The sequence below is a fragment of the Haliotis rubra genome, unplaced genomic scaffold (genome assembly GCF_003918875.1).
Source record: "Haliotis rubra isolate DU_JTF1 unplaced genomic scaffold, ASM391887v1 Scf160, whole genome shotgun sequence".
NCBI classification, from domain to species: Eukaryota; Metazoa; Mollusca; class Gastropoda; order Lepetellida; family Haliotidae; genus Haliotis; species Haliotis rubra.
In genome coordinates this window covers 1,137,537-1,263,443 of record NW_025765559.1, presented here as the reverse complement: position 1 = coordinate 1,263,443, position 125,907 = coordinate 1,137,537, and the positions used below count along the sequence as shown (strand labels likewise).

At 40.2% G+C, this 125,907-nt stretch overlaps 2 protein-coding genes and 1 long non-coding RNA gene across 3 annotated transcripts; 1 reads left to right on the top strand and 2 right to left on the bottom strand.

Annotated features, from left to right (window-relative positions):
- Positions 1-7,543: 7,543 nt before the first annotated feature.
- LOC124271462 lies at positions 7,544-21,691 on the bottom strand. The gene is made up of 3 exons (XR_006897044.1): positions 21,681-21,691; positions 20,154-20,155; positions 7,544-7,768 (listed from the first exon to the last, which is right to left on the bottom strand). It is a non-coding gene; the product is annotated as an uncharacterized LOC124271462 (long non-coding RNA).
- On the bottom strand, positions 13,508-16,609 carry LOC124271461. Its single transcript, XM_046706619.1, has 2 exons — positions 16,520-16,609; positions 13,508-16,034 (listed from the first exon to the last, which is right to left on the bottom strand). Exons 1-2 carry the CDS (start codon positions 16,597-16,599, stop codon positions 15,383-15,385), a joined length of 732 nt encoding a protein of 243 aa, XP_046562575.1. The 5' UTR covers positions 16,600-16,609; the 3' UTR covers positions 13,508-15,382.
- LOC124271460 (EH domain-containing protein 1-like) lies at positions 17,085-99,657 on the top strand. The gene is given in 13 exon segments (XM_046706618.1): positions 17,085-17,241; positions 31,572-31,683; positions 66,934-67,027; positions 75,092-75,146; positions 89,449-89,589; positions 90,341-90,501; positions 91,836-91,937; positions 94,015-94,160; positions 94,831-94,963; positions 94,965-95,000; positions 96,352-96,464; positions 97,255-97,339; positions 98,214-99,657. Coding segments are annotated over 13 exon segments (1,347 nt in total). The 5' UTR covers positions 17,085-17,126; the 3' UTR covers positions 98,268-99,657.
- Positions 99,658-125,907: the final 26,250 nt, after the last annotated feature.

The following is a 125,907-nucleotide window of genomic DNA, read 5'->3' as shown; positions in this document are numbered from 1 at the left end:
ATGTATATTTGTTTTGAATTAAGTTATATTTTAGACTCGGTTTTGAATCCGTAGTTTTGATTGGTTAAGTTTGAGAATTATATTATAGACAATCTCTGTTTGTGAGTGACTATTTCTGTGTTATTGTGCATATCTGTTAAAGATATGGCAATTCTTGAATGGTGAAAAACTTGTTATATCTTACAGTTGAGACAGCACATCATTCTATGTGAACATGCCTCTGCATGAATGTAAATCTTTAAAGATACACCATTTTTAAAAATTCAAGCTTTTTGATTCAATTTTCTGCTTTTTTGCCATCTTTTAAAGATTTACACAATAATTGTCTGCTTTGTTTTTCGAACCTTTGTTGCCGGTGCCTAAGCTTATGATGATGATTATTATAATCTGACTGCTATGTCAACCTTTATATACCAGGGCTTTTCGGAATTTGTACCATTTTGCCTGACATATTCTTGTCTCCCTTTGCATATGAATGAAACTGTTTTTGTGAGTTACATGGACGCATGAAGCATGTTGGTATAATGCTGTCGGTTGTCTGTGTGGTCTTGTGAATGTGATACTCCATGCTTAGTTCTGATATTCTCTGTATATGGTAATGGTGTTTGAAAGAGTGGAGTGGGGAATAAAGATTATATTCACACTGGTGTCACAGGTTTATTTGTCAGAAAACGCTTGTCAGCTGACTTTGCTGAAAGTCATATAGGCTTATGACCTGGTCTGTTATTCACTAGTCAGCCATGGTGATCATCTCTGACACAAATGGACCTGTCATGCCTTGGACTTATAGGCCTTCTGTTAACAGTGATAATGAAACCTGAATTCAAGAGATTTCAGTCGATGGGCAATAATAAATAGAGATTATTACATGAGCAAGTGTGTCATACCACCTATATGAAACTTGTGCAAAATTATGTATTTCGCTTTCTCTCGGGCAATATATATTTATATAGCGTTGAGTTTCAGCTAGGCTGCTCACAGGCGTTTTGTTTTTCCCTCGATCGTTGGATGTCAGTCTCAGCGGCATTATATATTGTCAATCTCAACTCCTTCGGGAATATACAAATCTTGCAGCCACTAAGCGCACTGAGTCAGTGTGGCTTTCCCACCTTACAAGGTACCCATTCACAGCTGGGTGGACTGGGACACATAGTCACAGTACCTTGTCCAAGTTTACTGCACGTTGCTGTACCCGCAACTAGGTGTTTGCACATATTCTTGTGGTCACCATCTGGTCATATACCAACAGATTTGTGGGTTCTTTTAAGTGCACAGGGTTGTGTACTGTACACTGGGGGTTGTGACAACACTGAAAGAGTCTGCACACAAATTGACTCTCAAGGTTTTTAAAACACCTCCCAACCCTCCGTCACCACAAAAAGATATACATGTTTGTGTGTATGTCAAACTGTAAGATCAATTGGACATGGAGAAAGAGGCACACACAACAATATAAAAACAACTGAAATCTTAAAATGTCTTTTATTTCTCCCTCCCTACAAACTAGAGTGAGTGAGTTGGGTTTTACGCTGCCTTTAGCAATATTCCAGCAATATCATTGCAGGGGAAAACAGAAATGGGCTTCACACATTGTACCCATGTGGGGAATTGAACCCAGGTCTTCAGCGTGATGAGCGAACACTTTAACCATTATGCTACTCCACTGCTACTCCAAACCAGAATATTTTTAAACATTCACCATAACCAAGATGTAAAACTATCTGGCCTTACAAGTTCCACCCACATAATGGTAAACAGCCAATATGTTACCATCTGATGTACAGTCACCACCAAGCTGTTCTGTGCACACCCACACCAAGTCTACCAGCTGTTTCAGTATCCAATAATTACAATGAAGAAATACAATAAGTTTGATTTAGAAATTCTAGACATATGATCTATTCATGTCAGCAATGTCTCGACTAGCAAACATACTGTACATAACTTAACAATACCTACCATTTATATCAACACTGGCTAATGATATGCATCAGTTGATTATGATTATCCCACCTATGTCATGCTACATCCAATAGTTCAAAGGTCAAGGCCCATGTTCCGATATTTCTGTTGTGAGAAAGTATGGTTTTCTGCCGCTTTTAGCAATATTCCAGCAATATCACGTTAGGGGACATCAGAAATGGGGTTTACACATTGTGCCCTTTGATAAAACATGACTTCAGTGGGGTTTAAAATAATGTTTGCAACCACATTGATTTTTGTTGCCAGGGACAAAATTTTCACTTTGATAATGATGAGTGAGTGAGTGGGTTTGGTTTTATGCCATTTTAGCAATATTCCAGCAATATCACAGCAGGGGACACCAGAAATGGGTTTCACACATTGTACTCATGTGGGGAATCGAACCCAAGTCTTCAGTGGGACGAGCAGACGCTTTATCCACTAGGCTACCCCACCACCCCAAAAATGTTAACTCATATCACAATGCACTATCATAACATCTTTGACATGACAATGTTTATGATGAAACCAAATCCCATTTTACATATTGGTTACATGATGACATGGTGTCCAAATGATCCTACCAATTTAAACCATGGCCAACATTCAAAGTAAGTTAGCTCCTGTGACAGAGAATGTTTGTCTCCGGTAAAAGTTTGCAGGTCAGAATCACGCAGACAAAACACATTTTTTGTGGAACTTTTGTTTGTTTGTTTAATGCCACACCCAGCAAACTATGATGGGGGTCTGTAAATAATCTAGTCTGGACCAGACAATCCAGTGATCAACAGCATGAACATGGATCTACACAACTTGGATACGATGACATATATCAACCAACTCACAAGCCTGACCATCCGATCCCGTTAATCACCACTTACAACAAGCATATGGGTTGCTGAAGACCAATTCTAACCCAGATCTTCACAGGTATTTTGTACAATATGGAACAAGTTTTTATGGATAACAACTTCTTTATTTCGTGAGTGCGACGTTTCGATACAGATTCTTTTACCATTGTCAAGCAAAACTTGTTCCATATTGTACGTCTCAACTTCTAAAAATGCCACTGGGTACGTATTTTGTAGGGGTGGGTATTGCAGAGAATTTTCATATTGCGATATATTGCGATGGATGCAAAATGTATTGCAATATATTGCGTGAAGTATTTTTACACAAAAAACTACTTATGATCAAGGTAATGCTTGATTTATAGAACAAATACACAGCAAAATCACTATGCTCGATTAAGCTTTAATAACAATTTTTATTCATGATTAAAAATAAAATGTGAATAATATTTTGCACAAATGAAAAAAGGAAATATCCGAAGATTTCTGAAGTTTTCCGAATGCAAGTCAAAATACTGGTTTTCGATCAGCGTATCGCAATAGGTATCGTTTTCATGTCTGAACCGGTAAATACCGGTAAACCGGTTACTATTATATTGCGCAGCCCTAGTATTTTGTTAAACTGTTCTATGAGCAATATAAATAGGGAAAAAAAGTCTGCCATTGCCAAGTTGTGTTAACTAACAATTCAGTCAGATGATGTATAGTTCAAGGGGGCAGTGGGGTAGTCCAGTGGTTAAAGCATTGGCTCGTCACGCCGAAGACCGGGGTTCGAATCCCCACATGGGTACAATGATTGAAGCCCATTTCTGGTGTCCCCCGCCATGATATTGCTGGAATATTGCTAAAAGCGGCGTAAAACCAAACTCAGTCAGTCAGTCAGTATAGTTCAAGACAAAGTAGCCCTAGTTTTCGACTGGTTGCAGAAATCTAACCTGAATCTCATTTCATCTATAACCAAGCTATTTCTGTGTACATCAACATCATTTTATTTTGTATCACTTGCATCTTATTACTCATGAAGAGATCACCTTTAAATAACATTACACCTTCAAGAATAACACACAAAATATGGTGAAGACAGTAAGATATTATATATTAGCTGGGATCCTATCCACAAAACGTTCGTAGCACTATGCCATTTGTAAGTCAATGGTAAAGTATAGAGTTACGATTGGTCGTAATCTTACGAACGCTGTGTGGATTGGGACCCTGGACATTGGTATCACTGAGATGCAGTATCACTGTGCGGTGTTGATGACCTATTCACGACAGATGCCATTGTTTGGTGTGAACATCAGAGGTGTGTATAAGATCCACTGTGCATTCATCTCAAAACTCTACTAAGAATATTTTACATGAATATATTCATGCTTGTGTTGTACTGCAAACAGAACTTAAGGTGGAAAGATCGTCGTTGCCAGGTTCACTTACGACCTTGAACCTTGTGCTGTAAATGAGAAAAGAGCCCCTGGAATGAGTTGACAATTGTCACCAGAGTTGTCATTCTCATGTGAGCACATGCAAGCGAGTTGTGAATCTTTCACGGTCAAAATTAACAGACACACCTTCATGATCTATACCAGATAATCTGCTAACTTAATATCACATAGTGGTTCCCAATTGCGCAGATCGATGGTCATGCTGTTGATCACTGGATTGTCTGGTCCAGACTCGATTATTTACAGACCGCCACCATATAGCTGGAATATTGCTGAGTGCGTTGTAAAACTCAACTCACTCACTCACTCACTAAGATCACATAGCGAATATGATGTGAGGAATGTGTCATCTCATGGGTTCCCCTCACCTACTCTCATTTAACTGGAAAGATAGATTGCCCATTGTTGGCAGATGTCCGACCTTAGTCTGGCTGAATGTTACATCTACTTCTAAAATATATCATTAAATACTGTTATTATTACAGTTGTACTTTTCAAAATGTCTCTTTTATTACAATAGTGTTTCATGTCTATAAGGAGCTGAAGAGATTTGTTAATTCCAATTTTGAAATGAACAGGGTTTCAGATGCTGTATACAGAAACCATCAGTTATCAACAAGCACCATCAACAGTGAGTGTCCGGACTGCTGACACCATCAACAGTGAGTGTCCGGACTGCTGACACCATCAACAGTGAGTGTCCGGACTGCTGACACCATCAACAGTGAGTGTCTGGACTGCTGACACCATCAACAGTGAGTGTCGGACTGCTGACACCATCAACAGTGACACCATCAACAGTGAGTGTCCGGACTGCTGACACCATCAACAGTGAGTGTCCGGACTGCTGACACCATCAACAGTGAGTGTCCGGACTGCTGACACCATCAACAGTGAGTGTCCGGACTGCTGACACCATCAACAGTGAGTGTCCGGACTGCTGACACCATCAACCATCAGTGAGTGTCAACAGACTGCTGACACCATCAACAGTGAGTGTCCGGACTGCTGACACCATCAACAGTGAGTGTCCGGACTGCTGACACCATCAACAGTGAGTGTCCGGACTGCTGACACCATCAACAGTGAGTGTCCGGACTGCTGACACCATCAACAGTGAGTGTCACTGCTGACACCATCAACAGTGAGTGTCCGACTGCTGACACCATCAACAGTGAGTGTCCGGACTGCTGACACCATCAACAGTGAGTGTCCGGACTGCTGACACCATCAACAGTGAGTGTCCGGACTGCTGACACCATCAACAGTGAGTGTCCGACTGCTGACACCATCAACAGTGAGTGTCCGACTGCTGACACCATCAACAGTGAGTGTCCGGACTGCTGACACCATCAACAGTGAGTGTCCGGACTGCTGACACCATCAACAGTGAGTGTCCGACTGCTGACACCATCAACAGTGAGTGTCGGACTGCTGACACCATCAACAGTGAGTGTCCGACTGCTGACACCATCAACAGTGAGTGTCCGGACTGCTGACACCATCAACAGTGAGTGTCCGGACTGTGAGTGTCTGCTGACACCATCAACAGTGAGTGTCCGACTGCTGCACACCATCAACAGTGAGTGTCCGGACTGCTGACACCATCAACAGTGAGTGTCCGGACTGCTGACACCATCAACAGTGAGTGTCCGGACTGCTGACACCATCAACAGTGAGTGTCTGCTGACACCATCAACAGTGAGTGTCCGACTGCTGACACCATCAACAGTGAGTGTCCGGACTGCTGACACCATCAACAGTGAGTGAGTGTCACCATCAACAGTGAGTGTCGGACTGCTGACACCATCAACAGGACTGCTGACACCATCAACAGTGAGTGTCCGACTGCTGACACCATCAACAGTGACTGCTGACACCATCAACAGTGAGTGTCCGGACTGCTGACACCATCAACAGTGAGTGTCGGACTGCTGACACCATCAACAGTGAGTGTCGGACTGCTGACACCATCAACAGTGAGTGTCGGACTGCTGACACCATCAACAGTGAGTGTCCGACTGCTGACACCATCAACAGTGAGTGTCCGGACTGCTGACACCATCAACAGTGAGTGTCCGGACTGCTGACACCATCAACAGTGAGTGTCCGGACTGCTGACACCATCAACAGTGAGTGTCCGGACTGCTGACACCATCAACAGTGAGTGTCCGGACTGCTGACACCATCAACAGTGAGTGTCCGGACTGCTGACACCATCAACAGTGAGTGTCCGGACTGCTGACACCATCAATACAACAACCAAGAATCCTGACTTGATGATCTGCAAAGCTGGAAGTCTGTGGTAACAGGTGTCACCACAAGAATGCTGTATCATACGGAACATGTGGAACTCAGATATCCACTTTATGTCTTTTATCATATTAAATGTATTAAGTATTGGCTATGATTGTTACGAATGAAACACCAAAGATATGCTTTCATATGTTATAATATGTTGTTGTCCATTTTTGAGAGAAAGCGGCCAAGTTCGGCCAATCTTGTAAAATATACTCATGGAAACAAATAAGGGAACACATGAAAGCAAAAGTGTTCCTATATTCTTTTCCATGCTTTGTATTGCACTGTGGGAGAAAAGCTGGAAAAGCAGAAAGGAACACATGTCCTATCATGTGTTCCTTCATTTGTTTCCATGAGTATATTTACTTTTTTGTTATGGCTATGTCTTTGTTTGAATAAGCTAAGAGGTTGGGGATCCAGATCATTTTGTTTCTTTTTAGTCACGTGTTAAAGAATGTGCTTATCAGAAATGGCATTATTCTCTTCAGTGTGATTCTCTCACATTTTATAATTCTCATAAATCTTTACTTACCTGTGAAAAATATTTGTTAAACATTACTTCCCATGAACATAGACGTGCATTAACTTGTTTGTATTTGTTAAGATTGTAATGTGATTATGTACATGTTCTATAAAAATCAGCTTGGGTCGCAGATTCATGTTCAGATATTACAAAAACACTTACCGGGTACATAAACCTTTTTGACAGACTTTACGCGAATTTCATTTTCAACTTCAGTTCTCATTCATATGTACAAACCTTTCAACTTTCATAAATTTAAATATTATTTAAATAAGTTTAGATCACTTCTCAATCCAGCAGATCCTGTTGGTAGAGAAGTGCCATAATACTTGCCTCATCTTTCATTAGTGGACGAACTGCTACCTTTCATGACAGTCCTACAGATGACAACATGACACATTGCATGGTTAACATTCACGTACAAAGTTAACGATTCACGTACAAACAAAAAAACAAAATTAAAATTTCTTTCAGGTTTTAATTATTTTTATGCTTTTGAAGTGCATAGATTACAAAATACTATCATTCAACAAATACATTGAAAAAACATGCTCCATAATCAATAATATATAAGAAATGATAAACTCAAATCACTTCTTGTCTGAAGTTTCAAACCACACAGCAAACACATCAAAACTTCCAACAGATAAACTTGCCGTCTGCTTAACTGCATCAGAAATACAAATGGCCTCACACACTATACCTGTGTGGGCAACAAACCAAGAACCTCACTGTGATAAGCAAACACTCTAACCACTAGGCTACCCAATATAACATCATGGAAGGTAATACTGCCCTTGTGCTAATATTGCTTTGTTGCCGCTCCCCACTGAAATCAACACTTAATTCTATCAACAAAACAAACTATGCGCGCAGTGAAAGAATTGCATGGTATAACAATATCTTGCATGACTACCACCATGATCACACAGTGGGAGGTGAAATGGGATTCACGATTATTTCATTTCAGCAGCAAAGTTTAATCCTGCTAGACGGATGAGTGAGTGAGTTGGGCTGTACACCGCTTTTAGCAATATTCCAGCAATATCATGGCGGGGGACACCAGAAATGGGCTTCATACATTTTACCCATATGGGGAATCGAACCCAGGTCTTACGCGTGATGAGCTAACGCTGTAACCACAAGGCTACCCCAACGCCTACAAGACAGATGAGATACTATGCAACAGTTTAACATGAACACTCCATTCATTAACAGTATACTGACCAAGAGCTGGACAGTCCTTGTTTTAATGCTGAATGCCAGGAATGCCAGCAAGAGCCATCTTTTAAAGTCTTTTTGTTCAAGACCCAGGCAAGCTTTGCAGGAACTAGGCAATGAAGCTCTTTTGGTGAAAGTTGGCCTAAAATTTATCAGATCAAGGTGAATTTGGCACTTGGACCCATTATCAGCATATCCTTTATGATCAAGGGATGTAACTCTGCAAAGGAAACTGTAGCACCTCGACATCTGGGTCATCGTTGGACCCATCACAAACTGCTAAAAGGTCACATAGGAGACTGAGCTCTTACATGTTGGGGATGTCTTATCAAACAGATCAAATTCTAAAATGTTTCTCTGTCTAATGCTTTACCAATGTTGAGTGAGTGAGTTGGGTTATACTCCGCTTTTAGCAATATCCCTGCAATATCACGAAGGGATGGGCTTCACACACTGTACCCATGTGGGGAATCAAACCCCAGTCTTATTCGTGACGAGCGAATGCTTTAACCATTGGACTCCCCCACTGTCCCCCTCCCTCCCCCTCAAAATGTACAATGCACTCATGCCACTGTTGAAGCACACTGCATAAAGGACATAGCAGTGCTGTTCACATTCACACCTGTCCATATAAACAAAAGCACCTGTGGAAATTGGGAATCGATTCCCTTGCTATATACACTGCAGATTGCACACTGTATCAATAACTCATGCATTAACAATGCACATTACATCAAAATTACAACATGTTCCGGCATCAAATACACAGTAACACCTGCAAATCTCAACAAACACGATGCTCATCTCGTAGCTACATTAGTAATAAAACGAATACACATGCACTCACCACGATGCAGATGCCAGCAGATGGGGAATTATAGACTGAGTTTGGTTTAACGCCACTTTTAGCAATATTCCAGCAACATCACGGCGGGGGACACCAGAAATGGGCTTCACACATTGTACCCATGTGGGGATTCGAACCCGGGTCTTCAGCGTGACGAGCCAACAATTTAGCCACTAGGCTACCCCACCGCTCCCTGGTGAATTATAGAATAATCACATAATCATATATGATATATACATAACACATGAAGGGACACAATGTTGTTACCCAATCAGACATGATTTCGTCCTTGATGTCTTGAGGGTTCCCATTCCATTATGATAAACAACCTGGGCCCGTTTGTAACCACAACTTCAATTTAACTTAATGATAAAATAATGATCCAATCAAATTGCACTTCTTTTGTGATAGAAAACACATCATGTTGCTGGTACTGTTTCAAGATTACATCTTTCAGGGTATTTATCTTCTCTAAGTAGCATCTGGAAGATGGTGTGGATAGTTCCATGGATATACAGCTTCTTTATTACAACATATGCGACATTTAGCTATAGATGCTACTCACATCACTCGCTGGTGTTAGCAACATCGCACATATATATATATTGCAAAACTTAGTTTAGAACAGTTGCCTGAACTAAGTGGCTATATTTACACTAGCTGAGTCTAAACTTGAAGAAAAGTATACAATGCAGAGTGATAATTCTAGTGAATGCCATAACATTTACAGATGGCAGAGTGATAATTCTAGTGAATGCTATAACTATATCTATCTATCTATACATATGACAGAGTGATATATATATAATGCAGAGGGATAATTATAGTAAATGCCATAACATTTACATATGGCAGAGTGATAGTTCTACTGAATGCTGTAACTATATATATATACTTCTCATCAAAAGTTTAGACTCACTAGTGTAAATATAGCCACTTACTTCAGGCCACTGTTCTAAACTAAATTTTGCAAAATATTCCATACTGTTTAAAGGTACTGTTTAAACATGAACTGATGTACTGAAAAACAAATTTGTTACATTGAAAAGTCTATCGTCATGAGTTCAGTAAATGATAAAAATCAGTGTAAATTGGCGAATTCTTAACAAAACTTTACACCAAAACGCAGCTGTTCACATGCATGATATTTGCACATGATTTTTAGCAATTTGATGCATGATCCTCGTGCAATACATCTACATAGAGTTTGCAAATGTTTCCCCCAAATTAGTGGAGAAATCAATCTTCGATGTAACCATATGTATATGCATAACATACAGTCAATGTTTTAAGCGAGTCTAAAGTTTTGAAGAGAAGTATATATCAATAAAGAAGTTTTATATCCATCGAACCATCGCAACATGTCCCAGATACAACTGGATATGACTGGTAACACTATAACTTCACTCCATAACAACTTTCTTCTGATCTGAAAATAGACAAGTATGGGAACTTTTTACAACCACGATAAGTTTGCTTTTCTCAAGTACCAGTAAACATATTTCATATAAACCACTTCTGCAGAGATGCCAACCCTAATTTAGCCCAATTAGTATTTTGGCCAAAAACTGATTAAAAAATTAGTATATGTTGGCCAAAAATTAGTATTATCTTTTCCAAAGAATTTTCATATTAAATAAAAAAATTAAATATATAGTCTAAGACCTTGTTTTTAACGTTATACTCAACTAAATCAGTAGTAAGTATCCACATATAGCTTGATACTGAATATAATGTGATCGAAATTTATTGTGTATGGTATGTATGCTATTTAATAATTTAATTTAATGTATTTTTTAAAAAATCATATATATTTACTGCTATCGTAGTCGTGTATTTTGTGTTGTTTTTCCATAACGAATATGATAAAATCGTATGGGTTGGCATCTCTGCTTCTGTGCTGAGCTATGGATTTTGTGGTGCATCCAGTGTCTGTAACTGTCTGTAACCCGCTTTTGGCAGGTTAAAAACCTTTACTCCAACTATATGTACAATACAGAAATACACAGAGGCAAGCACGCTGAAAAAAGTAACTGTGCTTCATATCACAAATAACATAACAGTTGGTTAATTGTCTGAGAAATGTTCTGTCATAACAAATTCCTTGACAAATCCCCAGACCTGGTACCAGGAGACTGAGTGAGTGAGTGAGTATGTTTTTACGCTAGTTTTAGCAATATTCCAGCAATATCACGACAGGGGACACCAGAAATGGGCTTCATACAATCATTGTACCCATGTGGGGAATCGAACCCGGGTCTTCGGTGTGACGAGTGAACACTTTAACCGCAAGGCTAGTCCACTGCCCCAAATATCAGTATAACAGTGGTGGTGTAACATCTGAATTAATTAAGACCATCATTGTTACGACTATTTGATACAGGCAATAATTTAAACAAATTGTGTGTGTGCATGCGTGCATGCATTGTTCTAAATGAGGTTGGTCCAAACCCCATTGTGTGCAGTTGAACATTAAATTAATGTGCATACCATGCCGGGACATCTAAACGTCCAGATAGTGCACTGTGCTTGCATGTATAGTCTGTTTGGGTTCAAATGAGAACGACAAATGATTAAATAACTCGAAATAGAGATAAGTGCACAAAATATAAGTGACACATGGTCCTGAAACCTCTGTACCCAACAGGATTTGAAAGCTGACGTTTTTTCATCGATTACAGAAAAAGTTGTTTAAGACACCTGGGGGGGACAACCGGCTGATGGAACAGTGCCTAACAAGATCGGGTCATCTCACCTGGCTGTGCTGAGTTACACCTGAATGTGTGCTGGTGCTGTTCCACCAGCCATTTGTCACCTCTCGGTGTGAAGCGTGAAAATAGCACAATATTACATGATGGTTCTTAAATAACTTTTTTCCGTGATTGATCATAAAACGTCAGACTTCAGATCTTGTTGGGTACAGAGGTTTCAGGACCATGTGTCTTATTTATGTTTTGTGCACTTATCCCTATTTTGAGATATTCATTGTTCTCATTTGAACCCAAATGGACTATACATAATGTGAATCAGTACCTCACAGTCAAGGGAGATGTCTTCATAAATAAATATGTATTGAAAAATGCATTATTTAATTTCAGAAAATAATTCTTTTAACATTAACTGGAGCACAGTTACTTCTTTCCACTAGTATCCAAAACTACTAAGGTCAATGACAAATTTGCCCCCATTAATATTCTACAGTGATTAGCAGCCAGATGTGCATTAACCTGTAAACTCAACTCATTTGCATATTTATCAGATTGATACAGGAAGTATATTAGACAGGCTTAATGAATCAATAGCTATCTATTATATGATAATGTCACACACCATCCTTCTGATAGTGGAGCCTGGCCAAGTATGAGATGCTGCAAGCACCATTCCACTCAGTCAGACATCTTTGTTTACCAGCTCATATATGATGCTTAGGGACTGTTCATAATTTATGGCCAAGGGGGGTGGGAGGAGGTGGTGTGTGGATGGGGTGGTGATAATGTTGAGGACTTTAAGGGGGTTCATCCATTTAGTTCTGGGGAATTGAGTGAGTTTAGTTTTACGCTGCACTCAGCAATATTCCAGATATATGGCGGCTCTGGGGGAGTAGGGGCTGGGGGTGTCACATGTACTTGGGATCAATTTTGTATGTATTAATATTAAAAACTATGCTTAAAAATTATTGGAGGGGGCATTGATTTTATCGTGTGTACACACAAATTTTAGGGGTTAATTCACATTGTACATGCTTCTCCATAAAAATCATCATCACCCCCCTAGCCATAAATTATGAACGATCCGTTATCATTCAAAAGTAACAAAATATTTTTCTGACTGGGTTGTTACTGTCTATGTAGTTTCATGACTGCTTGAAAAAAGGGATGTCTGGCTTACCCAAAATGATGCAATAAAGGAGTTGTCATCCAATAAAGTTTGTATATATATATGGAACATATATGTACTCATTGTTATTAGGGGTTGAGACAAAATCAACTTTAGGGGACAGATTATTTGAAGGTTACCATTGTATATATGTTATGTGTCTGGGTTGGTGGCCTTCATGCGTAATAATAAAGATCTTTGAATATTTCCTTTTTAAGACCTCACACAGAAGCAGGGTGACTCACAAATTGTGTATGTTGTAAAACAATAAATACACTACCCCAAAAAGAAACAATCTGCGGTCGAAATTAATGTCCTAAGGCCCGAATGCCGACTGAACCACTTGGACCCACAGCTTTTGTTTCCTGCAGGTCCTAATGGCCGACAGTGTTTTCAGCCCCAATAAGTAACAGTAGTATTTTAAAGAAAATCTCATTCAGTAATTTCTAGTTTTGATCTCAATCAGCAGCTGTTGTCGGTGAAACGAGGAAGCAATTTAAATTACAGACTTTCAGAAGACCTGGATCTTGATTTTGTTGTAAATGAAGATTAATCAGTCACTAGAATTAAATTAAACTCTTTGACTCGGTTTGTTAGTTGTCACATTGTTTGCTGGGACTTACTTAAATTGTACCTACAATATAGGGCCTACAAATTCTGATCAGGACCCACAACCTTTTATGGTTCTGGGTCCTTAGGGCCTGCAGCTTTTCAGGGTTAAGGGCAAACATTGGAAACAATACCAAACCTATCCTCAGTAGTTCAATATCTATTCCATCTATCCTAAACATCAGTAGGAGGTCAACAGACAAGAGGGACACAAAGAACATAATCCATCTGGGATAATGCTTGTTGGCGGCATAAATATCACTCTTGCCATAATTTCATGTTTATTGCATTATTTTAAATACTTGAGATGATATATGTTATGTGAAATAAGAAAAGCAGAAGTATCAGCTGACCATTATGGTGGTGATGATGATGATGATGATGATGATGATGATGGTGATGATGATGTGGCAACAGCAAATACCAGTAGTGGTTTATGACATCAATACGGCCACCATATAGAGATGGCTTGCACATCTTGATGATGATGGTGATGTTGATGATAATAATGATGATGTGTGGGCATTGAGACTTAACAAAAAAAAATCATAACTCCAAAACCCACCTTGTTACCTATTCCTGCTGTTTACTTAACAACCCTTGAGCCATGCCCAAGATGCTGAGTGGTCATTGTAGTTTGTGGAATACCTGTATTCTCCCAAAACTAAAAAATCTAAATGTCTCAACACTCAAGGCCAACAATCCAAGTTTTTAAAACCCCACTAAAATCTGATCTTTAACTCTGACCCCTCTCTGCATTAATATCTGATGACACCTGCTCTGAAGGTCTTTTCAGGTGTACCCTTAGCAAACTTCGACCAATCAAAGTGAAGGATGCTTGGGGTCTTCATTCAACCAGATGTCAGCATCCCATTTCTTTCTTACCTTGATTCAACAATATTGATTCCAACAAAAGAAAACCAAGACAGAAGCATATAATCCTTTGATGGTCTAAAACTGTTCATGCTTCCTACTCAGAAACAACAGGAAGGGAAGCATAAAATATAAATAACAATTGTGTTGCCTCCGTCATTTAGTGATTTACATGCAGAGGATGCGGAATAACTTCAAGATAGAGAAATTAGATATGCATGTATGAATGCTTCATGCAACAGTCCTGAGAAGTCAGAGGCCATGGCACTAACTGGCTATTTAGAACTCTAACTGACGTGAGCTTCTATGGAGACCACAGAGAGGTACTGTATTGAGTAAAAGTCTGATTCTATTGAGGTTCTAGTTTTGTATGTAGTCATTGCATAGGCATGCTGCAAAAATGCTATAAGAATTTCTTATAAGAAGCTAAAAATGATAACTAATCACCAAACAAGGAGTCCACCATGTCTGATGTTGAGAGCACAGGGACTTGTAATGCAAGAAACTGGCATCAAGGTATATACTGTCACTGACGGGGTCTTAGCACTATATAAAAGGAAAGGGATGTAACGAGGTCCTTTTGGCGTTACAAGCCCCTCTAGTCTAGAGAACATTTGCTATAATTACCATTTAATGGTTTCGTATATATACAGTGAATTGAAATTCATAAAACACTTCTTATCTTGGGAGTGAACCATCATCAAGTAGACAAGACAATGCAACAATAATAACAACCATCAACTACCACACCATAAATAAACACCCTTGTTACACATAAACAGGCAATGAATGGATGAATTATACTTAATACAACATTGGAAAACTTCAGCTTATAACATTCTTACTAAATTGCGTAGTTCCACTATTAATTAAACTTCTACTTTTTAACAGTCCAAGGTCGTTCACTATTTCGCTGCCTCTCTAAAGATGACATAGCTTTTTTAGGTGGAACCAGTGCATTGGACACCCCAACTCTGGATTTCCGCTTCTTCCCTGCCATGTAGCTGTCATCGTCAGCTGGTTCAGCCTCCAACGCTGTACCTTGCATCTTGTGAACTGACCCAAAATACGACTGTTTATGATTATGCTGATTAAAACCCAACTTCTGGGCATCGTTCTCGTCAAGTTTGGTTTCGACAACAAGCCCTGTGACACTCTCTTGGTCATGGAAATACCGGCAGTTCTTTCCCATCCGACATTTTCCTTTCTTAAATTTCCAACACACCTGCTTAGTCCCTTTTTCTGGTAATTTTTCCGTCATTCGCACATGTTTTTCTAAGATGGAATTCTTGACGAGTTCTGCCTGCTCGAAAGGATTTTTGAACACAGAGGTGACGGTTTCCCTCCCTTGCTGTCCAATATCTGGAGTGGGTAGTTTGTCCTCCATGGGGTTCGGGAGACGGTCTCTCTCATCCTGAGAAGTACAGTTTGTTGAATCTTGATGGCCACCATCAGAGTCATCACTGTCGCTATCATCCTGGGTCATCAAGAAGTTTTGTGCACTGTTTTTATTGCTGGTGTCTTTATCTCTGTAAGGAAAATGTCAATGTTACCATGATGATTGATTCTGTGAGTGTAAGTGAGCCGTAATATTGCAGCAATATCATAATGGACACCAAAGTAAGGTTATGAGTAATTATGATTGGGAACAAGGGCTTTAGTGACCTATCTACCCACCCACCTACCAACCTACCTTCATCAAATTGTAAGCCATCGTGTTAAAAACTTGCTTCATTAATCACAAATGTCATGTGTATTAGGGTTAATTGTGCGTGGTTGGGTAATGTGCCCCAAACTCCTTAGCCCTTCTATGCCCTTCCTTACACAATTCAACTTGCACACACCAGCATTGCTATAATGCATGGTGCGCTTTGGGACACATAGTACCCTATTTTCGTGGGGCAGGTGCTCGGTCAAATACATTCGCAAATTAACAGTTGTAAGCATTGTCATGTTATTATACAAATCTAACGAATGGTTCTCTTTATTCAGCTGACTCAAAATGCAATATTACGTCTGACTTTCTTCGTCCTCCAGACCTTCGTTCTCGGATAATTCATCCTCGCTTCCGTAATCAGCAACAAGTGACGCCATGACACTTTTCGCGAAAGTGCGGCAGTGAATTTCGCGGAATTTTTTGATTGGCTGATAGTACCGGTAACTTCGTCGGCTTCGCTGTTCGGGAGAAAAAGTGAATTTACAATGAAAAACAAAATGAAATGTAATCACAGCTTGTATTCCAGTATTATTTGAAGTTTCAAAGCATCTTCCAGCAAAAGGAAATGAAAATAACCGATGTCTTCTTTGTCATTGTCCCAATCACTCCCCGATCAGCTGACGGATATAGATGGCGCTACTTACACTTTTTGAGAACCGAAGGGAATATGTCGGAATTGGTCGTACGATATTCCAATTATATAAATGTGCACTCGCTTTACAGACACCAATATGATAGTTGCACTTTAAAATTACTAACATATCTGTCATATAGAATGCATTTTGCTGCTTGAGAAAGTTTAGTACCTAGTTTGACCTCACTGGTGTCCCAGACGTAGTAGTTGAAATCCATTACCCAGCCGGGCCGCAACTAGTCTGTCCACTTTGACAGTCGGTGAAGGAAGATGTCGGGGAAAGTGAAGTCGAGAACTGCTGCGAATGCCGCCGACGCAGCCACTCAGTCCGTCAACGAAAGAATTCTGAAAGAGTGTCACACCCTATACATCGATCCAGAAAATGGTATGGGTATTTCTTTGGGTTTTAGAAGGGGTTGTTCTTTCCTGGCGCTTATGTAATGTATGCCTAGACGGTGACTCTGCAGACAGCAAATATGCGATTTAGGCGAGACGGTAGACGGACACGCATCAATATATTTCATTTAAATTCTTATCCACGTCATCAAATTGTGAAAATGACATTCTGGAAAGAAAACGCTCTTTCCTGATTGTCTAGTTAAAATATCCAACTTTTTTGGTCAGGCGATTGTAGCTAAATATAAATCCGTCTGCAGGGTCTCGGTTGTACCAGCTGATCAAAGGTCACAGTGCCGATGACTCATGTGCTAGGGTTGGGAATTTCCTACTGGTGAAATTTTCAATGAAATTATGTAAAAAATATCTACAATGTCCATTTTGACTACAGACGAAATATTTCTATGCAGAGGTAATGTATTAATCTATGGATGATGCCTGTCTGGATATGTAATGAGATGTTAAAAAAAAGTTGACATCTAGGTGGAGGGGCCTTTAAATTTTGTTTTGACAACACAGAAAAAACAAGTATACTCTCTTCATGACCATTGTCTGTGTATTTATTTGTAAAAATATTAAAAGTTTGATTCTTTCTGCGAAGATGTCAATGTCAGGAACAGCTGCTTCTGTCTTGTGCATGCAATCAATGCATGATAACTGAAAATATTTTAACAATGCATTTTTTATTTTGAATGTTTGTGAAGTCACTTTGATTGTTTTATATTTTCTTAAGTTACGTATCAGATGAATGAATTCTTTTCATATTGTTTTTCCAAATAACAAAACTGAAAAATCAAGCAGTTTATCCAAAATTGTTGCACATGTAATTCGAATGTGTCGTCTGCATGGCCCATATCACAAAGGGATTTGTTATGCTGAAATGTATTGTCCATGTCACATGTCATTTTAAATTGTTCAGTAGGTATTCTTGATATTTTACCGATAAACAAACATTGTTTATTGATATGCCAAGGAAATATAAGTTCTTATCTGTTTTAAAATATTGTATGGAATATGAGAGTTTGATTTTAAGTAAGATTTTGCCCCGACAGTTGTTATCCACTGTGATAACTTTAGTTTACTATGCTATATTTCTTCAAAATCAATAATTATATAACAACTTGTGTGGATTCTGGGACAAAAGATGTCCCATACTTAATGTTTTAACAGGCTTACAGTAGTAGCATTTCGATCTCTTTGTGGAAACCGAATCTGGATGATTGTGTATCATTGTACCCTCACAGTGGGGATTATTGTTAATGCAGTTATTAACAGGCAGCTGTGATACAGATGAATACTGCTGACAGCAGCTTGAAACATCCACTTTCTCTATATTAGCTTTGACTTAGTGCTTACAGTCTAAATATATATATAATTTTGATAGACACAATTTCTTTTCAATTGAAAGGAGCCCCAGTGAGAAATGCGATTCAGAATGGTGTCACATTGTCTGGTGTATCTGGACTAACACTTAGTCTCTGAATATATTATAATTTTGATAGAAACAATAATTACTTTCAAATTGAAAAGGAGCCCCAGTGATATGGGAGTTCAGAACCTGAAATCTAGACTGGCTTCATATAGGGGTTGAGCATTGCAGAAGGACTGGGCAGTAGGGTAAATAATGTGGTTCAGGGACTGTGAGACAGACTATATTACTATTAGCTTTGACATCTGCAATTGTTGAAAAGTATCCCATCCTACTCTGTTTAATGGCTAGGTGCTTGAGGAAACTCAGATGTCACGATGTCACCACCCACACATTTAAAGTTGTTCTAATATACATCTTTTGTTGTGAGGATAAGATGCAATTCAGCAGTGACACGACAGTATTAACATACTTCTTCGTATTCTTCAGAAAATCAGTGACACAGATGTGTCCTGCTAACAGACCAAATTGGTCAGTCTGACATTGTCCAGTCGGAATCAATCATCATTATGGGTGAGTGTCTGACTCAAGATGAGACATTTCACTATCTGTGATTCACTGCTGCACTCTGCTATTGTCATTGTAACTTACTGTAAGTCAGTTAGGTTTGCTTCTGGAAAGGTCTTCAGTCTTGGACTGGTTCCTAGAGGTTGATGACGTCTTGGCAGTTTCTTGGTCATGTACCAATTCTCATTCAGAGGTATGAACACATTGTTAGTCTGATTCAGTAATGTTTTCAAATCTGCTGATGTGGCAGTTATGAGCTGCTATTTTTCATAGACGTAAAAAAAAAAAATATAGCAGAAAATTTTGATGGATATCATTATCATTATATATGCTGAGATTTCATTTTTGTTTGAATGTAATTGTACATAATCTGTTGTGCTTATAATTAAGCTCGAATGTCAAGGGTGGTTAAAAACCTGATATAAAGTGCATAATTGTGGACAGTCTATTCCACAAAGTTAAATAGATTTCCTCCTTTTGAGATTTTGGGTGCGTGAAGCCGCATACTTGTGATAATTTATCTCTGTCAATTAATCCTGTTATCATTGTATAAAATAGAAATATGTGGAATTCAACACCATGTTACAGTGTGGGTGTGCTGCCGATCAGCATATGGAGGTGATATGCAGCTAGTTCTTGTGCAGCTGTTTTCTCCCTTGGTGGTGGCTCATGTTCATGGCTATCATGAACAAATGCTTTGTGGGAGAACGTCATCTCAGGAAATTGGAGAGGAGTTCAAATTAAGCCATGTCAGCACTATTTCAGCCATAACACTGCATCCTGGGCTTTGTACTGGAATCAAATATTGACAGTATTACTAGTATCATCTACAGATGTTTGTAGAAAACTTAAGGATAGCCAAACAAAAGTTGAAATGTGTAACATGAAATTAGATTGAGTTTATTGATCGCCAGGAACCAAACTTGGGCAATCAACACGAGGGACCAAGTGCCTTACAGCACCACTGCTGGTTGCATGATGCCCTGGCAAGATAAACACCATTTCCTTTGTTCATACCAATAGTTGACAAGTTGTCAAAGAAATAGGTTATGTAATAAATCGGTGCAGACATGAAACTACTTGTACTTGAGTGAAGTGGACTTTGGGTTTGAAACACAGTTGCAGGACATTCAGTTTAGTGTCAGGCATTTGAGATTTGAGCCACTACTTTCAGCCGATTCCTTTTTATACATCTACAAGCATCAAACAATGTATCAATCTGGATTTGGATTGTCCACGTTGAAGTTCCATCTGAGTTTTAGATAGGGCATCACTTTCCGTAACCTGCAAGAAGACTCCACTCTAAACCAATCAGACTGCATCTACAAGTGCTTTGGTCAAAGAGTCCCTCCTTTATTATAAAGCCATACCTTGTACCTGAAATCTTCAAATTGACATGGACCGCCTCCGCAACCGCCATACCAAAAGACATGGTGTAGTGGTTAGAAGCGTCCGCCTGGTCGAGAGCCGGAAGGTCGCGGGTTCGATCCCCAACCGCGTCATACCAAAAGACGTTAAAATATGGTACTTGTTGGTCCCTGTTGGTAAAATCCCATTTCACTTCACATCAAATTGACAGTCACCAGTGTTTCACTCAGTAGCAAGGGATTGTAAATGGCAACCATTTTATAGCAGATAATCATAGTGTTAAGATGCAACATCACCTGTGGTACAAGTACTACAACTTGTTATATATGTTCCCCTGGGGTGTCTGTTTGTCGGAAGACATAACCAAGTAGATAAAACTCCTGAATGACACAAGTGGTCACAAGTGGATAAAACTCCTGAATGATGTAAGATGATTCTTGTCATTCACTGTATCACATACGTTAAGCATACTGAAACAAACACTTTGGCGGTTTATTGTGTTTTTAACTACTCATTCCGGAATATTCCGACCATATAACAGCTGTTTGTAAATAACAAAGTCTGAACCATATAATCCAGTGATCAACAGCAGGAGCAACTGGGATGTAATGACATGTCAACCAAATTAGTGAGGCTGACCACCTGATCATGTCAGTCCACCTCCACCAGATCTAACCTAAATCTTCAGTTAAAAATGTTGAGGTAGTACATACACTGTGTATGCTTGATATGGTTGCACTGTCTACTGTCTGATGTACTATGTGCAACTACTTTGTGTTTTTGACTGGCATTCTTGAAGTTGAGGAGATGAAGAATGAGGACAATTTTTATGGATACACAACTTCTTTATTCTGTATAGGTGACGTTTCGACATAGATTGTAATGTCGGCAAGCAAGTTTCACATGTACCCCTTGCATGATGACGACATTAGATTCTATGTCGAAACGTCGCCTATATAGAAAAAAGAAGTATATTTATAAAAATTGTCCTCGTACTATGTGCAAGTAAAAGTAAAACTCATTTTTATTCAAACCATTCTTGACTTTACTTGCACCAATTTTATTTGAAGTGCATGATGAAGAAGATGATGATGGTGAATATTATGATGTGTCAAATCCATAACCTAAGTTGTGCTGTAAGTGCTATATTAATCCATGGCAGCTGATTGGCTCACCCAGCACGTTTTGTTCGGCCAAGCTCACACTCAGACTTCTGTTTCCTAACGAGCTGGTGATGGCGTAGGCGGGGCTTGTGCTGCATTATCCCACTGCCTGATGTGGGAGTATGTTGGCGGCTTTAGAAGTGTTTCCTCCCTTTGATACCAGGATCAGCTGCCCATTAGTTTGATTCCAGACTCAAATAAGTCCTACTATGTTTGTCAGTCGGCTGCAACAATTCACCCAGACCTCAATTTGATTCAGTTTTCGATATTTGGCCCTCGATTCGAACATTTTCAATTCGATTCTTCATGCAAGTAAAAACAAAAGATTTTATTTAACTCTCGGAGTCGGCTATTTTAGCATGAAATCCATCATCAACTTGGCGATATCTACTAACAGCAATTCTCATTGGATAATAGGCCCGGCATCAACCAATCACGTTTCGCCTTATTTCAGTGCTCGAAACTGCTCGAGCTGGAGTCAAAATTACATTCTGTTTTGTGTGCAGATAATTTATATAGGTATTCAAATATCGAATCGAAATAGTGATAGTGGTTAACGAAAAATGAAACTACGGTATCAGTCGTTACAGCCCTATTTGTCAGCACCACACCCATACATGTTGGTGTAGAAAATTAATGACTACAAAACTCTTGCTTCACATCAGATTTTCCTCCTACATTATTTTGACATTCTGTGATTGAGTTGAAATACTGTGGCAGAAAGACCTCGGACTCGCTCATCAGTACAGGATAATGTTGGAGTAACTCTTCTGATTCCTGAAAACTATTGAAGCCGAGTCCCTTCATTTTTAAGGAATGGAGTTACAAGAATATCAGCGAACTTAAATTATATTTCATATGACTAGGAAAAACATGTCTTGTTACATTTACTATATCCCAATGCAGAAATTTTTACAGTTTCGGGAAAACGTATACAGCCGTGCCCCGTTTATCCGGACACTTGTGTTTTTCTTGAAATTGTTCGGATAAACGAATTTCCGGATATCTGAACCACGGACCATATGTAAAAAGACATACAAAGAAACGAACATAATAGACCTCAGACGTAATCTTTAATGATAAGACATCAACAAATAACAATGCATACATAAAATCACATCTTGTCAACTAAAATAGTCGAGTCAGTAACACGTGCAAACATACCTGTACCTGCATCTGTCTGTCAAATGCTAGCAACCAATCATGAAACAGTTCTGTCATCCACGCTTTGGCATTGTTGCTGTACCTTACATAAACCTCCGGGTTTAAAGTCACTACCTAAACAACGGGAACATCTAGCCTTGCCAATCACAACTCAAAAATAACTCAGTGTCACCTTGCTAATTACAGGTAGTTAATCCTCTCACACTTCAAAGACTGCCGACATCATTTATGTTAGGGCACGCAAGGCCACTCGGTAAAACGTGTGTGTAAACATACTGACCGATGCTCAGCCATCCGGATATACGAGAAAAAATGCATATAATTTAGCTTTTTGTCTGTGAAAATGACCGTCTGGTTATGGAAACCGGATTTCCGGACAAGTGAGTAATTTTCACAACGTTGTGAATACTTTGTAAGAAATTTTTCGTTCAGAAGGCAAGTTTTCCGGATATCTGAGGTTCGGATAAACAGGGCACGACTGTATATTTTATAATATTCATCGGCTGAAGTAGGCCGCCATGTTTTCTATACCGGCTAAATGTGTACATGGCATGTAACATGCACTGAGACAGCTACTGTCTGTTACTTTAGCAACTCACCATTACTTATAAATAATAGAGTGTTAGAACAATAGAATGATCACAAATGTAATTTAATGCGACTTGCGTATTGTTTTTTTTATACATGCATTTCAAGCCAATAGACATAGCTCCCAAACATACTTTGGGAGCTAACATCTTCAGACGATTTAGATATGGTTTTGATTCTGAGCAGAAATTCCTACTAACTTACCAAATTTCTTGTTTATGTATTGTGTAAACACCACAAACCAAAACAAGCTGAATTGATGGCACCTGTCAGCAGGCTCATCGCCATTCTTTCTCAAAACCTACATCATACTGAGTCAACCAACATATACTCATCTCAATCCAGTATGATGACCTTGACCCTTCCCTTATTGAAAATGACCATTGATCTGATTGGCATATTTTATTTATAGCCAAATCAGATCGCTGGCTATTTTCAGTGTGGGGTAGGTCAAGGCCTATTTTGGCGTTACAAGCCCCTGTGAATATATGGACCCTGTACTAATCATGTAATAACGAATGGAGGTTGACAGCTTGAATATTTTCCTGTCTGATCAGGATTCTTGACAACAGGGAAATAACAGTGTGGCCTTGACAACTAACTCTGACCTGTGTGCATAGTTTAGATATGATAATCACGACCATATATTACTGATGTTTGTCAGCCAAAGGAAAACTTAAAGTGTGTTCAACAGTGTTACAATTACAATAGTATGATAGCATTATTCAGTGTCATGAGGGAAGGTGGGGTAGTTTAGTGGTTAAAGTGGTTGCTCGTCACGCCAAAGACCCGTGTTCAATTCCCCACATTGGTACAATGTGTATAGCCGATTTTTGGTGTCCCCATCATGATATTGCTGGAATATTGCTAAAAGGGGCGTAAAACTCGACTCACTCACTATTCTTGTTATGACGTGAAATATCAGTCCACTTGCTTGGTCAATCTGACCGAGCATGTAGTTGCATAGAAAACAGTATAACAATGTTGTCAGGGTTGATTTAGCTTTGAGTTTCTTTCTGATGAGGAAAATAATCTTGTGTAATGACTTCCATACTTATATTTTCTGTTATTAATGCAGATCACAGAGATTGATGATTGGTAATTAAATATTCAATTATTGTTTTTAGAAAAAATTCTTCACACAAAAGTGCAAAAAAGTCAACATATTACACACCATTCTTGAGCGGAAACCATGCTTGTCATAAGAGGCGACTAACGGGATTGGGTGGTCTTCCTTGCTGACTTGGTTGACTCATGTGATCGGTTCCCAATTGTGCAGATCGATGCTCATGTTGATCACTGTATTGTGTGGTCCAGACTGGATTATTACAGACCGCCGCCATATAGCTGGAATATTGCTGAGTGCGGCATAAAACTAGACTCACTCACTTGACCAGTGACATATTTATGTATGGATGACAAACCAAAAGAATTTTGAACATAATTTGGAAGTGGCCCATGAACAAAGACACAACTTGCGTGTTGTGTGAGGAAATTCAAAGTGTATAATTCATCAGAACAGTTTATCTAGGATATTATTGATGACAATATTTCAACTACTATAACAACAACTACATTACCGATTATCAATCTTTTTTTAGCCCCAATGGTTCTGAATGGCTTATCGTTTGGGATATTGAATGTTATCTAAAATGACCATAAGATTATGTTAAAAAGTTAGAAATGCCCTGTCAAATATATTTTCAAAATCGACCCGTGAAGATCTGGGGTAGGGTAGGTCTTCAGCAACCCATGCTTGCCACAAAAGGCGACTAACGGGGTCGGGTGGTCAGGCTCGCTGACTTGGTTGACTCATGTTTTTGGTTCCCAATTGTGCAGATTGATACTCATGCTAGTGACCACTGGATTGTCTGGTCCAGACTCGATTATTTACAGGCTGCTGCCATATAGCTGGAATATTGTTGAGTGCGGCGTAAAACTAAACTCACTCACTATTTTCAAAATCTTTGTTTTTTAGACTGTCTCCATGTCATGTCTGACAGCCTCCGTGGTGTAGTGGTTAAAGCTTCCGCCTGGAGAGCGGAAGGTCGCGGGTTCGATCCCCAACCGCGTCATACCAAAAGACACAGTATAATGTGTCTGAGTTGGGTATTCATGTTTCACTGCGGCATTGTATCTCAGTGGGCTAGCACTATAAAACCAGCTTCAGTCTGGGCTAGTACAAGCAGCTGCACATACACATACACACGCATGCACATCGTCATATGAGCAAAATATTCTCAAGCACGACGTTAAACCCAATTTCACCTCACCTCACCATGTCATGTCTGCACATGATACACAAAGAAGTCATTCTTCTACTTTCCCCACACTGTAATGTAGGTAAAACTCAATGCAAGTTCAAGGATTTCCTTGCCATCTTCCTGGCCCCACTTGCACTAAATGTTCTATGGTTACACTCATTGTAAGCCCATAAAATCTTGATCTTAGATTTAGGCTACAATCTCCATCCTCTTGCACAAAGTTGCAGGTGAATGAGATGATTGGAAGCTATAATCAAAATTTACAGTGCATCCAGATCCATCTTTGTGGTTAAAGCCCTGGGTGCCGTTGTACAAAACGATCTTTACGCTGAGGTGACCGTAACTCTCATACCTTAACATAGACTTAAGGCAGCCTTAGCTTAGGTTGTTTTGTACAACGGGACCCTGAACATACTTGGTAAAAGAATCAAATAAATAATCCTCAGTATTGTCATTCATGATGTTAACATGAATGCATCCCAGATTTTACTTTAGAGACATTGCTAACTGGGTCCTCAGCAACCCATGCTTGTCGTAAAAAGCGACTTACGGTGACCGAGTGGTCACACTTGATGACTTTGCTGGCACACATCATCATATCCCACCAATTGCGTAGATCGATGTTCATGCTGTTGATCACTGGATTGTCTGGTTCAGACTCGATTATGTACAGACAGCCGCCATATAGCTGGAAATTGAATATTGCAGAGTACGATTTACGGGACCAAGTGCTCAGGCTAGCTGACTTGGCTGACACATGTCATCATATCCCATTGCATCCCAATTGCGTAGATCGATGCACAAGCTGTTGATCACTGGATTGTCTGGATTGATTATATACACAGGGCTCCAGATAACTTTTGGGGGTGTGGGTGTACTTACTCCTGATATTGTAAGTGGAGGTGCACTGAGAATTTTGAAGGAGTACTGACATGTTTTTGTGTGAGCGAGTTGGTCATGTGGTTTGTTATTTATAATATTAAACAACTTTTCAGCTATTAAACTTTATATATGTACAAAGGTATTTATGTGTGTACATGATACGCTTTAAATCTTATATTATGTCATACTGCATTGATTTTTAGGCGTACATTACGCTTGTACGTCTCTTATCTGTAGCCCTGTATACAGATCGCAGCCATATAGCTGGAATATTGCTGAGTGCAGCGTTAAACAGCAAATCACCAACCAATGAAAAACACCATTCCTTTTGGGTGAAATGTGTGAAGGATAAATGCAGGACATAGGCTGGCTATTGATTTAGGATATAGAGATTGATAATCGATAACTATATATCCATAAGTATTGGAGAAGTAACTTTCAACAAACAGATCTCTAAGAAATCAACATTTCATGTCACTGGTGATTGTTAACATTTATGCATGGATTACTAACAAAATGGCATCCTGAGCATAATTTAGAAACAGGCAGTGAAGAAAGAGTTAGAGCGTAAGTAACTCCAGGTATTATGTGAGTAAATTAGGAACAAAATATTTCCTCACAATAGTTTATGTACAATACTATCAATGACACAATTTTCAAACAGATAATAATTATTAATTCTTCGTATTGGTGTGTTACATATTTTAAATGTGTGAAATGAGTTTTGGGATCAGTGTCAAGGCAATATATGAAATCAGACTTTTTGTCTTATAGACAACCAGGCCAGTTACCGTGATGTTTAAGTACATATTTCTGATACCCAGGAACCTTTGCATAGATAGCTGATGGTAGGTTAATTAATCTGTTAATTCATTTTGGTGCTTTTACAATATATATTTTGATAAAAAATATTTAGTTTGTGATGGGTAGTTAATACATGTATAGTAATTTCAGCCAGTAATACATGTTCACTTGAGTCATTAGGATTGTCTGGGTTTGTGGAAAGCCAGTTGGTAGTTAGAGTTACCTCCCTTGTATGGGGTCTTGGGTTCATGACATTGTGTTTACAATTCTCCAGAAATATAACATCTGTGCTGCCACAAATATCCCGATATTTCAGAGGAAAGTTCTTATTAGTTCTAGTTCCATTGCTCTATTTTATGCATACTTATATTTGACGGGACCAACTTAGAAACTTGTTATACAGAATTTTGTAAAAACAAAATAGTCTTTGAAGTTTGTAAGGAAGTAAACTGTAACTAAAGTACAACTAAAACTATCAATGAAAATAACGTAGGAAATGTTATCAGTGGAAAAAATGAGACACAATTGTTGATAGATATGTATTGTTTCTAAAGTACTCAAAGAAATATAAATATAATGTTCTTTGGCATTTATTTGTTTATTAGTTCGTTAAAATAGGTAGTTTTAACAAATATTAGAACAACTTCCCAACTAGGCCTTTTAATTTGGTCCTCTATTTATCAGCCAAAATACAATTTTACAGGTGAAAACAACACAAATTTGCAAACTAACAAATTTAGAAACATTTTGCGTCACAATCAACAATGTGTGGTAACAACTACCTGCAGCATTGTTTTAGATGGGAAGATGCATTTGCATGTGTGTTGCTGTGGCGAGTGTGCAATTTACAGTCAAAGCTGTGATTGACCTAGTAAAAACAGTCACCTTTAAACAAGAGTACAGGAATGAACTAATGTACTGAGAAAATGCCTAAATCAACTATTTTGTATATCAGTTAGGATAAAAGAAATAAAGGATGAATGGCAGGTTACATTTTTCATAAAATAATTTATATACGTGAACCTACGGAGAGTACATCATCACATTTGCATACTATAGCTTGCATCAGGAACGTACATTTTGACTTGACTTGAAATTTCAAGGGGTAAATGACACGAATTGCTCTCCTAGAAACTCATCTATTTCGGATGATTTTACAAAAAGTGTTAACAAATGTTTGGAAAAACAATAGTCATAGAATATTTAACAATCAAACTTAAGTTGTGTTCAAAACTATGAAATAAACACCAAGAACCATTTATTTCTGTTTCCGTGAGTACTTTACTCCTTCTTCCATTATGCTGCTCTCTTTATCTGGAGACTTACCTTGGCTTACTGCAAGGACTGGCACGGCTAACTCTAGTCCCAATACCTCTCTAAGTAAGCTACACCCATTTCTGGTGTCCCCTGCCGTGATGTTGCTGGAATATTGCTAAAAGCGGCGTAAAACCAAAGTCAGTCAGCTAAGTAAGCTACTCTGTTTCTTGGTGTTAATAACAACAACAACAGCAATAATAATAATATTAAAGTCACAGAAAATTACAATTTTACACGTGGTTCCCATGACAACCTTGCTAGGAAATGGGTACCAGACCATGCGTGCAATGTGGACAGCACTTAGCTTTAGTTTTCAGTTTGACTATTTCTGAGTTAGGTTTTGCATGTTTTTCAAGTTTATAGACACAGACTTCCATAAAATACTATAATGCAGTGTTGAGTAAATGATTTCAAGATGCGTCAAATCCTGTCTAATTCAAATATTATTAGTTCATAATCTTTGTTTCTATTCCCAATGAATTCCATTTCTTTACTCTTATGTCATATAAATGACAAATTTGATGTGTCTTCATCCCAGAAGCCTTTTCTATTGAGGATATTCAACTATACAATCAAACTTAGCTTGGCATATTTGAAGTCAACCGTATTCCTTGTCACATTCCATTCAACATTAGTACCCCGCCTTGATATTGCTGGAATATTGCTAAAAGTGGCGTAAAACCATATATATTTTATATACATGTTCTTCTTCATGCTAACCTGTGAAGATTCTGGTTAGAATTGATCTTCAGTAACCCATGCTTATCGTAAGCGCGACTAATGAGATTGGGTGGTCTGACTCTGACTTAGTTGACACATGTCATTGTATCCCGGTTGCGTATATCAATGCTCATGCTGTTGATCACTGGATTGTCAGGTCCGGACTAGATTATTTCCATACCATTGCCATATAGCTGGAATATTGCTGAGTGTGGCGTAAAACTAAACTCACTCACTCATCCCAATGCTTCACATTGCATTCAACATGCCTTACATCCTGGCTGTCCTCACTACATTTCACATTGCATTCAACATGTTCCAAAATTCCTGCGTTCACATTTTATTGGACATTACCCTTTCATTTTCCATTCAACGACCAAGAGAATTGATTGACTGACTTGGCTTGAATATTAACGTAAACATTTTGGTCCAATTTGCTGAAAATTCACATTCCCTCAAACATATTCACATTTGCCTCTCTGGTAGTATTTATACATATTTGTATCAATTTTCTTTAGTATGGTTCAAATGTTCATATGCTCTTACTCTTAGCTATGGAATAACCTGTGGACTTCCACTTGGGCTGTCAATATCTACCTGTGAATTATAATTCATGGCCATCTGTGTCATTTATGAATTTGTCCGTGTCACATATGGAGGTAACAGTTGCCTTCTGGTCACAAAGTGTCAATATTTTATCAAACAGAATACATTTGAGGTCTTTATTGACCAGCCGATAATTCTTTCTTATTTTCCAGAACAACTAAAGGTTGAGATGGATTGAAGAATTTCAATATGTTTCTTTCACAATAATGTGGAGTAATTTCAAATAATTTTCTGTGACAATTTAGCATCAATTGACACTTAAATTGCAGTATTGTCTATGATACCAGCTAGATTATCCATAGCATTTCCTCAGCCCGTGAAATGTTAATCATTGGTCTCATACAAATTGTCTCAATGTTCTGTTGTGCCTTATATTTCTGCTTTGTTATCGTGTGAGGTGATTTGGGAAATGGAGCGTTTGTCTGTGAGAATCAAAATTCAGATCTGATTGCCCAGGTGTAGGCGATTCTGTTCTACTGAAATAGCCATGAACAGTAGTTAATAGAAATATTTATATAGCACTTTCGATGAATTGCTTTTAAATTTTGAAAAAGTGATAGCTTGCTTTTGATTATGACCAGAACAAGAAGACAAGAAAGAATTAAGTTCACAATAACTGGCAACAGTCACAGCTCTTAGTCTTCATTTACCGCCTCCATGGTGTAGTGGTTAGAGCATCCGCCCGGAGAGCGGAAGGTCGCAGGTTCCATCCCCGACCGCGTCATACCAAACGACGTTAAGATATCGTACTTGTTGGTCCTTGCCTGGCGCTCGGTATTAATGGGTACAACAAGGACTGGTCGGCTCGGAGTCAGTATAATGTGTCTGAGTTGGGTATTCATGCTTCACTGCGCCATGGTATCTCAGTGTGCTAGCACTATAAAACCAGCTTCAGTCTGGGCTAGTACAAGCAGCTGCACATACACATACACACACTTGCACGTCGTCATATGAGCGAAATATTCTCAAGCACGACATTAAATCAAATTTCACCTCACCTCACCTTAGTCTTCATTTGTCTCTGTACATGGTACAGGCCTTGTAAAGGTTGTTTGGAGTCTCTGTCTGTCTTACAGTGGCTCCAGCCATGTTTCTAGGTTCCAGGACAAAAGATCTCCTGCAGTACTGGCTGTCTTCCACTTAATCCAACTGTTTCTGTGCTGCAGGATGATTGAACACTGTTGAGCATCCAGGACCATCATCCAGTGTTTCTAACTATGTTTCTCTGTTACAATACTTGTGAAGATCGGGTTGAGGACTGTTGTCCAGTGGTTCTATCCTAATTATGTTTCTGTGTTGCACCATGAAGATCGCTGAGACGTCAGCATTATCATCCAATGATTCTAAACATATTTCTGCGTTACAGGAATCTTGAAAATCACTGAGATTCTTGGACTGCCATCCAATGATTCTAACCACGTTTCTGTGTGGTGGTACTCTTCAAGATCCCTGAGAGTTTAGGACCCTCATTTAATAGTTCTAACTAAAAAATGTTTCTCTGTTACAGGACTCGTGAAGATTGCCGAGAGTCTTGGCCTGTCCTTCCTGGCACCAAGGAAGAAGATAACGGTCCTCCTCATCGGTAACCATAGTGCTGGCAAATCCTCCTTCATTAACTGGTAGGTCTTCATCTTCTTACACCGCCAATGTCTGTGGTTTGGATATTTTGTAACATTTGTCTTGCAATGCCAAGCGTCCGATTGAATTCTTTTACGTGTGGGACCACTCATGTTTGGAAGCCAGGTGTGCAGGGATAGATAATGGCTTTTGCCAACATTGCGTCTTTGTATCCCGATTGTATGGATTGTTGTTATCAGTAATGATCACTGGATTGTCTAGTCCAGATTACTTACTGGCCTCTGTCGTCAAGCTGGAATATTGCTAAGTGTGACAGTCACATGGAATTTAGACATTGTTGTATCTTAACGTGACATCTGCATTGACCTCTGTACAGTCCCCAGAAGCAGACATTGGCGGTTAGTGTGAATTGTACAGTAATATTTACAGGTTTTTGATTGTTGTGATGCTTTATGTACAGTGTTTGAAATTAAGACTGGCAATAAATCAAACATCGAACTGATACTTCTGAGCAAGCAACAGTCGGCAACTTGTACAAGGATTGCTACCATGACCAAGATCTAACGTTGATGGCCCCTCCGGGACTCGGCACATCCTCCATATGTATCTTCACAACCATCCTAATTCTTTGCTTATTGTTTGCTTAAATTGTCATTATTAAAACTTCTAACCACTGGCGTGCTTGGCCCAGTCTTCATTATTTATAGTTCACTGCTTGATAGCTGGAGTCATGCGGATTGGCTTAAAATTATATTCACTCTCTCAATAAAATTTGTTCAGATGTTTGAAATTTTGTATTGCCTCCTACTTTCTGACACTGTAGTAGTGTTGTATGCATATTGTGCAAATATATGAATGATCAGTTTCAGTCAGTTACCATGTGAAAATAGCAGCATATCTCATCACATCTCATGAAATAAAAACTTGTGTCCCACATAACATTTTTGTGCAGGTAATGAAATTGAATCTCTGGCATAGAACAGATAAACAAATCCTTTTTTGTGAAGACCACAGACAAAAGGACTCATTGCCGGGTCCCTCGGAACATTGAAAGCAAATGTAGTAGATGACATATCGACAGATATTCAACACGATCTTTGATCGCAAAATGTCATCCATTCTTTATGTCTGAGAGTGCGTTTTTCTGTGATAGTCCTGGGTGTTGGGAGGGGTACAGTTGTCTGAACGGCGTCGGTTGTGAATGCCATAAATATATGACATGTTCGAATCCTGCTTTGCCTTGATGATGTTTCAAGGTTTGTCATCCATCATTCCAGTGCTCATGGGTTTCACGACAGTGGTAAGTAAATGTGTAACACCTGCATCACCTAGGTCTTTGCTCCTAGATCAAGATGACACATTGTGAGGTAAATGGACTACTGTTCAAAACAGCATTAACCAAACTCACTAGTATTGTCTTATGTTTGATGACAAAACATACTCTGAGCTCACCAGATAGAGGGTTTCACCATTCAGTGCCAAGAAGGCTGCAGTGAAGAAATGAACTGTCACAATCGGTTCTATGGAGCCACAGTGAAGCAAGTGATTTATCAGGATCAGTGCCAAGAAGGCCACAGTGAAGAAGTGGACTCTCGGTGTCAGTGCCAAGAAGGCCGCAGTAGAGAAGTGGACTCTCCATATCAGTGCCAAGAAGGCCACAGTGAAGAAGTGGACTCTCCATATCAGTGCCAAGAAGGCCACAGTGAAGAAGTGGACTCTCCATATCAGTGCCAAGAAGGCCACAGTGAAGAAGTGGACTCTCCATATCAGTGCCAAGAAGGCCACAGTAGAGAAGTGGACTCTCCATATCAGTGACAAGAAGGCCGCAGTAGAGAAGTGGACTCTCCATATCAGTGCCAAGAAGGCCACAGTGAAGAAGTGGACTCTCCATATCAGTGCCAAGAAGGCCACAGTGAAGAAGTGGACTCTCCATATCAGTGCCAAGAAGGCCACAGTGAAGAAGTGGACTCTCCATATCAGTGCCAAGAAGGCCACAGTGAAGAAGTGGACTCTCCATATCAGTGACAAGAAGGCCGCAGGTAGAGAAGTATATCAGTGCCAAGAAGGCCACAGTGAAGAAGTGGACTCTCCATATCAGTGCCAAGAAGGCCACAGTGAAGAAGTGGACTCTCCATATCAGTGCCAAGAAGGCCGCAGTGAAGAAGTGGACTCTCCATATCAGTGCCAAGAAGGCCACAGTGAAGAAGTGGACTCTCCATATCAGTGCCAAGAAGGCCGCAGTGAAGAAGTGGACTCTCCATATCAGTGCCAAGAAGGCCGCAGTGAAGAAGTGGACTCTCCATATCAGTGCCAAGAAGGCCGCAGTGAAGAAGTGGACTCTCCATATCAGTGCCAAGAAGGCCACAGTGAAGAAGTGGACTCTCCATATCAGTGCCAAGAAGGCCGCAGTGAAGAAGTGGACTCTCCATATCAGTGCCAAGAAGGCCGCGAGTGAAGAAGTGGACTCTCCATATCAGTGCCAAGAAGGCCACAGTGAAGAAGTGGACTCTCCATATCAGTGCCAAGAAGGCCGCAGTGAAGAAGTGGACTCTCCATATCAGTGCCAAGAAGGCGCAGAGTGAAGAAGTGGACTCTCCATATCAGTGACAAGAAGGCCGCAGTAAAGAAGTGGACTCTCCATATCAGTGCCAAGAAGGCCGCAGTGAGAAGTGGACTCTCCATATCAGTGCCAAGAAGGCCACGGTGAAGAAGTGGACTCTCCATATCAGTGCCAAGAAGGCCGCAGTGAAGAAGTGGACTCTCCATATCAGTGCCAAGAAGGCCACAGTGAAGAAGTGGACTCTCCATATCAGTGCCAAGAAGGCCACAGTGAAGAAGTGGACTCTCCATATCAGTGCCAAGAAGGCCGCAGTGAAGACCTGGACTCTCCATATCAGTGCCAAGAAGGCCACAGTGAAGAAGTGGACTCTCCATATCAGTGCCAAGAAGGCCACAGTGCCAAGAAGGCCGCAGTGAAGAAGTGGACTCTCCATATCAGTGCCAAGAAGGCCGCAGTGAAGAAGTGGACTCTCCATATCAGTGCCAAGAAGGCCACAATGAAGACCTGGACTCACCCTATCAGTGCCAAGAAGGCCACAGTAAAGAACTGGACTTTCAATGTTGGCGCCAAGGCCACAATGAAGAACTGGACTTGGTATTGGACTTTTGAGCCAAGCAGAAGATCACAGTGAAGAAGTGGTTTGCTCATGATGTTGGCAGTTTTATGGCTTTGCTCTGTCTGATTGTGTTTGTTGTGCTGTTGTGCCAGTTTGCTGTTGTTGACTGTTGTCTTCTTCTCTGCCCTTTTGCATATGAATTTAAAATTGCAGCCCAGAATGTACATGACTTTCATGAGATGTGGCAACCTAGATCGTGGTATTCAGCCTCCTTGACACACAGACAGTGTGAAGTACTGCTGAGTCATCATGATGCATCTGAAATAAAGCTGAAAGCAGAGTGAACTGATCACTGCCTCACTCACCCAGTTATTGTGAACACACCTGTGATGCAAAATGGCATTTCTGACATTAGAGTGGTATCAATCGATCCAACTGTCCATGTATTGCAACACTCCAGGGTCTGACAGCACACAGACAATCTACAGTATCAATACCAGCATCCTCTTTAAAGATTTATGTAACTTAATTTAATAATTAAAGACCTTATGCTCATATAAAAACAACATACTCTTTGCTATCTTTACAGGAGACATGCATTCGTTCTTTCAGAGCTCCATATAAGGTCCTTATTTGTATAAAGTATGAAAAATGTATAAAAAATAAGAAAGTTTGGAGTTGCAAAGAAATTTGCATGGAAAAAAAATCTTAAGGAAACCCAATCGTAAGACAACACTGTGATATTAACTGATGAAACCCAATCGTAAGACAACACTGTGATATTAACTGATGAAGCCTCTTGTACATCATATTTCTTGACATATCTATATTGATCAAATGCAAGCATAACCTGTACCTGAAGTCGGCTTGTAAATAATGCATAGACAAGATACTACATTATGCTTACTGTTAATTAGACATGTCTATCGCTGTGGGGAGTTAATGTTACACTGCTGAATGTCGACTCAGTGGTGTAAGTAGACCCAATAGACTGTACTTCTGTAACAGTACAGTGAATGCCTAAAGAAAACTGTCAATACCCTACGTGAATAATATCGTGTGAGTAAATAGTTGCTGAAAAACATACGGTGACAAGGCTTTACCTTGAACCATTAGACTAGGGGCCCAAGAGACCCCCAATTTTTTACTGATTTCAAGTAATATCATGGTGAAATGTACGGTACTGTAAGATTTGATTACAGTTACACAAACTGTCTTGTCAAAAATGTAGTACTCTAAATATTGTGCATCTTTATGCAATATATATTTTTCCGCATCCATTATGTACATTTTTGTGTGTTGGATACACATGTTTGTGCTGCATCCAACCCTGTGGAGCCCTGTTCTTATCAAACAACAAACCATCCAGCTGCCGTTTACAACACCAGCAATCTGCAAAACCTCAGAAATAATGCACATATCACACATTGCCATGATGCCAACATTTCTTTGCCACCAAATCTTCATTCCAGGGAGGTAAATGTATTCATCATAGTGACACAGCACCACAACACTATTGGTGCAGTATATGACAACAGTACTTCACTGTTTCAATGCCAACACTAAACACTGGTAAAACACTATAGCATGTGACCAAGGCATGTGAAATTCAGCCAGGAGTCCTGCTCCCTGACTGTCGACAAGGACAAGCACTTCTCTTACAAAGTGTTTTGTTGCATAAACCACTAATCCAAACTGTTCTGCAGACAAAATTTGTCGGCTGGTGTCTTTGCCCGAGTACAAGCACTAGCAGAAGTGTTCCACAGCTACTTAAACATTTGACCTCAGCAGGTAAAAAGGGCAGCAGACGTGATTGCCTCTGCCCCAATGCTCTGTTGCCTTCAGCTTTGTGTCTGGTATATTGATGTAGATTAAATATTTATTTCTGTGTCTGGGTTATGATAAATGCATCGATGACAAGTCAGGGAACATATTTCATGCTAATTCTTGGGGATGAAAGTTAGACACATTCAGCAGGTGATATTTTTTCACTTCAAGTCATAATTGATGTCTTGTGTGTTTTCGTCAGTGGAAGAATTAGGAGGAAAGATGTCTGTATCGAGTTTTTGATTCCCCATCTTTGGGTGGCCTAAATGTACGACTCCACCTCAGTTTGATACGGATAGTTTTTTATCTTCCCATGATACACAAAACTGATCCTCATAAAGTGTCAAGCCAGTATTTAAGTATCTGTGTATGGTGAATGTATGTGTGTATGGTGAATGTATCTGTGTGTGGTGAATGTATCTGTGTATGGTGAGTGTATGTGTGGATGGTGAATGTATCTGTGGATGGTGAATTTTTCTGTGGATGGTGAATGTATCTATCTGTGGATGGTGAATGTATCTGTGGATGGTTAATGTATCTATGGATGGTGAATGTATCTGTGGATGATTTCTGTGAAACAACTTACCACAAGTGAAATATATTTCTGTGTTGAGCCCATTTGTCATGTGATCAAGTTTTATGCACAGACTTGGCGCTCATGAAAGGTTATATTTAACCATTTAACCAGTATTTGGAAAAGTAACATGAAAAATACAAGTTAGTGGACCATAAGTGTTCCTCGCATTTAAGACATGGTTGACTCAGCGGCCATTGGTGGTCCAGTAAAGTCCTGGAACGGGATATTACTGTGAGTGTGGGCTGGGACGGAGTGTAACTCAGGGTTCGCCATCACTTAGTTTCAGGTGTTCATGTGAGAAGAGACACTGATGAAGTACTAGGAAATTAAAAACCTTACATATTCCAATTTGTGACATCACACATTTGACGTGTTCAGATCAACAAGGATTTCACCCTGCTTGTAACCTGATTTGCTGGAATAAATAAAAATAAAAAACCCCAAAAACCCCAAGGATTTCACTAAAAGGTTGATGATTTACTCTCATAAGATCCCCCCTAAAGATCCGAGGACAGTTTCATAAAAAGTTGCAGCACGTATTGTCAAAGTTTGACTGTCCGGTGAGAATGAACAATGCATTTGTAGTTTAACCTTCAGATGTCAGCTATAAGAGCCAAATTCAAGTCCACAAATATAAAGAAATAACATGTATAATATATCCACAACAATGTAATAGCATATTGTATATTTTGGCGTTAAGAGTTCCTTGATTATATTTGGTTTTACTTGACCTCTCAGTCCTGCCTCTTACATACTTGAAGTTTAAAATAACACACTTAAAAGTGTTCACATTTCAAACATTCTTTACCATATTAACTTGTTAAGATTGCAATAAATTGAGTAATTGTTTCACATTCCTGTTTTTCAAACAACTTAAAAAAATCACACTCAACCCATGCACACTGTGGATGCTTTCAAATGTTAAGAAGCCTTGGCAAGTCTAGCAGTACAAGCCGAACTCCCTACACTGTCAATATGCAATCTCCACACAGTGACCTAAAGTTCAATGACCGGAGAAGAGCTAGTGCAGCATACTGGAACAGGCGATAGAGGCAGTCTGCTCGAGTCGGCTTGCCGGAGCAGTGATATTCACTTGATTTCTAGCCGAAACTATTGTCAGGTGATTAGCTGCAATCTTGATTTAGCAACAATTTATTATATAAGATTTATCTGCCCTCATGGGTAATTATTTGGAGGACTGTCTGTGACAGATTGTCTTGAAATGGTAACTGCCATTTGTGAGAGGTTGAAGATTGAACATTTCGTGTTGATGGATTTTCCCTGATTGGAGAGTCTCGTTATATTCATGTGCACGAAGTTCTCCTTGTTGATGATAGTTTTTTGCTTCATGCGCAATTCAATGTTTTAAAATGTAAATATTTGTTGAAAGTTAGCATTCATTGTAACTGTTATGATTATTAAAATTCAGTGTGTGACATCATTGTTTGAGTCCTTTTTCTTATGTGCCTCACAGAATCATTTTCAATAGATTAAGTGTTATCAGGATCTCTGGGCATTTATTGGCTTATTTATTTATGTAAAAGTTAACAGACCTATGCTCATTGATTTTCCAATAATATAGTTTATTTGATTGAATTTGTAACAATAATGAACAATAATGTGTTTAACAACACAAGTAACTGAGAAGGTTCCAAGCTCTATTGTTGCATTGTTCATGGTAAATTTTAAATGCTTTCAGTTTTTTGTAATTTCTGTATTTTTAGATGAAAGATGTAGAGAAAGACTGCTCACAGATATGATTGAAGATCAGTTTTTATTCATATCAAAGAGCAATTTTGAAAACCTATCCAATGGGTTAGGATGCGTCATTTAATAATGAAAATATTTCAATTTTTAAGACAATGTGCTTAATGAATTGTGATGAAGTCTGTACTTAATGAGTGATGAGGCGATGGGGTAGCCTAGTGGTTAAAGCGTTTGCTCATCATGCCGAAGACCCGGGTTGAATTCCCTATGTGGGCACAATGTGTGAAGCCCATTTCTGGTGTCCCCTGCCGTGATATTGCTGGAGTATTGTTAAAAGCTTAAAAGCTAAACTCTCTCACAAATAATATAACACTGAAAATATCTATGCAAGCTAGTTAAAATGCTTTTGCCAATAAAATTTTCAAGTGTGAATTTTATGCTGATACTTTTGTGCTTTTCTCATCAGTGTGTTTAACAAAGGAGTTTGGTGGTATTGTGGCCTATGCATGACGGAATATTTGAAATGCACTTTTCAAACTTTTCAAATGAGGCTATAATCATTGGATTTTTCAAATTTGCCTGTTTCCAGTTGTTGGTAACTCAATGCTGGATGACTTTTGAAACCTGTTGAAATTTGAAATTGTCATTGTTAATCATCTGTCAGTGGTGACTTTTCAATGATCTTAAACATTCACTGATCTTCATTATTGGGGTGAAGCCTGGGTTTTCTTAACCTAATTGGATTCCATTAAGAAATAACAGTCAGAAATTCAAAATTCCTTAGTCATAATTGTGGGTTGTCAAATATTGCAGAACTCAAAGTATGTATGTAGAACCCTTCCAAAACAAAACTCTGTCTGACTGAATGTTACTGAAAATTACATTTTGTTTTCTTAATGCATGCATGCAGAGTTTATTGTAACACAATTACAAACAAAAGATGCTGGTGACTGGGCATCTAACTGTGAGATCCAGTGGTGTGTGACAGTATCGGGTTGCACGGTGATGTGTTTCCACTGTGTTTAAAGTGCATTGTGGCAGGACAAGGGAGTGAGTCATTCCCAACAATTGCAGTGCACCTTGGCACACTTGAGGAAATTGCCTGGTCATTATGTGTGCACCTCTGTGATAACACGTCTGTTACCTCGTTTCCAGTCAACAGGATATGTGCTTCACACTTGCTACCTCTGACATCCCACTCTGAAACCTGTTTCTATATGTAGTCAGTTGTGAGAAGTATATAATAAGCAGACCCATGTAATTGAGTTAGATTTAAGTTTTACCTGAATCACATCACCGGAAGTGTTTGGGTATTAAATAAAAGCATCAGGCATTGTTTGAAGTTTATTTATTTTTGGTTTGTTGTTTTAAACTGCTCTCGGCAGTATTCCAGCTATATGGTGGCTGTAAATAATCGAGTCTGGACCAGACAATCCAGTGATCAACAGCATGAGCATCTATCTAAGAAATTTGGATACGATGACATGTCAACCAAGTCAGCGAGTCTGACCACCTGATCCCATTAGTCACCTATTACAACAAGCATGGGTTGCTAATATTGTTTTAGCCTTACCACCCGATCCCGTTAGTCGCCTCTTACGACAAACATGGGTTGCTAAAAGTGTTTAGCTTGGGGCATGTTTCCGAAAAACAAAGGGATATTTATGTGTCTAAGTTGTATTTGACAAAATGAGGTATCAAACATGAAGATAGAATATATAAGGGTAGATAGAATATATATGGGCAGCTGTCAGTGTTTCTGGATGGGAAGACAGTTAGGAAAAGGTTTAGTTTGGGCTGCTTCAGGTGAAACTTCTGCGTGTATAGGTAATTGGTACTGATATTGTCTTTCTGACATCCATTATCGTGCTTTATAGAATATCTAGGATATGTATAAGGAGCAGTATCAAAATGCTTTATTGTCGTCATTATTGTTAGTGTTATGTGGCCCAACCCAACTACTGCTGAAAAACCTTGATCTTGAAGTAGAATAAGTCCCCTGAAACCAATGACGTGCATGGCGCTTGCAGAGTTATGTCCCTTTGGTAAACCAGTGTCCTATGGTCATGAGTTTGGATTCCAGATTTATCCTGACTTTGAATCTTTGTCAGCCAAAACTTGAACCTTGTTGAACCCAGTTCACTCATTCATGCAGTATTTGGGTGAGAAGTCATCAGATTTGGGCAGCTGGAGCCAGCCATGTGATACCATGAGGTAATATGTTGATGATGCATCAATACTGACTCTGCCAATAGTTTAGGACATGCTGACCCACTGTGATAAGAACATGCCTGCCGAGGCTTGATTCACTGTTACTTGGGAGGTCGGAAGGTGTTCTTGTGTTTGCCTTCACAATCTGAGCATGTGTGAAATTTGGGTAGGGACAGATCTTAAGCACATGGAAGTCTCTGTCAGATGTGTTTTGGAAGGAGTGTATTATTATCAATGTAGCCTAATTGCTTTCACTGGATCTAGCATTATCTTTGACAACAGACTCACACTGAAATGAAGCTAGGACTGAACTGAACCTGTGTACAGTGAAACCCTGTTGATCTGGACTATGCTGTTCCTTGTGGAATTACCCATGTCAGATTAAACTCACTCACTCACTCACTCAACTCACTCACTCACTCACTCACTCACTCTACTATTTACCCCAGTGATAATCTTTGAGGCATTGTGTTTTCTGGCATCTTCATATGGTGTGGCTTAACCTTAACTCACAAAGACATTAGAGAGTACACACACTTAGCTCAGTGTCTCACTCCTGCTATCATATGAAAAATCTGCCAAAATACCATACCTTGGGGCCGATCCTAACTAGCTGCCCAATTTTCTGGATACTCATGTTTCCATGAGCCTGTGGTGAATGCCTTGTTCACCACCATTGTTACAGACATCATTATTTGCGGTAATCTAGTGGAGAGTTTGCTGCACCCGGGACTGACCCAGTGCATTAGCGGAGTTGAGGACACCCTGATCTGCAGGAGATAATAGTCGGCTGTTATCGGGAACGGAATGCAGCCTACACTTCATCCCATCATGTTGGAGCCAGGAATAGCTGCTTTTCTTGTCAGAATCCCAACTATTCCCAGGTATTCACAAGGTCGACAGAATTACATACATATCACTGGTGGATCAAAGTGTATTTAAAAACTAACAGCCTGACACAACAGCTATTTGAAAGCTGGTGGTCGATAGAATCTGTAGTACCAAAGCTTCTGTGTTCATCTGAAAACCACAACACTTGAAGGTAGGTGTTAGGGGAATGTCCTCCAGTAAAGTTATTTGCATTTTTATTCCTTTAAGGAAAGTAAGTGGTGATGCATTTACAAATTAGTTTGTAATTGGAAACATCCTTTCAGCAAAGGAATTCACATTGAATGTTTCAACGTGACTAAATTGTGAAGCAGATGTCATTCCAGGTGATTGCAATAAGAGGTGATGTTTCAAATCTTCATAAGTGTAGAGTAGTGACAATATGATTGGATAAGATTTGGTGTATGATACAGATCAGAATGTTTTATGTTACACTCATGGAATATGTCCAGGTATCTCTTTGTGAGAGAGTGCCCAGCATGTCGGCTGTTTTCAATAAGACTTGTCTTCTCTATTTCTGTTTGATTAAAACAGCATGAGGAAGTTCATATTTCCGCACATACTGTTGTCAGACAGAAAAATTTGTCTGAAGGATTTCTGCTGGAAATTTAGGAATGTAACTTGTAAGACACCGTTTTCAACCAGTTGATGTCGTTCTTTGTTTAGAATTTTTAAGGGTCATTTGGTGCATGTCAGTGTCAGTCTGCCCTTTACTTTGTCAAAATGTCAAAATGAAGGAAAGTTGTCACAATGGTTTGTCAGTAAGTAGACCCTGGATTCAATTAATAGCTCTTGGGAGTGTTAATGTCTCACTTTAACTACTTGTGATTGTCAATAAGGTTTTGTAAACTGTCAACAATTCCTTTAATGTCCTGCTTAATTTATCAAAATTTAGTGAAATTGTTAAAATGTCTTTTCTCTGCTATTAAAATGTAATGATAAGGACTTGTCATTGTCACATCTATTTATGTATTTTTCATTTTCTCTTTTCAAAATTGACTAATACTCGTGTTCTTTAACTTGTTAAAGGAATATATGGGGAATATTTGAGCGGTCTAGGCGTCTGACTTTGTGTGCTGGCGATTAGGTGCCTCACTCTGAGGGTGTGGGTTTGAATCCCAGATGGGACTCAACCCAACAAAAGTACTTGAATCTGTACTTTACCAAGAAAGTGTAATCCCAAATATGACATATGTTACATTTGACCACTTTCTAAATGGCATTGTGTATTTCAATATATGGGGAAGTGTGCACAGTTGAGTCCGTGAGTTTTTAAGTATTTGTCCTCTTAAGCATGATGAACTAATAAATAAATAATCCTAACTTGACCAGAATCATCTTGGTTATGGGTTCCAGATTTGCTCTGATCAATTTTGTCGGCATTCTCATAATCAAAACTTTTAATGAGATACACTATCTGCATCTCAATTTCTGATGATACCCTCATTGAAAGTTTTTAATAAGGATGCATGGAAATGAGATGTCAGTTTTCTGAAACTATCCAACTTCATTACTTTACTGTATAGATTAAGAAATGTCAGTGTCTGCCAAAGAAAACCGCCACAGTACATGAAAATACGTTCCATGGTAACTCGTTGAATGTCAATGCCATGGTGCTCAGAAAGAGTATGTACAAAATCCACAACAATCTAACAGCTCTGCATAGTTTGTGCAATCAGACTTTCTTGTTTGTTTGGGTTTTGTTTACAAAATATGCTTGTGTGAATGCTGCGGCAGAGCTCCAGATAAGATTTAGCTCATGTGGGTACTGTACCCACTGTATTTTTTTGGAGTGGGTATTATGAATGTTGAGTGGGTATTTCATTTTCCGTGGCCCACTGCTTTCAAATATGTGGGTATTACAGTGATTTACCCACCTAAGTATATGTCATTGAGTAAGTTTACTAAGTAGGTATGTTCTGCCTTATTTCATACCTAATCAAAACCAACTTTAATATAATGGAAATGATTTCATAAAAAATCACTCATCCTATACTGACAGTACAACACTTGTCCTATACTAACAGTACAACTTGATAGCAATCGATGTCTTTTTCCTTATGCAAGCGATTTTTATAAATATATTCCGTACGCATTTGTTTTAAACTTTTTGCGTATCTAACATTTTAGATGCGTAATTGGTACGCAACAATTATTTTTCAACGCGTAGTTGAAAAATTTCTATGCGTATTTTACCCGGATACGCAGCTTATCTGGGCCTCTGCTGCGCTTTATCAGAACTGAACCCAAAACTCCCCTGATAGTGTCACCTGCTGTGAAGATGCCCTCAGATCATAGTGAAGTAAAAGATGTGATTTTAATGTGATTTGGTTTGTTTGCCCTATAAGTTTAATTGAGGATTTTATCAAAGTGGTCACATAATGTGTATGTTCTGTGTAACTTTGGATTTAGAATATTACTGTCCTGTTAAAATGGCTGATGAAAATCATTTGCTACTGGCACTTGCAGAAGCTCCTTGGACAAACCAAACCAATGCTGGTAAGTTGTTCATGATCGTTCCTTTGTCTAAGGGGCGGTGGGGTAGCCTAGTGGTTAAAGTGTTCACTTGTCACGCTGAAGACCCAGGTTCGATTCCCCACATGGATACAATGTGTGAAGCCCATTTCTGGTGTCCCCTGTTGTTGTATTGCTGGAATATTGCTAAAAGCGGCATAAAACCAATTCGCACTCCCTCTCCTTTGTCTAAGGCAGCAAGTTGAGGTCATGAACCACCTGACTTGTATGGTTGGAGTACACTGATTAACAAATCAATACCATCATAGGTTTCATTGTGAATACTCTCATAAACGTGCTTGTGTAATGCAGTCCTGTCACAGTAAAGGTTCTTTTTTGCCTCCCCCTGTTCTTTACAAAACATCACATGCCACAATAACCACATGCTCTGACACATTATCTGTTTCATGAAAACATTTTTGCTCCTTCCTTGTAATGTATTTTCTTTTGTATAGTGTGCACTTGAGCATAATGCACACTCCTTATTCTTGGGTAAATGTTTCAGGAAATTGGTATTTCATATATTGGGTGCAGTCAGCAACTACATCATATCTCTCTTGTGAACAAAAAGGAAATAACAACTCATTGTTTTCATGTATCATGCACAACTCCTGCTACACAGCTGTATTTGAAGGATTAGAAAGGGCACAATAATGTAGGCACTATGGAGACACGTCTCTGTCTTGCTCCCTGTTCGTGGGAAGGGTAGCCCAGTGGTTAAAGTGTGCACTCATCACACTAAAAACCCAGTTCAATTTCCCACATGGGTACAATGTGTGAAGCCCTCTCTGGTAAAACCCTACTCACTAACTCTGTCTTGCTCCCTTGTTCCGGGGTGGAGTAGCCCTGAAAACCCTACTCACTAACTCTGTCTTGCTCCCTTGTTCCGGGGTGGAGTGGCCCTGAAAACCCTACTCACTAACTCTGTCTTGCTCCCTTGTTCCGGGGTGGAGTAGCCCTGAAAACCCTACTCACTAACTCTGTCTTGCTCCCTTGTTCCGGGGTGGAGTAGCCCTGAAAACCCTACTCACTAACTCTGTCTTGCTCCCTTGTTCCGGGGTGGAGTAGCCCTGAAAACCCTACTCACTAACTCTGTCTTGCTCCCTTTGTTCGGGGTGGAGTGGCCCTGAAAACCCTACTCACTAACTCTGTCTTGCTCCCTTGTTCGGGGTGGAGTAGCCCTGAAAACCCTACTCACTAACTCTGTCTTGCTCCCTTGTTCCGGGTGGAGTGGAGTGGCCCTGAAAACCCTACTCACTAACTCTCTGTCTTGCTCCTTGTTCGGGGTGGAGTAGCCCTGAAACCCTACTCACTAACTCTGTCTTGCTCCCTTGTTCCGGGTGGAGTGGCCCTGAAAACCATACTCACTAACTCTGTCTTGCTCCCTTGTTCCAGGGTGGAGTAGCCCTGAAAACCCTACTCACTAACTCTGTCTTGCTCCCTTGTTCGGGGTGGAGTAGCCCTGAAAACCCTACTCACTAACTCTGTCTTGCTCCCTTGTTCCGGGGTGGAGTAGCCCTGAAAACCCTACTCACTAACTCTGTCTTGCTCCCTTGTTCCGGGGTGGAGTGGCCCTGAAAACCCTACTCACTAACTCTGTCTTGCTCCCTTGTTCCGGGGTGGAGTAGCCCTGAAAACCCTACTCACTAACTCTGTCTTGCTCCCTTGTTCGGGGTGGAGTGGCCCTGAAACCCATACTCACTAACTCTGTCTTGCTCCTTGTTCCAGGGTGGAGTAGCCCTGAAAACCCTACTCACTAACTCTGTCTTGCTCCCTTGTTCGAGGTGGAGTGGCCCTGAAAACCCTACTCACTAACTCTGTCTTGCTCCCTTGTTCGAGGTGGAGTAGCCCTGAAAACCCTACTCACTAACTCTGTCTTGCTCCTTGTTCCGGGGTGGAGTAGCCCTGAAAACCCTACTCACTAACTCTGTCTTGCTCCCTTGTTCGAGGTGGAGTAGCCCTGAAAACCATACTCACTAACTCTGTCTTGCTCCTTGTTCGGGTGGAGTAGCCCTGAAAACCATACTCACTAACTCTGTCTTGCTCCCTTGTTCCGGGGTGGAGTAGCCCTGAAAACCATACTCACTAACTCTGTCTTGCTCCCTTGTTCCGGGGTGGAGTGGCCCTGAAAACCCTACTCACTAACTCTGTCTTGCTCCCTTGTTCCGGGGTGGAGTAGCCCTGAAAACCGTACTCACTAACTCTGTCTTGCTCCCTTGTTCCGGGGTGGAGTAGCCCTGAAAACCCTACTCACTAACTCTGTCTTGCTCCCTTGTTCCGGGGTGGAGTGGCCCTGAAAACCATACTCACTAACTCTGTCTTGCTCCCTTGTTCCGGGTGGAGTGGCCCTGAAACCATACTCACTAACTCTGTCTTGCTCCCTTGTTCCGGGGTGGAGTGGCCCTGAAAACCATACTCACTAACTCTGTCTTGCTCCCTTGTTCCGGGGTGGAGTAGCCCTGAAAACCCTACTCACTAACTCTGTCTTGCTCCCTTGTTCCGGGGTGGAGTAGCCCTGTGGTTATAGTGCTCACTCGTTACACTGAAAACCCAGTTTGATTCCCCACATGGGATCATGAAGCCCATTTCTTGTGTCCCCTGCCGTGATACTGCTGGAATATGGCTAAAAGCGATGTACAAATAAAATCACTTGCTCACTTATATAAGATACTATGGAAACTCGTGTCTTTCTTACTCTGTTCGTTTTCCTTTTCTTCTGGAGAAAGCAGCAGACTACCCTCCATGGTAGACATGACACAGTATTCCAAGAACATTTTAGAGAACCAAAGAACAGCTAGAAATGTCTTGACAACCAACCAGTTTTTATGACCATCTCTAAACCCAGTAATTAAATGTTATTTAACCTGTGTATCCCCTTGTGTGGATTTCAAGGGACGAACATGCCGGACACCTGGTTTGTGGCACGTGAATATACCCTGACAGCTTCCAATATCGCAGAACTCTGTATCTTGTGTAAACAATGAATGAAATGGACACCATCTGTGTGAATTATTCTGTATATGGAAGAATGAATACAATAGCCAGTTTGTCAGGGCATACATGTTGGTGCGTACATACCATCGATCACACATGAAGGTTTTGCAATATGTTTTCAGTTCACGATATATTTTATCAGGAATAATATTGTTTATGATTTGAATGGTGATCTTTATTTGTGTGTAGAGAAAACTAATGTATCAGTGTGAATGCTGTGATTCAGATTTCGCATAAAAGTATTGATATTTGGAAAATATTTTGCTTTCATAATTTTTTATTGAGTACAAAAATTATATCCATTTAAAAAAAAATAAGAATAAAATGTCATTAAGTTTATTAAATCAATCTCCATCTGAGCATTACTAATGAAGGTTATTATGATTAATTTATCTGTATTTGCATTTAAAGATTTTATATTAAAATGGCAAACACTGTGATGCAGGAGACTGTCTTCTTCATTAAAATTTCAGTCAATTGGATGAACATCAGTAATTGAGAAGAAATTCAATTTCCTATCATCAGTCATTCCTTCTCTCGGGATTATCTGTCAGTTTAATTCTGTCTGGACCATAGATTTTGATAATCAGGCAAAATATCTTGTAATCTAAATCCTAAATTGCCGAGTCAGCACTCTCACACCCATACCATACGGCTGTCGTCTATAGGTCAATGATCCTGCCATCAGGTCATGCAGTGACCCGCCCACAGACAAAATGACCTTGGCATTAGGTCAGACTTGGCCAAGCTGACCAGACAATATCCAGCCCTTGGGTAAATATATCTGAGGTTCGTGTGAGGAGCCCTGTCTGCTGAGCTTTGTGTTGAAATCAGCATTTGTAGAGGGCCATACCCTGTTCAGGCTAGTATTGATGATTGAGGATATGCAGGATTGACGAGGAGAAGGACGGGGTCGCTGCAAAATTCCACACATAATATACTGGGAGGCCAAGTATTGACACAGCAGATATTGGCTGGCCTAGTCCAGATTTGCTGACTCGGGCAATATCAGCTGACAGCTAATGTGGCTTTATTGTGAAGATTAAGTCAGTGGCTGTATAATTAAGAAATATTTTATTTTGTTTCTTAAAAATGATCAATTCTTTGTTTTTATTTTTAAATATTTGGGTATTTACTTTTAAAAGCCTTTCAGTTTGGTATATGAGTAATTGTGCAGTTCTATGGGATTCATGCTCTTGTTTTGGAATCTTCAGTACCAATTTATTGTATTTCTTAATGAACGTGGTGGAATTTGTGTTTTCCACACTGTATTTACATTTCCCATTTTAATGATGACATATGTTATATGCAAGCCTCCTTTATGAAGTTATTTTTCTATTCTAATCTAACATTTAAAATTTTCTGTGGTTTACTGGTAATCACAGAAGAGATATGTGATTTTAAATTATTCAAATGTTTGCAAATATTTGTTTTACTGAATGTTAGCAATAGTATATCCATCATCAGTGAATTATAAAAAATATAAAGCATTATTTCACATAGATACTTTTTGAATATGTACTATAAAGAAGGATTTAAAAATATTTTTGATTGTTAAAACTTATGTCCTAAACTGTGAAATATATGCTGTGACTATGAGATAAATATTTCTATGGGTTTAGTGTTTTCACAGTGGACATTGAATGATTATCTTGTTAAAGCATCTATCAGTGTGACGAGGGGGGCCTGTATTTTCGGTCATGTATAATGGCTTCAAGTTACACATATCCTGCATGTACAACATGTCTTCAACATTCTGATTAGGACATCTACCAGGAAATATTTGTCAGTGATCGCAACAGTACATGTTTTTGATGACTCAAGTAGCCACAGCATTGCCCACATTCTTCATGGAGGAAATATGGCTGTCTGCATAGCTATCTCACTCATTAGCCTGGGTTAAATCATAGTGATGTACTCTAGTCCACTGGTGTTGTACCTTGCCCTTTTGAAATGTTTGACATGTTCTTGTTTCACTTAAATCTTTTCTTGAAACTTATTTATGATACTCAAACAAATCCTTGTGAAGAGTCTTCCTAACTAGTTTTATATGTACCCAGTACTGGGATTGTATAAATAACAGCATGAAAAAAACATATTGATTTTAAAAAATAATGTTGAATAGCTACCAGCCCTTGTGATGAGACTATCTTGCTCTGCTTTCATTGTAATAGTTTTTGTATAATACTAAAACCTCGAGGTCGTGTTTAGATATTGCAGTGCCCTTTTCGGGGCAACTTCGTTTCAAGGATGGTTCAGTTGAGAAGCTACGATCTACAAGAAAATATTGACTGTTCTCAAGTAAAAGGGAGAAAGGGGATAAACATGATAAAAATGATAAAAATAATTTTCTACGTAATGAAGCCCAAACCTTGAAATTAGCTACCTGTGTGCTGTGTTTCCTTGAGGCTCTTACTTAAATAGAAGCCTGTCTCGCACCTCGGTTTTAGCAGTCCATGTCCAACAGTCTGCCCACAGCAGGACCATATTTTCACAAAGTGAAAGACAAACTGGGATAAAAAAAGTTGCATCAGTGTAAACATTTTGTTGCACAAATGATGGTCGCCTGGCTACCCTCAAACACAAATGGCCAATTCTTAAAACAAAAAGGTGTGTGTATACGCTACACATTCTTGATCAATGTGTGTGTGTTTTAAAACGACGAATTCTCACTGACAAGCCAAAGCATTCGTGCAAGTTTGTGTAGTTAAACATTCCTTACCAGTTGATCATTGATTGTGTATTTGCTCCTCCACGCATGCAGCTTGTAATTAAACCAAGTCTGGATGAAACTTACCTCATCCCTTCTGACCTCCAGAATGCAAGATGCACGGAAACATACTCCAGAGGTGGGTCGTTCTGTTTCATAGCCTACTTACAGTTTGGGTAATTATTGTTGTCAATAGTTTTAACAAGGGAATATATTTAGTCCCGACATATTGGAATAACTCTTTTTGTGTGTAAATTTGTTGTTTGTTGTCCATGTAGGTGGAGATGGGCGACGTTTAGAATCTGTGACGAGCACTTCAAATCTTCTTACTGAATTTTGTCTCAGGGCATCATTGTATGACACAAGTGTTGATATGCATGGGTGTGAGCAGTGTTAACTGACCTTACCGAATTGAGTAAGTGAGTTTAGTTTTAGGCTGCTTTTAGCTATATTCCAGCAATATCACAGCGGGGGACACCAGAAATGGGCTTCACATGTTGTACCCATGTGGGAAATCAAACCCGGTCTTCAGCGTGATGAGCGAACACTTAACCACTAGGCTACCCCACCGTCTCACTGCATTGAAGATGATGTACAAGACCCAGACTTTGTATTCCTGTGATGTCACTGTTGGGCAACAGAAATCATTTGATCTGTGTATCCATGTTAGGTTTCATTTAATGTTAGATTTTAGGATTGGACATAAACCTGGGGTTATTGTAGAGTATGTTGAGTATAATGTTTGACAAATTAGTGATGATTTTATGAGCACTTTTTTAGATGTGACTTTACTAAATATAGGCAGTCTGACTCTTCTTTTTGGGGTGGACTCTGTTGACATTGGGTCTTGGGTAGTTTGTATAGTTGGTTTACCTCTGAGGGGAGTTAGTGAAGAGGACAGTCTCAACGGGCATTCCCAGATCTGTTTTGATACAAATCCTTAAGTACAACCCACCAAACCACCCTGTCTCTTCCAGGCAGCCATCTTTCTTCCTGATCAACCCTGTCTCCTACCACCCACCTGCTCTCCTCCCATCTCTCCTCCCATCTCTCCTAATGTGAACCACATAGGCACAATGTGTGAAGCCCTTTTCTGGTGTACCCCACCGTGATATTGCTGGAATATTGCTAAAAGCAGCGTAAAACTAAACTGTCAGTCAGTCCTAATGTGAACTGTTTTAGGATTTAACAATTACATTGAAGTCAAGTTTAAAGATTGTATGCTAATATAGGTTGTGGTATGCTTATGAAAGAATATCATTGAGTTTTAAAGTTTTCACACTTTGGATAATAATGAAATTACAAATGTGTACATGCCTTAGTTGACAATTTGCATCATGTCTTATATTAGACTTAATTACCCCTTGTACGTCATGAGTGAGTGAGGACATAATAGGCCTCCTGCTGAAGTCCATGCTTCCTGTAGTAGAGGGTGAATGTTGGTGATTAAAGCATGTCCTGGTTGTTTGTGCAGCACTTGGACTGGAGACGTATCTTGGTGCTCATGCTGTCAACCACTGGTTTGAATTTGCTCACTTTTTACTGTATTACTGCAAACATATTGCATAGTCAACATTCATTCATGAATCACTGAAAGATTCTTGTTGTTTTGGAGGGGAACTGTACAGAGTTGCTTCCCTTGACTGCTGGACATCGGACATTCACATCATGACGCTTGGCCTCTCTGCACTGTAGGTTTGCTTCTGTCAGACTCATTGTTTAAGGAGCTGAAGTATCATTCAGAGTAGCTGTTAGGTAGATTGCAGTAGGCTTGTTCCTTTTAAACCAGTTAATGCCAGCTGGGTGTGTTGGTCCTGCATGGCAGAATGGTGCCCACGTACACTGGGGTCTCCCGGGTCCGGGAAACGCCTGAGTGTGGGTGGAAGGGGATGACTGACCATCACTTGACCAGACTGAAGTAGGCATGTACAGCAAGGATCAATGTCACCTCCTCACCTTACAGGCTTATGGTTCTCCTTCTCAGGATGACTTTGTAAATCCTCAAGAGATCACTGTAGGAAACTCATTATTGAAACCCTGACAGTGCAAGCCTGAAACATGCTACTTAGTGATCAACCACATTGCATTCTGTATTGGTACAGTTCTTCCCAAGTCTATTATTTGTTCTTTTGATATATCTGTCTTCTCAGTATGAACACTTGGCTGAAAAAAATAATTCAGAAACAAATCTACTTTTGTTGTGCATAGTTATGTAAAATTTATGCATTTTCACTCCAAAAGGATTTGTTATATTTTTAGTGCTTTATTCAATCTCTGATTTGTATTTAAGGCCAGAACCTCAGATTTCTAGACATTTGAAATTCTCAATTTTGGTGAAAACAGGATAGAGAATACATAAGCCAGTCCACCAAGTCTGCTGAAATTATGTCATGTGGTGAGGTTGTGGGTGGTTTCACTTTCAGTGTGTCACGTGAGGTCAGTGTGTCTCCTGACCATGTCATGCCTGTGAGGTTGTGGGTGGTTTCAGTGTGTCTCCTGGCCATGTCATGCTGTGAGGTTGTGGGAGGTTTGAGTGTGTCTCCTGGCCATGTCATGCCTGTGAGGTTGTGGGAGGTTTCAGTGTGTCTCCTGGCAATGTCATGCTGCTGAGGTTGTGGGAGTGGTTTCAGTGTGTCTCCTGGCCATGTCATGCTGTGAGGTTGTGGGAGGTTTCAGTGTGTCTCCTGGCCATGTCATGCTGTGAGGTTGTGGGAGGTTTCAGTGTGTCTCCTGGCCATGTCATGCTATGAGGTTGTGGGAGGTTTCAGTGTGCCTCCCTGGGAATGTCATGCTGTGAGGTGTGGGAGGTTTTGTGTGGTTTGAGGTTGTGGGAGGTTTCAGTGTGCTCCTGGCCATGCATGCTGTGAGGTTGTGGGTTTGGGAATGTGTGTTCCTGGGTTTCAGTGTGTTTCCTGGGAATGTCATGTGGTGAGGTTTGTGTGGAGGTTCTCTGTGTGTTTCCCTGGCCATGTCATGCAGGTTGTGGGAGGTTTCAGTGTGTCTCCTGGCCATGTCATGCTGTGGGGTTGTGGGAGGTTTCAATGTGTTTCCTGGGAATGTCATGTGGTGAGGTTGTGTGTGGTTTCAGTGTGTCTCCTGGCCATGTCATGCTGTGAGGTTGTGGGAGGTTTCAGTGTGTCTCCTGGCCATGCCATGCTGTGAGGTTGTGGGAGGTTTCAGTGTGTTTCCTGGCCATGTCATGCTGTGAGGTTGTGGGAGGTTTCAGTGCCTCCTGGCAATGTCATGCTTTGAGGTGGGGGTTGTCAGTGTGTCTCCTGGCCATGTCATGCTGTGAGTCTGTGTCATCTGTCAGTTACACCTGAGACTCCTGGTCAAAATGTCTCGTATTAGCAGGATATATATTGAAGGAGACACATTTAACCAATCCGGTGCCCAAGCAGCCAAAGTTGATTAGTTGGCGAGACACATTATATATAGACCAACTCTGCCGGCCCTCGCATGCATACTCATGTGTGGTGTTCTCTACTCGTTGACATTCAAGCCAACTTTCACAGACAATTTGAAATGTTTGTAACCTAAAGTGACTAATTGCCAGAATTAAATTAGGCTCTCAGCTGATTTAGGGAGATAACGGACAACATTTAGAGAAGATACTACTTTAACAGTATGTCTGAGATTGACTGATAAGTCATCAGATAAATCAAATTACAATAAAAGTCCTAATATTTACCTGATTGGTACATTCTAGCAGTGTCAATAAAAATCGTAAAGGCGACATTGGTATATCTTTCTTGCTCAGACCAATGAAACATTGAGGTAATGATATCAAGGGTCTTTTCAACATTTGTCAGCTGGTGAGCTTTTAAAATTTATTTCAATATTGAGATCAAATCTGATAGCAGTGTTTTTCAACCAAAAACTGCTTATATATGTTTTCGCTTTTGGGAAATTTAGGTTTGAAAAAGGAAACAATATTTTGTAGGCTGAACCAAAGAGAATAGTGACCTACAGACTAAACATAATTTAAGCACAATCTAATTGGAATCAGTTATTTCGAGCTTAAGCTTTGTATGATCTAATTTTTGCTGAGATCAAATCTTGTCCAAGTCATCTTGAAGGAATGGTAGTGATAGAAATTGTCACATTTGGAAGCAGTGTGACTGTTGCCGAGAACACTCTTGGACCGTTAATCATGAGAAGCTGCATGGATTCCTGGTTGCTATGTTCAGTTACATACCAGACATAAAACTATTACTGGGGATATACTCTACATGACAGGAAGATTAGGTGGACTTAAGGCTCATATTGAGTCATTGCAATACATAGAAGGCTGGTTAGGGTGGGTTTCTATGTTATACATATGACTGACAAACTGTCCAGGTGCCCTACTGCTCAAACTGAATTTGGTGATGAAGATGTTAAATGACTACGGGTATATATCTGGCATGTAAAAGAATACAGGAGGGTTTTTGAGCACAATGTTGGAGTAATTTCTTGCCCTGATGTATTTTTGTGATATTTGTAAACAGGTGTTAAGTTTTCAGTGTGTCTCTTTTGTGATGCTGGTGCACAGTGTATTCCTAGTGCAGGCAGGACACATCGTTTTCATCCAGTCATCTGTTGTGATGACATTCCAAAGAAGCTGGTCCTGAATATCTCATGCTGCGTGGTAGGAGGCAAGTGAAAGGAGGGTTTGTTGGTCACATTGCCAACTCGGGATACAGCAGTCCTCAACTGTGCGATCTGATCAGACCATCCCACCTTGTACAAGATGTTCCTCTACATTGCTGCTGTGCAAGAGGTCCCTTACCTTGCTGTTGTGCAAGATGTTACCCCACCCTGGTGCTGTGCAAGATGTTCTCCTACCTTCCCTTAAACCCGAGGCGGTGAGGTAGCCTAATGGTTAAAGCGTTGGCTCGTCGCGCCGAAGACCCAGGTTCGAATCCCCACATGGGTACAATGTGTGAAGCCCATTTCTGGTGTCCCCAGCCGTGATGTTGCTGGAATATTGCTAAAAGTGACGTAAAATCAAACTCAGTCAGTCAGTCAGTCAGTCCCTTAAACCCAGTTTTACGTGGATGCTGCTTGTAAATCTCTATGCAGCCTGATTCAGAGTTTCACTGCTGCTTCCAGAGTTGAAAATGATATGTTGAGCACTGTCATAATTTCATGTTCTAAATTAAAGTGTTAGGGGTTCCTAGATGCAAAATACAGTGTTGGAAAACCTTAGAGATTGCAGCCCCTTTGATTTCTACAGCTTCTTTCAATGCACACACTCAATCTGAACTGGCAGTTAAGGTTCTGGATCAATTTAAGACCAGCAAGGTTCTAGTCTATTTTAAGGAATTGAAATAGTAGTTTTAACTCATCCCTTACCTTTGGTTTGGCAGATTAACTTTATTTAAAAAAGAAATTAATTTATATCAAAAGCAAGTGCATAGAGTAAAGTTTCCAGAACAGATATAGGAGTGTTTTGACTCTTGTTGATAATGACTTATTTGACTTGTCTTAAAACAGCATTAGAGATTCATAGACTATTGATTCGTCCAGTAAGCATGGTGACCTTATCAGTTTCAAACCGGAACATTACCACTCAAGGAACTAAGTGTGTTTGACTTGGAATTCTGTGGAATTCTCTATGCATTGAGTATCAGTTGATGAAAGAAGCCAAGCATGTTGACTGGACAGTTTTCCTATTTGACCGATGGAGCTGATGTCAAGAGACCCATGATAACCTTAATGCAAGAATCTATTCGGCTAGCCGGTGTCTACTGTCGGGATGACACGGCGTGATCTCGCAACCGATCATTATATGGCATCAGCAAATTTCTCAACCCTCTGAAGAATACACAAGCAATCTGGTGATTCTTCTTGAACCAAGCAGCAGTGCCTTGCACTAAATGACCTCGGATTTAATTAGCAGACGTTCGTTTCTGTCTGATTTCACTACCAATGTGTTTCCACCCAGACGGCAAGAGAGCGTGGTCGGTTGGTCACACAGCGCTGTTGGTACGTCACAGACACAGCGCTGTTGGTACCCCGCATTGTGCATGTTGCATCTTCAGGCTGCGCCTGATATAGCGCTGATTACTCTCCCAATAATGAGATGGCTCAAGAATCAATTGTGGAATCTGCCTGATGTTTACAACATGGTCCATCCTGCTAGGACGGTCTGTATTAGCCTTTCTAATCGTTGTTGGTTTATGCTGGGGCTCCCTGCCAAAACAGTCTGTAGACTTTGTGAGTTAAAGTGCATGGGTGCTAGCTACCACTGGCTGGGCTCCAGGTTAGCAGAATTTACCTGATAATATATGTGTCTGCAGCAACAAATTCAATACTGCAGTAGCGGCAATAAACCATGGTCAGATTGTACAGGATTCACATGCTGGAAGGTAGACTTTCATAGCAGGGAGAATATGACATGCTTGAATTTATGGAAATATGGCTGCGTCTTTTGGCTTTTGATGCCAAGTATATTGGCATGTACACTGGCAAGTATGGCATGTATGCAGTGATTGCGCAAGAGACAACTGACGTTTGGATACTTTCATGATTTTATTATGAAATTATTTTTCTGTACGATTGCCAAATTTTTAAAAATATCTTTAGAGCGTTTTGGCTAAAAATGTCGAAGAGATTGAACTGATCTGAAACCTTGCATGCAGGTTTGTCATGAATGTGGTGTAAACTTATACAGCGGTCAAGGGACAAAGTAACACGAAATCTTGGCATGAGAAGAACAAAGGTACTGAATTCTTACTTAATGGATCACGTGGCCATGAATAGTTTTGGAAATATTTTACATTCTTTGCCTTGCCTTGACCCTTAGAGAGCAAAATGAAAATGTGATGATTCATGAATCTCATCACTAATTATTGCCTTGTGGAGGGTTTATCACGGGTTTATTATCCAACTGCTTTACTTTTGTTGTTGCTGGGCTAATCAAGAACTGGTGTATCAGATGAACAGTACGTGAGGTAATCAGATATGTATTTTGTCTACAGATGAGAAATATCTGGTGAGATTTCTCTTGTGTTGGGAGTTGTCTTTGTTCAAGATGGCTGCTTTATGTCTGGATTGTCTGAAGACTTTATCTGAGGGATATGTGTGGATGGTCTCACACTCCATCAGAGTAATGTTCCTCGGTACTTGAACCAAAGTTACAACTGTCAGTCTGTCAGGGACTGAGCAGTATGCTGAGAAGTAATATCTGGTAATGGAAAAAGTTCCTTCAGTTGTAGAAATCTGAGACTATATATGCTGGAGACAGTGTTTTTAAAACACATTTGCTATGGATCAAATCATGGATGCAACACAAAACTATGATGTGGGGTCAAATTTGGTTTAAATATCTAAGCTTATTGTAAGCATGGATCATAGGTTTCAGTATGTCATTGCATCTTGTGGATCCCATACCTGCTATTGACAGGTGTTGTGTTCTTGTCAATGACTCGTTCCATGATTTGCAAAATGGTTGATTGGTGCCATGAAAACCATTTTTATGATTGCTCATGTATTAAGTGCATAAGGTTAGATTAAAGTGACTGTTTGCCTAAAGAGGGGTTACCATATCATTATTTATCCAGTTTTAAATGGATACAATTTCAACTTATAAATCTTTGTTTAAGTAAAGTTGTGAATTTTGTGATCCTTAGCAAAGTGTGAGTAGTATATATGAATTTGCGGATAAGCACGTTCTTTTTTATTGACTTATTAATCTATGACTGTAGTATGACTCCTTTTGGAAGATAGATTTTCATGGAAGATACTGACGAGTGTCAACTTCAAAAGAAAGTCTGGCCTCCGACGCTGAACAAAGTTTTTGCTTAGTCAGCTCTTTATGTGTGAAATTGTCAACTAGCCAATCCTAGATTTGATGTAACCGAAATATTTGTTCAATATAATGAAGCCTATAAGCAGTTGTTTTCTGACGGTCAGATCCTATTGATTTAAGATTCAGTATTCCAAATGTCATAATATGACAGCAGTCTGAAAATCGCCTGGATTGAAATGGGAGTATTATATCTGTAGAACTCATGTTTGCTGCGACCAGATGTCTCTGATGCAGCATTAACTTCATGTACATTCTCCAGATTGTTTGAACAGATCATGTTTTGCTTTAGTATATTGTATTCTTGTGGTTGAACATAAAAGTGCCTCTGCAAACAAGAATCAGGTTTCATCAGATCAGCTGTAAGTTATTTTTGTCTACTAATGCTTAATGAATATTCTCGTTGAATGGACACCGAGGAACAGTGACAGACCTTGTGTGTTCTTCAGCACCGCTAGAAAATGGAGGAGTTTGAAAGGAAAAGATTAGGAAATTTTGTCCATATCTATCAGAATACCACATCATGAAAGCCATTTTTAAAAGGAAGAATATCAGAATTATAACAACTTAGTTCCCCAATGAATGTACCATTGACTATGTAACTAACAAAATATTTTGAAATATATAGATTTTTACATCTGTAAAACACCATTAAATATTGTATGGAAAGAATATGATTTTCACTTAAGTTCTTGATTTTAGGATGATGAAATATAAGTGTGCAAAGGTTAAATTTAAGCAACCCTTTATGACATTAGCTCAACTTTACAGAGATAATAAACCACAATTTCCTAAGACCAGTCTCGTTGTATCATCTGTTTCATGCGCAGTTCCCTGAACAGAATTCATAAATAAATTGCGTTGTTCCCGAGTCTTCAAGCATACTTCCAGACGGCACTTACCGGCATGAGCAGAGGATTATACTTAAAATGTTAAAAAATGCAGACTGTAGTCCAGATTGGATTGAGAGAAGGCTGGAAGTCTGATGTGTCCTCCCCATCCCACTCTATCCCAGATCCCGAGCCAAGGTGTGGGCTTATCAAAGGCCCTCTGTCTGGTGACCCTCGACCAGGAGCAAGGTGCCTGGCCATAATTAGTGAGCATCACTAGCAGACTGTTGAATAAAACAAAATTGGCGATCGGAGCATCGGAATTGTCTCTTGCTACAGTAATTTTGGCAAGCTATCAATAATTGTGTTCAGTAAACTCGTCTAGGAGGCTGCCACCAGACAGAATTATGTAAGTATAGGCAGACGCTGATGCAGTCGGGATGCAGTGACGATGCAGAGAGTGGACATAGCTACATGATGTTTCACATTCACCATTCCACCGTGTGGGGATTTACATGTATTTCAATGGATTCTGTTTCCTTCTAGTAAAGGTAAGACAGCTATTGTACAAATTTGAAATTATTTCAACCATTGTCTGCTTTTTTCTGAAAAATCATTTCATAGGAAGCATTCATTCATTATACAAAAGTAACAAATTTATTTTTCTTGTTCGTCTGGCTCAATATGTTTTCTTGTCTGGCTTGTGAGAATATTGCGAATTAGTTCCCTCATATGGATTAGTTCGCCAGTTCCACCAGCCCAGCCTCCCAAAGGATATTCTCATCCTCTTACATAATGGTCTGAAATGACAACTGCGAAGAAGATAACTGAAGGAAAAAAGATTTGATAGACGTTCTCTCCTCTTGCCCCAAGCAGAAAGCGTCTTTGAGTATGTCTGCTCACATGACATTTCTTAAAATATCCAGTATTTAGCGGTGAAATGTCGACGTGGACAGGCATCGCCTGGGTTGTCATGTAATCAACAGTGCTGCAAAGCCAGACAGCAATACTATGCTGTGTTTAAATATTTTGATAGAACGTCTGCATTTTATTACGGCTAATTAAGTGGTTGTCTAATCGATGTCTGGGTAGGGTTACATGTAGCAATTTTATGAGAATGTTTTTCGATTTTTGTAGCACATTGTGTTACATGTTATTTTTAACAATAATGGCATATTTGACTGAAATATTAGAAAGAAAACATACAGAGGCTGTAAAAGATTCTAAACTTCAAAAATGCTTATTTAATAAATGTGTGAATGAATTAAGATTTTATTGTTAATTATTATGTGATGGATAGACTGGAATGTGTCAAATGACATGTAACAGACACCCACCAGGGCAGTGTGTGAATAGGTAATGAAACCTAAGCGTTGGGTGGTATCTTTAGCTACTAACGATCTATTTGGTATCTTTAGCTACTTACGATCTATTTATGAATACACAAGGTCATGTGTCCCTTCAGACAAGTGTTTTCCAACACTTTACTTTAAATCCCAGAAGAAAATCAAGGCTTTTACCAAGAAAATCTGGAAATATTTCTATGCCATTTTATTGACAAGAACAAGCTATTGTGTGCTAGGACTCTCAGTTCTAAGTGATATTTGGTGTATTTGGGTATTTTCAGAAAGATAGTTGTCTATTTTAATCTGTAAACCTCACATGGCGATGACAATGGCAGCAGCATCGATCACGATGTTATATGGCTATAATGATGCTAAATGTCATGAAACAACACTCCCTCACTCACCCTGTATCGTTGCATGGTATTAATTTAATCACTTTTTATCATATTGACTTGCCCCTCAATTTGAACGTTTCAATTCAATCAACATTCTTTAGACATATATACTTTATCGACCTTGTACATTTTGTTTCTTCAAACCCTGTATCTGCCGATACAGATGTGATGACGAAAGCATTTCATGATGTATCTCACCCAGCTTCTAGCCATAAGGGCTGTGTGTATTCCATACTATGACTCTAACTTACTGCATGTATGTTTGCGATAACCACCATATCTCTCAAGTGGATATTTGCACTCACAATGCAAAGCAACTGTGGTTGAGACTGATGTTAATTAGCCCTGTATTTCTGAAATTTGCATACATCTATCTGTCGGTGAAATGTTAGGGAATCCCGTAGAGGATAGTGCCCAAAGAATCTGCTGAATGTGCAGTTTTATTTTCCTGCACGTTTGCTTTTGCCAAGTCATCCTGGAGAGAAGTAGATCAGCTGGAAAGATTATGAAGTGATGCTGTGATTATGTCTTAGGCATAGATTTGATAACTGAAGGAGGTTTCAGGTTTGTTGTTAAGTCGTTAACTGTCCATAATTGTATGTCCATTGTGGGGAAATGTTCACTGGCGTGTGTATCTAAGGAGATTGTGGATGAAAATGGTGTTACTTAATCCTTCCTCAGTACCAACATCAGGATGTAGATCGATTTGTTTGACTGACAGGCATTTGATCTTCTGGAATTGTCAATAGCGTTAAATAATGTCGCAGAATATGTGTGTTTTAATATTCTTGCCTCGATATCGTGATGGAGAAAGGTGGGTTCACATTGGCTTTGTCCGTGTGCCAAGTCTGGATCCATATATGAGTCCTCATCCTCCATGTTGACTTGGAAACCAAGGGAGATGAGCAGTGCTTGAAACGTAAGGGGTCCTGGTGTCTATGGATTATATTTACATTACTTTAATCCTTGCACCCTTTAAAGTAGATTTTTTAACATTTTTGGTTATAATTTTGTGTTTCATTTAATGAAGCATATTGCAGTAATCCTGGTTCTATGTTTTCTTTTATATTGTCCAGACAGGGGAACTCTCACCCCACTTGGCCACAAGAGTTGGGAAATTGATTATATATTTCATGTAAATCTGCATTGTACTTCCCAGGAGAACAAACAGGAGATAACGAACTTGGTCAGTGATGATGTGAATATCACGAGAAGTTATGATTCACAAGTTCAGTTGTATTTCCTGTTGTAGTTTTAAAAAGAAAAATTAAGATAGCATGTAATTGTTTCAGTAATAATGAGCTAGAAATAGCAGTCAGCTGTGTACTCTTTTTTCCCTAACCTATCAGTTTTCCAGTTTAGACTTTTTGCAGTAGTTCTGTTATTATGCAGTCAAACTGGTTTTTACACTTGTGTTTTCTGAAATATAGTCCCGATAAATGAATTTCCAAATTAGTTTATTACCAAATTCTATGGAGGCACAAACCCTCTATTGTACGCTGCATTAGATTCTCTGTGTGTTCTGCTGTCAAAAATCTCATTTGGCAATTTTATGTGAAGGAACAGGGTGTAACAAACTTTGTGGATATAAATGTGAAATTTGAGACCAAACTGAGCTGGAAATAGCAATCAGGTGGACATGTTTTCTCTCGATCTACCAATTATTCATTTCAATAATATAACACAAGTAGGTTTGACACAATGGCCAGAATAAATCATCAGCTCACCCTGATAATGACTGGTGTTCTTCCGCTGTGATGTTGCTTGAATATTGGCGGCATAAAAACCACACTCACTCACTCACAATGATCCTAGGTTTGTCAATACCATCCCTGTTCTCATGGGTTTCATATTGGTCAAGATGACACACCATGTTGGAATAGCTCACTCACTCACTCACTCACTCACTCACTCACTCACATGCTTCTTTAGAAATGTCTTATGCATCATTAACTTACAGGAAATGAAGGCTTGCAAACCCTGGAAAAACAGCATTTCTTTAAATGTATTGTGGAATTTAGTAAGTCTGCCTTTATGGAAGCTGCATTATAATCAGGTTGGACAAGGGGCTTCGAGTTGATCAGAACATTCACTGGTACAAGGATAGAACACGGTACTTGCCCCTTATTTTAGTTTGTTGTTTAACACTTCACCCAGTAATTTGGCGGCAGTCTGTAAATAATTGAGTCTGGACCAGACAATCCAGTGATCAACATCACGAGCATTGATCTTCGTAATTGGGATACAATGACATGTGCCATTCAAGTCAGCGAGTCTTACCACCCGATCACGTCGTCTCTTATGACAAGTATGGGTTGCTGAAGACCATTTCTTTTTTGGATCTTTACGGATCCTGCAGTTGGGTCTTCTGTAAGGATGGAGTGAAGGAAGCAGACACAGTCTGGACTGTAATATTCAGTAATGGGGATATGCAGGAGGGATTACTGTCTCCTACGTTGTTATTTATCATTGACACATTTCCATAGGATTAGAGTGGGCAACTTTGATCAGAGTTCATCGCCTCATGTTGAGTAACTTGAGCATAAATAACAACAGTCTTGTTGATTATTTTGACATTTTCAAAGAGCACATGTAAGATTCAGTTTTCAATAAAAACTTATATAAGAGACAGCTGATATTTCTTTTCTGCATTGTTTGTCTTATTCCGTGATTACACATGAGTTAACATTTATTTCTACCTGGATTGTAACAAAATGTTAGTTCACTTCTTTCTGAAATGAGGATCATTTCAAAGACATTTTGATTTTATTATGTTTTATTTGGTCACATTCACAATTGTCTGAGATAGTTGATACTGTTCCAATGTGCTTGTAAATACAGCATGCCTGAATGCTGGACAAGGGGACTTTGTTGATTACATGGAGTAGTGCTCATAAGGTCAATCACTGGTATGTCAGGTCCAGACTACTGTATTAAAGGCCACCTTCACAGCTGGAATATTGCTGAGTGGGCCATGGAACACCAAAACTATATATAGTATATACTTAACTGATTTTAGTAACTGCGAGCTATCAGGTCCACATATTGGCCACCCATGAAGATCTGGGTTAGAACTGATCTTTGGTAACCCATGCTTGTCGTAAGAGGCGACTAGTGGGATTAGGTGGTCAGGCTCGCTGACTTGGTTGGCACATGTCATCGGTTCCCAATTGTGCAGACTGATGCTCATGCTGTTGATCACTGGATTGTCTGGTCCAGACTCAAGTATGAAGAACATTTAGTAAGAGTGATTCACAAGGTCAGTAAGAATCCTGGAGACACCATTGTTTGAGAAAGAGATATTGACTGCTGGGTAACAGCTGTGGTCAAGATGTGATACAGGGCCTTGACTTCATTGATCCAAAGTCAATATAAGTGGTTCACTGGTCACGAGGGGGGGCATGGGTTGATGTACCCTCGATGATTGTTTATGTTCTGCTTGAGTGATATCATGTGTTATACGCCCATGTAACACTATATCACAAACAATGTTTTTGCCCATGTAACGGGTTGTTCTGCTTGAAAGCTATCACATATTATACACCCATGTAAAGACCATTCTGGAAGAGATAAGACATGTTTTCACCCTTACAACAGACTCTTCTGATTGAGTGATATCACACTTTAAAATTTACATCGGGATAGGGGAACCCAATGTCAACCATTCAGGGATTACCTAATTTCATTTTCTCCAGGGGCGAGACGCTCTTTCCTGTCACCTGACAGACTTGGTGTGGTAGTATGTATCCAGTGGATGGTTAATGCGCACACTATCAGATGCTGGCGCCTTGCCTCATTACACCAGGCAGGTTTTCAGGGTCTGTCTCAGACATTACCTGGGAAACCATGTTGCTGACACCCAGACCTTCGAACTGACTCAATGTCAAGTCTAGGAAACAGGTGTCCCAATTGTATAGGCCACCAAACCTGCATCTTCATACAACCTGGAACACAATCACTGAACACAATCACGCGAGGATGTTGGTAACTCAACCGACATGCAGACTTTGAGTTACCGACATCCTCGCGCGATTTTAAAAATGCTTATTCTTCAACACATAGACATTAATAAGCAAATTCAGTGCATTGAATGTATTTGCATCATCAAGGTTTATCAGTGTGTTAAATAATTTTGATTGTATACACGTGGAAGACTGCTAATTCGAGGGAAATAATCGCCAAGCGATCTTACCTGCCGCCATGTTGGGATGTTGGTAACACACATTACCAGCATCACCTTAGGTACAGTGACAGTGATGTACTGAAATACTGGCTCATAGTTACATTATGCCCAAACTCACTCATGCTCTGTAGCACCCCGGGTCTATAGTCTCCCTTACCTGACTGTTGTACCTCAAGCCTGTAGTCTCCCTTACCTGACTGTTATACCTCAAGTCTATAGTCTCCTTTACCTGACTGTTGTACCTCAAGTCTGTAGTCTCCTTTACCTGACTGTCTCCTTTACCTGACTGTTATACCTCAAGTCTGTAGTCTCCCTTACCTGACTGTTATACCTCAAGTCTGTAGTCTCCTTTACCTGACTGTTATACCTCAAGTCTATAGTCTCCCTTACCTGACTGTTGTACCTCAAGTCTGTAGTCTCCCTTACCTGACTGTTATACCTCAAGTCTATAGTCTCCTTACCTGACTGTTATACCTCAAGTCTGTAGTCTCCCTTACCTGACTGTTATACCTCAAGTCTATAGTCTCCTTTACCTGACTGTTGTACCTCAAGTCTATAGTCTCCTTTACCTGACTGTTGTACCTCAAGTCTGTAGTCTCCCTTACCTGACTGTTGTACCTCAAGTCTGTAGTCTCCCTTACCTGACTGTTATACCTCAAGTCTGTAGTCTCCTTTACCTGACTGTTATACCTCAAGTCTGTAGTCTCCCTTACCTGACTGTTATACCTCAAGCCTGTAGTCTCCCTTACCTGACTGTTGTACCTCACCTCAAGCCTGTAGTCTCCTTTACCTGACTGTTATACCTCAAGTCTGTAGTCTCCCTTACCTGACTGTTATACCTCTCAAGCCTGTAGTCTCCTTACCTGACTGTTATACCTCAAGCCTATAGTCTCTGTAGTCTCCCCTTACCTGACTGTTGTACCTCAAGCCTGTAGTCCTGTCTCCTGTTACCTGACTGTTGTACCTCAAGTCTGTAGTCTCCCTTACTACCTGACTGTTATACCTCAAGCCTGTAGTCTCCTTTACCTGACTGTTGTACCTCAAGCCTGTAGTCTCCTTTACCTGACTGTTGTACCTCAAGTCTGTAGTCTCCCTTACCTGACTGTTATACCTCAAGTCTGTAGTCTCCTTTACCTGACTGTTGTACCTCAAGTCTGTAGTCTCCCTTACCTGACTGTTGTACCTCAAGTCTGTAGTCTCCCTTACCTGACTGTTGTACCTCAAGTCTGTAGTCTCCCTTTACCTGACTGTTATACCTCAAGCCTGTAGTCTCCTTTACCTGACTGTTATACCTCAAGTCTGTAGTCTCCCTTACCTGACTGTTATACCTCAAGTCTGTAGTCTCCTTTACCTGACTGTTATACCTCAAGTCTGTAGTCTCCCTTACCTGACTGTTGTACCTCAAGTCTGTAGTCTCCTTTACCTGACTGTTATACCTCAAGTCTGTAGTCTCCTTTACCTGACTGTTATACCTCAAGTCTGTAGTCTCCCTTACCTGACTGTTATACCTCAAGTCTGTGGTCCCCTTTCCTGGGTCTGTAGCACCCTGAGTTTCGTCCCTTTTACTAACTCTGTAGTTTCCTGGTAGTCGGGAAGGAGAGTGGTTAAAGTGTTTGCTAATCACACTGAATCTCTGGGTTTAATCCCCATGAGTCGACAATGTATGACGCCCAAGGCAGGTTTACCCAGTCTTCAGACGGCTGGAATATTCTTAAAAGCAGCACTGTACTCACGCACCTTTTGTATTTGTAGTTCCCCCAATCTATACCACCCCCCGCCACCCCACCACCCCCCCTCCCGCCAATGGCCCAGTGGTTCCTTTAAGAATCTTAAGTATTGATCAGATTTCATCATTCAAAGCTAAAACAGGTTTTTGCAATGTTTAGCATTAACTCTGCATGATTCTTTGACCTTTGAAAAGGGATATGGTAACTAGCCAGGGCTATGTGAAATATTTCACCATTTGAATTTCAAACTATTAACAATTTTAGAACATAAGATGAGTAGCGTAATGAAGTATGTAAGTCCATTACGTAGACATAAATGATTGCCACACTGATCAAGGACAGTGTTTAGTTCATATGGCCTTTGAAAATGTCGCATCTATATATGTATTTATCATGGCTTTTTTTTTTTTTCCACTTCATTCTTCCAGCTCTGATATTGTAATAGTTTTCTTCAGAATCTCATTTCATCTTCAGGTATGTGGAAGAACATGTCCAGAAAACAGGGGTTGCCATAGAGACGCAAGGATTCACATTCATTACAAGTGGTCGCAAAAGAGAGTCTCTCACGGTGAGGATGTTTGTCTCTTTGTGTTTTAGGTAACGGTAAACATGTGCTGAGGTATATTAGGTCAACTGCTATTTCACAGGACATCAGTACCGAGGGTCACATGATGTGGTAAACTATTGGCTAATTGGTTTTCTTGTGTGTTTCATAGGGAGATGAGACTACTCGGAATGAGGACGTTTTGTGCCACTTTTGGCAATATTCCCTCTTTATCATGATGTGCAACTGCATATCATGTTTGAGCACATTTTCTCAGGTTTCAGGTAGAGTAATTCTATAGGGATGTTTTATGGTTAATGCTGCATTCAGCAATATTCCAGCCATATGTGCCTCTAAATCATTTAATCTGGTCAAGACAATCCAGTGATTGATACGGTGATCCATCTGTACCCAAAAAACTTTGGAGTCTACTGGACCGATATCATTTCCATAGTTCTTATTGTTCATGGCACTAGCAAAGCTCACATGACCAAAAGACTCTGTACAAGACGAGGGCTTCCACTAGTGGCTAAAGTCACACACTGTCAGGTACAATCAAACTGGTCACCTAACCTACCACCCACTTCATGAAGTCATTTCAGCATAGGTTGCAGGGTAGAGGGTTAAAATTCGAACCCAGAATCCCATGGGGTAATGGTTTTATAAATGAAGCCTGCTTGAACACATGGGGAGGGTTTAACAGAGAGATAGATATGTAGTTTAGGTATACACTCAGCATGTAGAAAACTTGTGTTCCATTTGCCACCTGGGTATGTGTGGAACCCATTCCTTGTCCTTGTCATGACACAGACTCCTGTTTATGATGGACCAACAACTCCCTCACTCTTGAAATTCATCCTGTGATTATTAACAGGTAGTTAACATTGGGCCGAGTTGTTATTCGGCTTCTTATAGCAGTATATAACAACCCCAAAACATTCCTACACAATTATTAAATGATAGGGCCTTATGAAAGATTATTATTGCCTAAATTTATCACTATTAATTTTAAGCAGATGAAAGGTATCATGACTAAACTTACATTGATTTGAGACAGGGCCTAGATTTATCAAGCTCTCTTAGCACTAAGATAGTCGTAAGTTAATGTTAATGTATGGCACTTATGACTATCTTAGCTAAAGAGAGCTTTGAAAATCTAGGCCTTGGATGCCAACTCTGACACATTTCAACCAGTTTTTGTATAGGGACAGCTATTAACACAGTTGCCTCCCTTTGTTGCAAGGATCCTGTGATCATGGGTTTTAATTAAAGGTTTCCCTGATTTTAATCTTTAACATATAAAAATCATGTATTTTACCAAAAGAAATTAAATTCTTAACATGTGCATCACTGCGGGCTGTTTTAAAGACCCTGGTATGATTCCCCAGATGGGTACAATGTGTGAAGCCCATTTCTTTTTGGGGTATTGTTTTAAGAGGTGTAAAACCATACTCACTTAAAGTTACTGAGACAAAGCAGGGCTGTATTTGCCTCTTGATGCCAGTAGGCTGGACCCTGGCTATCTGAAGCACTGCATTACAACACCAGCTTAAAGGTTAGCAAGTGTTTAAAGTTGGACATGTGATGAACTGATGAAGCACAAATTGACTTTTGCATGTGCATAAATTCATGAATGTCCCATGTGGAATTACAGAAGTTCAAACTTGGCATGGGGACCCTGGGGTCTCTCACAAGTCTGAGAGTCGCATCCCTGACCCATGCCAACCATAAACAGCTACAAGCTTTCTGATGCAGCTGATTTCAAGAACACTCACTCCAGGATCTGCTGGTCATGGATTGAAACCCCAGACTGAACCCAATTGTCTTGTTTGTCTGGCCCCCCAGACTCTTGCTGCAGGGTTTCCAAGTGAGATGACCAGATGCAACAGCACATAATGGCAACGTGTTGTCATATAGTCAGTGTTCGCTGCAGGGTTTCCAAGTGAGATATGCAGTCAGTGTTAACGCATATAGTCAGTGTTAAGCTGCAGGGTTTCCAAAGATGACCAGATGCAACAGCATAATGGCAGCGATGTTGTCATATAGTCAGTGTTATGCAACCTGCGTATTTGACGCACCAATCATCTCAAATACGCAGTGAATTTAGAAGCTTGCTGTCATTGTGGACGCAATGCTACTGGGCCTTTAGTTCAGATAATCTGAACTTTTAAGACTAAATGTTTGCCAGTTAACTGCTCAGTGCTGATTAAATACCTGACCTGCCTTACGTTGTTTTTGGCGATATTAAACAATCACAGCTGATGTCTTGATGAAAGTCGGGCGGTGGGGTAGCCTAGTGGTTAAAGTGTTGGCTCGTCATGCCGAAGACCCGGGTTCGAATCCCTACATGGGTACAATGTGTGAAGCCCATTTCTGGTGTTCCCCGCCGTGATGTTGCTGGAATATTGCTAAAAGCGGCGTAAAACCAAACTCAGTCAGTCAGTCAGTCTTGATGAAAGTTCCAAACTGGCGTTGACTCCCCAAAACACGTCCCTGACTCCCTCTCATGACACCAGGGAGTCATGATGAGTACCAAATATTTATGCCTAGGGCAAACACTGATATAGTTTATATATACCGTACTGTGCTTTGTTAAACCCTACACAGGTGATGATACACCTGTAACCTTGTAACGGCCATTCCTCCTGCACGTGCAGCTTCTGTCTGAGAAAACTACTGCATTAAACCAAATCTGTCAAAGTATGACCGTTTTCCTCTCCAAACTCAAATTGAGGTTAAGGAGGTTGACAAGTATGTTTCCAGCCATGCTGTACGAATTTAGAAAAAGGTGACATTAAAAAAATATAACATCCAGCATTGCTTTCTTTGTTGAGCTGTGTTCAAATAAAGGTTACATTTCTTTATTGTGTTCCGATGGTTGCTTTCCAGTTAGCTTGTGGAGATTGAAATATGAATCAAGAGAGATTTGTTCAGCTGAATCAAAAAACTTCTTTTAACTTTAAGTACTTTAAGATGGTTAGTGAGTGGGGAAAAGAAAATGCTTGTGTGTTTATTGCAAGATGTGAAGTATTTACTTAGTAACATGTAAATGTATAAATTTACCTTTTAGAAGGCTTTGTGAGAGGTTTTCAATGGCAGGAGAATTTGGTCAGTTGATATTTATAGAATTAAACGATACTTCAATTTTGTTTGGTTTTTGTAATTTTATCAATGAAGTTTTCTTCGGCCTTTTTTCCTTCAGAGGAGTGATAAAGCACATTAAAGAAACTATTTTTGTATTCTTCTTATTGTTGATTTTGGAATTGTGTCAGTTGAGTCCTTAAACTTAAATGCTATTAAGTGTTGCCTGTGACTTGGTGAGGAGTGTCACAGTGTTTCCTGTCTGGCTTCCTAGACCCGTGAAGTGTGCTGGTTGTTACAGTGAGCCCACACCTGTCTGGTGGTGCACTCACTCACCCCAGGACGCATCCATCTTGTTAAGGCCAAGTGCAGCAGCAACAGCCTCAGGTCCCAGGTCATCACTTGTCATCATGTGTATCAAGTTTGTGGTTTCTCGGGTTACAACTGACAACAATCTGTCTGACTTAATGTGTTTCATTGATCATGATTAGAATAAAAAAAATATTGTTTAAGTTTCCGGCCTTTCTTGTTTAGATTGCTAGCTTATGAATGTAGTGGTATCTATAATATATTATAGTCTTTTAGTAAAGGTGCACAATTCACTTGGCAGAGTTGTGGCCCTTTGCTGATGTAGGATCTGATGATCTTGGATTTGACTGTCAGATTCACCTGACCTGCGAACATACGGGTTAGAATGGGTCTTCAGCAACCCAGGCATGTCGTTAGAGGCGATCAGGTGGTCAGGATTGCTGACTTGGTTGACACATCATATCCCATTTGAGTAGATCAATGCTCATGCTGTTGATCACTGGATCAAGTCCAGACTTGATTATTTATAGCTGGAAGATTGCCGAGTGAGGCAAAAAACAAAACAATATGTTATATTCAGATTTTATGATGATTGGTTTGTTAGAAGTGGTCAATGATCCAAGTCAGGTCAAATCAGATTCCACGCATTAGAGGGAAATCAGGACTACAGGATGGTGGGTTCAGTAAAGCTAATGATGCTGACAGCTAAGAGAGATCTGTTTACAGCTTGAAACCCCAGTTCTTCAAACTAAGCTGTGGGTACAGAATAGATATAGTAGACAATATTGACCCCCATCCCTTGCTCCATACTTAACCTACCTTAAGGATATTGCCCCATCCCATACACTGAGGGCTCACTACACCAAGGCCTATTTACCCTGGATAAAAGATATTTAGTTCCCTGCAGACAGAGGACATGTTTACCATGTCATGACCGATATGTTTTCTAGACATATCAATGAGTCACACCTTGTTTAGGAAGCTGAACTTACGCGAGCATTCAATACATTCATAAGACACTCCCAGGAGCAATCAAAACACTTCCATCTAGTGATACACTTTCCTACAGTCATCTGCTCCGAAGTGTCTGCGACCACCAACATGACAAACAGGTTGAGAATTGAGAGGTCCCCACAAGATGCTTCACCAGGAGTGTTCTCACTGATCATGACACATCACAAACATCTTCCAGTGTATGGGTTGGGGTACCCAATATGTTGAGAAGGCATTGAAATGTGCACTCACTCAGACTGGAGCTTACTTCACAGTGTTATGGCCATAATTTGACTTGTCTGTGGATGATCAGCTTGTGCAGCCATGTAGACAGGTGAGAGAAAGGGAACTATTGGCTTATATCCTTTGCAATATTTCTGGTCAGATTGTAAATGTGCTTTCTGGTTGCCGGCTGTGTCCCGTGTTGATAGAAGGTATCCAGTTATGTTCTGTTATGCAGTTTTGGATTATTGGCTTGCATTCTGGGTAATATGTCTGTCCAGACTCTTGATGTCTGTTTTGGATGTCGAGCGATAAACATGTCACTTAAATTCCTAATTGTTTAGATGGATTCTGATTGCATTTTAAAATCATGCAGCATTTTAAACTTGAATTTATGCAGTTTAAAATTTGTAGTGGTTAAATTTTATGGCACCACTGATAGAAATGATTGGTTAGACTAATGCCGAGTCTCTGAATATAGAATTAATTAATAAAAGTAATTCCTTTCAAATGTTTTAAGAAAGGAGACCCAGTGAGATGGGAGATTGAGAACCTGAGGGAATCTAGGTTTGCTTCATTTAGGGGTTCAGCATTGCAGAAAGCTGGGTGGAAGGGAAGATGTTGCAGATCAGGGACTGTGAGGCAGACTGCAGATTGGTTTTCTGACATCATACCAATGTTCATGGTATCATAGCTTTACTTCAGATCCACATCACTACTGGGTGGTTTACTGTTATTTAGCATCACTGGTGTTGGAAATTTCGACAGTCACTGACTCATAATAAACAGCTGTTCATACAGTCTGAAGTCAATGGCTTAGCCAGTCAGAACAGGGTGACCTGTGCAGATTCCATGTCAAAACAATTATTGGAGGCCATAACCATAGCTAGTTTTACTGATCAATTGATCAATGGAAATGCCACATTGTGGAGTTTAGGACAGCCCCATGTTCCTTCACATTTATTTGAAACACTAATCACCCCCACCCCCACCCCATAGCCTTGACAAGCAATGGCTGGAATGACTCTTGCCATTACATGTAAGATGCTAATCCCCATTGTACATTGACTGTCAGCCATCCTGAACAAGCTGTCACATCTTGTTATTGAAAGACTAAAGATAGGGGCAGTGAGGTAGCCTACAGGTTAAAGAGTTTGCTCGTCACACTGAAGACCTGGGTTTGATTCCCCACATGGGCACAATGTGTGAAGCCCATTTCTGGTGTCCCCTGCCGTGATATTGCTGGAATATTGCTAAAAGCGGCATAAAACTAAACTCACTCACTCACTCACTTTCTTTAGTATTGTGAGTGCTTAGTTTCCAGTTATCAGACATGAAGCTTGCTTGTCTATATTGCTCACTATTATTGTTATATGTATATATATTTAGGACTTACTCTAAGTCAGATGTCCTTGGATATACAAACCTTGGTACCAAGACCAAAATAGCATGTATGACCCTTAGCCGACCTCAAGGGCAAAGTGGTCTGAGGTAGACTGCCGCTTAGACCCTGAACATATATATAATTTTGATAGTAACAAATAAACCCATTTAAATTGAAAAGGAGCCCTAGTGAGTTAGGAGATCCTGAACCTGAGGAAATCTAGACTTGCTTCTCTCAGCATTGCAGAGAGGTCTAGGTGTAAGGGAAAATAATGTGGTTCAGGGACTGTGAGACAGACTAGGACTGGGACACCAACGCACCGGAGCCTGATAGGTTTATATGATCATTTAGTACCTGCTTGAACTGAATAGAATGTGAACTTGTCACGTACATTTATAGCTTACAACACCAGGCTTTGGCCTCTTAGTTGGCCAAAGTAGCTCTCTTTACCTCATTGTTTGTGCCATCCAGACTTGATCTGATGGGGAATTACAGGTTGCAGTATGTGCCTAACTCTACAGGCCTCTTGTGAGTGCAGACATTGAGAAACCGGTGGTTATCATGTGTTACCTGATGGTGTGTCGTCATGCATCCCAGCCAGCTGGGATTGTGGCTTGTGCTGTGAAATACTGATCTACCTGACCCAGACTCAATTATATACATGATGTATATACAAGATGACACGTTAACATTGTCACTCATTCACTCATTTGTGAAGCCCATTTCTGGTGTCCCCCGCAGTGGTGATGTTGGAATATTGCTGTGTTAAACTAAACTAGCTGGCTCGCTCTCACTCACTCACTCACTCACTCACTCACTCACTCACTCACTCACTCACTCACTCACTCACTCACTCACTCACTCACTCACTCACTCACTCACTCACTCACTCACTCACTCACGGTATCAGGCTATTCTCACATTGCTTAGCCTGTCCAATATCTGATGTAACATGAGAACTCAGTGGCTTTTATATGTGTTTCTAACCTAAGAACTCCCTAGTTCAGGCTTTGCTTATAGGTACAGTTTTCTGCAGTTACAGTTAAAGGGACTAATGATGAAAGTCATTCCTTTGATGTGATCTATAGTTTCTCTCAATCTATCCTCCTACATACTGTTCTATTTACTAACATCTTCATCCCCATCAAATGGGTTTGTTGGCCGTGTATCAATGGCTCCAATTAATCAGTGTCATGTTGCCCACAATGTGAAACCAACCATTTTTTATTAGAAATCACAATAAAAGAAACAAGATGGTTTTCTTTTAAACAATATTTAAAGGTGGGATTGGAAATTGTAAGTCAATGTTTGCTCAGGAATTTTTGGTTCTGAATTGTTCTTGTTGGACCCTGTTCCCACATTAAGCAGACAAGCTGGGATGAGACTAAAATAATGTGTACCTCACTGTCTCTACTGCATCCCGACTTGGGGCGGTGGGATAGTTTAGTGGTTAAGGTGTTCGCTCGTCATTGCCTGGATCTTGGTACAATTGCTGCATCATGAGGCTATTGCTGCATCATGAGACTATTGCTGCATCATGAGACTATTGCTGCATCATCATCATGAGGCTATTGCTGCATCATGAAGGTTGCTGCATCATGAGCTATTGCTGCATCATGAGACTATTACTGCATCATGAGGCTATTGCTGCATCATGAGACTATTGCTGCCTCATCATCATTAGGCTATTGCTGCCTCATCATCATGAGGCTATTGCTGCATCATGAAGCTTGCATCATAAGAGGGTTGCTGCATCATGAGACTTGCTGCCTCATCATCATTAGGCTATTGCTGCATCATGAAGCTTGCATCATAAGAGGGTTGCTGCATCATGAGACTTGCTGCCTCATCATCATTAGGCTATTGCTGCCTCATCATCATGAGGCTATTGCTGCATCATGAAGCTTGCATCATAAGAGGGTTGCTGCATCATGTGGCTATTGCTGCATCATGAGGCTATTGCTGCATCATGAGGCTATTGCTGCATACAGAGACTATTGCTAAACATTTTCTATATCTGTCTTGAAACATGAAGCATTTCCAAAGATTGAACACTGTTATGACAACATCTATATAATCTGATTCTGTCTTATTTCCAGGGCAATGCCACCCTCCATCTTTACCCTCACTTTGATCCTCTGCGGGAGATTGAAGGTAAGAGTAGTTAGTTTCTGGTAGTCATGGTCATGGCAGTTGTCTGACTACCTGTGTCAGGAGAACTTGCATCCTGGGCAAATAACTCTGAGAAATATCTTCTTGCTTACGAAGGACAATATTCTTGGATTATTGACATTTGAAAATTTCGACAATTTGGTAATTACAGAGTCAGGTTTAGTGTACAGTGTATTCCCAGTTATCTTTCATATATTGGAACGACACCCGCAACAAATTTCACTAAAATTAGAGACGGCCTCCGTGGTGTAGTGGTTAGAGCATCTGCTCAGAGAACGGAAGGTCGCGGGTTTGATTCCCGGCCTTGTCAAACCAAAAGACATTAAAATATGATACTTGTTGGTCCCTGCCTGGCGCTCAGTAGTGGTGGTCAGATTAATTGAAATAATCGAAGATTGGTCATAGTGACTAAACAACCAAGCAATCGATCATAATTTCTCATAATCGAACACAAACAATTCTGGAACACTTGTTTTCATTAACAATATTTTTCACATGGTTGGTTTTGTCTGTTACATTTCGTAAGCACTGCAAGCTCGTTTCAAGTCATGATTGAATTTATCTTAAAGATTCCAAGAAATTTGTTTCCAACATACTAGTCATCCTTTAAAGATGTGAAATTTTGCCCCAAAAAACCTAAAAGAACTACATGGTTTTTTTTCCTTATTCTTATGTGCATTAACAAATTTCATAAATGACGCTAACCAATTATTTTTGATGATTGATTTGTAGTAATTAACCAATCATCAATTATGAGATTTGAACCAATTCCCAACACTAGTGCTCAGCATAAATGGGTACAACAAGGACTGGTCGGCTCGGAGTCAGTATGTGTCTGAGTTGGATATGCATGCTTAACTTGGGTATGCATGCTTAACTGCGGCATTGTATCTCATTGGGCTAGCACTATAAAACCAGCTTAACTCTGGGCTAGTACAAGCAGCCACACATGCACATGCATGCATGTCATCATATGAACGAAACATCTCAAGTGCCATGTTAAACCCCATTTCACCTCACCTCACTAAAATTAGAAGTTTAAATTGGAACTAATAGTATGCCCTGATTCAGATTACATAGATTATTATCATTTAAAAAGAGGTCACTTCTCATCTCTTGTCTCTTGGGGTCGGTGGGGTAGCCTAGTGGTTAAAGCCTTGGCTCGTCATGCCGAAGACCCGGGTTCGATTCCCCACATGGCCACAATGTGTGAAGCCCATTTCTGGTGTTCCCCGCCGTGATATTGCTTGAATATTGCTAAAAGCGTAAAACTAAACTCAGTCAGTAAACTCTTGTCTCTTGATAATGTTGCTTTTATTAAGGTAAGTATTTTGCTGAATCGTCAAATATTCATGTTTGGCACAGCAGACACCCAACTCTCTTTAGGCCCACTATTGATAACCGTCTGTTGGCTGGGCAGCATGGCCGTCTGTTATGTTAGTCAAGTTGTTGGATAACATATGTTACCATTTGACAACATCAATTTTATGGACCGTTATTTCCCGGACCCATCATTTTGTAAAGCCTGATTAAAATTTCAAAGATATGGTGCTAAAAAGATTCCAGGAATTTTTTACTCCGGAGAACTTGTAAGCAGACATAAAAATTCAATTTTCTGTTCGTTTTGCATCTAAATTATTGATTAGACCCTGTCTGTTTGCTCTCCTTCACCTTTTTATAGTTAAAGAACAGGCTTAGGGCTCCCCATGTATTAATGCTATTCTGGCTAAGCTTAGTAATGTCTAGATGGGAGAGATCCAGCTGCCCAGGGGCTGGAGTTAGACCAGGGCTACACTAGAACTACAGTTGGGATTTAGACAGATTCAACCAGCTTGTATAGACAACTGTGGTCTGGGTCAGAGTTGCTTGGGCTTCATCTTTGTACTGGCAGACTGAAATGAGAATCAGTGGTTGGTTAGTTTTGTAACTGGCTGATCGTCTGAAGGCAGTTGGCATACCTTCAGTGACTGGTTTGCTGGTCCAAACTTTGTTATCTGAAGTCTGCATTGTAGTTGGAATATTGGTGACTGGTGTGAAATGATAGTTCAGGGTTTTACTCGACGCAAATGTGTCCAGTACGCACAAATGTAGAGAATGGACACAGAAAAAAATTCTCTGCATTCAAAGGAATGCACAATATTATTCACTGTACCTACACATCTATGGCTTTGCATCATTTCACCCATCAGTCTACATGACCATTCTCCATTAAAGGCTCTACAGTTTCAAAACAAACAGTTCTCTACATCGTTACTTCAGAGGACCCTCGTATTGCCTGCAAGGACCGTTAAAAGTTACAATTAGGGGTCCCTGGGACCCCCGTGTTTGTGAGTCGAGGTTAAACCATGCTGGTCAATCCCTCACATATGCTTACATATTTACGTGTTTTGGACACAGTTTTATATTATATATCCTGCATACCTTTACTTGTTTGTCAAATCTGGTAATTATTGCAAATGATTGTTGATGGAAGGGGATATTGTAACCATTTTAGATTGGCACCTTGACTATATGCTGGTTGTCATTAACAAACAATGCAGGATGTGGAGGGCATTATAACCAGAGCAGAAGTACTGAGCTAAGTCAAACCATTCCAGTTCACTTCAGACTAGGTGATTTATGGCATTATAGCACATAACTACAGTCATGTTGTGGCCAAAGAGACTTAAGAGGTGACTGGTTGAAGAATTTGTAAACCTTTCTTTTCTAGTTTTTAACTTTATAGATGCATCTTGTGATTGTGTTGCTGTCACTTGGACCCCTAGTCAAATGTTGGCCTAGCCCTACTGGTTGTGGCATTCAAGGTCATCATGACCACAGTGTCACTCTTCTCCTGTGTCACTCTAGCCTGTATCAGTGTACGCCCATGGGTCACTGCTCGTGTCACTCTAGCCTGTATCAGTGTACGCCCATGGGTCATTGCTCGTGCTGTCAACCACTCATGGGTATAGCCCAGACCCCAACATCTGGCGTCAACCTTTCTGCAACTGGAATATTGCTGACTGCAGCATAAACCGTTACAGACAGTTTGCCTTTACGTTGGAGCTGCTGATTGTGTGGGATATAATTATGCTGGATCTAAACATGGTGCTATGCAGTCCTTGACAGATGGGAGGAAAAATCCATAACATGTTGATCGACTCCCTCAAACAATGTGATCCCATACAAATGATGTGGAGTATGGTGGTATTGCAGTAAATTGTCATGACAAGACGTGATTGTCGGAGCTCATGTAGGTGTGCCACTTCCCCTATCAGATTCTTGGGATGTGAGTCGGCCTCCAAACATTTATTGTGCGGTTCTTTGTTTTTATTTCACAAGTGATGTGGTCGGTAGTAGTGTTTAAAGTGTTTGCTCGTCATGCCAAAGACCCAGGTTCGATTCAACACATGGGTACAGTGTGTGAAGCCCATTTCTGGTGTTCCCCGATGTGATATTACTGGAATGTTGTGAAAAGCGGTGTAAAACCAAACTCACTCACTTGTATCACTTGTATCACTTGTGGTGCTTACTGACTCCACCTGGGACTGCCCATGATGAGAAGTCAGGTTGAAATTAGTAGTTGATTTGGATTGTAGTTCTAATGACCTGAAAATATCATAGTGGTGATCCTTATCTTTCTGGGCTAGTCGCAAGATCTACATCATTTTGGACTTTCCTTCCAAAGTAAGATGACATGTTAAACCAAACTCACTCATTCCGACCCAAACAATGTGGATCATTACAATACGGTTTAAAACACTGAGGCCTGTTTTTATCACCCCAAACTCAATGTCAGTTGAGCTTATGGCATGTTGGCCATGTTTAACTGTTACATTTCAACACACACTAGGCTGTAGGTCCAATACTTTCTATGAAGTATCCTAACTGTGTTGTCTCCAAATACTGCACAAAGAATTCTGATCCACTGTCAGTTATATCAATCATGGTGGCCATATTGGAAATGTCAATGCTGGCCGTTTGTACGTATTTATTTATAAAATTTAACATACTGAAAGAATACCTGTGGTTTGGGAAGTAAGGTTTGTTTTTCGTATTTATTTAGTTTTCATCAAGCTATGACCATTGACCTCCATTTGTCTAGTTTTACAAGTTGCTGTGATGGCACTTGAATATTTCTGACATCAGAAACCTTCACCCACTGACAGAGGTGTTCACCTCATGTCCTGATCTGTTGACCTTTGACAACCACCAGGAAAAGCTGCATTGTGTTTATCCACTTAGGACAAATGTCTTTAGCATTATGAGTGCTTAGTTTCCAGTTATCAGAGGTGAAGCTTGCTCGTCTTGAGAGTTACAACTCAGACATTGGAAGGAAGTGGATGCAAAGCTATGGCTTCCAGCAAACCTATTTTAGTGAAGATTTGATATTGCATTTATCCTGGTTATGACACATGTCACTGGGAAGTTGCCAAGTAACTCACGGAGTTATGAAAGAAAATGAACTGATGCATCCTCATGAAAGCACTAGTAGTTTTGTTTATCAGCAGTCAATCAGCTTTCTTACATTCATGTTTGATCCTTACTTTGTTAAACTGTTTCATCCCATGTGTGCTTTCTGAGTTCTCTTCAGGAGCCAAAGAGGCAGCCAAAGAGATTACACGGTTAGATTCGGCAAATTAGTTTGTTGTGTGTCATACCCAGACGTGTGGCTTGGTGCTCACTATATCAACCACTGGCTTTTCTCATCCAAAGTTCATTATATTCTTTTTTATGATTACTTGAATATTGTGGAGTGCTGCATTGAACATGGCATGCCATTTCCTCACACATCTAATTTTACCTGAATATGGTTAAGATTGAGATCAAACCTGTATTAACGTTAAAGTTCAATCACTCACTCACCCAAGAAGTGATGAGGCTGGTGTTAAGTTGTATATTTAAAAGTTCTACAGACCCATGAAGATTCCTGTTAGAGTTAATCTTCAGCCACCCATGCTTGTCGGAAGAGGCGCCTCACGGAACTGTCTGGTCCAGACTCGATGGTTTGCTGACCGCCGCCATATAGCTGGAATATTGCTGAGTATGGGGTTAAACAACAAACAAACCGTACAATGAAAAACACCATTCCTTTTGGGTGAAATGTGTGAAGGATAAGTGCAGGAGCTGATGGCAACATTGTAGTGATGACAGAACATTCTCATAGGCTGGCTATTGATTTAGGATATAGAGATTGATAATCGATAACTATATATCGATAAGTATTGGAGAAGTAACTTTCAACAAACAGATCTTAAAGAAATCAACATTTCATGTCACGGGTGATTGTTGACATTTGGTTTTAAACAACAAACAAGTCCTATTTTTTATAAATTAATTTGTTTCTCAGTCACTTTATCCACATTAATATGAGCGAGTGAGACGGGCTTTCACATCTGTTGTTGTGTCAGTGATGATCACGCCACAGACCTTTGATTTCTTCATGTGTTAACAATTTGCTGGGTTTTCTTCCAAATCTCCACACCAACTTATGATTTTTCTTTCTGCATGATGGCAGTCAAGGACCAAACTTGAAATGTCTTTTCAAGAACAATGCACAATAAGTTCAGAATGTATAGATTTTCCTGGTTTTACAGCAACTACGCAGTTGGCAACTTCTTAATCCATTACGGCGTCTGCTGTCTACTGTACCAGTCTAGTCCCCGTGTGCCCACATGCTGTCAGAGTTCAACTGAAGTTGAACATTGATTTTGTGAAGCAGTCTGTGCAGAACGTAGGTGTCAAGTCACTTTGTCTGCTGCTGCTGCCACTGCCGTTGAGGATCTACGTTCCAGGCTTTTACACCACCGCACAGCTGCTTCCTGTAACGTCGCTTGTTGGGACATGTGTTTCCCTACTCATTTGGCCAATAAAATCTTTAGTGAACATGTTGTCCTCAGCCTCCAGACACTAGTCCATCTGTCACATTCATCAAAGGACAAGTCACATCTTAAACCATCCATTAAAAAATCTGAAAGGTGAAACCATCAATTAAATAGCGACGATGTGGACAAAGATTTCATCAGCTGTCTAGCGCAACCTAAAAAGATAAACTATCAACTGAATTGCAGTGGTGGATGACACCGTCAACTGAATATTTATTTGAAAATTACTTGATTCTGATTGGTTAATCAGAGGTTTCAAATCACATTATCCACTTCCTGTTGAACGGCTGATTTGATAGCTGCTTCCTGCAGAACCTTATGTTATAAACATGACTTCTCTCAGGCAGGTTTCAACAATATTATGTTTAAGTCTTACCCTCATCTTAGTAACCTAAAACCAAGTTGTGAACATCTTTGCCACAAGCAAATTGTTAGTTTTCGTGATATTCTATGCACACGGGTTTGCATATACATTTGTATGTGATGACACAACATGTTGAAACTTTGGCACATGTGGACACTTCACTTTCATTTTTGAAAGAGTTTTGATAAAAGTGTTCTTGAATGATTGATGAGTATACAGAATTATGACTTACTGACCAGTCTAATTGTAGGGTAGAATTCATGCCCATTGTAAGTGATGTGACCCCTGGAGACCCGTGTTAGAATTGGTCTTCAGCAACACATGCTTGTCAGGCTCACTGGCTTGGTTGGTTGGTACATGTCATCATATCCCAATTGCATAGATCGATGCCCATGCTGTTGATCACTGGAATGTCTGGTCCAGACTTGATTATTTACATATCGCCGCCATATAGCTGGAATAGTGCGGAGTGTAGCGTTAAACAACCAACAAATGTAACTAATGAAGCCTTGAATGCAAGAACAACATGAAAATACATTACACTGGTGCAGGGGAGAAAACTCTTGATACTTAATAAACCGTTCTGCTGCTACTGTGTGATATTACTTGATTCAAACTAATTTGAATCACAGCTTGGCTGTAATGAAGTTTGTGTAGGCTCATGAAAGAGTAAAGGTGTCATGCTAGATTTGATTCTTGACATCTCTCTAGCCTTTAATCATGGTCTCCAACAGAAGGTGTTAACATGTTAGCTAGATTAAATGTTTCATTCGGCTATATCTTTACCATGGATTTAACTCTGCACCTTGAGGGCCTTTGTTGCTGAAACTGCAATGATGATCAAATCGATCGTTTCTCACAAATCTGATCCACTTGTGAACATGGCAGCCATATTGAAAATGTGCCCTTTGACATTTGTGTGTGTATCATCCACCATATCCTGTTTATTTCCCCCACCTACTCTAACCTAGCTCTCCTTCCTGAGCTGAAATACACTGCCCTGAGAAGTCTCCCTCAGCCCTGAAGCACATTACTCTGTGAGATTATCTGCTTAACATCCTGTGAGATGTTCCCCTTGTGCCTTGAAGAACACTATCCTGTGAGATTTTCGCCCTGGGTCTTGACGAACACTGCCCTGTCACATGTTTCCCTTGGGTCTTGAAGAACACTATCCTGTGAGATGTTCCCCTGGGTCTTGAAGAACACTATCCTGTGAGGTGTTCCCCTTGGGTCTTGAAGAACACTGCCCTGTCAGATATTCCCCCTGGTCTTGAAGAACACTATCCTGTCAGATGTTTCCCCTGAGTCTTGAAGAACACTATCCTGTGAGGTGTTCCCCTTGGGTCTTGAAGAACACTGCCCTGTCAGATATTCCCCCTGGTCTTGAAGAACACTATCCTGTGAGATGTTCCCCTGGGTCTTGAAGCACACTGCCCTGTCAGATGTTTCCCCCTGTGAGGGTCTTGAAGAACACTGCCCTGTCACATGTTCCCTGGGTCTTGAAGAACACTATCCTGTCAGATGTTTACCCTGGGTCTTGAAGAACACTATCCTGTCAGATGTTCCCCTTGGGTCTTGAAGAACACTATCCTGTGAGGTGTTCCCCTTGGGTCTTGAAGAACACTGCCCTGTCAGATATTCCCCTTGGTCTTGAAGAACATTATCCTGTCAGATGTTCCCCCTGGGTCTTGAAGGACACTGCCCCGTCAGATATTCCCCCTGGTCTTAAAGAACACTATCCTGTGAGATATTCCTCCTGGGTCTTGAAGAACACTATCCTGTGAGATGTCTCCCCCTCCACTTGAAGTACAACCCTGTGAGCTGTTCCCTGGGACATGTCATCGCCATCTGTACAATGTTGACTGTAGAACACTTCCCTGTCCTGTCCACACCCAAGAAGCCAGCATGTTATCTCTGGACAAGAGCTGCTTCAGCTGATGTCAGCTCCCACTTCCGCATCCAGGACTCAACGCAAGCAGTTACAGCTAGTGGCAAGCCCAAATTTAATTGCTAATATAAACTGACATCTACACTCTGGGTACACAGTTTCACTAACACAGGCAAGACCAGTTAAATGGCATCAGGTACTTTTGGGGTTCTGGACTATCTCTAAGTACCTGGAGTCTGTGAGACCCAATGTTAGCAGTTTGTCCCACAGGTTATTGACTGCCATTGGTTTTTAAAACTAGAATGGCGAAGTATACCATGGTCGGTGTGTACGATCTGTCCCACAACCCCAAGACTTCAGCAAGAGCCAGCTCATTGAGTATGAAGTTACCGTGGCTGAATGTGTGTCATCGTGACCTGAAGCACTGGATCGTTGTTAATGCTGTCAACCACTAGCTAGCCTTGCCCACATTAGATAGTGTCAGCTACAGTGATGTCACAATCTGTCACACAGCTGTGTGTCATAGTAACTCCCATACTGAATCTGTCACACAGCTGTGTGTCATAGTGACTCCCATACTGAATCTGTCACACAGCTGTGTGTCAGTGACTCCCATACTGAATCTGTCACACAGCTGTGTGTCATAGTGACTCCCATACTGAATCTGTCACACAGCTGTGTGTCATAGTGACTCCCATACTGAATCTGTCACACAGCTGTGTGTCATAGTGACTCCCATACTGAATCTGTCACACAGCTGTGTGACTCCCATAGCGTATTTGTCACACTACTGAGTAGAGCTCTGATGGTTTATTGTAGTATCGATAATCATTGTACTTTATCTGACGATAAATATATGATACTTTTTATATATATCGTAATATGTATCGTTCACCTTAAAATTGTTAATTTTCACAAGAAAATGATGGTTATGTCAAGATTTACACTGTTACTTGCTATCAAGTTATACATTTAAAAGAAAATAACTCAATATAACATATCGTCATATGCTTTGAAATGTATTGTTCCAAGATATAGTGATACGTATGTTATTGTGAAATTTCTGTATCGTCACACCTCTACAACCGTGTGTCATTATCCTGATGCAATGTTCCTTTGTTCATGCTGTCAGCCTCCATCTGACCTAGACATGTATATTCATAGCAGGAAAATAACTCACATACCATAGCATTAGCAGGAATATGTGATGCACCTTTCACTGCTTTGAAGGAAATAAAACTAGATCTCAAAACACAGTGGTAACACTGACAATGTAATCTGACCCAGTGTCAACTGAGAACACCCTGCAAGCATTCCATACTAGATATTTCCAGTGTAAGCTGCTGCCTCAGGTCTGTCTGGAGGAGCCACTGACTAGCTCCACGTTTGTTGATCTGTTCCACCCGTGTAGATACAGTCCAGGATCACTGACAGGAATACCTCGTCTTCCAGTTTCATTTCATTGTTGTCAGGGTGATGTTATAATCTGTTTTTGCATCACACAGTTAACATGCCAACGCCATTTACAAGTGTGTAGATGGTGCACCAGTGGGGAATTGTTCAAACCAACATGTTTACTGACCATTGTTGTTTTTTTCACACCATTTGAAGTTCAGTGATATCAGAATGCTAGTGGGTAGTTTCAATTATGGAATATTTGTTTTTCCAGCCAAATTCACAAGCAGTGTTTCCAAGGTACACATGCTCATACCTCCTCTGTGTGTCAGCTGTGAAGGTATGCCGTGAATTTGCTGAGTCATGGTTTCCTCGAACCTGACCCCACAGGTGAACCTGATTGGGAAGGACAGAGAGAGGCATTGTGATGGCATCCAGCCAGTATCTTCCCAGTTGGGTGCGACTGTTGCTGACGTAAGCCACACACCTTTTTGTGAATGAATACTTCTGAAATCAAACAAGTCAATTGCTGGCTTCATTCTGTGGATGTCTAGACAAAGTTTGATTAAGTTTATTATTCATTGTTCTGTTAACCAAATGGTAGCTGATATGAAAGGAGTTCAGCAAAATGATGAACCAATAAAAGAAGATAACTTGAAGGATTTGCACACAGTGGTAGGCTGTAAATCTAATTTGTGCTACTTTGGTTTTTGTAGTTCACATATAGGGTTATTTTAAGCTGAATTGTATGCCATACAGTAAAAATTATATTTGTTATTACATACGCCATACATAAATACCACTGTTTAACTGGCTGAAGACTTTTATTACAGGATTTTTTGCCTCTGTCTGTTGAGTCAGTCATTATTCTTCAGTCCTTGACAGCTCTTAAAGAGATTGAGTTTAAATGTTATCTTTCTGGTAATGAAAGTCTTTCATTTTTTTCATATTTTTAGCATTGTCAGTTGTGTAACGTCCATGATTTATTTTACTTTGTTCATCTTTGCGTTTTAATGTGCAGACTTTATCTTCTGTTTCCATTTATGAATATCATGGCTCATGTGTAACCTTTTAAAGCAAGCATGTTTGAAATTTGTTTCTTTGGTACTGAAGTAGCTCACTGATACACTTGCTCCCTGTCGTCGTGTAGACATGGCCTGCCAGCAGCCGGCTCGTCATGAGGTAGCCTTGTAGTCCACTCAAGCTGCCTGATGAAGAGCTGTTCTGCTGGTAGGAAAGAACAGCAAAGGTATGTTACTCTTGATGTAACTTTTTGCAAAGGGAGACAACTGATACCACAGACTGGATTCATTGGGAAGACGTCTCTTTCGTTTTAACTCTTGTGTGGTGACAAGTTCAGAATCTTTTTGCTTGTTTATTTGTGGTATTGTTATTCCTGTCAGGCCTTCAATACATGTATATGCAATTTCTTTTGTGAAAGGAACAACCAAAAAATCATATTTCTGAATGTCCAGCATGTGCCATGAACAATTTTGTTGTTGAAAGTGTGAAGACAGGTAATTGTTTCCAAGTATTTCAAGTGCTAGTGGATCAGTGTGGTGCCTGGAAGACAAGTAGGGATGTGGTATCTATAAGTGGTGTCTGCAAACTTTAGTTTAAGTTCAGATTTGACTGTCATCGCCTGCTTTACTGGCATCTTTAAACCAATGTCACATTTACAGAAATAAATGGCTGAAAGAGTCTTCTTTGTGGGGGAATCATTGCAACCCATGCTGCTGATATTGGCCAATAGCTGATTCCTTCTGCATTCATGACTGCCCGCCATCGCTCTTCCTTTGGTCAGCTGTCTTGACACACCAAGAGCTGCCAAATGAAGGGCTGTGGTTGGTGGTAACATCATCACAGAAGGGATCGCCAACTGATTTTCGTTAGTTCAAGAAGGCTAAATGGGTGTCCAGTTGAAAACTGTTAATTGGGTGTCTGTTCCGGAAGGTAACTGGTTGTCCATTTTGGGACAACAGACCAATTATCCTGTTTGGGTCTGCTAACTGGTTGCTCTGACTGGGTGTTTGTTCTGGAGGGCCAACTTGGTGTTTTGTTCTTGATGGCTAACTGGTTGCTCTGTCGGGATGGCTTACTGGTTGCTCAGTTTGGGATGGCTAACTGGTTGCTCAGTTTGGGATGGCTTACTGGTTGCTCAGTTTGGGATGGCTAACTGGTTGCTCAGTTTTGGATGGCTAACTGGTTGCTCAGTTTGGGATTGCTAACTGGTTGCTCAGTTTGGGATGGCTAACTGGTTGCTCAGTTTGGGATGGCTTACTGGTTGCTCAGTTTGGGATGACTAACTGGTTGCTCAGTTTGGGATGGCTAACTGGCTGCTCAGTTTGGGATGACTAACTGGCTGCTCAGTTTATCCCGGCTAACTGGCTGCTCAGTTTGGGATGACTAACTGGCTGCTCAGTTTTTTCCGGCTAACTGGCTGCTCAGTTTGGGATGACTAACTGGTTGCTCAGTTTGGGATGACTAACTGGTTGCAGTATGTGGATGTTCTGTTTGGGAGGGTTGAAAGCGTGTTCGGTTCTAGATGGCTTACTGGTTGTTCTGGCTGCTAGCTGAATGTCTTTATTGTTCAGAAGGCTAAGTGTGTGTGTTCAGTTCAGGACAGGGAAAGCATTACTTCTTCACCATAATAGTTTGTCAAGTTTTCACTGCTGTCACCGCGGCGGTGTGCTAGCCTAGTGGTTCAGGTGTTCGCTCATTACTCAGAAGGACCAGGTTTGATTTTCCCTATATAGGAACAATGTGTGAATCCCATTTTGGATGTCCCCTGCCTTGATACTGCTGGAATATTGCTAAAAGCTGCAGAACATAAACCACTCACTACCATCACCAAAATATGTTTTGATACGTTGCTAGAGTTTGTCAGTAAACTATGGTCCCTTTTTGTACAAAATTACTCAATATTAAGGGAAATATTCACTACTTGAAGCAAGAAACGAGCATAAACATTTTAGCAGCATACCTTTGAGTTGCCAGATGTTTTATCTCAGAAGTTACTCGTTTTACAGTATTACTATTATGTAAGACCGAATATTCATGAGTGTTTTAACAAATAGAAATCCAATATTGCTTGTCAGCCACACATTCCTGTCTTCAAGACAAACCACCTATTTCACCATTATCTCACATGACTGCAGCATCTCCTATCTAACTGTGACAACATTCATTTGTTATTGACTCCAAGCTGTAATTTCTTTGGTCACATTGTTACGGTAATTCCATCCGGGATCCAGGTCTTGCCCCATGTCCTGTCAATGCCGTCTGCTCCCTGGCCTCTGCAGGTGACGGGCAGGTCAAAAAGGAGACACCATTGTTCCTAGACACAGCATGTCTCGGAAGTCTCTTGAGCTTTAATGTGAAGATCAACTCATGTCGCTATGCAAGCCCAACCCTCATATGGTGTAATGAAATGTTTATTGGTATTCATACCGGTTTAATAAGTTCAATAAGTTGGGGTGGTACGACAGGCCATTGACCAGTGTGTTTGACTGGTGTGATCTGGATGTATTGTATTGTGATGTTTCTAAGGGCAGACTTCGGGGAGATATGGTGTGTTGGAGATGATGTGAGTTAGGACATGACTTGTGAATTGTCTTGTCATAAATGGGACTATTACACAGTTTTAATGAATGTGGACACAACATTATGGGAGCTGTTGTTTTAAATTTTGGGGAAATTTCTCATTCCTGAGAATTGTTTTCTTTGTAAGCAAAACCCCAGCCGTTAATCTTTGTGTTCTTAGGGGTTCTTTTAGGAGTCCGGGATGATGGCATTAGTTAAGTTATACAGCAGCAGCATTGTTTATTGAGGGTGAATGCTACAGGCCCCAACAAATATCTGTCATTCCAAAACCTGCAAGTAGAAATGGTTTCTCTCTTTTTCAACATTATTTGAGGGCCAAAAAAAGTGGGAAAATAGATTTGCAGGTGATCTCAGATTTCTCAGTGCAAACAATATGTTGAAGTGGCTACAACAGCATGCTAGAGTGTGAACATAGTTATGTTTTATTACGGTATATATACAGTAAATAGTACTGTTCACAGTATACAAGTGAGTGAGTTTAGTTTTACGCCACACTCAGCAATATTCCAGCTTTATGGTGGCGGTCTTTAAATTATCGAGTCTGGACCAGACAATCCAGTGATCAACAGCATGAGCATTGATCTGCGCAATTGGGAAGCGATGACGTGTCAGCCAAGTCAGCGAGCCTGACCACCTGATCCTGTTAGTCGCCTCTTACGACAAGCATGGGTAACTGAAGATCAATTCTAACCCGAACCTTCACGGGTTCACTGTATACGAGGGGCGGTGGGGTAGCCTAGTGGTTAAAGCATTCCCTCGTGACACCGTATATCCAGGTTCGATTCCCCACATGAGTACAAAATGTGAAGACCATTTGTGGTGTCCCCAGCCATGACATTGCTGGAATATTGCTAATAGCGACGAAAAACTAAACTCACTCAGTATACGAAAAAGCAATTGTCCCAAAATGTGTAAAGAAGAATGGTGTGTGTGCAATTATTCTTAAAATGCACACTGTACACAGGAAAGCACAGACCGACAAAAACATGATGACTTATGGTCAGGCCAGTGAGTTAAGTCTGTCCCTTTTGCATTTTTGAAATTACAGATGAATGGAACAATAATTTTTGCTTTTCATTTATTTGATGACAGTGTTCCAGTGTTTCCTAAAGCTGAAAGAATAACAATTATTGGTGTTGAGATTGTCATATTTTTATATTATTTTTTTAGGAGTCATCGATTACCTGACAACAGAAATCTCCACATCAAAACAGAAGAAATTCAGCCTTGTTACATTTGTGGACACTCCTGGTCTTGTTGATGGGGACATGAAGTACCCCTTCGATGTGAACAAGTCCATCCTCTGGTTAGGTAGGTACTGGGTATCTCAACTTGATGATTCTTGACAAGGGTCTTCATTCATATGTTGTGAAGACTCCTATTTGCTTATGGAAAGGGAACTGAACTGGGGATTGGATGGTGGTTGCTGGTCAAATGGGGATTGGGTGGTGGTTGCTAGTCAACTGGGGATTGGATGTTGGATGGTGGTTGCTGGTCAACTGGGGATTGGATGTTGGATGGTGGTTGGTGCTCAAATGGGGATTGGATGGTGGTCAGCTGGGGATTGGATGGTGGTTGGTGGACAGCTGGGGATTGGATGGTGGTTGGTTGTCAACAGGGGATTGGATAGTGGTTGGAGCTCAACTGGGGATTGGATGGTGGTCAACTGGTGATTGGATGGTGGTTGGTGGTCAACAGGGGATTGGATGGTGGTTGTGGTCAACTGTGGACAGGATGGAGGTTGGTGGTCAACTGGGGATTGGATAGTGGTTGGTGGTCAACTGGGGATTGGATGGTGGTTGGTAGTCAACTGGGGATTGGATGGTGGTTGGTAGTCAACTGGGGATTGGATGGAGGTTGGTGGTCAATTGGGGATTGGTTGGTGGTCAACTGGAGATTGGTTGGTGGTCAACTGGGGATTGGTTGGTGGTCAACTGGGGATTGGTTGGTGGTCAACTGGGGATTGGATGGATGTTGGTGGTCAACTGGGTACTGGATGGTGGATGGTGATCAACTAGGGATTAGATGGTGGTTGTGAATGCATATCGTTTGTAACCAACAGGTGACCTGGCAGATCTGATCTTTGTGTTCTTCGACCCAATTGGTCAGGCTCTATGCAAGCGAACTCTGAACATCGTGGAGAAGCTGAATGAGAAACATGCAGACAGGATGAAGTTCTACCTCAGCAAGGCTGACGATGCTGGACACGAGAGTGACAGACAGGTTAGTAGGGGGCAGGTCTGGCCTGTGGGATCCCATGTTAGATCTCAATAACTTAGTGGTTAAAGTGTTCGCTCATCACGCCTAAGACCCGAGTTCTATTCCCCACATGGGTACAATGTGTGAAGGCCATTTCTGATGTCCCTGCCATGATATTGCTGGAATATTGCAAAAAGTGGCATAAAACCATACTCAAGTTGGTTGATTGGTGTAATAATTATCATCCATTGTCCAGCTCATGTTGTTGTCTTATTTCATCCTGTTCATCAAGGTTACTACAGAACATTAGCTGTGTAAATGCTGGATACAAGTCATTGTGTTGTGTTTGATGTCCACACCCTTGCAAACTCCAGAGCATATAGGGGCGGTTGGGTAGCCTAGTGGTTAAAGCGTGTGCTCGTTACGCCGAAGGCCTTGGTTCGATTCTGCACATGGTTACAATGTGTGAAGCCCATTTCTGGTGTCCCCCGCTGTGATATTGCTGGAATATTGCTAAAAGTGGTGTAAAACCATACTCACTCACTTGTATCACTTGTGGTGCTTGCTGACTCCATTTGGGTCTGCCCATGATGAGAAGTCAGGTTGAAATTAGTGTAGTTGATTTGGATTGTAGTTCTAATGACCTGAAAATATTATAGTGGTGATCCTTTTCTTCCTGGGTTAGTCGCAAGATCTACATCTACAATGTATGAAGCCCATTTCTGTTGTCCCCACGCGCGTGATGTTGCTGGAATATTGCTAAAAGTGGCGTAAAACCATACTCACTCACTCGCTCACTCCAGAGCATATACAGGGCTTGGTATAAGCTAGATAAAATATGCACAAGGGCAACTGATTATTTGAAAAATGCAACTTATATGTATGTCTACTAGTGGTGATCCGATTAATTGAAAAAACAATCGAAGATTGGTTGGTTTTGTCTGTTACATTTGAAGAGCAAAGACTAAAAGACATTTCCTGTGCATTAACAAACATAACCAGGAAAATTTGATAAAAGACGCTAACCAATTATTTTCGATGATTGATCGGTTGTAATGAACAAATCATCAATTATGAGATTTTAACCACTTCCCAACACTAATGTCTGTGTGCACACTGTAAAAATAACAATTTCTAACCCTTACTTGTCCCCCAACTTGAACACAATACCTCTACAGTGTAGTTACCACACTCCATCACTGACCCCTCTGCTACATGTATCTTGTACTGGTTCTTCTGGCTGACGTCATCAACTGGGGGTACTTCAACAGTATTTGCCATGTTCCTGTAGAATAATGTTTATTCAGCCGAACACATACATTTGTTGTAGAGCTTGATGTGAATGCTTCCTGTTGTAGCGCGTGATGATGCAGATCGTCCAGGAGCTGTGTAAGCGGCCAGGTCTGAACCGCACTGGCTTCGATATGCCCACCATCTACATCCCCTCCTTGAACCAGAAGGTGAGACAGAGCTCAGTCTGACAGGGAACCCTGGGTAGAGCAGGTCCCCTGTGCTCCAAGCTTCACATCAGACTAATCTGTAGATCTGCAGTTAATACAGTGTGAGGCAAATACATTAATTTCACGAATATAGGGTAGCTCATATGAATATTTATTCAGGATTTCTTTGTTTAAATTCAAAAAATTAAAATAAAAAACATGTCATGTAATTGCTAAAGATGAAACATTTCAATGATGTATTTATCATTCACAAAAGCAATCAATGCATCCGACAGTGGTGCTTATAAGGGGCCTTGGAAAAATGACTCCTTGCACTGTTGTATGGCTGTATACATATTCCATTTTCCATATCTCACTTTGATGAATAGACTAGTTACAAGTACCGTATACTACCGTCTATTAGCCGAATTCTGAAGATAAAAAAAAGCAGTCTGTAGAAGGGGGTCGGCTTATCTATTAGTTACACTTTCATCAAACTTTTTCCCGGGGTAAGAAAACAACATCGTATCACTTTGCATGAACAAACAACAGAAGACAACTTTGTCAGTAAAGACGTCAAATTTGCGATTAAACATCACTATAGTCTTACAAAGGGGTAAGGACATTAAATGAAACACCGAGAACAAGTAGGGTTGGTTTAAGTTAACGTTCATCACATACTGCACATGCATTTCTTTTACTGTTCCAACTACTGCTCTTACCCCCTTGTAATACAAACCAATAATAGCGATTTGAATCTATGATCGTTTGTTAAACAATTTTTATCCTAAGTTGAATAAAATTCTGAGATTTAAATGTTCAATTGGCAAGGTAAAATTATGAGGATTTGCAATCTTAATTTCACTTTATTCGATTCACTATTTTGTTTAAAGTGAAATTCATCGGTATGTTTTCCCTGCACACAGACTATTGACAAGATTATTTACCTAAATTCTAGTGACCACAAATAATGAACAGAACTAATGAAGGGATTTGGTTTGAATACCCAGGTGAATATCTGGAATATTTCATTGGTGTAAATGATTACATTCATTGGTGTAAGTTACATTCATGCAGCCATCCCTATGGGAATCTATGGACTGGTAGATAAAGAGGGGAATAAGATGTTGATTTATGGCTAGCATCCACTTTATACTTTGAATGAATTTGGCAGAATGAGTTTCTTATAATACAAAATTGTATTCAGGTTTTTAATGCTATGACGTGGAGGTGAAGACATTCAGGCTTAATGACACAACTTCAGTTGGGCACAGCTTGATCAAGGGGAGATAATTGCAATTTCTTGAATTCTTTTTTCAGACATGCAAACATATGGTCAGAGTTGCATTATTTGATTGTTTGTCACATATGTTATTATGGGGCTAATTTTAAATGTCTTTTATTTTCAATTTTATATAGATGGAATATGTTTAAAGAACTATTTCAAAATTGTTCTGTTTTTAACAATCAAAATGTCTCATTTACTCTATTGCCAATAGCTTCCAGTTTCTGTTTGACAATAGTGTGACAATAGTTTTCAATGAATAATGTATTTGCTATAAGGCCAAACCAATTTTATTTCTTGTTTTACTGATTTTTGTCCTCAGAAAACCTAAAGGCAGGAGGGAAAAAACTAAAAACTAAAATTCCCTAGTCAAAATAATTTTCCTTATAAATACTAAAAGTATTTATTATTTTTGGTGATTTATTTAGTTTATCTGGGGCAAAAACAATCAAAACATTTTTTTGATAAGTTTACACTATTGGCCAATAAAAACATGAGGATTATATTTTTTGAGCGAGGAAAATAATTTGTTTTTATTATTCTTGAGAAAATATGACCACCAGATCCGTAAAACAAGAAATAAAATTGGTCTGGCCTAAGGATGGAATTTTTTTACTTGGACATCTGCAGGTCTGGCTGGATTTAGTATCGTATTTGTTGGACTTACAAATGATTTTCTGAGAAACCTGGTATATTTGTTAAGCTAGTCCAGTGAGTGAATTATTTTATTCTCTTGTCGTTCGTGAGGTTGAATGGTTGAAGGCAATTCCTATGGTGATTCAGTCACTCAGACTAGCATGTGGTGTGTTGCAGACTAGTCGTTGTGCCAACCAGATCGAGGAAGTGTGTAAGGAGGTTGAGAAGACCATCAACCAGACCATACAGAACACACTCAACGCTCTGGAGAGAGACTGTGACCAAATAGCTAAGATTGTGGAGGAAAAGCTCCAAGACGACAGGTGAGAGGAACATGGAAGCTGTTTGATGATGCTTCTGTCAACACTTATCCAGTTTGATTGTCAGGAATATATTCCATGATTGACATACTGAGTAACCATCTACACTAGATATCAGTCCTCTCACAACCATCTCCCCGTCAAGATCCGGAGTAGAATGGATCTTCAGCCACCCATGCTTGTTGTAAGAGGCGACTAACTGGACAGGTGGTGAGGCTCGCTGACTCGGTTGACACATGTCATCGTATCCCAAATGCGTAGATCACTGGATTCTCTGGTCAATTACTGGTTGACTTGATTATTTACAGACCGCCGCCGCCATATAGCTAGGATATTGCTGAGTGTGGCATAAAACTAAACTCACTCACTCTTACAACCATCTCACTGTCTCTGCATCTAAACAAGCTTCCCACAAACTTGAGTTATTAGCGAGTTGTATTGACAAAGACAGTCTGATGGTGACCTGTTTATAATCGAGTCTTGACCAGACAATCCAGTGTTAACAGCATGGGCATGGATTTTCAGAACTGGGATACGATGACGTGTCAACCAAGTCAGCGAGCCTGACCTCCCAATCCCGTTAGTCGCCTCTTATTACTAGCATGGGTTGCTGACGACCAATTCTAACCCAGATCTTCACGTGTACATCAGTATGGTATGTTTTTGTCATCAGTGTGAAGAGGTCAGATAACATGCGAGCGAGGGTGCGAGGATTCTGCTTCAGTCTCTTTGGGATGTTGATGCCTCTGTTGCTGCTGGCGACGTTCCTCATCAGCACCTCACCGAAGACCCTCAGTCAGTTCCTGGGGGGAGAGCCTTGTTGTCACCATGGCAACATATCTGGTGAGTGAAGAAGAGATCTATCATTGGCTGTGACTAGAATGATTGTAGATTTGCGAGCACTTGTTCATGGTTTGGTCCAGAGGGAGTTGGTGGAGTTGATCCATTGTCAGAACGGAATGAATGTAGCTGATTGTCTCACTGTGCTTACTGCTAACCGGGTCTCCTGCCTAACTGGTATGGATGGAATATGATAAAATGATATCAAAGTACCACAAAGTTGGCGTCGTGTAGGTTGGGTGGATGACAGTATTTACTCTTGTAACTCCCTTGTAACAGATGTGTGTGGTCATGTGTTTTCTGGTCACAGATTGATATAAACACAGACTAGTCCGAGATATGTGATATTTGATAAGAACAGTCAGACAAGACACTGTTGTCGAACTTTGTGTCAATCTTTCGGTTGTCTTGAAATGAAACAGTGGTTCTGGTGTATTTGTTATTTAGTCATCATTGTGTGGAACTCTTGGATAACTCTTAAAGTATTTACGTAGGTCCTACAGCTCTGACAGCAGTGTTTGACCTTTCCATTTCTGTTTATTTATGATATTCTTCTATAGTCTGTTTGCAGTGAAAATGTACCAATAAATTTCACTTCAAACAAAAAAGTAAATCAAATAAATTTAAATTAAGATTATGAATCCTCATAATTTTACCTTGCCAATTGACCATTTAAATCTCAGAATTTTATTCAACTTAGGATAAAAGTTGTTTAACAAACGATCTTAGTTTCACCTCGCTATTATTGGTTTGTATTACAAGGGGGTATGTACATTAAATGAAACACCGAGAACAAGTAGGTTTGGTCTAAGTTAACGCTCACCACGTACCACACGTGCATTTGTTTCACTGTTCCAACTACTGTGCTAACCCCCTTGTAATACAAACCAATAATAGCGATTTGAATCTATGATCGTTTGTAAAACAACTTCTATCCCAAGATGAATAAAATTCTGAGATTTAAATGGTTAATTGGCAAGGTAAAATTATGAGGATTCGCAATCTTAATTTCACTTTATTTGATTTACTTCTTTGTTTAAAGTGAAATTCATCGGTACCTTTTCACTGCAAACAGACTATAGAGTCTTGAAGGTCTGAACTGAAGTTATATCTTGATTTGAAAGTTTTGTTTGCCTATGTTTGTTTCATTACTGAAAGTTTTGCTCAGTTTAGACTGGGATCACTCATGTATGTTCACTTGTCTGAAACATGAACCTCCCTCAGATACACTTGTCCACAATGTTGATCCCAGTCATGGTAAAATAAAGCAACTGATGACAACGTTCTGGATCACAGGGCAGCACAAAGCATCGCAAGCCTTGATGTACAATGTGGCCTTGATGTTGTGTTCCAGGGCCCCCTGTCTCAGCTGTGGAAGTCTGTCCCCAAGGATTACACCAACTACGTCATCATCGGGATCCTGGCGCTGGCACTGTTACTGCTGCTGCTGGCCAAGTTCTCCTCCAGGTCAGTCTGTGGTAACACTCTCCCATCAACACCGGGCCACCTGTTAAAGGCACAATGTCACACATTTTCCACAACATTTTAGCCTGTATTATATATATTGGGACAGATGCACTCACTTTAGCTTCCTATTGATGCGTGTGAAGTCCATTTCTGGTGTCCCCTGCCGTGATATTGCTGGAATATTTCTAAAAGCGTAAAAAACCATTCTCACTCACTCACTCACTCCTATTGATGCAATAAAAGACTTCTTATCCCTAACGACTTGCCTGAATGAAATCGATAGTTGAAACTTTGAGGTGAACAGCTTCCAAACAGAGAACACTTGCCATATATGGAATGTAAACAATTGCTCCGTTAACTCAAAAACTGTCGCATGCGGTGTTGTCGATGTTTGCCAAATTGGTTTCAATCACAAGTTGTGCATAGGATATTCATAAAAAGCGCTCCAAAGGACATAACTCTGAGGTTCGCTTGAAATAATGTTTGTCTGGCAGAAAGCGCAAGAGTCAATTTAATGCAATGTTGCATTAATTCATTGGAACATTTTGATTTAATATTGTAATCTAAATGCATAAATTTTTTTAGAATAAATTATATGGCATCTTCCCTGAGGGCTGATAGTATTATTGAGAGAAATGTATTATATATTTTTAGAGAAGTGTGTTGTGATATGTCTGTAACCACTCTCCCATCAGCTTGAGTATGATCCTAGAAAGTCATCTGTCATCCAAATTAGTTATATTTTCATAGTATGTCAAACTCTTCAGTGTTCATGTTTTTGTCTTTGCAGGACCAAGACGACTCTTAGTAGGAAGCAGAAGAGAAATCTTCTGGAGATCCGAGAGTATGTACAGAGCACCGTCAAATCCAAGAAGGTAATTCCAATCTCATTGCTGGATATTCCTGTCCCATTATGTTAGTTTTGTCATCAGTGTGAAGTTGTCAGGTTTAATCTGTTGTAAGAGCTGACTAAGATATGAATCTAACACCAGAAAGTTTCCTGGCCCAGTGTGTTCATTGTGTGTCGTGCTGACAGAGATATGAATCTGACACCACAAAGATTCCTGGTCCAGTGTGTCCATTGTGTGTCGAGCTGTTGTAAGAGCTGACAGAGATGTGACTCAACTGTTGATTGGATGGTCACAATGGGGGATATTGCTTTGTGACATTCCTATACTCTTGGAAACAAGTAAGGGAACACATGAAAGTACAAGTGTTCTTTATTTCCAGAATTTCACCCTGAAGAAACCTGGAAAAATACAGGAACACTTGTACTTTCATGTGTTCCCTTATTCGTTTCCATGAGCATGTTATTCATGAGACACAAAAAGCGTTATGTTATGAATTTATAACAAAGTACCCCTTACTTTTGCTTATGTTAATGTTGACAAATGACTGAGTGAGTGAGTTTAGTTTTCCGCCGCACTGAGCAATATTCCAGCTATATGGTGGCGGTCTGTAAATAACTGAGTCTGGACCAGACAATCCAGTGATCAACAGCATGAGCATCAACCTGCGCAATTGGGAAGCGATGACATGTGTCAACCAAGTCAGCGAGCCTGACCACCCGATCCCGTTAGTCGCGTCTTACGACAAGCATGGGTTGCTGAAGACCAATTCTAACCTGCACCTTCATTGGTGGACAAATGACTAATTAGTTAATTTTGACAAATGACTTGTCTTAACTCCCTGGATGATGTTTGTGTATGTAGTGAAGTAAGTATCTCACCGTGGATGGTTTTGTTGCAGCAAACACTATACCAGGAGTACCTACACCAGAGTGTGGCCGACCACGACATGTAGCAACTGCCGTCACGCCACCATCAGCGCACCGTGCCATACATCTCATACACGTCAACACGCTGTTGTCACCTTCCGACATTTCATCTTGCAGAGGAGGCTCTGTATCGCTCTGTATCGCTCAGCTCAAACATTCACCTTCCATCTTAGTGTAGCCTGTGTGAGAAATTCAACGTGAATGTGCAGTAGGGAAATTATTGGATTGCCACAAATGATCGTGATGCTTCAGTGAATCTTCAGATTCCTTCTGTCGTATTTTCGTTTTATCGAAATATTTTTACAGATGTATTTTGCTACTGGTGATACAGTATTACGTACAACTGACATCGAATATCAGTGTGTCTGTACAAATGTTGTCTCACAACCAAAGTTCATATATAATACCACCACAAGAATTGTTGTTCTTCCATCCTTGATGCTCTCGCAGTGTCTAAGCTTAATACAATACTTCCCACGTCAATACCAGCCCCTATTCTACAAAGAGATCTCAGTTATGTCTGTAATCAGTGTGTTAAACTATTGTGATATAGATTACAATTGACAAAAGAAGGGACTTAGGGTGTGTTGTGCTTGAAGCATTTAATGTCTTCAGTCCCACTTTACAGTACACGCTGAAGACCCGGTTCGATTCCCCACATGGGTACAATGTGTGAAGCCCATTTCTGGTGTCCACCGCCATGATGTTGCTGAAAGCCTCCTATAATGTAACTCACTCACTCACTCATTCAATACTACCGGACTATTTCAGAATGCATTGTTTAACATACAGTCAGTTAGGAGTCTTTGGACACTGTTCGAAATGAGGCCTGGCATAACTGATAAGGCCTAGCAACGAGATCTGAGTAGTACAACCCACAGGGTTATCCAAGGAATAACTGTTTACAAATTATCTCAGGAAAAAGATGTACTTACTGAAATCTTGAATGAAATTTGAATATATTAATTATGGTTGTTCTGAAGAAATATTGTGAAGATTTTCCACATGAAATCTGTTCCCCATCTTATAATCTTGAAAAAATATCTTTAAGATATTGTGTATTTTTCAGTGACGTCCTATGTATTTGTACATCTTGACAAGGGTTGGAAATGACGTCCAGACCCCTTTCATTATGTCTTTTGTAAAGAGTACTTAATGATGGTATTTTATGGTGAGAAAGTGTTCATATTAATCATAGTATTTTGTGATACATATTGTTCCAAGACTGATTCCTGAAAGCATTACTAGATTAATAACTGTATGGATGTGTTGCTGTATCAGTGTGGCCTTATTGCCCTGTAACACTGTGTCCTGTGTGCCATGCTCTGTACGTCACGTCTCCGAGGATATGATCCTACACATCCAGCCATTTCCTTCTACCCTTTTTATTATTACCACAATCATTATACAGGCCAATTTTATTCCTTGTTTTTCACAATATCCCATTAATTACCTGAAGACAGGGTGTTTTAATACAATTGAAATCAACTACTAAATATATGATTGCATCGTGCCTGTTTTAACTATTGCTTAGACCGGACCAATTATATTTCTTGTTTTAAGGATCTGCTGGTCTTATCTTTGCAAGAATAAGAACAAATATAAAAATCAATTTTCCCTGCTATAAAACTAAAATCCTAATGTCAATTTGATACAAGTGAAATACTCTTGAAATCAGTGTGAAACCTAAACTCCCTCAACTTATTTTTAGTTGATATAAACAAACCAAAAGATTTAACATGGAAACTCATGTGGGTATTTGCTTTGACTGGTGATTTGTTTTATTTTATTTTTTACCTCCTGCCTTTAGGCTTTCTGAGGACAAAAATCCATAAAACAAGAAATAAAAATGGTCTGGTCTTATCGATAATTAAGTTGACTTTTTGGGGTTATGTTTTTTGGGAGAAATTAGTCTCCATTGCTTTAGATAAAGTGATTGCTGAGTTGAGGAATTAACCCTTCGGAATGTCGAAATAACAATGCAGTTATTTCTTTGACCAATTTGTTTATATTATTTTGTAAGATTGTTCACTAATGACCTGTAAAACATGAAATAAAACTGTCCTGGCCTAATTGCATAAAATTGGTGGTTTACACTGCATCAGTATACAACTACTTTATTCTTTCAGTTTCAATATCACCTTCTTCATAATGATGAATCTTTCACATGTATTTATTGTATAAAGATTTTCATGCCAAGGTGAGAACAAAAGTGGAAATCATTTCAACCAAGCAGGGTTATGGTGCTAGATTCTGGCTTTTCAGAGTTTGGTTTTGATAGTCAAGGTGTCATCAGTTTTTGATGAGTAAGGCAGCAGTAGGTTAGAATTGCCAGGTGCAGTATGAATGGACAATCCTATATTTTGTGAATGTTGAGTGATCAGGCTCAAGGTTTTCTGTTGGCTGATGCGGCTAGATAATCTGATTTGTAAATAATTTTACAATTTGTTTTGGGGGATCCTATATCTTTTTATTGTAATCTGAATCATATACTCATGGAGAGAAATAAGGGTCCAGTATTCAACAGACTGGAAACTTGTTAAAATTGAAACCTTGTTTGACTGAAAACCTTGTTAAGCCAATTACCATGTTCTGGAGATCCTTATGAGGGCAAACACCTTTTTGGTCGGAATTCCTGCCCTCAGTAGATCTTCTTGGTAGAACCAATTTATATCCCAAGAAACTTAAGTCTATTATTCTTTAATCTGCACCCTAGAATGGAGTTCTCTACTGTCTGGATTAATAAGGTTTAACTTTGTTTCAATCTGTGTCAAAATACCGGAGCTAATTCTGACCATCGTGAAAGTAACTTGTCAAAATCAATTCCTCATGTTGTCATTATTAGCGTACCTGATATTTCTCTCCATCAGTATACAAGATATTTGACAGTATTGCACACAATCAGGCTCCAATGATTGAAGACCATTTGTTCTATAGACCCAAAACTATCAAGTCTACTTCCCTTTAGCCAAAGAGCAGTTCTTAACCTAGCATGTAGTACTATTGCAACATTGTCTTGTTGCTGGTGACTGGTATTTTTATTATTTATTATTTAACAATAAAAAAATTAAGATGGGACTGTTTATATTAGTCCCAAAATAAAACGTATGTTCGATCCAGTCATTTGTCTCTAGCACAGGCTAACTGCCTGAATATTGCACTAATTCATAATGTAATTATCATCTTTAATATTTACATCTACAAATGGCATGTTTACATTTATATGATTGTTGGTGTGAGATTATTATTTGGGGTCAGGGTAGCAAGATAGGTATCAAAGTTCCATGGTGTTCCCTCAACTGATATTCCATTTATGATAACAACTTTAAGGTTCTGTTTATGTACTTGACCAAACAAAATCTTGCTCAGATTATTTTCAATTTTATTTTTCTTCTATTTTTTTTTAAACATGTCCATGGAACTTTGATAACCTGTGCATGTGTTGGGTACCTGTCTGACAGTCATTGTTTCAGTCTCGTCCCTGTAAGCACATCTGTAGAATTGCCTTTGTGGGCACATCTGGCACGGCTGTTTAGTACTTCTGGATTGGAGGGAACTTTGGGGGGTCTTGGTTTTGAGACAGTTTTGATAATTTTAGTCATAGTTTCCAAACATACATTTTCGTGTGTTCTTTTGGTCATTGTTTCAAAACATGCAATTTTGGTGGATTTTTGGGGTCAAGGAATCAAACATTTAAGTTCCCAGAAAGGAAGAAGCAAATACATTGCTCTTTTATAGACAATCTCCGTTGTCAATTGGAAGGACATTTTGAAGTGGAATGCATAAGAAAAGCAAAAATGTGTCACCTGATGAAGGAGCAAGCATACGCTCCGAAACAATGTGTTATTCACAATAAAGAAGTTGACATCCATGTATATTGCTTTTCCCAACCACCAGTGTCAATAATTATCTATATATATTTGTTTTTCAATTTTAGAAAATCTGACACCAAAAAAACAATTCAAACAATTTTTTTAATTATGTTATATTTTATCCTAAATCCTGGTCATTATCCGGAAAAGTCACACTACATGATTTGCATCAAGACGTTAAATTCTAGATCGCTTGACTGATAAGAAAATATATGCATCCATATTAGAATTTTATGTTTAATAAATGTAAGGCCTAGATTTCTTGTACTAGAACCTTGCCATGAATTGCTCGGGCCACAGAGTACAGTACGCTCTGTGCAACTATGATTCATTGATGTGCATCATTTACATTGTTCTGACTCATGTACCTGTGTTGTATGCTAATATTTCATTGTCATTCTTGACAGGGATGAGGTGTTTCATCCAGGAATACTTGTCGTTCTTCAAAGGCAGCTCCATATTGTTCATGTTTACTGGTACAGAGGTTTAACTTTCACTCAATAAATGTCTCAAAGATCAATCTTGGTTTCTGTCTTCACTTCTGTGATTGTTGCTTTGTGTTGATGCCAGTTTCATGCTGATATTGTGGCCACCATGTTGAACCTGGATGGTTGACTGAGGTCATATTGCATGACTTGATCATGCTCATAAAACCTGATTCAGGCAATGGGGTAGCCTAGTGGTTAAAGCGTCCGCTCAGCACGCTGAATACCTGGGTTTGATTCCCCACATGAGTACAATGTGTGAAGCCCTTTTTCTGGTGTCCCCTGCCGTGATATGGCTGGAATATTGCTAAAAGCGGCGTAAAAGCTAAACTCACCCGCTCATTAAACCCGATTCAGTGCATGGCTACCACTGGCTTTTAGTTACACCACTTACAATCAGTTTTACTGGGTTTAGAAATAAATTGATTTTGCCCACATTACCTATGGGATTAGGGCAGGAAAGGTCTGCTTGTGACAATTGAGGTCCTGACAGATTGTGAGTCTTGTTATGAGAACAGCACATGGTGCTCCTGCAGTCAAGCATTGGTTCACCCATCCCTGCCTCAGTGATGTACAGGGCATCATGATTCTGCTGAAATAATGCAGGTTGCAGTGGAAAGTGATCTTGCAGGATGGTTTTATCACAACCATCGGGTAGTAAAGTAGACATACCATCCACTTGGCTGGGGATAGACTGAAACAGTTTCCATTTTGTTGTGTTCATTGTGGACACAGTAGGGAGAAGAAATCAATAGACAGTTTCATCCCCCGCAACGCGCTGAAAGCGGTGTAAAACCATACTCACTCTAACAGTCAGGGCTGACCTACCTGGTTCAGTTCTACCAATATGCAAGACCCTCACAAGTTGTACTGACATCATTTGGAGTGCAGCATACATGTTAGAATGGTAGGGACTCTCACAATTTGTACTGACATCATTTGGAGTGAAGCATACATGTTAGAATGGTAGTGACCCTCACAAGTTGTACTGACATCATTTGGAGTGCAGCATACATGTTAGAATGGTGGGGACCCTCACAAGTTGTACTGACGTCATTTGGAGTGCAGCATACATGTTAGAATGGTAGGGACTCTCACAGGTTGTACTGACATCATTTGGAGTGCAGCATACATGTTAGAATGGTAGGGACTCTCACAGGTTGTACTGACATCATTTGGAGTGCAGCATACATGTTAGAATGGTAGGGACCCTCACAAGTTGTACTGACATCATTTGGAGTGCAGCATACATGTTAAGCATGGTAGAATGGTAGGGACCCTCACAGGTTGTACTTACATCATTTGGAGTGCAGCATACATGTTCAAATGGTAGGGACCCTCACAGGTTGTACTAACATCATTTGGAGTGCAGCATACATGTTAGAATGGTAGGGACCCTCACAAGTTGTACTGACATCATTTGGAGTGCAGCACACATGTTAGAATGGTAGGGACTCTCACAGGTTGTACTGACATCATTTGGAGTGCAGCATACATGTTAGAATGGTAGGGACCCTCACAAGTTGTACTGACATCATTTGGAGTGCAGCATACATGTTAGAATGGTAGGGACCCTCACAGGTTGTACTTACATCATTTGGAGTGCAGCATACATGTTCAAATGGTAGGGACCCTCACAGGTTGTACTAACATCATTTGGAGTGCAGCATACATGTTAGAATGGTAGGGACCCTCACAGGTTGTACTTACATCATTTGGAGTGCAACATACATGTTAGAATTGTAGGGACTCTCACAAGTTGTACTGACATCATTTGGAGTGCAGCATACATGTTAGAATGGTAGGGACCCTCACAAGTTGTACTGACATCATTTGGAGTGCAGCATACATGTTAGAATGGTAGGGACCCTCACAAGTTGTACTGACATCATTTGGAGTGCAGCATAAATGTTAGAATGGTAGGGACCATCACAGGTTGTACTTACATCATTTGGAGTGCAGCATACATGTTAGAATGGTAGGGACCATCACAGGTTGTACTTACATCATTTGGAGTGCAGCATACATGTTAGAATGGTAGGAACCATCACAAGTTGTACTTACATCATTTGGAGTGCAACATACATGTTAGAATGGTAGGGACCCTCACAGGTTGTACTGACATCATTTGGAGTGCAACATACATGTTAGAATGGTAGGGACCCTCACAGGTTGTACTGACATCATTTGGAGTGCAGCATACATGTTAGAATGGTAGGGACCCTCACAGGTTGTACTGACATCATTTGGAGTGCAGCATACATGTTCTTCATCCACACCCTGATACCTTTATCTCAAAAGGACACTAAGACAGAACAGGGCACTGATTGCTGAACAACACAGGAGTGATATACAGGCTAACTGACTATTATACCTGCAATTCCTATAACTTTGTTTTGTGTTTATATCCCATATTGAGGCCAAACTTGTTTTATCGATTCGCCGATCGTATTTTTTCAATAATAAGAAAAAAATATATTGTATTTTCACGGCTTTAAAAATAAAATCCTAATGTTGAGGTGATATAAGGAAATACTCTTAGTGTGAAACCTAAACTTTTTTCACCTACTTTCAGGTTTTCTGAGGACAAAATCCGTAAAACAAGAAATACAATTGGTCTGGCCTAAGCTCCACAGTTAATGCGGGGAAAAAATATCTTCAACAGCAAGACACCTGAATCCTGACTCTCCATAGATAGGTGATGCATTTTTCAAAATAAACTTGACCGATAGTTTTTAGATTTATGAGGACCTGTTTCTTCACAATAGATTTTTAAAACATCACCATCAACACTAACATGGCTATAAGGAAGAAGAGTGTCATACAACAACGACTCATGGTTCTAGTTATTTGGAAACAAGTTTTTGACTATTCAGTTAATAGCCTGCAGTAGGTGTCCACACTGGAAGTAATACAAATCTCGGCTATAAATACTGAAAACCTGAGCAGTAAGGCAGGCATAAAGGACATTAAGACATAAAGTGTAAGTGAATCATGGATGTATCATTTTCTTTAATGCCATTTTTGTGTCTGCGTCTGTGTGTTTTATCACATAATAGTGTAATTTGTAACCTTATCACCAGTCGAGAACTCTGTTGTTCACTAAGGAGCAAAGATTTCTGCTCATTCAGATCATGTATGAGACTGGTTCTACTGACCTTGCCGTCAATGTATTGCTTCTCAATTTGGGTACCCAAAGTTAAAATATTTTGATGTGAAAGTGTAATGTTGTGGGTGGGGATTTCTCACACTGGTACAACACACTTAATGCAAATGCAAGGAACCTTGCTGCTGTGAAGAAATCCTACAGCTTCATCTTGCTCCCTGGGGCGGTAGGGTAGCCCAGTGGTTAAAGCGTTCGCTCGCCATGCCGAAGACGCGGGTTCGATTCCCTACAGGGGTACAATGTGTGAAACCCATTTCTGGTGTCCCCGTCGTGATGTTGCTGGAATATTGCTAAAAGCGGTGTAAAACTAAACTCACTCACTCATCTTGCTTCCACAGTGAACATGACAATAATAAACCCACACTGCAACGGGTATTGAATTAACTCTTATGTTCATAATTCAGTAATTGTTCAGTGCAGTATGGTGGTTGGTTAAAGTGGTAAGGATTAGAGTAAACACCACTGAAGGTGCTTATCTGTGGAACGAGCCCACCCTTGATATTTTATGAAAGGCAGCAGCCACAGACGGACGAAATGGGTCAAAGTTATTTAACTGAAACTGCTAGTGATTTTTCATGCTTTGCAATAGACGTGTGTATTTCCAAACAAGCTTGTACCCTCAGGTACATACAATGGTCTTGTGAACGTAACTAATTGGAAAATTAGAGTTTAAGTTTCACATTTTGTAGTTGCTGGGAATGAAGTAAAGACGGTGGATGGTGTTTCCATTGGGGCTACTATGTTAATAGTGGCAATGTACCTCAGTATTGCTTGTCGTAAGAGGCGACTAACGGGATCGGGCTGTCAGGCTCACTGACTTGGCTCACACATGTCATCGTATCCCAATTGAGTAGATTGATGCTCATGCTGTTGGTCCAGACACCATTACTTACAGATCGCCGTCATATAGCTGGAATATTGCTGAGTGCGGCGTTAGGCAATTAATTCACTTTGTCCATATAGTTCTATAAAAACACAGGTTTGTGGGAACTTTGATTAGATGCACATACAGACTGTGAGAAGAGTCATATCTGGTGTTGATGATTTCTTATTATGTCGGGGCGGTGGGGTAGCGTAGTGGTTAAAGCGTTAGCTCGTCACGCCGGAGTCCCGGGTTCGAATCCCCACATGGGTACAATGTGTGAAGCCCATTTCTGGTGTCAGTCAGTCTTGTTATGTCAGTCACTGAATTGTCTGGAACAGAATATATCCTGACAGGCACAATCATAAGGCTGGAATAAACAAGCAAAACAAACAAACAAAATGGTATTTCACAGACTGGTACTTTAAACCAGCATTCGTTCACACCAGTGTAAGCAGACCTGACACATGTCACCATACAAGTGCAATAATCTTGCACGCAATGTTAAACTTCAGTGCACCTCACCTCACCTGTTTGAAATTTGGACTGCATTTGGCAACCATGTAATGAGACTCGCAGTGATCAATGCTGGAGGCAAGTTTACTTTTATCTGGTGTAGTTGTAGTTTTCAGGGCCTCAGTCTGAATTTAAAGTTAACACGATGGAAATGTGTGGGGGCATGTATCTTTCAGGGACCTTCCAGAAAAGATGGTAAAAGGGCTGCTTGTTTGGCACTGGCACTGGTGTGTAGGGTATGTCTCTGTATTCTGGTGTATGTAGGCCATCGGCCCGTAGCACAATATTGCTTCATATAGTCAACAAACGGCTTGTACGCAACTCATTCGCATAAAATAGATACATAGCTAGATTTCGTAACACAGTGGAATTGTCTACAGACATCAAAGTATTAAATTTGCATAATGATGGATATGTATAATAGTTCACAGGAATACAACATGTACGTAGATGATCATAGGCAGAACATATTAGGAGAAAATGATGTTCATTTTCAATGTAAGCACCCGAACACATATGACATAATCTGAGATTGCTTGGCTTATTGATATATCTACCCGTCTCAATATTTAATTGATGAGAGCTGCAACAAAACTGTGCAAGAGCAATGCGGAATGTTTGCACATTTATACAACTTAAATATGTCTCGGGGGCAAATACATGTTTATACAGCGAATAGGAATAAGTTTTAGAACTAGATGTTACTGATTCATGCCAACCCTGTACATACATATTCTGTGCCCTAGTAATGAATTCAAAAAGAAATGACTCTAGATTGTAGTATCAGACTGAAGGTCATAGATAGAGGAAGTGACATAACTGATTTTACCAGAATCCCCTCAAAATCCTATCCATGTTGCTAATGCATCTTGATTCAAAACTGCCTGAATTCCATACATCCAACCCGGAACCAATGGGAGGCCCATGTATGTTGTTTGCTGGGAATTGGAAACCAATAACATCAGACTGATTGGCATCAGGTTACTGGAAGTTATCTAAGGACCGGATGGGACCTTATATTTCATCGTATTCCAGCTTTTGTATCCCATCCCTCAAGCCAACAATTCCACTTCGCATGACCAAGATGCCGGCCGACACATAGCCGCCAAACAGAAACTGCTGACCCAAACTGCTACGGAATAAAGCCTTAGGATTCTGGTCCCCATATTTCACGTTTCCGAAATAAAAAAACATTGGAAATGGCCATTATTTGAAAGCTCAACAGAGATCAACCAGTATCTTTGCCAAAGTTTACAATGGAACCAGTCATGAAACTAAGAACCTCTCGGGTTTGGAGATTGGGTCCTTAGCCTTGGTGCATACCTGGATATCCCGATTCATCTAAGTTGCTGTCACTTTCTATGTTTTGAAATAGACACAAGTATAAATTCCTAGTTCTTCTGTTTAGCACCTTCATACTTGCTTGGCTATTCATGAAGATTTCAACCCCTATCATCGGGTTTGCACATCTTTCTCTTCCGGGGTTACTGTGATCAAATCATATCGGCAGATCAAGACATGGCCCCACACAATCGAATGTAACTGATTCTGTTGTTTTCCCCGGGGTTTCTGATACATCCAACAGAATAGACACCAGTACAGGATATCATATAGGTAGGAGCAAGACACATGTCGTGTCAGGGCAGACTCACACAGTATTATACTACAGTCGAACCCCAAAGCCTCGAACTCGGTTGAGACGAATTCTCGGCTGTGTTGAACTCATCTCTCGGTCCCTGCCGATCTCCTTATATTTATGATTATTTCTATGCTGACGGATGTGTCGAACACCCGGATTAGTTGAACTGTTCCCTTGCTCCCGGCGAGTTCGATACAACAGGGTTTGTATATATACTACACAATTATACTCATTACAGTATTGGATAAATATCACCTCTCAACATGGAAACATGTTCCAAGCTCAAATGACAGATCTGCATAGTTTCAGCTGGTGGCTCATTCGCCGCCCATATGGGTGCAATGTGTGAAGCCCATTTATGGTGTCCCCCAATGGCTATTATGTAATAGAGGTAGCGTTCTTCGAATCTTTATGCAATGATAACTATTGTTTGATTTTCAGAATAAGGAGGATGTCCCCTGAAGGAATCTGTATGCGTCAAACTAAAGGTCAGAAACAATATTTTCTGCAATTTTGGGAACTATATTTAACTAATGTGCCCTTGACACTGAGCATGAAATGGTAAACTCCTTGGAGCCGAACATTATTGTTTGATGAGTTGGACTTCAACCAACAGCATATCAGTCAAGATGTCAGTTGGATGTCGGGGGAAATCCCAGGTTGACACAGGCTGCAGGTTGGTGTCTCTGTGGTTGAATTAGAACTTGGGGGCCGTCATACCAAGGATATAACATGCCCAATCTGGGATCTGAACCCAGGACTCCATGCATTCATAGACCACTAACGCTCTGCTTGTTACCGTGTGGGGATTCTACCCTGGCCTGATTACACTTAAAATACTAATTTGAAACTACCTCACTGTTTTACCAATCACGAATTTAATCAAGCTTTGGTATTTGTGGAGGCCTCAGTGTTATCAGCGGTACTGGTTAGCTTAGGTTGCCTGATGATGCACCTGACATAGCGGAGGTTATTGTGCAAGAGTCTAGACGAGGTGCTGGTGTCTAGACCGGGTGATGAAACACCTACTATACTCTAGCCTTTCAACACTCACTGAGCAAAACACAGTAGGTGGTTGTTGTGTGTGGCCTACTGTGCTATACACTCAAATTATGTACATACACTTCACTCGTGAACATGGGGTAATGTGTACTGTAGGTTAACACTTGAACACACACTTCACTCGTGAACATGGGATAATGTGTACTGTAGGTTAACACTTGAACACACACTTCACTCGTGAACATGGGATAATGTGTACTGTAGGTTAACACTTGAACACACACTTCACTCGTGAACATGGGATAATGTGTACTGTAGGTTAACACTTGAACACACACTTCACTCATGAACATGGGATAATGTGTACTGTAGGTTAACACTTGCTCACACACTTCACTCGTGAACATGGGATAATGTGTACTGTAGGTTAACTCCTAAATACACACTTCACTTTTAAATAAGGACTAATGGGTGCTGAAGTATCCGCAGAAGGAGGTTCTGGTAGTCTACGATTTTGTTGTAGATGTTGGATGTTGCGGCGAACACTTCTCGAATTGACAACATATGTCCTTTTGCGGATCCACAACGTTTTATTGTCAGTTCTGTACCGGGAGCTTAGTGCTCAGTTCCAAGTTTCCGACTGACTTCTCGCGCTGGTTCACAGGTATATATCTCCGTACTGGCAATATTGTTTCTGGCAAGACCATGTGGTACTTCGTCCACAACCCACCTGCTTCTTGTGCAGTGGTCGTCTTAGCCTTGACCTTGAATATAGCTGCAGTTCCAGAACTTCAAGAATATGTCTGGCCTCCTGCACACACCACCAGCTGGCCAGTACGTGTGACCTATGACCGTGTTACCCTTCAACACTTGAACAAACAAACAATTCACTCACGTTTGAGGTAATATCTGTTGCTTGTATAACAGGGGAACGTGAGGCATAGATAACCAACACTCTGCTGGGGTGTTTTTATTTATTACAGGATATTTATATAGCGCACATATCCAGGCAACTAGTGCTTGCACAAGGCGCTGGTATTTTTTCTCTCGGTGTGAGGTAGTTTAATTCAATTCGCAGGATCGCTACATCCGGGTACATCACCTACGTCAGCGAACAGCTACGGCGACCAGTACCGCTCGACAAATACCCGGATTGAGGAGGCCATCTGCACAGACCGTCAGGAACAGGTTGAGAGAGGCTGGTTTACGGTGAGGTGAGGTGAAATTGGGTTTAACGTCGTGCTTGAGAATATTTCGCTCATATGACGACGTGCATGCGTGTGTATGTGTATGTGCGGCTGCTTGTACTAGCCCAGACTGAAGCTGGTTTTATAGTGCTAGCCCACTGAGATGCCGCAGTGAAGCATGAATACCCAACTCAGACACATTATACTGACCCCGAGCCGACCAGTCCTTGTTGTACCCACTAATGCCGAACGCCAGGCAGGGACCAACAAGTACCATATTTTAACGTCTTTTGGTATGACGCGGTCGGGGATCGAACCCGCGACCTTCCGCTCTTCCGGGCGGACGCTCTAACCACTACACCACGGAGGCGATCGGCTGGTTTACGTGCCAGAAGACCTTATTTTGGCCCTGTGCTTCGACAACAACATCGTCGACATCGAGTTCAATGGTGCACCATCGTTCAGGCCTGGAACCTACCGAATTGGCGTAGAATCTGGTTCAGTGATGAATCACGATTTCTATTGGAACGACGCGATGGAAGAATGCGGGTGTACAGACGTCGACGTGAACGTTTCGCCGACGCTTGCGTTCCCCAGGTGGACAGATTCGGCCGGGAAAGTGTTATGATGTGGGGAGCGATCACCTGCCGTAGGAGAAGTGATTTGGTGATGATCCAGGGCAACCTGACAGCTCAACGGTACTGTGACGAAATCCTACGCCCACACCTCCTTCCAATCATTGATCGCCAGAGGAGTTGTTTCAACAGGACAATGCCAGGCCCCACACAGCAGGTCACACTAGAGACTTCCTCCAGAACCACAACATCAATGTGCTTCCCTGGCCCTCAAGATCACCGGACTTAAACCCGATCGAACATCTGTGGGATGCCCTGGACAGACGGGTGCGACGCCGTAACCCTCAGCCCCAGACACTTCAGCAACTCGCACAGGCACTACAGGCAGAGTGGGCTGCGATTGGGCAACACGAGATTCTGAGACTTATTCGTTCGATGCCGAGGCGATGCCGTGCAGTTCTGGATGCCCACGGTGGTCACACGAGGTATTGACTTCAGCGCCACCACACGTCTCCATGTGACACTCAACTGACTTTTCTCGAGTTGGTGCCAAAGACGGATAAGTCTGCATTCCCAGTGTGCAATTTCGCTATATTTCATTGACTCATATAGCCTACAAGATGTTTCAAAATAAACATAAAAATAGGGTTAGGCATAGGCTAGGCTAAAAAAATACACCAGGCTTAGGCGTCTGTGGGCTGATCCATTTAGCTCTTGAGGGGTGAGGACCCACAAAGCAAGTGCCTAGTATGCTTCTCCCCATTGCAGTGGGATGGGCCAGTGCTTGAGCATCTCATGAGCAGATGGATCAGTCCATTGAACTTTTCTTTTGTAGGCATTTATTAGGTAATTTTCAGAGCATGATTTTCACTGGGTTAGAGTTGTAGGTTAGGGGTATAAAAGGGCAGATTATTTTTTAATCTGTGCTCTGGGGTCTTAGGAGGCTACAAAGGTGAGAAATTCACTATTGTATCTGGGCAAACTGGACTAGGCAAACAGTTTCAAGTTTCTTTCAGATTTATTTTAAAGAAGAAATAAAGTTTGGGTTAGATAATTTTAGGTAGCTGAATACTTTTTGTTTTGCAGGGAAAATCATTTTGGGGAATTAAGTTTGGATTAAGATTAGGGGTAATAGTATAGGTATTTCTAATAAGGTTTTCATATCTTTTTAGGATCTTTGGAGGCATTACTGTTTTTGTTCTTTATTTAACTTAGTTAATTGTTGGTTCTATGATATATATTTGTTTTTGAAATAAATTCATTTTGTTTACAAAATCTTGTGATTTGTTGTCATTGTACTTTAAACCCCTGAATCCTGCGGACCTGCGGACCTGGGCAGGATCCTCCTGTTACACCACCATTCTCGGTTGAGTGAATGTCACATTTCTACAGTTGCTTGGTTGAGTGAAAGTCACATTTCTACAGTTGCTTGGTTGAGTGAATGTCACATTTCTACAGCTGCTTGGTTGAGTGAATGTCACGTTTCTACAGTTGCTTGGTTTAGTGAAAGTCACATATCTACACTTGCTTGGTTTAGTGAATGTCACATTTCAACAGCTGCTTGGTTGGGTGAATGTTACATTTCTACAGTTGCTTGGTTGAGTGAATGTCACATATCTACAGTTGCTTGGTTGAGTGAATGTCACATTTCTACAGTTGCTTGGTTTAGTGAATGTCACATATCTACAGTTGCTTGGTTGAGTGAATGTCACATTTCTACAGTTGCTTGGTTGAGTGAATGTCACATATCTACAGTTGCTTGGTTTAGTGAATGTCACATTTCTACAGCTGCTTGGTTGGGTGGATGTTACATTTCTACAGTTGCTTGGTTGAGTGAATGTCACATTTCTACAGTTTCTTGGTTTAGTGAATGTTAGGTTTCTACAGTTGCCAAGGGAAAAGGGAGGACAGAAAGATTTAGGTTCATGTGTCTCTATCCACAACGAAATGTCATATCACCTGGCTTTCTAACCTCCTAAGACCCCAGAGCACAGATTAAAAAATAATCTGCCCTTTTATACCCCTAACCTACAACTCTAACCCAGTGAAAATCATGCTCTGAAAATTACCTAATAAATGCCTACAAAAGAAAAGTTCAATGGACTGATCCATCTGCTCATGAGATGCTCAAGCACTGGCCCATCCCACTGCAATGGGGAGAAGCATACTAGGCACTTGCTTTGTGGGTCCTTACCCCTCAAGAGCTAAATGGACCAGCCCACAGACGCCTAAGCCTGGTGTATTTTTTTAGCCTAGCCTATGCCTAACCCTGTCCGCACCCCAAAAAACAAGCCTAATTTCTACTACCCTTAAAGTGCCTAATAATATAGCTAAAAGGAGAGAATAATAATAAGATTAATATAATATATGTACACTAAAATACACATGCCACACTTTATTAAGTAAATGTAACACCTTTACAGTTGCTTGGTTTAGTGAATGTCACATATCTACAGATGCTCGGTTTAGTAAATGTAACACCTTTACAGTTGCTTGGTTTAGTGAATGTCACATTTCTACAGTTGCTTGGTTTAGTGAATGTCGTATTTCTACAGTTGCTTGGTTTAGTGAATGTCACATTTCTACAGTTGCTTGGTTTAGTGAATGTCACATTTCTACAGCTGCTTGGTTGAGTGAATGTCACATTTCTACAGTTGCTTGGTTTAGTAAATGTAACACCTTTACAGTTGCTTGGTTTAGTGAATGTCACATTTCTACAGCTGCTTGGTTGAGTGAATGTCACATTTCTACAGTTGCTTGGTTGAGTGAATGTCACATATCTACACTTGCTTGGTTTAGTGAATGTTACATTTCTACAGTTGCTTGGTTGAGTGAATGTCACATTTCTACAGCTGTTTGGTTGAGTGAATGTCACATTTCTACAGTTTCTTGGTTTAGTGAATGTCACATATCTACAGTTGCTCGGTTTAGTAAATGTTACACCTTTACAGTTGCTTGGTTTAGTGAATGTCACATTTCTACAGTTCTCGGTTTAGTGAATGTCACATATCTACAGTTGCTTGGTTTAGTGAATGTCACATTTCTACAGTTTCTTGGTTTAGTGAATGTTACATATCTACAGTTGATTGGTTTAGTGAATGTCACATTTCTACAGTTTCTTGGTTTAGTAAATGTAACACCTTTACAGTTGCTTGGTTTAGTGAATGTCACATTTCTAGAGCTGCTTGGTTGAGTGAATGTCACATTTCTACAGTTGCTTGGTTGAGTGAATGTCACATATCTACACTTGCTTGGTTTAGTGAATGTTACATTTCTACAGTTGCTTGGTTTAGTGAATGTCACATTTCTACAGCTGTTTGGTTGAGTGAATGTCACATTTCTACAGTTTCTTGGTTTAGTGAATGTCACATATCTACAGTTGCTCGGTTTAGTAAATGTTACACCTTTACAGTTGCTTGGTTTAGTGAATGTCACATTTCTACAGTTCTCGGTTTAGTGAATGTCACATTTCTACAGTTGCTTGGTTTAGTGAATGTCACATTTCTACAGATGCTCGGTTTAGTGAATGTCACATATCTACAGTTGCTCGGTTTAGTAAATGTAACACCTTTACAGTTGCTTGGTTTAGTGAATGTCACATTTCTACAGTTGCTTGGTTTAGTGAATGTCACATTTCTACAGTTGCTTGGTTTAGTGAATGTCACATTTCTACAGTTGCTTGGTTGAGTGAATGTCACATTTCTACAGCTGCTTGGTTGAGTGAATGTCACATTTCTACAGTTGCTTGGTTTAGTAAATGTAACACCTTTACAGTTGCTTGGTTTAGTGAATGTCACATTTCTACAGTTGCTTGGTTGAGTGAATGTCACATTTCTACAGTTGCTTGGTTGAGTGAATGTCACATATCTACACTTGCTTGGTTTAGTGAATGTTACATTTCTACAGTTGCTTGGTTTAGTGAATGTCACATTTCTACAGCTGTTTGGTTGAGTGAATGTCACATTTCTACAGTTTCTTGGTTTAGTGAATGTCACATATCTACAGTTGCTCGGTTTAGTAAATGTTACACCTTTACAGTTGCTTGGTTTAGTGAATGTCACATTTCTACAGTTCTCGGTTTAGTGAATGTCACATATCTACAGTTGATTGGTTTAGTGAATGTCACATTTCTACAGTTTCTTGGTTTAGTGAATGTTACATATCTACAGTTGATTGGTTTAGTGAATGTCACATTTCTACAGTTTCTTGGTTTAGTGAATGTCACATATCTACAGTTGATTGGTTTAGTGAATGTCGTATTTCTACAGTTGCTCGGTTTAGTAAATGTAACACCTTTACAGTTGCTTGGTTTAGTGAATGTCACATATCTACAGTTGCTTGGTTTAGTGAATGTCACATTTCTACAGTTGCTCGGTTCAGTAAATGTAACACCTTTACAGTTGCTTGGTTGAGTGAATGTCACATATCTACAGTTGCTTGATTGATTGAATGTCACATTTCTACAGTTGCTTGGTTGAGTGAAAGTCACATTTCTACAGTTCTCGGTTTAGTGAATGTCACATATCTACAGTTGATTGGTTTAGTGAATGTCACATTTCTACAGTTGCTCGGTTTAGTGAATGTCACATTTCTACAGCTGCTTGGTTTAGTGAATGTCACATTTCTACAGCTGCTTGGTTGGGTGGATGTTACATTTCTACAGTTGCTTGGTTGAGTGAATGTCACATTTCTACAGTTTCTTGGTTTAGTGAATGTCACATTTCTACAGTTGCTTGGTTGAGTGAATGTCACATTTCTACAGCTGCTTGGTTGGGTGGATGTTACATTTCTACAGTTGCTTGGTTGAGTGAATGTCACATTTCTACAGTTTCTTGGTTGAGTGAATGTCACATTTCTACAGTTGCTTGGTTTAGTGAATGTCACATTTCTACAGCTGCTTGGTTGGGTGAATGTTACATTTCTACAGTTGCTTGGTTGAGTGAATGTCACATATCTACAGTTGCTTGGTTTAGTGAATGTCACATTTCTACAGCTGCTTGGTTGAGTGGATGTTACATTTCTACAGTTGCTTGGTTGAGTGAATGTCACATTTCTACAGTTTCTTGGTTTAGTGAATGTTAGGTTTCTACAGTTGCCAAGGGAAAAGGGAGGACAGAAAGATTTAGGTTCATGTGTCTCTATCCACAACGAAATGGCATATCACCTGGCTTTCTAACCTTGGCCATCCAAGCTCATGAGGAACCAGAACGAAGCCTTGAGTTGTGCTTCATGGTCACAGCAAGTACTCGACACAAGCCATGGGTGGGAATAGGAAAGACCCTGCTGTCAGGGATACAGTTGGAAACTACTCAGTTATGGTTGCTAACATACCATCACGTATATCACTACCAGAGAGGGCATACTCACATTTGAGTACTTCAGCCTGTTTCAAACAGTTAAGGGGATATTATGGCACGGTGTCCATGGGGGCCATTGTCAAGTAGGGGGTTTTTTTTGCCTGAAAGTTCAAGACAGATTGACCATGGACAGCAGAGAGAGAGCCATGAAACTACCATCTTCATACCATCATTAAGGACAGGACTGACATGCGGGTGTTTAAATCTGACCTTTGCTACAAAGACTGTATGGATTCCGAGTCTGACAACTGACAACGATGAGCCTGACCATTCCTTTGAATGTGTCCTATTTGAACCTGCCATGGGGCAACTCTTCGGAGAATCTAAATGAGGTCCTTGAGGAAGTATGCATAGACACCACAGAGCGGTTCCAGCATTCCACCATCAACTCGGCAGTTACCGCTCACAGTTCATCTTTTCAAACCAAGAGATACAGAAATTTAACCAGAGATCATACCTTTTGGGTTCCTGCTAACAGGAGATGAATCCTTCCTTACGAACAAAGGGACGGATAGATCTACATGCCCTCCAAGGACCAGAGCAAAGGGAAGCTTTTAGCAGAGGCAAGACCAGCGCTTGGGGAAGTGATGTTTGCCATCTCTGGCTGTTCAGGCGCAATACATCTTGGATCAAATCCTACAGACTTGGCTCTGATTTTGGACTTAGATTCCCAACTACTGTATTTCCCCTTATTCAATCCAGACACGTTCCTCCTAGAAGGTGATGTTAGCTTTCCCTCTATGGTCTCTCCTGGACTCGAGGAAGCTGGAGTGTTCAACTTCGGTTACATACATATTCTCTTAGCTCCTGTTTGGCCAAGCAGTTTGTGGTTTGATGTCAATGATTTGCACGTGCAGGTCGCTATATCCAAGGAAAGTGGAGGACAATACACATGCATTGGTGCTTCTTCACTGCCGTTCAGGTACCTGTTTGAAATGGGACGTTTTTTGACACTTGCTGTAGTCAGGCTATAGGCCTTTTGGAATTTGAGCGTAGAGCGGATGGAGTGGTCAGCATTCTCGCCAGACCTCAACCCAATTGAGCATGCCTGGGATAGAACTCGGTCGACGTGTGTACAAACGTACAGCAGCAGGATACTATCTCTGTACAACTGTAATTAGTGATTGACAATTACGAGGACTCTTGTTGGAGGTGAGGTGAGGTGAAATTGGGTTTTACGTCGTGCTTGAGAATATTTCGCTCATATGACGACGTGCATGCGTGTGTATGTGTATGTGCGGCTGCTTGTACTAGCCCAGACTGAAGCTGGTTTTATAGTGCTAGCCCACTGAGATGCCGCAGTGAAGCATGAATACCCAACTCAGACACATTATACTGACCCCGAGCCGACCAGTCCTTGTTGTACCCACTAATGCCGAACGCCAGGCAGGGACCAACAAGTACCATATTTTAACGTCTTTTGGTATGACGCGGTCGGGGATCGAACCCGCGACCTTCCGCTCTCCGGGCGGACGCTCTAACCACTACACCACGGAGGCGGTCTCTCCTGTTCGAACTCTAACGAATGGCATGGTGACAGCCACACAAGAAACCTTCTGGCAGTGATGAGATAGAGGATGGATTCTTAGAATTTAACAATGGTGGTGCGGTATCTGATTGTTTCTGGTTAGAGGTCCTGGAACGTTCTACTATCGTATGTATACACAAAGTAGTTTATAAGACAGCATAAAAACAGTGTTTACAGATGCACTGACCCCCAAACTGATGTCACTAATGACATGTCACAACAACTACCAGAACTAAGTTTGTGCTTACGTTTCTGTCTTATCTTACAAACACATAAACATGTTTCAGTTTTCTTTATAGATGAATTCATCATTACATATTAAGAGGTTTTAATACTGGTTATGGTATCGCTATCTTTCTTCAAAATCAACAAGTACAATTCATTTCGGCAGTTGTAATACAGTTTAGTCCCGTATGAATTACGTTTCAAAAATTCCATTCCATTTTTTCAAAAGTATGAGAGCTACAAAACTAAGGTTTTAATTAGAATAAAAATGGCAGGTCACGTCGGTAGAATGAATTTCACACAATATTCAGTGTCTAGTGACCTAATTATACAAATCAAATGTACAACTCAACACACAAATTGTTTTTCCACCATTAAGAAAGTCATTTGTATTATGCATAATATTTACTCAAATCAACAATGCTCTATTGAACATAAACAGTTGGTATTTTAACACAATCAAATCTTGGCATTATTTCAGTAATAATGATTTGTGAAACATCCCGAGACAACACAGATCGGCGGTAGACATCTATGACTGCGACTACTGAAGTTCAGCCCACACTGTAGGGGCACACCAGTGCAGGAAAGCTAGCAGTTGGAATATATTGATCTGGGCTTCAATCCCGATCTGCAGGCATTAGCTATGTGTTGACCTTATGCTTTTTGTCTAAATCTGTGGGAGAATATTTCCTTCACATATCTTTACAAATTATCATAAAATTAACTGACACTTGAACTTTACCAACTACTTTTGAAAATCATTATCAAGGGTTAATCAAAGTTATAGAGAAATGCCAAATTTAGTTGAAAATCAATAACCTACATCTTTTGCCCTGTTGGATTTTAATCCTGTTGTCAGGCAACTGCTATCAGTGATGGAAAAGGCAAAGTGATGTTATCTTTTGTTTGTTGTTTATGCTGCACTTAGCAATATTTCAGCTATAAAACATATCTGTAAATAATCAAATCTGGATCAGACAATCCAGTGGCTGACATTTTGAGCAATGACCTTTGCAACAGGGTCACGGTGACATGTATCAACCAAGTCAGCGAGCCTGACCACCCGATCTCGTTAGTCGCCTCTTACGACAAGCATGGGTTACTGAAGACCAGTTCTGACCCGGATCTTCACAGGTCTTTTTGTCTTGAATACATATGTTTCTCACCTTAAGTATATGGGAGAAGAATGTATGCTAGATGAATCAGAGTGTGAATAACACCTTTATACTACTTAAGATATCAAATTGTGATGTTTCCGAACAGAGTGATGAAAATTCGGTGAGGTTCTGGCGACCGAATTGGATGGGATTCTTCACAATTAGGAATTATTTAGCTTTGATTTAAAGCCGGTTGTCATCAACCACCCTGCGTGACTACCGTGCAGGGGCCCTTTAAAGGTGCAACATATCATTTCAGTTACGGTAATATTTTAACCAATGACCAGATTATTTAATTCAGTAACTTGGGTTTGGATTGACCGATTTTAATTAAATTAGTCGTTGTGGAATGATTTACTATTGTGGACAATAACATTTTACATGTTTGTCACAAATATATTTTGGTACGGTCAAAGGTAAATTGGATATAATAAAAAATGCTAAACATTACACATAGGTAATTTTGCTAAAATTATGTTTTTCTAGATTAAGTTATATCATTGGAAGAACATATAAAAGTTGGTACTTTATATTTTGATCAGCAAAATGTTACACAATGTCTTTTCAATGCTTTACATAGTATAAACAAAACCAAATATGTGGAAGATACTGTTAGACTGTCATTAAAATCACACAATAACAGAGATCTCTTAAATGTATAATTCTGAAAATAAATCAAAAATAAAAATATCTTATTAATCATAAAAAATGAAATTGAATTTGTCCATGTAGTTCCAGATGTCTTTCTTTGCTCATCAAAAAATGATAAGTCAGACATGTCATCATAATACAAGCAACATTTCCTTCATATCAATGATTATCTCTGGTTCATAGTGCATTCCCAGTTGACATGTTAGTCAATGTCAACAATGTCAAGATCTCGGTATCATGTTTCAGTTCCACATCCATGCACATGCTGAAGTACAGGTTCAGCCTCTTACAGCTACACCTTCCTGTACATTGACTCTTACAGCTACACCTTCCTGTACATTGACTCTTACAGCTACACCTTCCTGTACATTGACTTTTACAGCTACACCTTCCTGTACATTGACTTTTACATTGACTTTTACAGCTACACCTTCCTGTACATTGACTTTTACAGCTACACCTTCCTGTACATTGACTTTTACAGCTACACCTTCCTGTACATTGACTTTTACAGCTACACCTTCCTGTACATTGACTTTTACAGCTACACCTTCCTGTACATTGACTTTTACAGCTACACCTTCCTGTACATTGACTTTTACAGCTACACCTTCCTGTACATTGACTTTTACAGCTACACCTTCCTGTACATTGACTTTTACAGCTACACCTTCCTGTACATTGACTTTTACAGCTACACCTTCCTGTACATTGACTTTTACAGCTACACCTTCCTGTACATTGACTTTTACAAGCACAGATATGAAGCTGAGGAAGGCCTTCAGGTGCTGGAAGTCCATCAGAAAGGACAGGCTTGCATACATTGTCACACCATGCTCATCCGCATCTGGAACAATTGGGTTCCCCTGAAGAGACCACTTCCAAATGGCTGTTTGATAGTCAGCTCTCTTAATATGGAGCTTCAATGTCGACTGGCATGGTGGCCCATTCATACTATTCTTCAGATTCATCGAAAAGTATGAACAGAACAGCTACTGCTTGATGAACAACGATATAATGTATCTTTCACAGTTTCACCACACCAGAAACCTTAAACGATTCTCCAAGACTCGCTTTAAAGCCATCGAATCTAGAAGTTGTATCACAACCTGTTATTGCGTGCATTCCTGCCAGTGAGGATGCCACTGGCTGACCAAGCAGTTCCACACACTTGTCAATGTATCGCTGTTTGTTGTCTGATCCAATTTCACACAAAAGCTGTCCACCAAAGTTTTTGGCAAAGACAATGCTAAGAACCAGCACATCTGTATCTGTATTAGTGATGATCACTGTTGAGAACCTTTATTGAAGGCTTTAGCAGCATGAAATAACATCCTGGTACCCGCTTCTTCATGTGAACAGAACATGTGTCTCACTACCTCTGGATCCCCAGTAGTGCGGACACAGAAACACTCAAAACCATTACCTGAGTTGCATCCAGCAACAAGAAGATCTTGTGATTCTTCTAGTTTGGACCCAAAACCTTTCCATTTCTCTGCTGGAATGTGTGCTAGGGTAGATATATTTTCATGATGGGAAATGAACTTGTCCCATTGTGTGGGTAGTCTGATAGCTAGTTTGATACCAGTATTGCCAGTCCGCCTCTTTCGCTCAGCAGCTGGAGTTAAACGAATTGGCATAGTATGTGACAGATATGACAAGGAAAAGTCAATCAAAGGAGATGGACTTTTCATTGTCATATCTGTCACATACTATGCCAATTCGTTTAACTCCAGCTGCTCTGGAAAGGAGTGCATGAAACAACTTTAATGCATATTTTTCAAAATGTTTACATGACAATGCGATGGAGCGTGAGGCCTGGATAACAGCCATCATGATTCTGCAAATTATATAGATATCATCGTCGCTGATTCCACGTTTTCCTCGATGTCTGCATGATACCATACTTTTGTGTGTTTTGCATGAATCCATCTGTAAGAGCTATAGACAAGGGCATATTTGTCAACTCATATGTGAAAAGGGTGGATAGAACTGTCTCATATGTGCAACAATGAGAAGCCTGCCGAGTCCTCAACCACTGGTGTGTACACTGTTTGTTGATGCTGATTTCAAACGTTCTCAAATTGTTCTTCTTTATTTTGTCAAAACCCATCACCTGCAACTAATCTTTCTTGGTGTTTCCAAGTTCCACAGCACTATGCAGATCGTCCTCAACCTATGAAGGAGCTACTTCTCCAGTTATCAAATTGATGAGTGTTTCAGTGTCATTACGCGCAAATGGATTCACTGACTACAGAATACAGTTTGTCACATTTCTAACACCGTCTTCATCTCTGCTCAATCGGCGAGACCCAATTGCTCTTGGTTTACATACACACGTGTTCTGCATGCCTGCCATAGTAGATGTCTTGGATGAAACACTGGCTCTGCAGTTTGCTGTAATCCATATATAGTATGACCAGAAATTATTGAGAATTTTAGGAATATGTTTAATTGGATTTCTAGTATAAACAACCTTGAGCAGCTATCAAGTGCTTGGTTTCATTCAAGAGAGACAACTCCGTTAATCCTTTTTCATTAGTTTGTGAAGAGGTATCCCCCTTTGTTTACTTGCTAGCAGACGACGTTTTCAGTGATCCTCAGTATGGATGATTTAGAGAAGAAGAAGTTCATTTTAGAGTATTATAACAAGGACATCAGATCAGCTAAAGTGATTTCAAATAGTGCAAATGGATATGGCATTGAGCACCAGGGAGGCGCAGGTAGGCCCAGAAAATTGACTGTCGGTGACAGGAGGTGGCTTGGTATTCTTGTTTCTAAAAACAAACGAAGAAGTTTAGAAACTTAAGGCTGGATATGATTGATAGAGGAACTGTGGCTGTCTGTAAGGAGACAATTAGAACTGAGCTGCATGCAATGGGTTGGCAGAAAAGTCGAGCAATTCCATCACCGATCATGAAACCTGAACAAAAGGAGCGAAGGTTGAACTGGTGCTTACAGCATAGAAATTTTAACTGGGACAATGTGATTTTCTCCGATGAAAGTTCTGTGTGGCTGTTTCCTAATACACTGAAATTCTGGACCAAACAAACTGAAAAACCTTTGTATCAGCGCCCAAAGTACAGTCCGAAATTTAACGTTTGGGGTGGCATATCTGTGTTAGGGGCAACGCCCCTCTGTGTGTATTTGAAGGGAATATGAACAGTGAGCGGTACACAGATATTCTCGAGGGACATTTACTTCCATCTGCTCACGTGTTCTATGGAAATGTTTGGATTTTCCAACAGGACAACGACCCAAAACATCGTTCAAAGCATTCACAGGCCTGGTTTCGGACCCAAAATATTACATTATTAGATTGGCCAAGCTATAGCCCTTACCTAAATCCAATAGAAAATGTTTGGGGACTTATGAAGGAAAGTGTCAATAAGACAAATCTGACAAATATTGCTGAAATGAAAGAAGAGGTGGTCCGATATTGGGACAGCATGGACCACAACTTTCTAACTTCTTTGATCAGTAGTATGCCCCGACGCATTGAAGTCTGCATTGCTGCCCATGGTGACTTGACAAAATACTGACTGTTCACCTGCTTTGAATCTGGAGTTATGTTCTGCTAATATTCACATTTAATACGTGAGTAATGAGTGAAAAAAATAAAAAAATTACAATCTTCAAATTCTCAATAATTTCGGGTTGTACTATATGTACAGCTTCCTCTGACTGAGAAAATCCCATAACTCCACCTGGGGTTTTGGAATCTTTGTTCAGTGTCTGTTCTAGAGCGAGATCAGTAGAAACGTATGAAAAGGACATATCTGAACGAGCAACAACAAATTCTCCTGCCATGAACCTGCCATGGCAATTGATACATGCAAGCAAGATAGAAAGATCCATATCTGGAATAGTTCTGTCTGTCATATGCAAAAAGGGGTAAATCAGCATAGCTGCAAATGAAGATTTATGAAGATTCCAATTGCCTGATCTTTCATTTATTTGTGGACAGATATCAATGGTTTTATGTTGGTAGTAATTTGGTTAAAATCTGTCCATCCATGGTCAATTTCAACATGTTCATCTATTCATATATTCATATATTCTCTATGGCGGAGGCCAATGCCCAGTGTATTTAAAAACTTCTCTCTTAGATGACTGGGAGCTGTTATGAGGATAATGTCATCTGACATTCCACCTTGATTTGTCTGGTGTTCCTTTACAGAATCTGCCACACAGTGTTCTGCAATCAAGCCTGACGCTGAATCAGCAAGAAAAAGTTTACTCTTTGTTGGATCTTCTAGTATGTGAAATCATATACTGAACCGCAAATGAAACGTCACACGATAGATGTGTCTTAAAGCACACATTTTAATTCGCTCTAATGAACAATCAAAACGGAGGGTTCAGTTCAAACGTTTTTTAAAAGTTTTGTATTCCCAAGAGATACATGATACAGGCATTTATTGAATGAATGAATGAATGAATGAATGAATGAATGAATGAATGAATGAATGCATGAATGAATGCATGCATGCATACATGCATATGCATACATACATACATACATACATACATACATACATACATACATACATACATACATACATACATACATACATACATACATACATACATACATACATACAAACCGGCTTTCAAGTCGCCGTCATCATGAAAGTGTTCAGTAGTCATAATATGTGATTAATAATGGTACATCATCATATAATTATTCCATGTAAGACCACAGTAGGTCTAGGTAGACTTACATATAACAGGTAAATTGTCTCGAATACATACCTATATACATACAAACCAGCTTTCAGATCACAGTCATCATGGGAGTGTATAGTAATCATTATCTGAGTGGTGATAATATCTGATTATTAATAGTACGTCATCCTATAATAAGTCCTTGTTGGACCACATTAGGTCAAGGTAGACTTGCATATAACAGGCACTTTGTATTGAATACATACATGTATACATGCAAACCAGCTTTCAAGTCGCAGTCATCATGGAAGTGTACAATAATCATTCTCCGAGTAATGACAATATCTGATTTGTAATAGTACATTATCATATAATCATTCTATGTGAAACCACAGTAGGTTTAAGTAAACTTACATGTAATAGGCAATTTGTATCGAATGCATAGATACATACATACATAAACACCAGCTTTCCAGTCACAGTCATTCTGGAAGTGTACAGTAATCATTATCTGAATAATGATACTATCTGATTAATGATAATACAACGTCATATAATTATTCCATTTGAGACCACACTGAATCTGGGTAAACTGGCGTATTATTGTGCTAGGAGAGTGTGGAGAGATGACCAAAATGTAAAAAGATTCAGACTGACTGACTGACTGAGTATTGTTTTACGCCGCTTTTAGTAATATTCCAGCAAAATCATGGCGGGGGACACCAGAAATGGGCTTCACACATTGTACCCATGTGGGGAATCGAACCCGGGTC

Coding starts and splice junctions, on each gene's coding strand:
- LOC124271461 (XM_046706619.1), bottom strand. CDS start 16,599: ATGGCGTCACTTGTTGCTGATTACGGAAGCGAGGATGAATTATCCGAG. Junction 16,035..16,519: donor GAGGACGAAGAAAGTCAGAC/GTAATATTGCAT, acceptor TTTTCCTTACAG/AGATAAAGACACCAGCAATA.